This window comes from Panthera tigris, chromosome B2 (assembly GCF_018350195.1).
Source record: "Panthera tigris isolate Pti1 chromosome B2, P.tigris_Pti1_mat1.1, whole genome shotgun sequence".
Classification (NCBI taxonomy): Eukaryota; Metazoa; Chordata; class Mammalia; order Carnivora; family Felidae; genus Panthera; species Panthera tigris.
The window spans coordinates 150,868,475-151,006,377 of record NC_056664.1 but is presented as its reverse complement, the minus strand read 5'-3'; the positions used below and the strand labels follow the sequence as shown (position 1 = coordinate 151,006,377).

At 49.0% G+C, this 137,903-nt stretch overlaps 1 protein-coding gene across 11 annotated transcripts; it reads right to left on the bottom strand.

Annotated features, from left to right (window-relative positions):
* Positions 1-41,003: 41,003 nt before the first annotated feature.
* Positions 41,004-135,907, bottom strand: FAM120B (family with sequence similarity 120B). Of its 11 annotated transcripts, XM_042987564.1 has the most exons (12): positions 127,152-127,284; positions 126,317-126,490; positions 122,607-124,364; positions 119,438-119,618; positions 106,812-106,913; positions 98,350-98,522; positions 93,957-94,049; positions 65,816-66,022; positions 64,379-64,487; positions 62,428-62,520; positions 57,578-57,626; positions 41,004-42,258 (listed from the first exon to the last, which is right to left on the bottom strand). In XM_042987564.1, exons 3-12 carry the CDS (start codon positions 124,341-124,343, stop codon positions 42,246-42,248), a joined length of 2,757 nt encoding a protein of 918 aa, XP_042843498.1. In that variant the 5' UTR covers positions 124,344-124,364; positions 126,317-126,490; positions 127,152-127,284; the 3' UTR covers positions 41,004-42,245. The 11 variants fall into 11 exon arrangements, with proteins under 11 accessions (XP_042843498.1, XP_042843497.1, XP_042843505.1 ...); XM_042987563.1 differs by lacking the exons at positions 126,317-126,490; positions 127,152-127,284 and adding an exon at positions 135,816-135,907; XM_042987571.1 differs by lacking the exons at positions 126,317-126,490; positions 127,152-127,284 and adding an exon at positions 120,278-120,857 and having other exon boundaries at positions 122,607-122,693.
* Between the last annotated feature and the right edge of the window lie 1,996 nt (positions 135,908-137,903).

Sequence of the window (137,903 nt, the reverse complement as noted above, 5' to 3'; positions counted from 1 at the left end):
ATTTGCCTTGTGGCCGAGGCCTGTTTGCCAAAGACAGAAGCACTCGTCCACTTTCCAGACAGTGGAAAGAGGCTGTGTGTTCCTAAATCAATTAGAACAAGTCGACTGGCAAATGTGAGCTAGGCCATGGCGGCCAGTATAATCACTTCCCTGAGAGGAGAGAGGGCAGCTTGGGTACGGGGGGCAGAATGTGGAGTGTGTGTTGATTAAATCACACAGCGGGGTCTGGAGGGTGCGGCAGGGCTCTCTGGTGTGGAAGAGATTCCCTAAGAGTGTTTCACGGAGGCCGGGCTGGGAATCCAGCCCGAGCAGCCTCAGCAGCTGGACGGTGGCAGAACTCAGCAAGCAAACAAATAAATAAAATTAGTGACAGGGCCCCTGGGGAGGAGACATCGTACACTCGGGACAGAATGGAGGAGGGTAGACATGGTGACAGAGGGCTTCACAGGGGCTGTCGAGGGGACCCGGCCCCATCGGGGTAGGGGCGGGCACCTTCCTGGGAAGCTCCCCTGCCGCCCCAGTTGGGTGGGTTAGGGTTCTCTCCTCCATGCTTGGTGTCTGAGGAGCCGCCTGAGCCGTGTGTGTGTCTGACGCTCAGGGTGCGAGGGCAGGTGAGAGGCAAAAGGTGGAGAACCTGTAGGAGAAGCTCCTGCAGTCAGATCCCACATACGGTTCTGGCCCTGGTGAAGGAAGGAAGAGCTGTAAGCGTGTGGCTGCATGACAGAAACCGGGGGGGGGGGGTGGGGGCTTTCACGAAACAGGACACGAGGGCTTACTATGTGACGCAGCACAGGTGATGGGAAGGGCTTCCTATGTCCTTGCTCTGTTCTCAGCCCTTGGGGTGCTAACCAGCAAAGCTATGTGACAGTTCACCCGGGGCTTGTTGGTAGGCGCTCATTTCTCTCTCGGAGTCTGTGGGTCAGCTCTGCTTCCGGCTGCGGCTGTGAGGTATCCCTTCCGGGGACAAAGCAAATCCTTCTCATGGGGTGAGGGAGGGGGAGCTCAGCAGAAACCCGCGGTGCTTTCCTGGCCCGGCTCTCGTGCGGCGTGCTCCCGCTGACCCAAGCACATGGGCGCCCAACCCAATATCCGTGGATGTGGGATGTGCCCCGCCCACACAGGGGAGCGTCAGGAGTGAGCATTCACTGAGCATCTCATCTTACAGGTTAGAAAAAACGAGGCCCAGAAGGTGGATTTGTTAATGAGCAGCATTCTTACCTTCCGTGGCACATCACCTCCGGTAAGAGCATCGGAGGCCCAACTAGGGGCAAACACAGGATTTTTTTTTTCGCAGTTCCATTGCAGATATCCACCACGTGTACTTCAGCCAGTTCAGGCAGAAAAATGCTTAATACGGGGAAGAGGCCCTTCCAGAGCCATCGATATGGAGAGAGGAGCAGGCTCTAGGTTACCTTCGGGAAACCACCCCTATACCAACGTAGAGCTCGGCAAGCTGCCTCCAGACTGTGGCTCCAAGGTCACCTGGTGTCTTCTGTCGCATCTGTGCCAGCGAAACGGATGCCAGGGTTCCCCTCTTCACCCCTGAGGGCATGGGGGGGGGGACCCTAGGTGCCTTTAAGTGATTGAATAGCAGGTAGAAGAGATGGCCATCTGCTACATCTTTGGGCGTCTCACGTCCAAATACAAGTCTTTCGAAGGAAAGTTGACCTCCTATTTTCTTATCAGAATCGGAGAAGGTCCCACTTGATGTTAACAGCTCATCACCAATAGTTTTTGATGATACATTATCACATGATGTTTGACATATAACTCTGGAGAAGCTCAAATAATTGAGTATTGTTGCTATAGCAACACTCTTTATATAAACAAGGTTTCCTCAAAAATTCCATCCCTAAAAACGAGAGCTGGGAAGAGAACTGATGCTGAGCTCTCTGTGACTTTAGAACTATTAGTCATGCAAAGAGAGATGCGTCGGAAACCCCCAGCCTCAGCCATGTTATTAAGAGAGGCATTTTAATATGTTATCCTTCATATTACTTATTTATCAAGATTTATAACATATTTATGCTGTTCTGATCAATTGTGTAGTACTAACAAATGTGATGATAGCTTTATGTGGAGTGAATTTATTACTTTTTTAAATTGAAGTACAGGGGCGCCTGGGTGGCTCAGTCGGTTAAGCGTCCGACTTCAGCTCAGGTCACGATCTCGCGGTCTGTGAGTTCGAGCCCCGCGTCGGGCTCTGTGCCGACGTCGCAGAGCCTGGAACCTGCTTCAGATTCTGTGTCTCCCTCTGTCTCTGACTTCCCCCGTTCATGCTCTGTCTCTCTCTGTCTCAAAAATAAATAAACGTTAAAAACAAATTTAAATTGAGGTACAGCTTGCACACAATGTTGTGTTAGTTTCAGGTCTACAACATGGCGACCCGGCAAGTCTGTGTGTCACTCGTACCCACCACAGTGAAGTGTGGTCACCATACGGTGTTATCACAACACGACTGACCGTACTCCCGACACGTCGTACTTTCATTCCCATGACATTTGTTGGATAAGTGGAAGTTTGTGCCTCCTGTTTCCCTTCCCCGATTTCACCCACCCGCCTCCTCTCTGGCAACTAGTTTGTTCTATGAATCTGTTTCTGTTTTTTATCTGGTTGTTGGTTTGTTTTGTTTTTTAGACTCCACACACGTGAAATCTCACTGCATTCATCTTTCTCTGGCTGGCGTATTTCACTGATATGATGCCTTGTAGTCTCATCCATGTTGTTGTGAATGGCAAGACTTCATTCTTTTTTATAACCAAATAATATTCCATTGTGTATATATATACCACATCTCCTTTAAAATTTTTTTAAATGTTTATTTATTTTTGAGAGAGACAGAGTGTGAGCAGGGGAGGGGCAGAGAGAGGAGGAGACACAGAATGTGAAGCAGGCTCCAGGCTCTGAGTCGTCATCACAGAGCCCGACGCGGGGCTCGAACCCACGAACCGCGAGATCGTGACCCGAGCCTGAGCCCCCCAGGCGCCCCGATCTACCACATCTTCTTTATCCAGTCCTCTATCAATGGACACGCGGCTGCTTCCAATCTTGGCTACTGTCAATAATGAATGCTACAGTAAACACGAGGTTCATCTATCTTTTAGAATTAGTGTTTTTGTTTTCTTTGGTAAATATTCGCAAGTGAAATTACTGGATTGTATGGTAATTCAATTTTTAAGGTTTGGAGAAAACTTCATACGGTTTCCACAGCAGCTGCACAGTTTGCATTGCCACCGACAGTGCCGACCGAGCAGGGTTCCTTTTTCTCCACATCCTCACTAAAATTTGTTATTTCTTACCTTTTTTACTTTAGCCATTCTGACAGGTGTGAGCTGGTCTCTCAGGGTGGTTTTGATTTGTATTTCCCTGATGATGAGTGATGTTGAGCATTTTTTCATGTGTCTGTTGGCCATCTGGATGTCTTCTTTGGAAAAATGTCTCTCCAGGTCCTCTGCCAACTTTTTAATCAGATTATTTTTTTGGTGTTGAGTTGTATAAGTTCTTTACATATTTTGTATATTAACCACTTATCAGATATGTCATTTGTAAATATCTTCTCCTGGTCAGTAGATTACCTTTTTGTTTTGTTGATGATTTCCTTCACTGTACAAAAGCTTTTTATTTTGGTGTAATCCTAGATAGATACAATTTTTTATGCTTAGAGTAGGGGTTCTTAGCTTAGTGTGTTCATGAACTCAGGTAAAAAAAAATTACATCTTTGTGTCACCAACCTCTAAGTGACATTTAGGGCTTCCTTTTATCACATATGCAAACAACAAATGTTACTGGTATTAGCGTCTCTAACTTTGTCACCAGGAGAAATCAGAAGGAGCTTTGTATCACATAACTTGAAACATTATTTCTACTTCTGCTTCAAAGTTACCGTAGTTATTGAACTTACAGCTAGATCTTGTTAATGTGGTGATAAAGAATTACTTGTATTATTACTACATCACAATTAAAACTATTTTGAAAACTATATCCCTAACACACCTGGCTTCCTTTTTAATCCTATGTATTTTATTTTCTGCACTTAAAAACATTACTCTGAGAAGGGGTCTTTAGGCTTCACCAGACCACCTTCCAAGTCAAAAAAGATGAGAAACCTCTTGGGACGCCTGGGTGACTCAGTTGGTTAAGCATTGGACTCTGGCTCAGGTCATGATCTCACAGTTCATGGGTTCAAGCCCCACATCGGGCCCTGTGCTGACGGCTCAGAAGCTGGAGCTGCTTCGGATTCTGTGTCTCCCTCTCTCTTTGCCCCTCCCACCCCCACTCATGCTCTGTCTGTCAAAAATGAATAAACTTTAACAAATTTTTTTAAAAATGAGAAATCTATGAATCAATGGCTTACGGTGACAATGGAATTTTAAAATTAATTTGTTTTTATTGAGGAGAAATGCACGTAGCATGATAGTGACCTTTTTAAAGTGAACAATGAAGCTGCATTTGGCACGTCCACACTCCTGGGCAACTACCACCTGTTTCCAAAATATTCTCATCCCCTCCCCAAAGCCCCCTGAAGGCAGATTCTTAAACACCAACTTTTATTTTATACCTTTTAAATCACGGAAAATAGGATGGGGTGACTGGTAAAACAAATAAAGTTGTAAACCCTAAAAGTATATTACTTCAGGGTAAAATTCTGTCAGGCAGAGACTGAGAATATGAATTCAAGGACAAAGAAAAGCAATAGGAAATTCTGGGGGTTTCAAATGTTTTCTTCAGAATCCATTGGATCAATTTAAAAGAGTGATATAGCAGTTTTATTTTTAAATGTAAATTTTTACCATGGACCAGAAACAATATTCTTTATAACTATTTTAACACATGATAAAAATCTTAAGTGTAAACTTAACGTGTGAAGGGGTTCATAGTTTTAAAAATTCTTCAGAAAACTTTTATGCTAAAAACGTTATTGTGTGCTGTTCTGGAGTATTCAGGAATGCTCATGGCCTGGGAGCGTCTTCCTCGCCCTCAGCTGAATCCTGGAGTGTTACACCCATTCATTCTTGGGCTAAACCCTCCCTTCCTGAGCACCTATGGCCCATGCTGGACTGTGGTTGCTCCTATAGGAAAGAGGCTCTGGAAATCAGACGTAAAAAAGTCCATTAAGACCGAAAAGGGTGTCATCACGTTCAACAGTGAGAGGCCAGAGCACAGGGTGGGAGACGGGGAGCCGAGTGAGGTGGCCAGGGTCCTGGTCCTCATCTCTCTGGCGGCTGCTGCCGGGGGCTCGCTGGGGAGGCAGCAGCTGCAGGTGACTTGTGACTCCTGGAAAGAGACGAGCACTGACTGTGGCAGGCAAGGCTGCTAGTGAAGAGAAGGGGAGTATGGCTTTAATCAAGTTTGAAAAGATCTATTAAGTGCTCCCGAAGCTTGGGACAATAGGAGCTATCTAGCCTAGCAAAGGCAGGGCTCTGGGACAGGACGGGATCTGGAATGGAGTCTCAGAAAAACTGGATACCTGATAGGAGAAGCAGGTGCAACCCTAGGTATCACCTGCTGGTCTGGCCAGGAAGTAGAGCAGGTGTGGCGAAGGGCTTTGCAGGTGGGAGTCACGGGGTCTGCATACGTACACACACACGATGTTTGCGGTGTGTGTTAGGTAGGATTTTCTATTAGTTTTGCTTCTTAAAAGGACTTTGTGGAAAGGCATGCTTTTCACTCCAGATATTTCCCGGAGTTCTGGGAAAGGGAGAGAAATAATATGCTTTGGGTAGTGTCACAGAAGTTACCAGAGCCTTCCTATCCCTGCAAGTACTCTCAGGCTGGACGACCACTTGGCACGAAGCAGGCTGTGGGGTTAGACTAGGAGTGGCCAGCTCAGACAGCCAGCAAGGCAGGCATTATGTGAAGCGGGCTGGAAAGCACCCACCTGGTCTCGAGGGTTAGAATTCAAGACAACCAAAGCCACCGTGTAGGCCAAGCAGAGCTCAGGAGACAGACCTCCCAGGGCTCTCTCAGTCGGGCCTTCGGCGGTTCTTTAAAGCACAAGAGGTCATCTTTGGGGACTCCCAGGCTCCTCTGCACGCAGTGACTGGAAACAGAGCAGCTTTCCATCCCAACAGTGAGCAAGTCTACACAGTGAGCACGGTGGTCTTTGTGGCTGTTCAGAGTCGTCTGCGTGGGCCCTGGGGTGCAGGAGTGTATTTATGCGTGTATCCACTTACAGACAACAACAGAGCACAGGCTTTGGGTCAGACCTGGGTTTGAATTCCGGCCTGGAACCCTAGACTCTCCACTCGTTAGCTATACGATCTGGGGCCGAATGGCAGCTTCTCAAACCTCTGTCCAGTCACCTGTGAAAGGGTTTGCAAGACACCCCTGCCCAGGTCTCCTGAATAAGGATCTTAGAATTTCCCCGTGGACCCCGGAGGACACTGTTGTAGTCTCCAAGAGGCCGTGGAGGAGAATCCACCCTCCTCTCTGGATTGTAAAGGAGATGGGTGCCTGGGGCCATTGTGTGGACTTTCTTCTTGCGGAAGGGAAGACAGGCCCTGGCATTTGTTGGGCCTCCATCGCGAAGCCTTTCGGTCACAGGCAGCTCAACTCAATTCCTAACTGATGCCCTCGTTTCATGGAGTTACTATGAGGAACAAATGACATAATTGAAGTGAAATGCCAAACGAGAGTGACTGGGAGGACCTGCTCATGGAGGAATTGGACATGCCAGGTGCTACAGCAGGTACAGGATGTTCAAGGCTGGAGCGTTAGGCTGAGTTGAATAAGAACACTTTCTGGGGCACCTGGGTGGCTCAGTCAGTTAAGTGTCCCGCTCTTGGTCTAGGCTCGGGTTGTGATTTCGAGGTTCGTGAGCATGAGTTTGAGTCCCGCATTGGGCTCTGTGCTGACAGCGTGGAGCCTGCTTAGGATTCTCTCTCCCTCCCTCTCTCTGTCCCGCCCTTGCACGCGCTCTCTCTCTCTTTCTCAAAATAAGTAAACTTAAAAAAATAAAAGAACACCTTTCTCCTCCATCCACCACGAGTTTATGGAGTACGTGGGCCACATTTTTCATACCTGGGGCAAGCCCCAGCCCAGGTGGCCCCCAGGGCCGGGTCTCAGCTGACCTCTCACAATTTGTCTTTCTTTGGCCAGACCTGAGCTGGAGCCTGAGGATGATCGGTGAGGCCCTGCCTGGCAGAAGAGCAGGAGGTATATCCGAGACCCCTGACTTGTCTTTCTGGCTGAGCTGGAAAGTCTCCCAGAAAGCCCAGACTATGTCTGGTCGCCACAGCAGCCTCCCTTGAACCTTCCTGGATGGGAAGAAGGACCAAAGGACACAGTTCTTTTCCTTTTTCGCTGTCCTAGGCACCGGTCATCCATCAGCAAGATGAGCCCGCGCAGCTCTCCGCAGTGTCCCTAAGATGACAAAGGAAGCCGGGGCCGGTGCTCCGGCTGGGGAGGGAGGGGCTGCCCTCACTCTGGGCACCCCAGGATCACTGCGCCACCGTCAGGTGGGCCTGGCTGCCTAGCGAAGACAAGAGAGGAAGCCCCCCACCCCCCCACTGCCCCGACTGTCTTGTTGCTCCGGAGCATGGCGTTTGCTCAGACGTGGTCATTTGAGAAGACACGGTCACAGAACAGAGAAGCCAAAGCAATTAAAAGGTGACAGTAAAAAACACCAAAGTGAAATACCTGCTTTTCATTTTCTCAAACGGTCAGATCAAGGTCTTTTCCCTCCACCTTTTGAAAAACTACGTGGAGGACTTCTTTGAATTGCAAGAACTTGGGGCAAAACCCACATGTAATTTAATATGAAGCCCACAGTGACTCGGTTGTGTCTCATTACAACACTTAGCATTTGTGTCAGGGTTCACAATGGTGAAGGACTTTTACACACATTTTCATGCGATCTCCTAATATTTGCAGAACAGGGTGTTGAAATGATCACTCCCCTTTTTAAACTGAGGGTTACTTGCAGAGGCCACTCTGAGGCGGCAGGCTTGAGCGGTGGAAACCCGAGCCGGGTGAAAGGGCCCGCCGCGGACACCGGCTGAGTGCGCCTGGCCCGCCAGGCGGCCCCCCTCGGAATGGCCACAAGCCCAGCTGACCACGGGGCTACTGGCAACCGGGCACAGGTACCATCGGTACCCATACATCCCCATGCCTCCTCACCGCCCCCTCAACCAGCCGCCCAGCCTTGCCTCCTGGCAGACAGTCTCTGCTGTGCGGTCCTTCCCGCGGCTCCCTTGCAACATCCCCAAGGAGCCCGGTCTTCTTGTGCTGAGGGCACAGGAAGAAAGCGGAGGACGCAGTGCTGTGTCCAAGGCTTCTGCTCACGGCGAAGTTCCTCCAGACGGAAGTGGAATCAACACTGCCGGGAGCCAGGAACAGGACAGGGGACCACCTGTGTGAGTCTGGCTGGCCGGGCACAGGGACCAAAGGCCACCGCTGCCGGGTGAGGGGTCTCGCGCCGACACAGAGGGACGGCTGTGACCTGACCACGGCCCGCTCTCAGCCCATCCCTCTGCTGACAGAACCGGTCAAGGGACCGGGCCGTCGTGTTCAGACTCGTTAACTCTTCCATTCATTTCTCGAATGAATGCTCATTGAGCACCTGGTTTGTGCCGGGTGATGGAGACGGGAGGACAAGTGTCTGCTGGGCCAATCTTCTGCGTCCTCGACACAGGACTGGGGCTTTGGGACGCACCTGGAGCCCCCACCCCCCGCCGGAGCCCTGGGTGTACCTCTTGAATTGTGCCTGTTGGGGACGGGCCCACTGTGGAGGTCACACCCTTGCCTCCGGTCGGAGTGGAGTGGGAGGGCAGGCCAGGGTTCTGCACGTGGTGGTGTTTGCTGAAGGGCCTGAGGTACACATCTGCCGGACCCGCTGCTGTAGGAGCCGTTGTTTGAAAGCAAACTAACTGGTTTGACTCTCAAATCAGTAAGATGAGCAGCAGAGTCCATGTGTAGCCATGAGTCAGGGTTTAGAAAGACTCAGAAACAAGCAATCTTCTGTCATGTCAGCAAAATTTTTGAGTAGAAAGTTGTTTCTTCTAGAAGCTTTGCCACTATGGCACATGTCAGCTATTGTGGTGGCACTCCTCGTGTGTCCACTCCTCGTGGACGAAAATCAAGCTGTTCCTGAAATGGTTTGCCCTGGGAAAGCAGCCTGGAGACTGGGGCTGAGGTTCCCCCACACGACTGAACCGTGAGGGACATTACTCTTAAGCAGTAACTGAAATCAGCAGAAACAACTAATAAAACATCATTTCAAGAGTTTCCAGTAAATATTGTTCCATGACAGACCCAAACCACAGGAATCATTATCTCAATATCAAATCATTTATGCAACAAACACTTATTGAGCGCCAAGTGTGTGCAAGGTATGGTAGCACGGCAATCACCCCCCCACCCCCTCCCCCCACCCCCGCCGGGTGAGGCTCCACCAGCCACAGGCACCATTCTAGAGAATTTTGGGAGTGAATGTCTCCTTTCTAATACATAAGGGGCGACGGCTACACGTGCAAGAGGCCAGTTTACTCGCTCCAGTTACGGTCAAGCCACTGATACAAGTTCAGGAAAATGGGTTGTCTGCGGGGGTCTGTGTGACCTGCCCGCAGCTGCTAGGTTAAGTTTTACGTGTCAGCGTGGCTGAGGCCTCCCCGGCCAGCTGGCAGCAATCCTCCTGGCTGGGGAGGGGCGCTGGGGGAAGCTGCAGAGGAGGAAAGGCCTCGGGTCAGTTTGCGGAAAGCAGGCTGGGAGGCCTCAAGGTCCTGTGAGCCGGGCTGCAGTGTGGATCCCAGCAGCAGCTTCTGCGATGTCGGAAGGCCCCCTTCGCCGTTACCCCTGGAGGTGGCCACGCTCTGAAAGCCCAAACTCAGCCATCTTTCCAGGTGATGCCTCGGGCCAACTCGGTCATCCACAACTTGGGCTCCAGCCCAAGCAGGTGTGAGTTCCCGTCCTCTGGGGGTGGTTGTGGGTCTGAGCGGAGACAGGGAGGGGGGCCTGCTTCCTTTGATCTCAGACACTCTTCAGGGTCACTTGTGGCTGGGGGAGGGGCAGAGGAGGTGAAGCCCCCACTTCTCAGCCAAGTGTTGATGGCCCCCTTCCATTGAACTCTCCAGTTTACAGAAGTGCGAACAGGGAGCCAGCCCTCTGAAGCACAGCGCAGGGGTGTTAGCAGGGAGCAGGCGGGGAGTGAAGGCCAAATCTCCCATTTGACACTTTTACATTCACGCTTGTTTTATGTGGAAATCTGACTCTGTCAGGCTTTGATTTTCAACCTTTCATGGGCTCCACTGAATAGACTTTAAGGATTTGTGAGGGAAGGAACCTCAAAAGCTCATTTGATCCAGCCCCCTGCCTCCAGGCGGGACCACACCTAGAAGTTTCCAGGACAGATGGCCGCCTGCCAGTTGAAGGGAAGGCAGGACACTGAGGTTCAGCCCCGCTTTGCTGAGCAGTGGGGGCTGGAGGCCCACTGGTTCCACAGCTGCTCTCTGGAAGGACATGTGCTGGGCTCCAGGCTCCGCACCAACCTTCTGTGTGTGGGCCGTGTGGTGTGGGGGGGTCTGTGTGGACCCTATGCTGTCACACACACACACACACACACACACACAGCCTGACCTGGGCCTGGGTGACATTGCTGGCCTGTCTGTGGGGGCGGCGTGGGCCCTGGGTCCTCAGGGGGCCTGTATCTTCACCACCCCTCACCCAAGCCTGCTCCCGCGGCACTGGAATTTTGCATTCAACAAACGTCTGTTGCTATTGCAAAGCCTACTAGCATTTTCTTGTGTTACTTATTTGACACATAAAACATACATCAGGAAGATCAATACTTGGGCTAGGCGGTGGTGACTGGTGAGGGCTGTGGGGAGGCCCACAGAGGCCGGCCGCGGACGCTGTGGAGAGAGGCAGCTGAGGGGCTGAGGTGGGATCGAAGGCACAGACTGGCGTGGAGGCGCTGCCGTCTCTGTTTTTAGCACTGGCGACCAGCCTCACGGAGTCACCGATTCCGCCTCCTCCAGGGAAGGGTGTGTGTGTGCGGTCTGCTGTGCATGTGAGCGTGAGCATGTCTTTGTGTGTTGCCCACAGGTGGGTGGGGGCTTTGGGGAGCCACACACCCGCAGAGGCAGAGCAGGTGACGGAGCTTTCTGTACCGTGTCCCGTGAGGGGTGGCGCCATTTGGGCTCCAAACAGATTGTACTGGTCTCGTTGTGACGAGGGAGTGAGGGGCAAGCTGAGGGCAGAGGACGGGCTAAGAGCACCCACCCCCTCAGGTGGGATGTGGGTGACGTTCCTCGGACTCTCCTGGCTGCCCGAGAGCAGGGGAAAGGAAAGACAGCATGTGGTTGACTGATGGAGATCACAGTCATGCAGGACAGGGGTCTCCTTCAGTTTACGGAGAACTTGGTAACTGCAAGAAAGAGGCAATCTCATCCACATCCTAGTCCCCAGAAACCTACAGACTCCGTTTCCTGAAGCCCTAATATCACCCTCATCAAGATCGAAAGGGGTTTAAGTGCTGGCCATTTGATGTGGGAAACAAAAGTGAATGAAAAATTAAATTCCCTCTCTGCCTACAGCCCAGTGACAAGTCCTTGAAATGGGCAGTGTGACCTTCCTCTAGGAGCTCAGCTGCCTGCATGATGACACTTTGCTGGGGGCAAAAGGGAGTCTTAGCTTAACATTATCCCAACCTCAAGGATTCTGTAAGTCTCCTTTAACATATAAAAATTCCTTTGGAAACTTCCTTTATCTCAACTCCCCCATGATACATGCAGGCAATCATACTCCAGACTTATGGCCCCTGACGTACCTCTGAAGGGTCTCATGGCTGAGGTTTTATGAAGTGGTAAGAAATGACGTTTTTCTAATAACAGCTAACCCCTCAAGGCCCTGGAAACTTGCTTCCAAAATTCCTTAGAGACTTACTCTATCTCTGACCCTCTCCCAACCTGAGGGTTTATAATCAGTTACCCATCACAACCCCAGTGCAGCTCTTCCTGCCCACAGGTCCTGTCCCTGTGCTTTAATAAAATCATCTTTTTGCACCAAAGATGTCTCAAGCATTCTTTCTTGGCCATTGGCTCCGGACCTCCCCACCATCACCCTAAAACTTCATCAATTGGACATACGGGTCACTTAAAATTCCTTAGGTTTCTTTGCTCATTTGCATTTCCCTATTTCAGTAAAAAAAAATGTGGCAAGCATTCTGGGGTGCTAAAACTGAATCTGTGTCTCAGTGGCAGTGACACAGGCACATGCACGTAATACTATGCCTCTACCACATGTACGTCACGCCATAATCAAAAGTACTTTTTATTTTATTTCTGATGAGAGAGAGAGAGACAGAGAGAGGCAGAATCCCAAGCAGGCTCTGCACCATCAGCACACGGACCAAAGCTGAGCTCGAACCCACAAACTGAGATCATAACCTGATCTGAAATCAAGAGTTGGACGCTCAACCGACTGAGCCACCCAGGTGCCCCCAATAGTACTTTTAAAAGATGCACCAAGGTAACCAAAAAACAAAATAAAGCCAAAGGTCTATTTTATTTAAAAGTGACATCCCTCTACAGGTGTGCTGTTTCGAAGGGGCACATGCACCCCATTGTTTATAGCAGCTCTATCAACAACAGCCAAAGTATGGAAAGAGCCCAAATCTCCCTCGATGGATGAATGGATAAGGAAGATGTGGTCTATATATACAATGGGGTATTACTCGGCGGTGAGAAAGAATGAAATCTTGCCATTTGCAACTACGTGGATGGAACTGGAGGGTATTCTGCTAAGTGAAATTAGTCAGAGAAAGACAAAAATCATTTGACTTCACTCATATCAGGACTTTAAGACACAGAACAGACGAACACAAGGGAAGGGAAGCAAAAATAATACAAAAACAAGGAGGGGGACAAAACAGAAGAGACTCATAAATATGGAGAACAAACTGAGGGTTACTGGAGGGGTTGTGGCGGGGGGGTGGGCTACATGGGGGAGGGGTACTAAGGAATCTACTCCTGAAATCATCGTTGCACTGTATGTTAACTAATCTGCATGTAAATTATATATATATATATATAAAAAGTGGCATCCCTTGTGAAGTCTGTCCTCCTGTGGCTGTGTTTCTAGATTCATTCAGTTTTATTGCCTAGCAGTAAAACACTGGAAGTTTTGTTACTGGATGTTTTAAGAACTACCATCAAAATTCTCTGTGATACTGAAATGGGCCTTAATTTGGATTCCTTCTCTTTCTTTTCTTTTTTTTCTTTTTTCTTTTTTTCAGGATTTCTGACACTCTTTTCTGTGCCTTTTCTGTTTGCTTTTTGTTTATTTTCCTGAAAATCCCGTCTCAAAGGCCTGGCCTTCCTTGTAGGTGGTGGGCAGTAAGCAGTGCTGGTCCACAGAGCTGCGGGGGCTGTGTGGCCACCCTGTGGTCCGTGCTGACCACCAGGGCCAGTCCCCGGCTAAGGCCAGATAGTGGGTTGTTGGGTCTGTGCCCAGCAAAGGCTTCTGCAGCCCACGTGGCCAGCGGCCTGTTTCCTCTATGTTTGGAGCTGACGGGTGAGAACAGGATTGTATGGTCCTGAGGGTAGGGACGCCCATGGTGATGCTGGACAGACACAGGACCACACAGACCACTCCAGAGCAAGTTCCTCCCGTCAGGTGCTCACGGGGTCTGCCTTGCCACTCACATGTGGATCTATGGCCTGAGCAATTAGTCCCTCCAATAGCCGCCACGAGGCAACGTCAGAACTGCTCACTTGATGTCAAAGCCTCCCTGAGCCCATCCTGTCTTCTGAAGGGCAAGACCTCCAGGACGAACTCCTGTCCTGTCACCCACTGCAGACGACCTACCTTCTGGGGCGGCGGGGGTGGGGGTGGGCTGTCACCCTGATCCCTTCAAAGGGGTCTCAGTTGCATTTGAGCTTCCTAGTGTTGGAGGGTCTCAGGAGGAAGACCCCAAAGCTAATTCAGGCCTTTCCTGCAAGTTCAAAGATTGAGAGAGGCCACAGGATGTGGCCACGATCCCAGCTCGCTTGAGGCCCGGGCTCCCAGCACAGTGGCCTTCCCACTCACCGCTCTTGTACCTCACACCCACTCTGCCACAGCGCCCGGGGCGACCGCGTCCTCCACCACCAGGCAGCCCTTAGAAACGTGACTGCCATCCTGCTCCTCCGGTGCTCCCAGCGCTCGGCGAGCCCCCATCACGGTGGGGTGGGGACCTCGGCACCGGGCCGCCAGGAGGGGCCAGCGCTCCGAGTGTTGGACGGTTCTCACCGGATCTGCGTCCTAGCCCACTGGCTCAGTCTCACTTTCCTGTGGCCCAGACGGGCCCGCCTCCTCACTGTGCCCGGTGACCCTGAGCAGAGCTGAGCCCAGCGCTGCCAGCCTGAGGTCATCTCTGAGGGCGCGTCCTAGGCCTCTGTCAGAGCTCACTGCTCACCAGGGTTTCTCCTTGAGGAGACTCTGCCCCACCACTGAAAAGTGTCGGGGTTGGGGGAAGGTCAGCAGCATCTTGCTGGCGTGCAGGCCAGCTTCCTGCGCCCCAGAGTCTTCCAAAGGACACCTGTCCAGCACGACTCAAGAGACATTCTGTTTCTCACCCTCAGGGGCCTGCTCTGTGCCGGGGAAGAGGGGTGACGGCGTGAGGTTGGGTGAGGAACCCTCAGATGAAGCCACTCCACAGACTCGATCCTGCAGGTGCCCAAAGTCCTATTACGCCTTGAGGCCCCTGATCCCGGGCCTGGGGCACCGCAGTGCGGCACTGCGGGAGCCCTGCTCACAGCCAGGGGGCGACTCACAGCCCCCCTCGCTTGCCGTCACCCGGTGCGTGTGTGCTTCTCTTAGGGCATGAAGTCTCACGGCCCCTTCCCTCTGCTCCCACCTGCCCCCATCCTGACAGTGAGTCGGGACCCTTCCACTATGTGTGACCTCCTGGGTCACTCCCGAGGCTCCTCCACATCTTGGCCATGTCTGCTTATGTTTTGTACTTTCCAGATACATCTGTTGCCCCAGATTTCTTCTTTCTTTTGAGGCCTCGGGGACAGTTCCTCTGGTTTCTCTCAGGTCACTTGAGCCAGGCCTGGAGACGACGGTCATCTCCCAGACCCCTCGCTTCACGCAAACACTGTGTTGTTAAGGGAACATGGAGGTGGAAGAAAGGGGCATGAGCTCACCCTCCGGACCTGCATGAGGGAGGCACCGCTGCTCGCTTGCTCCCTTAAGTCAGATGCGTCCACCGCACACCGTGTCCATGTCCGTGTCTGTGCCCTTGTCTCCAAGAGGAGACTTCCCCTCCTCAGCCTTCAGGGTGCGAGGCGGGCACTACCTGGCACCGGCCGGGGCAGGGAGGTGGGGTGAAAGGAGGAGGAAGTGTGCTTTGGCTGTCTAAGGGTGCATGGGAGCCACGGGGCGCTTCAGTGCCACGAGAAGCCCCTCCTTCCACGTCCTGGTCCTCCAGTTACCCCTGGAGAGAAGGTGTTGGCCGCTTGTGGCCATTTTGGGAATGCGGAGGGAGCAGGCACTGCACAGGAGTGAGGCAGGGGTGGGAGCACACAGGGAGCCATGGGCCTGCTGGCTGGGTGGGCACTGCTGTGAATTTTGGATTTCTTTGGTTATACAATGATAAAACAAATGTGTGAATGCCCGTCTCTCATTCAGTCCTTCTGTGAACATTTGCTGGGCACCTACTCTGTGCTAGGTGTTATGCATGCTACATCATGCATTGTTGTTTCTGGAAAATGCTCTAGCATTTCTTAGGCTGCCCCTGAACACCCTTGTTCTTGAACTGCCAGGCATATGAGGACTTTTGCTGCAGGTCTTAGCCCGCTCAGACCCAGGGCCCCTCGTCTCCAGGACTCTCATGTGCATGTGGTTGGAGCAGTTGCTGGCAGCTCCCTTGTCCGATGAAATCATGCAAATTTCATAGATTCATTGTGTCAGCTTCTCATCATCGCCTGCCATTTGATACAGGGTTTTATGTATGTCACAGTGTTGTGTATTTAATAGCGATTTGTCTAAGAAGCTTGGCCTAATGAGCACTGCCCTCCACGTGGGCCCTGCGCACTCAGGGTAGGTAGAAGGTTCCGTTTTCCTTGGATCTGCAGCCTCTAGACTGCCATGCAGAGTTGCAATCCGTTTCGGGCTCTGAGTCCTAGGGACAGGCTCAGGAACCCAGGAGGAATTTGGGATTCCAGTGTTTCTATGCCAATTCCTTCTTTTTCCAAAAGCAGATGGGCGAAAAGAAACTAGCTTCAACAACAGACTGCTACCAGTTTGGATCAGGGCAAAGTGACTGCCCAAAGAGCTTCTCTGTCTCTTTCTTTTTTTCTTGCATGGTGTGTATGAAAAAAGAACATTCTTTCTCCGTCTCCATGCAGCCCCTCTCCATTTCTTCCCTGCACCCTGCTGTGGACAAGCAACTCCAAGTAGCCCTGGAAAGGTCCACCGTTACGGCACACGGGGTCTTCAGATTTATTACTAACTGGTGGGAGGGTTTTGGGGCAAAGGGCAACGTGGAGACAGCAGGCCGGCCACACTTGCCTCCACGACGATGGGTGCAGGTAGAGGACTAGATTCGGGCGCACCCTGTGGCCCCGGGGCTCAGGCCCACAGTGCCCAGCACATTACGGGAGTAAGAAGGAGAGCCCAGAACCCTGGGGAGTGACACAGATGAGCAGGACCCCGCCGACAATGGCACTCCTCACTGAGAAATGCCACCAGGCAATGAGCCTCCAGGAAGAGGCCCTTGGGGGCTGATGGGACCGTGCCCAGCGCTCTCACAGCCCCTGATGTATGACAGGAGCCCTGTGGTGTCCGTGAGCGATCTCACAGGAGGCGCACTGGGCACCTTTGTTTACCCGATTTCCCAAACTTCTGCGGCACTGGCGTCCTTCCTCTCTGGAGCCCTGCTCACCGCACCTGTTCTAGCCAGCCGGAGGCTGCTTAAGTGTGAGGCCCAAAGGCAAAAACTCGGAGGGAGCCTCCTCCTTTTCTGCCGTCAGGAGGACGCATCTGTCCTCATAGCACTGTGTACTGACCGAGTATTGCCAATAATCTCCACACAAAGGGGCCTGCACGGTGAGAACCACTTCAAGTCCTGGTCGGGAAGCCCCTTGATGCCCAAGGGAGACCTCTGATACAAACTTCCTGCAGACCTCCATCCATGGGAGCACGGCACGGTATCTCCCTCTGAATGTACCGTCTGCCTTCCTGCCTTGCTCAGAGGAGCCCAGAGCCCTCTACGTTCCTGCAGCCGTTGCGAGTCTGGGAGCAATTGTGGCCTCCGCTGGCGTTGGCCCGACTGGTGACTTTCCTGAAAGGGGAGAGGGAGCAGGCAAGCACGGGGGCCTCTGACACAGGAGGTTGCTCAGTCTAGTCTGTTGCTCTGGTGGAGCCTCTGGACTGTTCAGGAACAGGGAGTGAGGCCACTTTCCCCATCTGTTTGAGGTTCAGCTGCTCACATGTGGTTCAGTTTCCACGTCCCACTTGGCTTGCTTTAGCCAAGTAGTGAAAGTGGTCTTCGGTTCGCTTCTTCTGTCTCAGCTTTGCTACCCACAAAACTGGCTTGCTGCTTCCCATCCCCACTGTTTCCTTCTCCTTGGATGGGTCCACACAGACCCTGCAACTCTGTTGGTCATGAACAGAGACTCTGGGGTCTCTGGAGGCTGGACAGAGCAGCTACTCCCCTGACACGATTCTTCTTTGCTAACTCCTACTAGCTGGACATTTTCATACCCACTCCCTTTTTTCTGACTTTGGGTGCTTTGAGCATTTGATACTTGGGGCTGCTGCAGCCATGTTGTCACTGTGAGGAGAGGAGGAGAATCCCAGAGATGCTCACCCAGTGCCCTGGTATCAGTGAATACAGACCCGGCCCTGAGTCTTCCCACCTCAAGACTTCTGGTTCCATGAGAAAGTCTGTTTGCTGAAGCCACCATTATTCTAGGAGTCTTTACTTAACAGCTTAAAGCATTCCTTGTGGCACAGGTAGGACTTAGATTGACCAAGGAGGGGAAGGAGATCATTCCAGGCAAAAGAAAGGAATCAAAAGCTAGACAACATTTTACGTTCATGGGATGGTGAAAAGACCAATAGGTGTACGTTGGTCAGAGAAAGAAAAGCTGGACAGAGAGAGCAGGGGACACAATTAACGTCATTAATGTAATGTAATCGACATGTACTGAGCACCTACTATAGGCCAGGTAGCATATTGGGTACTGGGGTATAACACTGAACAAAGCCATGTACTGGCCCACATGTGGCTTACTGTGAGGGGCAATTACTTAATTGCTGATGAAACAACCCACATATGGGTGTACACGTAATGCCTGAGACCAGCGCTCTGGGGAGAGGGATGGTCCCAGGCGTGGGGCCGCAGGCTTGCCCGAGAGAGTGGTGTCTGAGCAGAGGTTCAGCACGTGGAGGGGAGGGCCCCCGAGGGGAGGCATGCAGGTACCTGCAGCCCCACCTGAGTCCGCTGTTCGGGCCACCTGGGCCGTGTGGGGCGGCCCAGTGGCAGGACCAGCTCCCGGCCCTCTCACCTCCGGACCTCTGCCCACAACCTAGCAAATGTGGCTGAACTGAACCGAACCAGTAACCTGTGTTAAATATAATTAATATGATGTGAGAATGGAGTTGATTTGAGCTCCTAAGTATGATATGTTTATAAATATTTGAATATTAATTTGACTTTGTAACTTCATACTTTGGAGCATATGATCTTTTTTCCAAGTGTCACATATTTTGGGGAGCCCTCACAGAGCTCGTGGACCCCTAGCCTTGAGTCCCAGGGTTGTACACAAGCCTCCTCTGAGCCAACACCTCTGTCAGCTCCTTCCGCAATCTTTACATTTATTGGTTTTTGAGAGACAGAGAGACAGAGCATGAGTTGGGGAGGGGCAGAGAGAGAGGGAGACAGAGACCAGCAGGAAGGATGGCCAAGCAGAAGGTTCGAAACCTAGGCAGCATGCTGCCCACGGTGCAGCCACTGTCCACCTGTCCCAGGTCCGGGAGGAGGTGAAACGAAGTACTAGAACCGTGCAGACATTTCTGCGGTGGGCTCACAGGTGGGCTGGCCCCTTATGGGGTGTGAGGGACACTGAGGGCCGGGCCTGGTGGACACCCGGACTCACAGGGACTCTGCAGGAAGTGTCCCCCTTCCCACACACTCACACAGAACTGGGGGTCGGGCTGGCCAGGCCCCAGGACCAGCTGCCAACCCTTCCCCCTTCCTCTGAGTTTATGCAGTCCTATGATTCCCGAAACAACAAAGCTTCTTTCCCTTTGAAGAGGCCCCACGTGTGGCTGACATCCTGCTGACAGAGGTGCAGGCCTGGCCACTTCAAAGCCCCGGGAGGGACCCAAAGCTGGGGGCAGTGCCCTGACACCCCTGCTAGCATAGCCCCTAGCGCTGCTCTCCAAGGTGGGAAGTCCAAGTGCGAAGCCATTAGCAGCCGCACACACCTCTGCTGCCCGAACCCATGAGGCCAAATGAAGCCGAGAAAATGTGAGCCACGTCTCCTGCGGCAGCTGCGTCTGTAGCTTGCAGCCCTCGACTGACTTCGAATCACTTTATTCAGACCGAGAGGCAGGGGCTCCCTCTCTCCCTGCTCCTAGCGGCCACTGGGCTGTGGGCTCTGACGGCCGGCTGCATCCAGGGTGGGCGGCTCAGCCAGCTCATGCTGGAGTCTCAGTCTGGACGCTGATCTGTGATGTCGATGTGGGGCCTGTCGAGGACTCCCAGAATCAGAGTTAGAGCCGCCAGCGGGGCAGGAGGGACACGCGATGTCCAAAAACAAGAGCCAGCGAGGGGGCTTGCTTTTCTTTATCACACGTCCCCACCTGCCTGCGAGGGTCATACGAGTCCCCTAGCGCTAAAATGCCTCCAGCTGATGGGCGCCCAAGCCGGAGTCCGCAGCTGCGGCTGCCTGCCCAGCGAGAGAAGCTTCCTGCAGGGGAAGCCTCGGGGAGGAGTGGGCATAAGCTCTAGAGACACCCCCGGCCTAAAGGGCTGGGGACAAAGGAAACGTCCTTGTGCCCGAGGTCCACGGAAGTGAGTGTAAGGTCCTCTTTGGCCGGGGCCCTGCCCTCTGTCAACTTCAAGGCTGGTCTTGGGCTCTGAGTCTGTGAGGTATTTAGGTCCTGGTGCCCAGGGGAGGCTGGGGAGACTGGATGAAAGTCCATGACTGTGCTTCCGGTGGTAATCTGGAAATTGCCCGGCCGGTCCTGTCTCCTCCAGTTCCCCACCAGCAGCTGAGAGCCATGAGGACAGCTTGTTTCTCCCAGAGGCCCAGCAGGGTGGTCAGGGGTCCCGACTCCCATCCTCGGAGCCCAGAGTTCCCGAGGGAGGGGTGGTACGGGGACCAGGGGGCGGACAGTAGGAAGGGCAGGGCCCCTGAGATGTTCAGCCGTGCCGCCCACACGTCTGTGGCTCAGGGGGCTGGCGTCAGCAGGAGCCCAGCCTCCTGCACCGGGCCTCCAGGTCGCACCTTCACAAATGCAGGCTGGGCGGTATTGGTCTACATGGTAACCAGTGCCCCCTGCCCCTCGGGCTTAAACTGGGCTGAGGTGCCCCAGGTGCCTTTAATGTAGTCTGGGGCTCCGAAGTGGGTTCCTGGGACACAGCAACAGCAGCTTTTCAGAACTTGTTAGCAATGCAAGTTCCCAGGCCCACCTGGTCCTGAACCCGGGGCAGGGCCCAGCATCTGTGGTTCTGTGCAGGAAGTCTGATATCCACCCACAGGATCCTGAGTGTTTTATTTACCCCTTTTAAAAGCGCTCAAGGAAATGTGGCCAAAGGGGGGCTGAATTAAGTCATCCGTGAAGCACCTGACCCCAAGTCTGGATGACAAATAATATCTCCATTCCAAGGAAAAGACACCAACCGAGTCTTGTGGGAAGAGAGCAAGCGGCTGGGGCAGACGGGGTCTCGGGCTGGTGGCTTTCACCTTCAGCTCTGCGTCTCTGCCTCCAGCCAGCATGGCTGTGGCTGAGCCTGAGCGAACTGCCCAAGGCCAGACACCTGCTCCTCCCCCAGGTTTAGGCGAATCTGCTTTCCAGAGCCTTGTTGGGTCCTCGTTTAGAAGACAGGGAAGGAGATATCCCTGGCGCCCGGAGGACCCGTAGGAGGGCAGTGACGACACCATCCCGTGAAAGACACCAGAGCCCCTGGCTGGAGGCGAGGAGGGGTGCCTGGCCCTGCCCTGCTCTGTCTTCTGCTCAGGACAAGCAGAGCTGGGCGGTGGTGGCCACACAGGGGCACCGGCCACATGCAGGGCTCCATACCTTCTTTGCTTCCTCCCAGACCCACAGTCCTCCCTCCCCCTCTCGGAAGAGGGCAGGGACCTCGTGTCCCTCAAAGTCACAGGGACTATTATAGTGACCCCAAAAGTTTCGGCTCTGCCTGGGCTGAGGGGAGAGGAGAGGAGGGGAGGTGGTGGGGGCAGCGGCCGGCTGGGCAGCTCCCCTGTGCCTGCTTGTGGGAGCTCTAAATGGACACTTTGCACAGGCAACGGTTGTTGAGACAGAGAACTAGTACACATGTAGAGGCACACACGGTCACACACAGGCACATGAACACACACACACACAGGCGCACACACAGGCACACACACACATAGGCACATGCACACACACAGGGGCACACACAGATGTGCACACACACAGAGGCACACACAGGCACACATAGGCACACGTCCCAAAGGCACACTCACAGGCACACACACAGAGGCACACACACGTACACACACACAAGCACACACAGGCATGCACACATACACACAGACACATAGGCGCGCGCACACACACACACACACACACACAGGTTTGTGGCCTAGACATGGCAGCCTTTCAATTGTTGTGACAACAGTTTCCCAAAATAGTGCTAAATTCGTTCAACTGACGAATTACATGTTCTCAGCATAATGAAGGAGATTGCCACAATTCCCGGGTCTGGAACGCCACCGAATGTCTCCTGTCAATGGGGCACATCAGGAAGTCATCCCAAGGGCACAGTAGCTCATCAAAGACCCTTTCGTGAAATACGGTGCTTCTAACATGAATACGGTAGCTGCGATCTCCGGCCGCCTTTGCGAGCAGCGTCTGAGGCAGACACATGTTGGGTCCCTGGGCCCCCAGCTGGTTCTGCACCCCTGGAGTGGACGCTGTCCTCAGAGGGGCTCTGCACCTGTCTTCAGTGCAGATCAGCCACATGCGGGCGGTGGCAGCTTCGCCGAGAAAAGCAGGAATAGCTGCTGGCATGTGATTCCCAGGCACACCAAGCCTTCCTAAGCCTCAGGGCTTTGAGCTGCATTGCCGGCCGCGCCAGGTGGGGCCTGGAGGTTCTTACATGATCCGCCAGTGGGTTGGTTCGCTCTTCGAGAAACTGAAGAAACTGAGGCCCAGAGAGGGGAAGCTAACTGCTGAAGGTCACAGCCAGTCTGCACACCACCCTCACCAAGCGGCGCGGTCCTCCCGCCTTCTGCATTGTGACGCCTGTGCTTATTCCGCTGGAGCCGCGTCAGCCTCCTCCCTTGCCAGGGCCCCGGCGGGAAACGACAGCTCAGAGAAGCGGCGGGGGGATGGAAATGAGACTACAGCCCAGAAGTGGGGGCTCAGCCCCAGGGGCCCGAGCGAGCCACAAGGAAGCGCAGTGACGGGGACCCAGCCTCCCTGAGAGGTGTCCCCAGGTGGCTCACCGGCCCGGCACCAAGAACAGACACAGGCCGGGGGCGAGAGGACGTGGCGGGTGGGTGCTCCACCGGGGAGGACTCGGCCCCTGGCTGTCGGGACCCACTCTTCCGGTCTTCTGAGCTACAGGGCAGGCAGACGAGGCTCAGGGGGCCGCCGCGTTTCAAAACCACATCAGCGATGGCGGTGCCACTGGGCTGCGACTCCTGTGCTCAGGGCCAGCCACCTCGCCTGGTGTCCCCGAGGTGGAGAGGCCACCTGTCCCTGTGCAGCCAGGCCGTATCACACAGCCCCCTTCAGGAGGCATGCTAGGGCCACTGTGCACCGGCCTCGACCCCACGGCAGGAGCCGGGGGGTCTGCTTGCCGACACTCCCGATTGCTTCTGTCCTTCCCTCTTCCAGAAGTCTCTTCCTTCACGGTCCTCGCTCCCAGCTTCTCTGCACTCAGCGTGTGACACGTACTGCATTTACCCACACGCTCTTCATCACCCTCTGCCATCCACACGCGCCACTCATTCAAAAGCCCCACTTTATGGGGACCTGTCTCGCCCGTGTGAAGGGCTGGGCAGGGAACAGGGTCAGAAGAAAGAAGCAGGTGCTGGTCTCCGCCACACGGCATAAGGTCATAGTGCATCGGCCAGCGGCATGCTCTGGGCAGGCGAGCTGGGGTCAAGGCCCTGCCCTGTGGGTCTCCAGTCTTGTGCAGGGACTGGACCTACTTCCACGTCCGTGGGTGAAAAGCTGCTGCCTACCCACAGGCCGCTATCCAGGCTCCTACCCGGACAGGGGCACAGCCAGGGGCATCCAGCAGAGGCGACCAGGCCTTCCCTCGCTGGTGGCCTGTGACTCTCCACAAGCAAGTCCCCTCCTGGCAACCAGATACGATACAGGCTGGGAGCCTAGGGCTTTTTGGGGTGAGCGACATGGGCGTGCGCACTTGGGGGCACGTAGAACACAAGGGCATCAGTGGCTGGATGGCCCGGGCTACCCGGTCTGTGCTCGGACGGTGACAGAAGGTGACAGACGGAGCCTCTAGGTGTGGGGGCCAACGGGTGAGGAAGGGTTCTGGCAGCAAAGTGGGGAGGACATGCAGGCGTCACCCCTCAGCCACGGGCTCAGAGGAGGAGCCACGTGAGGGAAGCGGGTTGAGAGCAGTGGGAAGCCATGCTCCCAGGAAGCTGTTTCCAGCTGTGGGCACACGGGCGAGTGCCTGCGAGTGTGTGCGTTCACGCAGGGTGTGTGACGCACACGTGTGTGTGCGCGTGTGTGTGCTGGGAGGGAGATGAAGGATGGCCAGGTCAGGTCATGGGATCCCAGGTTATCCCATGAAGCACATGGAGTCGGCCTTGGGGCTGCAAAGTCTGGGGCCAGAGGCCTGGGCTGCTCTCCACCCACAGCCAGCCGGGACGCCCGTCACATTCCTCGTCCCCACGAGAACACTCAACGCTCTCGTCACAGGGCGGGTCCTCAATGTTTACCAAACACACTTATTGAGAAGCACCTGCTTCACTGAGCCCAGAAATTAAAAAATGGTTGTAATCGTGATCACGTGGCCCAAACAGAACATCTACCCCTGGGGGCAAACGTACAGTCGGGCCGGGCAGTTGGGTGTTGCCAGGGAGGGACGTCTGTGCCCACCCACCTGCCTGACACCAGGATGGAACTCCTAACCGTGTGTGGAGGCTTCCAGAACCAGGGTTTGTCTTTAAATCAGGACACTGTGCGATCCCCAATGAGACAAGGCACTTGGGATAAACAAGTAAACGTGGCTCATTTTGGAGATTGTGGTTTTCTGCACGTTGTGGAATTCTGAAATTACCAAGGCTCTGATACTTTCGTTCACCCACCACCTTGTGAAGCCAGGAGTTCTCAGATCCGGGGGAAGGACACAGTGAGAATTGTGTGCCAGCACTGGGGGGGAGGGGGGGAGGGGCAGGCTGGGAGAGGGGGAAGAGAGGGCCACCCGCCAACCCGGTCCCCAGAGGCAGGCTCTGGTTCTGTGCCCGAGGCAAAGCATGGGAATATCTGCCCTGCTGTGTGCATGCTCGCTGGGGCTTGCATATGATGGGGGTGTGACCGAATCCCGGCGGGGACGTGGCAGCAGCACAGCCAACACCACATCAGGCCGGCTCTCGGAACCAGAGAGCCCGACTGTAAACCGCGTCCTAGTTGTGCCGCCCTCCAACTGTGTCCACGCTGAGTTCGCCTACGGTGGAGACCGTGCAGATCTAACGTCTGCGTCTTCCCCAAGGGAATTCACCCACACGACCCACTGATGCTCTCTGCGTGACTGGACTGCATTTCCAGAAAGGGGCAGATGGGCTGCCGCTGCTCCGGTTCAAAGGCCCAGCACCACGCTCCGCGTGGGGTCGAATGCCTTGGCTTCACACAGCGCCTCACACACAAACAGGTGCATGCACACATGCATGCTCACGCGCATGCTCACACACATGCACACACACACATGCTCACATACACGCAATGCACACACTCATGAACATGCTCACGCTCACACACACGCACAAGCTCACGCACGCACACATGCTCAAGCACACGCTCACGCACACACGCGCACATGCTACCCTGCCCCGGCCCTTAGTGGAGTCTGAACCCCACTGCCATGCATGGAGAGCATGACAGCTTTGAACAAATTACCAGCAAACGTACTAAGGGTGTTTCTGTCCCTTGTACTCTGTAAATATGACAAAGGGATGTAAAACACTCATGTTCTGAGTGGAGGCAAGAAGGTTCTGCAGGAGCCGCTCAGGATGGGCCACGTGCTTGCAAGCTCGTGCAGAGCGTGGTCATTGTCCGGGGGGCCCTAGCTGGTGGGCTCCGTGGCCCTTGTGGGCAGGGAAGCCGGTGTGGGCTCCACTCCACTTCTGACAACGGGACAGCCCTTCCACATTTGCCCGCTCACGCCAGGCAGGCACAGAGGCGCCCTCCTCCCACTGCTGCGTGGAGCTGGTGTGGAACCTAGTGGCAGCCACGTTCAGGAAGTTGCTCTCTCTTGGTGGTGGTAGTCACCCAGGTGGTAAGTACCCTGAGGGCATTACAGCAAAAGGCCAGGGGTCCCCGTAGGATGGTCTGTGACCAGGACAGGACATACTCCCCACAGCTCAGAGCTCAGAAAGCCACAGGGGATTCTGGAGGTCACACTTGCCCCAAGCCTGTCCTTTGATTGCCCCTGGCCAGCCCAGATGCAACCTTCATACCTGGGTCCTAATAGGAACAACAATGTGCATGGGGGTCAGAAGCTTAGAGTGAGGGTGCTTGATGGCCACTGTGCCGAGCTCTAAGGTCCAGAGGGAGTGTATGGTGTTTTTCTGTTCAGCGGGGTTGGCACATGCCTGTTACTTAATGAGCAATAGCCTCTGCAAAGGAATTAATGAAGAACAGTGAACATCAGGACATGAATCCCGGCCGAGGGCCGTGTGCATGGTAGCATGTGTGCGTGCAGGGAGGTTCTAGAACTAGCCTTCTGTTGGTGGAACTGCTACTTGCCAACGCTTATGGAAACATGATCATGAATGAGGACACATGTGCCATTCTACATGTGTGTGGCTGCTCACTGTGGCATAAATCCACGGAATGGAGTTACTAGTCCACATAGCACGTGCATTTGTAATTTTGGTGGGCGTGTCCAAGTCTTCTTCCCTTGAGAAGGGATGGATTTTACGCTGCCACCAAAAGCACAGTGGAACCCACCCGCCTGAGCCGACAGGTGACATGGCTGCCGGCCAGCGTTGAGTAGCATCGGGCATCACCCCATGTGAGCTCTCTGATCATATCCTGTACCTCTCTTTCCTTACCATTAGTCTTTTCTCATCGATTTGAATATTAGGGAAATTACTCTTTGTTTCTGATACAAGTTCAAATATTTTTTCCAGCCTATTGTTCTTTTGATTGGCTAATGGTAGTGTTTTATTCCATGAAGAATTTTTTTGTTCTCATGTAGTCACATTTATTAATATTATTAACATATTACCACAGCTTCTGGGTTTTGTGTTATCTTTAGGCCTCCCATGTTTCGGTACGTTAAACGGATTCTCCCATGTTTCTTTTGTTTCTTCTCAATTGTATTTAAATCTTTGACCTGTCTAGAATCAATCGCATGATAAAAAAGCAGCCTGTTTCCTAAATGTCTCCCCATTTATCTTAACATCATTATAGGAAAATTGTTTCCCCAATGACTTAAATGCTTTTATCATATAATTTGCATGTATTTTGGGTCTGTGTCTACACTTTGTACTTATTCATTTGCCAGTAGGGTAGACTTTAAAATATAATTTCATGATATGTTTTAACATCTGAGATGACATTTGTTTCTTTTAGGGTTGTCTTACCTATTCTTTTTTTTCTTAAACCAATGTTTGATTCAAACAACGTGCTTTTTAGAAAAGTTTATTTATTTTGAGAGAGAGAGAGAGAGAGAGCGGGGGGGGGAGCAGAGAGAGGGAGAGAGAGGAGAGAGAGAGAGAGAGAGAGAGAGAGCAGGGGGGGAGCAGAGAGAGAGAGAGAGAGAGAGAGAGAGAATCCCAAGCAGGCTCCATGCTGCTAGTGCAGAGCCCACTCCAGGGCTCGAACTCACAAACCGTGAGATCATGACTTGAGCCGAAATCAAGAGTCTAGATGCTCAACCAGTTGAGCTCCCCAGGCGCCCCTCTTGTTTCTACTTTCATACCAATTTATATTTAGCTTGTCTAGATATTTTTTTTTTTGAGAGAGAAAAAAAGGGTGCAAGAGTGAGGGGCAGAGAGAGAGAGAGAGAGAGAATCCCAAGAGGGGCAGAGAGAGAAAGGGGGAGAGAGTGAGACAGAGAAGTGGAGCTCACCCGATGTGGGACTCGAGCTCACAAACTGTGAGATCATGAGCTGAGCCGAAGTCAGGCATAACGATGAGCCCCTCAGGCGCCCCGAGCTTGTCTGGATGCTTAAGAGCTAACTTTTAGTTGGGATTGCATGCTTCGTGCAGATTAGCTTTGCAAAGACAGGCACCCTCATGACCCAGTGTCGGTCAAGTGTGTGCCTGCCGCCCGTCTGTCCGGCCCCCCCAGGGGCACTGCCCAATTTTCTTGCGATGAAGCATCCGTATTTCCTCCCCACACTTGTCGGTATTGGGTCGTTTCTTGATAAATGCAGTCTTTCCTTCGAGGATATTTCCCAGGGGTTCTCGTTTCTGCTTTTAAACAACGTGCCAAATTCTATTTCTGTGCATTTTTTTTTCAGGTGCTTCTCTAGGGGTTCCAGATGTATAATAAAATAACCTGTAAGTAACTGTCTACCTTTGTACTTCTGCTTTCTTACTCATGACTACGTCGTGTGGGCCTGTGTTACCAACACCACGTCAAAGTGCACGTGGGTTGTCGGTGTTCGAGGCTTCAATACACTGAAGTGGGTGGGAACGTCCCCAGGGACACATCACTGATGATATTAGAGAAGTAGTCATTGATTCCTATTTCATCAGGAGCATTTTAAAAAGGGAATGAATATTGAATCCATCCAATGTTTCAGCAGCATCTATGGAGATAATCATATTATTTGTCCCTATTGTTCTATTAAATGGTGATTTGTATCAATGGATCTGATATTGAGCTGTTCCTGCTATACTGCAAAAAATACTTGGTCACAGTGTATAATCCTTTTAACACACTGTTAGATTATGTTGGCTAATTATTTAGGATTTTCACATTGCTATTTGTACATTCGATTAGTCGATGGTTTTCTATGTACTGATTTCTTTGGTGTCAAAGTTGTGCTTGTTTCACTAAAAAAAACCCTGGAAGCTGAGTCAGTATGTTGTAGACCTGAAACAAATATGACATGAATGCCAGTCATACTTCAATAATAAAACAATGGAAGATTTCTATGTTTGGAACAGCCTAAATACTGTTGGAACAGACACGGAAGTGACACAGCCAGAATTTGGCGTTTTCTACTCTACACAAGGAACCTGGAAATGGGTCTTTTATGTACATCTGTTGGAAACCAGGAGATAAATGATACTTAGGGAGAAATTTATATTTTAATCTGAGATAATACAGTGTAATAGTAGGGGTTTTACTTTTGGTAAAATTCCAAGTTTGATTTGCTCTTGTCTTGCACCCGTTTGGTGCCTAGCACATGTCTGTTGGTTAATTTGGAAGTTGTTTGGAGGCCAGACTTTAATTCTATTTTAAAAACATCATGCTCATAAACTGCAATAATGAATGACAGGAAAATGTAATTTAAGAAGCAACAAAGTGCCTGCTTTATGGAGCTTAGAATCCTACAGGACAAGGAGGGGCTGCCTGCTGGACAAGCACCAGGAGGGCACCGCACACGCACCTGCACGCTGACACAAACGTGCACACGGATACACACCTGCACACGGACATCCCCGTGGATACACACACGTGCACACGCTCCCGCACGCTGACACACATGCACACACGGATACACGTGCACACACATGCACACACACACACACGGAAACAGACGTGCACATCAATGGGGTCTTGGAGAAGTTGATGTGATTGGAGTTTTGAAGGGGGGTTGGGAGGACGGACTCCAGTTAAGGTTGAAGACAGTTAACCCTGGCTGGGCCTGTGGCTGTGCGGAGGGATGAGGGCCACTGCAGAACTCGAGAGACGCCATGCTGAAAAAATGACCACCCTGGGGCACCAAGACCATAGCAGTGACACCAACCCCTGTGACTGAGGGGAGGTCACTTTCTGTATTAGCACAAATGAACCCTTAAAGATAGTTTCTTGAAATCCTGGGGGTTCACGCCATCCACCAGCAGAGAGAGCAACGGCAGCCTGGCCAGTGCATTTTGGGAAAGGCTTGGGTTGGGCACGGCGAGTTTTCTCTGAGATGGGCTCACTGTGTTCTAAGAGGTGGCTTCTCCTTATCTCACACGATCCTGCAGAACACTGGAAATCACATCCGTGGAAATGCACTTGACATCACAGGTATCGTATGTCACCCCCCTGCTGCCACATAGGGTCTGGCCTCATGAAGTGCTAAGGAGGCCCCAGAAAAGCCCCAGAGCAGACCCTCCTGCCTGTTCTACAGCCTCCAGTTCTACAGGCTGCCCAGATGGTGTCGCCATCTTGGAACATCGCAGGACGGCCTGGTGCTCTTTCTTCTGAGAGGAGACTGACACTCTCTCTCACAATAAAACATGAGGCAGTCCTTTGCCTGCAAGGGCTCCAGAGCCCGGCACAGCCTCCACTCGCAATGGCATCTGTCTGTGTCTGGCAGGCGGCACCCCCAGACATACACGCCAATCTTGACCCGAAGAGAAGGCAGCCCCAGAGTCACAGCCCTGACCGGGGAGGTGGCTCTCCCTACGGACACTGGCTACCAGACTGAGAACTAAAGGGAGAAATGGAATCTGACTTTGTGGCACTCAATTCCCAGGACTCAGCAGAGGTTCTGTCTTGCCCTAGACGACACCCTCGGCAGGTGTCTGATGCTTCCGTCACGCTTTGGGGACCCAAGCCAGAAGTACCCCCCAGGGAGGGGCTGGGCCCAGGGTCAGGGTCCTCACAGGGCTCTACTGGCAGCTCTGTCCCCCAGCCCCCAGAGTTGTCAGTGGAACTCCCGACGCACCTGCTCACAGGGTGGGAGAGGCCAGGCCCGTGGTGGGGGACGGGGGAGTGCCGGGGGTGGGGGTGGGGGGTGGGGCAGGAAAGCAGGGAGAAAGGAAGCTGTGGAGGAACCTTCCCCCCCCCAGCTCCGCCCCTCCCCTCCCCTTCCCCCAGCCCCAGGCCTGCCCCCTCCCCCAGCCCCATTCCGGAGCACAGATAAAAGAGAAACCTGAGCAGGGAATGTTTGTGGTGCCACCGCCAGTCAAGGACTCTGTTGCCACAGTAACGGGGACACTTCATCAGCTCGAGAGCAGATGGTCAGTGAGCAACAGGCAGCATATGCTCCGTAAGCCCTGACACGGGCACAGATGGAGGGTGGGCAGGGCGCTTGGGAGCCGTGTCCCCTCTGCCTCTCGCTGGCGCTGCACTGTCCTCCGGAGGTGGCGGGGTTGCGGGGCCTTAGCGACACCCGGCGCAGAGCAGGCTCCACCCAACCAGGTGGGGCTGCCAGGGACACAGACGCTCCTTGAGGACCCTAACAGCCCGTTGCTGTCCTGCCTCAGCTTCTGTGGCTTTTACACAGGAAAAGAGATGTCGGGAGCATTCTCGGGGGCGGGGGACGGGCAGAGAGTGGGGTGAGGGGTGAAATGGGACTCTCGGACTCAAGGCCACGGCCGGCTGGTGTTGGCCAGTGATCTGTTTCCTGTAGGCTCCTCATTTAACCGTCTCCGCACCTCGTCTGCCCCCTTGAAGTGAGGTTTAAATGTCAGGCTCCACCATGGCCGACAGACCAGGCTGTGCTCGTCCAGTCACCAGCAGCGCGACTGCAGATCCTGGAGACGTCCTGGGCTTCCCGAGGTGGGCCAAGCAGCCTGGGCAGAGTAGGTGCGTGGGCTGGGTCCTCACGGTCACTGGGCACGGGCTGGGCTGGCTGTGTGTGGCCAGGCCCGGGAGGAGAGCCCCGCCCTGGGGCTGTGCCACCTCCAGGAGAGCCGGGCACACTTTCCCCTGCAGACGGTCTGCTGAACGAGGGTCTGCAGGCTGGGAGCATGTCTCCACCCGGAGTATGCATGGGTCAGCGTCCACCTGCCCCCATCACAGCTCTCTTCCTGGCCTGTCTGTGCTGCCGGGGTCCAATTCCGCAGGTCTCAAAACTCACTGCTCACTGGTGCTCAGTACCAGCATGGACGCGGCTCTCCAGGGCCTGTTCCTCCCGAGGAATGTCCTCAGGAGATTCTGCTTGGGCTGCGGTGCCCCAGTCCTAAGTGGCCCTGCTGGGAGCCCCCCGGGAGACGCCTCCCAAATTGCCTCTGGGTGAGACACTGTGGAAGTCCGTGCCAGCTGGAAGGTGACCAGGAAGCGGTCTCAATAGGTGTCCTTTCCATAACAAATCAGGAGAGACGAACTCAATTTGTTTAAAAACAAAGCCTGGCTTCCTTTGGTGGCACCCCCGACACCTGCCAGGTGCCTGCGATGTGCCGAGAGAGCAGAGGGCCTCCTCTTTGCTCTTCCGGATCGCCCAGCATGGAGCAGTGGAGGGCATCTGGGTTGGGTACCTCTGGGTGTCTTCTCTGAGGTCACTTGGGTTAAGATGTCCAAGTTCACATCACTCCCGGCTAAGCCGGACCACAGAGGAACGTTCAAAGGGACAGGCCCCGTGTCTCCGCTGATTGGCAAGGGTCTGAGGAAATGCGTGTGGCTGAGTAAATTTTATGGATAAGCCAAAGACTGTGGCATCCAGTTCCACGGCGGTAAGTGGGCTGGGACACCCTGTGTCCCTGGGGCCTTGCCACGCCACAGACATTCCCACCGTCAGTGGGCAGGACAGCAGGCAGGGGCTCTCTGGGGGTGTCTTCTGCCCTCTGGGGTGGTGTTGGCAGGGACCAGCTCTCTACTGCGCCTGGAGGACTTGGTGCTCTGTGGTCTGCAGGGAACCTGGAAGGTGTAGCACTGCGTGGAGGACGGCGGGCCCAGGAAGCCCATCCCCTCTGGCCTGAGCCCTCGGGGACACCTTGTACCCTGCCCATCTCCTTGGGTACCAACGGTCACTTCATTACTTAGCTTGACCCTGCAGAGTGACACAGTGTGGACTGCACTCTGGAGCCACCGGGGCAGGACAGGGAGACATAGAACACAGCTTTTGTCCACACACACTCTGAGAACCAAGCCCACAGAACTGGATTGTCACACCCAAGTGTTCCGTTTGCAGTCAACTATGTCCCGGGCTGATGGGTCTTCTAAGATTCTACAGGAAGAGCAAGGGTTCCAAGGTACGTGTGGACAGCACCTTATCTGTTTACTCTTCTCTACTGGTCCCTGTCTTCAGGGCCTGACAGGGTGGGCTCGTGGCGCGGAGGGACGTGGAGGTGGCCTTCGGAGAGCCTCTCTGTCATTTAACAGCCGAGTGTCCCAAATGCCAGCACCCTCCCCCTGCGGCACCACCCCCTGGGAGGCCTTAGGGAAGCCGGATGCAGCGGTGAGGACCAGAACCGGCTCATCTCAGAGGCTGCCTGGGGACTGGACATCCAGGTCACCTGGGTGACAGTGTGGACGGATGTGGGCTGGCCTGTCCGGGGGACCAGAGCCTCCGACGGGGCTGTGGAGCCAAGCTGCTGCTCTTCCCTGAGGTGCAGAGGGCGCAGGTTTCAGGCATCCTCACGGCCGGCCACGGAACAACTTCCTGAAGGTGGGAAATGTCAGGATATTATTTAACAGTCTTTCTGCTGTTTAAGACTCAGAACACTTTTCTCTCACGATCCTTCATCTGTCGCTCGGACTTTAGAATCTTCAGTAACAACAAAATCAAACACCACCATAGATGTGTGGTGAATCGAGTGCCTGGCATGCATTCCATGCTCAATAAATACTGACTGAATAAACGTCCTCGACATAATTCACATAAGACCCAAAAAGAACATAGTGAGCCTCTGTTTCGTTTCAGAGCAACAACATAGCTTTTCTTTGGTTTCGTAACAAATGCACAGCCCGAGAGTACGGCCGCATCCCCGTGATGAGCCACAAGTCCCCAGAGTCCTACCTGTGTGACGCCCTCCTGACCCGGCCACATGCTGCAGCGTGCCCCTGGCTTTCTCTGGCTGGCTGGGGACCCCAGGAAGGGGCACCGTCTCCTGCCCTGCAGCCCTGGCACCAGGCCCACAGTCGTTGCTCAATACATGTGAAGGAACAGGTGACTGAATGGGGCCCCAGGAGCCCCAGAGAAGATATCACCCTGCATCTGCTGAGGACTGTTCTGTTCTAAAAACCAAGCTTCAGGTTGAGTTAAAAGAGACAGTTTTCTGCAGACAAATGAATGAATAATGACACTGACGGGAAGACGGCTGGCATCTAGAGAGGTTTCGCGGCTTCGGGAAGTTTACGGAAAGCAGATGTGACTCCCAGTGGGCTTCACTTCGTTCAGACGCATTCATGTGACGGCTGGCGCCTGAGACACAGGTACGCGGGTTGGTGCATTTATCTCTTTCCTGTGAAACGTTCTTCCTGGATGCCTTTTGCCGACGGTTTTCACGAACATGTTTTCCATTGGGAGACTAAATGAAGACAGGCCATTCTGGCAGTTGGGACGCACGCCTCCCGGCCCCGTTTGGGGGTGGGGTGGGGGTGGGGGTGGGGTGGAGGGCTCCTGGCGAAGCCTGCTCCTGATGGGCTGTTGTGTGGCCTGCAGCTCACTGTCCTCCCAAAGTCACACTACAGTTTCAGTGGACTGTCATTCGTGCTCTTTCCAAATGAACAGGATGTGCAGGGATGTGCCAGGCAGGGGGAGAGCCTGAACTGTGGGGTGGTGCCATCCTCAGGTGCCGTGGGACGGGGTGGGGGGGGGATCACCTGCACAGCAGCGGGGTCTGTGTCCGACCGACTCCCTTCATGCTCTACGGCGAGCAGTCCCAGGAGGCTGCCTTTCCATCCGTAACCCGTATCAGGCTTTGGAACGTCTCATGGGTACTTGGCACACGATTAATTCCGCAATTGTGTGTTTTCTCAGCTAGCTTTAAAGTTAGCTCCCTTTTCCTGAGCAAATGCCAGCGGGCACAGGCAAAGCCGAGCACGCCAAGCAGTCCGGGGGTGCGGCTGTAGGGTGAGTTGCACAGGATCCCCGGGCACCAGAGCACCCCACCCTATATCCTCCACTCACAGGCTGAAGGGGAGGGACCCTGGGGACACAAAGTGCCATGGCCTTGGCCTCCTGTCCACCTCTGCCTGAACCGAACCGAGACGCACAGGTGGTCATAGGAAGGGTTAAGCTTCAGGGCCCAAGAGGATTTCAAAGCCAATAATGGATCCTGGACATATTTCTGTGGGCCCCAAGAGCATCAAGGCTATTAGCTGGGCCACAGAGGAAGGGGATGACCTCTTAGGTCTGGCTGGCCAAGTGGCAGGAGGCAGATCCACGTTGCTCTGTCAACTGCCTGTGGTGGGCCCGTGGCCTGCACTGCAGAAGGGGTCTGCACAGGCCTCAGGGCCAGGACCTGCACCATGACGGGGTCTGCACAGGCCTCTGGGCCCGGACAGGCCCACTCACACCAACACTGGCGTGTGGGGGCCTGGTGCTCCACAGTGACAGGGCAGGCACCTGAGGACGCCTGCCCCTGCTCAATGCTGGGCTACATATGTGAGGGGTTCACTTGGACAGCAAGGGCCAGCCTGCACCCCAGCTCCTCCAGGCCACCCCTGGGCACCTGCCAGACGTAAACTCTGCTTAGGCCAGAGGTAAGAGAAATGGCAGCCGCTGGAGGGCCTGAAGGGCAACTGGCTAGGAAACAAAAGTTTATTTTAGGTAAAGACAAGGCAATCTATGGTCCCTGGGGAGACAGAGACAGAGACAGAGACAAAAGGAGTGCAAGTGAACTCAAAACGGGGTTAGGCCATCAGGGGCCTCAAGCAGACTTCCAGATCTCAAAGCCCCATCGATTTCGTTAAGCTACATGACATTTAGTAACACCTGAATTTAAAAGCATATTCTTGTTCTTTTTTTACTGGTTTCTTTCCAACAGTTATTAGACTTTGGGGAAAAATGGCCAGTTTACTGATATCAATTCCTAGTAAAAGTGACTTACAAAGAATGCTCAAGGGCAGCAGTTCACGGGGTGAGAAGACGTCTCCGTGAGCCAGGAGGGTGCCCGGCTCACTGCACCAGGTGCTGGAGTGTGTCCCTGAACTCTGAAAGCCTAAGCCCACACACCTACTGCGGGTCTGGCCCGCACACGCGTGTGCACACGTGGTCCCAGGCTGAGGCTGAGTGCACGGCAGGGGCACAGCGGGGGCCCCTTGTCCAGACGGCTGCAAGCATCCCTCAGTGACCTGTAGTCGTCACACAGGCTGGTCCTGGGTGCTGGGCCCTGTGCTGGCGGCACCTGAACCCCAGGGGGCGGCCGCGGCTCCATCACCCGTCTGGGCTCCAAGCTCTCGGTACCCACCTTCACTCTCTAACCACCTTCCAGCCGCACAGCTGCCAAACAACCCTGCCCGGGGGTGAGTGCTCCCAAGGGGATGGGTCAGAATGTGCGGTGAACAGGGCAGAAACCGCTGGACCAGGGAGAGGGCATCAGAGCTGATCTGCCGCTTTAACGATGAACTTTTTTTATCTGCATAAATGCCTGAAGCTGGCTACGGTTTTGAATCACCTGCCCCCGAATCCCTCATATTTTAGGTATTTAACTTGACCCTTTTCAAAGTGCATCAAAGGTCTGAGTTTGTGCAGCGGACGAAGAGAAAAAAAGAAGTAAAGGAAACATCACCGGATGGCTATCTTTTTGGAAAAAATTAAAGTTCATTTTATTTTTCATTTCTCTTTTACCGCAAAGGCCCCTTCCTGTTGCTACTTGGTGTCTGCTCTCTCCCCTCCTTGTGCTCTATTCTGGTGCTTTCTCACTCACTCAGAAGCTGGGGCTCTGGGCCACTCCAACCACATCCTGCAGAAGGGGGCTCACCTGCCAGAGGCAGTCTGCACGGAGAGGAGACTCCCAGACGCCTTGCAGACTCAAATCCAAATTGCTAGTTGATGTCACAACTCCAAACATTGTGTTCTAAGTAGACAAGATCTGGAATGACCTAGCAGATGCGGGGCCATGCATGGGTGCGTGCAGACACCTGTCTCCCCTACCCCAGGCTCTCACAGGCAGGTGTCTCCAAAGGGCCCTGTCTTTCCAGCACATGCTCCAGGTTTCTGAGCAAGGTCAGGAACCCACGGGACCATGTTCGTGACGACCACTAGCCTCTTCACTTCCAACTTGGCCCCTCCTGTCGCCATGACAGCCTCTTCCAAACTCCAGTAACGCACAGTCAAACCCAGTCTCTCTGGGCATCAGGGGCTCTGGGAGCAGGTCCCAGGAGCCTCTGCGGACACTGCCCCCCACTTGGGTTCTTCCTGGAGTGCTGCACTCCACACAGACAGGCTCCCATGAGCGCTGTCCACCTGCCAGGTCACAGCACAGGCCACCTTCTCTGTTTAGTTACGGCTGAACACATCCCGCCCTGCCATTGAGGTGGGTGTGGGGTGCCTCCCAGCACGCTCTGGGTGGCAGGATCGGGTACAGTCACCCTGGGCCCGGCCACTGCAGTCCCTAGCGCAAACGCCACATCAGGAACGCAGCCATAGAGTTGTCGGCAAACGTGGGGACCCCGCCCTCCTCTGCTCTGTCCTGAAGCTCCTGGTCACCTCTGCCCACTCCCCTCCTTCCTTCTGGTTCCCTAAGGTGTTCCTGAGATCAGGCATTTCGGCCTCCACCGCAGAGTGTAAAAGGTGCCTGTGTCCCCTTCCCCTGGGTGTAGGACAGGCCTTAGGGCTGCAGGATTTCCAGGCCTATTCACTACTTTGTAAATTTTTATTACAAAATATTACAAACATACACAAAATGCCTGGGACGTCTCTGTACTGGTTGTCTAGACTCAACAGGCACTAGCTTTCTGCTGTGTTTTTCTGATGCCTTTTTTAAAAGCATGAACCATAGCTAACCACCCTGCCCAAGTCTCTGCCCCTCGTCCCCTTTCCAGGGGGTCTGAAGTTGTCACTTCAAGGAAAACACTGGACAGCTTTGTTGCCAGTGAGGAGATCCAAGATTTCAAGCAAGAATTAGAACTTGGCATACTTGTATGAGCCACGGAAGGTCCGGGGCTTCTCAGTACTGAAGGGTTCGCTGATGAAACTGGAGTGGTTTAGCAAAAACATCTCTGATCTCCCATGAGGAGCATTTACAAGACCTGCATGGCTCATCTGTATGACCAGTACTGTCCCAGTGACCGAAGCATGTCACAAAACTGTGCAGAGAAAAATCCATTCAGAGAGCAAGACAGACTGACGGACGGATGGCAAGCAGCAAGCAGGCAGCCGCCCACATCCGATGTGCTTTGAGACCCTTCCTGTGCCTGCTGAATCGAGAAGTGCATGCAAGGAGGGCATCTAGAAACCTCTGGAAAGGGCCGAAGGGCCTCCTCCCCTTTCACCTGAAGGCCTGTGAGGAGGGGTCTTCAACTGTACTTTAGCCAAAACGATACGTGACCACAGATGACTGCAGAGGCCTGAGGCTCTGCCTGTAATAAAACCAGACATTAAACCCATTTGCCAAAGTGTAAAACAAGGCATTCCTCCAGCTTTTTCCTGGGGCGGGGAGGAGATATCAAAATGTTGGCATATAATCGGTGCACTGTTATTTTTAAATAAACACATATTTAAAACTTCTGTCATTTAAAATTTTCAATACAGTAAAAAGGGCGTCCTCGGTACTAAAGTCAGAAAGAGTGCACAGCTGAATAATGTGGATTCTGGATAGAAAGCCAGTTTCCACAACCATCTAACTTCTGCCCTACACACCTGTCACCATCCACATGACTGAGGAGGTTTGTGGTATAATGATCCGTGTTTCTCTGAGAGGGGAAACCCTTCAGGACCCAAACAAGGAGTCACTGCTGTGACGTCCACACCCACGAGCTCGGGATCCGGGCCCAAGCTCACCCCCACCTGCTGCCGGGCCTCACAGTCGGCTGGCTGAACCTCTGGAGCCAAGGTAAGCTCTCTCAAGTCAGCGTCCAGACTCAGAACGGTCAAACTGTTGGAAGGAAATGTGCAAAAAAAGAGCAAAGGAAAAAGGTTTCTGAGGATAACAGAGTCTTGACTCTTTGGAAAACCTTTTCAGAACAAAATAAAACTGTAACCCGAACTGGCACCCACTCCTTCTGGTCACCACTCGGCTGCCACAAGTCTGTCTCCTGGGAACAGCTTCTTTGGGGCCGCTTCCCCCTTCCCAGCGGACTTGCGTGTCCCCAATCACACAGTGGCCGGTCCCCTGCTCTGCTGTCCAGGACACGAGCACGGAACCAGCTCAAGGGGGCTCCAAGCTTATTTCTGCGGCTCCTACTCTCCTACTGTCCCCTCACATGTGACAGGCTTTCATTTTGTTTGGATCGTATGTTAAAGGCTGTGGCTTGAAGCATTCAGTAAACAGATCGGTGGCTTCCTTTAACAGACTTTCCCGTAGTTGAAAGCCACAGGACCCACGACAAGGGAGCATGTGTCTCATACCATCTTACAGGAACTCACAGGTTGAAGGCTAAACGGAGCACGGTGGGCCGACATGCCCAGAGGCTGAGAGACCATCAAGAACAGAGCTCGGCATGGGGTGCCTGGGTGGCTCAGTCGGTTGAGCGTCCGAGTTCGGCTCAGGTCATGATCTCGCGGTTTGGGAGTTTGGGCCCCGCGTTGGGCTCTGTGCTGACAGCTCGGAGCCTGGAGCTGCTTCGGATTCTGTGTCTCCCTCTCTCTCTGCCCCTCCCCTGCTCATGCTCTGTCTCAAAAATAAAGATAAAAATTAAAAAAAAAAAAAAAAAAAAAAAAAGAACAGAGCTCAGCCAGTTCTGCACCTGGTAAAACGTGTCTCCTACAAAATGGGATGAAAAGACAAAGTGCACAGGCAGCCAGTGAGAAAACCTGTTGTCGACCAAACCTTCCTGGTAGACGTTCCTTCCCTGGATGACTGTTCAGTTTGACTGAAAACTATCAATTCAATGGCCCCTAAGAGGGACACGCCATTTGAAGATTAAGGATATATGGACGTACGTGCCTTAATGGGCCAACGTGCCCTTGGAGGGCCCGCGGGGCTGGGTCACACTTGCCCTCAGCTTCAGTCTCCTGGGGAAATACCAGGCCCACCCAGCCTGGCTGCTGGCACCATGAGGGATCGCCATGACTCATTAGGTGTCCCATGGGGTCTCCTGACCTCGGCCTCCCCAGGCCTTTGAAAGAGGCTTCTGGGGAAACCACAAACAAGTGAAGTTGGTCTGTTTTTGAATGGCTGCTTCTTGGCTTTTTTAGTTCAGGTGGCTGGCCAAATACAGAAGGTCACAGTTAACTTTCTACTTTTCATCTAACACTTGGCAGAGCTGGCCATAATGAGAGAAATCGGATGCCTGCACTGGCTTTCCCCATGCAATCTTCTCTCTCAGAACCACAAAGAGCTTGCGAGTAAGGGCTGTCTGCAGGTGGGGGATGCGATGTGCCTAGACCCCTGGCCTCGAGCGGGGACAACAGGGGCACAGGCCACAAGGCCTCAGCCATGGCCAGAGACGGAAAGGGATGTGTAGGCGCAGTTCTCTAACGATGTAGGACCTCCCTGCGCACTTGGCTCAAACTGCGATGTCTGTCAGTCGTTGGCGGCTCTCATCACTGCACCACCGCACCCCAGGGTCAAATTGGGGAAGCTGGCCCCCAGTGCTGGGGCCCTTCCTGAAGCTCTACCGAGAGCCCCTGGACAACTGGGGGACAGAAGCCGACGAGGAAGAGGCATGTGTCAGCTTTCACTAGAGTAACAGAGGCTGCTGGTGTGGATGGGCTTCAGGCCCCAGGATGGTCCACTTGGCATCAAACGAGAAGGGATTAGAAACACCAGGGTCCCTGGCCTCCAGGAGGGGAACAAGCCAGGGTCCCCTCTCCCCACACGGAGCTGCAGCTCTCCAAGCATAGGGGTTTTTTTGCATTTTTAAAAAAACTTTTTATTAAAAAAAACTTTTTTAATGTTTATTTATTTTTGACAGAGACAGAGCATGAGCAGGGGGAGAGGCAGAGAGAGAGGGAGACACGGAATCGGAAGCAGGCTCCAGGCTCTGAGCTGTCAACACAGAGCTTGATGCGGGGCTCGAACTTACAGACTGTGAGATGGTGACCTGAGCTGAAGTCGGACGCTCCATCCACTGAGCCACCCAGGAGCCCCAGGGATTTTTTTTTCCTTTTTGTGACAGTCAGAAGATGCTGCCGCTACCAACTTATTTTTCATCCTAAGTTGTGGCAACGCCTGAAACAGCTCGAAATTTTAAACACAAAGTTCAAAGGATGGGAAAAAAGTGAACATGTCCAATCCTCTGGGTGCTGAACTCATTAAATCCAACTGGTCAGTACTTTAGAAATAAAAACCCACTTTACCTGAGATACCAAAGTGGTCACTGGCCATCGTTATTTCTTTCCCTTTATCTTCAACTGCACGACACACAAGTCATTCTTGTGGCAAAAATTCACGGATATGGCAGACGTCCCTCTTGAAACCTAGTCCCGTGTGCAGGCGAGCGCACCAGACGCCACTGTGGGCTCAGCCACACCAGGCACCCCTGCCAGTTCAACGAAGGGGCGCACTCACAGGGTTCCCGTCACGGGCACCCTCAGTCCCCTGCCTCTGCCTTCCGCTGGTGTCCATGCCTCCCGTGGACACTAGCACGGCAGCTCCAGAGGTGAGGGCTCTGGCCGGGCCCCCCGGGGAGCGGCTGGGGGACTGTGGTAACAATGCGGCTTGACTCAGAATCTAGTTTCAGTTTATTTATATGACGTGTTGGAATGAAAGCTGCATTAAGAAAGAGCTCTGAGCATTAAGGACCCTAATGCAAGTTTGCACATATTTAAACAACATGAGAATAACAATTAATACATTGACTCAGGAATCACCACTTTCTTTTTCCTCTCACGGGTGTACAGACTTACATTTGAGAAGGGGGCGGTACAGAGCCCATAGGAGACCTGGCCAGACTTCGGCCGGTGCCCAAGGCCTTTCCAGCTGTAGAACTTCGACAACAGGGCCCAATGAGAACCGGGACAAAGAAGTGGGTCTTCACTTGCTGTAACAGCAGACTAACCACTGGTAACTGGTAGAGCGAAATGCGTATTACAGATCGGTGTCACAACACAAAGGAGAGCGGATGAGGCCAACCAACCACACCATCCCTACCGCCGCTGAACCAAGCATGTGAGACGGGGCCCCACGTCCCAGTCCCGCGGGAGCCGCTGGGCTCCCTGTGCTGCCTGTTCTCAGACGTGTCCTTCACACGAGGGTGGTCCGGCCATATTCCCTGGAACACAATGGTAGCCACAAAACAGTCTTTCCCACCCACCAACTGAGCACTCTTGAAGTGACCACAGAGACCTCAGCTGTGCCGTGAGGACCACACTGAACTTTCACAAGGGCCTGCACATCCCAGGCCCGGGCCAACCACTCAGGAAGAAACTTGCTGGAAGTCGCACGTGTAACTCAAGCACAAGGGACTCAAGGGCGGCTGCCCGAAGCTACGCGGTCCTTTCCGGGTTGGCTTCCCTGTCTCGGGAGATGCTGTGGCCCATGCTGTGCAGATTCACGCAGAGCAGGGCCTCGATGACACAGGCGTTCATCGTTTCTCCGTTCTCCCCACGAAGGTCGTACATTTACAAGCTGTCAGACTACAGGGAATCTCCGCACTTGGGGTGGAGCCACAGCAAAGCTTCTGGGAGGCAGCAGGCAGTTCTTCACACGCCCTCAGCTCCGCCTGGCTGCCTGGTGCCACGTAAACGGCACAGTAGAGTGGAGTTAAAAACACATACCACGTTCAGGTCACCTCACTCGACATGTCTGTACTGTGTGCCTGTAATGGGTGAAATACAGCAATCTCGTTCTAGGTCTTGGCTGTAGGTAAGCAAGATGTACTGTACTGGCTTTATGCTCAATGTCTACGTTTACAGTGATTCCTTCTTCACCCGCGAGCGGGTCTGTCCTCTTCCAGCTGGTGGGCGTCAGTTGGACCACCTGCAACACAAGTGACTGCATGAGCCTCCCTGATGAGTGCGTCCTGCAAGCTGGCTGCAGGGAGGAGGTGCCCAGGGCCCACAGCTGGCAGGCCTGGCCGGAGCCAGCGGGTGTGAGTGTCTGCGCGTGTGCACGGCATATCCACTGGGGTGTGTGTCCGCACGTGTGTGGGGCATATGCACCAGGGTATGCGTGTCTGCACATGTGTGTGGTGTATCCACCGGAGTGTGCATGTCTGCGTGTGTGCACAACATATGCACCGGGGTGTGTGCGTCTGCGCGTGTGCATGGCATATCCACTGGGGTGTGTCTGCGTGTGTGTGGGGAGTATGCACCGGGGTGTGCGCGGCACATGCACTGGGGTTGCGTGTCTGCACGTATGCACGGGATACCCACTGGGGTGCGCATGTCCACACGTGTGTGTGGCATATCCACCGGGGTGTGCGTGTCTGTGCGTGTGTGTGGTGTATCCCTGGGTCTGGGAGAGGAGACAATGTTTCACGTAAGCATGTCCTGCCCGATTCCAGAATGAGTTGAGGGCACACCCTTACTGGAGAATGGTGGCCATCACTGTTGACTTCCTAATTGTTAATACCAAAGGTCACCGTTTCAACCAGATACTTAGTCCTGATGTCACCTATTAAGTGCTTACTGAGTGCTGACCCATGTGGCCCTCAGTGCTGGCACCCTCCGTATTCTGGAGATCATTCCTACCTCTACAACACTGGAAACTGCCCACCACTCTTCTGAAATGCCGTCCCCCCCAGGTCCCAGGGCACCGTGTTACTTGGTCTTTCCAGACCCCTAGAGAGGCACTTGCATAGGCCTCCCTCACTTTCCCACAGGTCTGCAGGTGCTGGTGCCCAGGACTTGGGAGACAAATGTAACGCCTAGGTCTCTATGATGTGCTGAGTGATGCTGGCCCTGCCAGATCCCTCTCCGGTCACCCCCCGGATGCCTCCTCTGACAGGAGCTCACTGCTATGGATGCAACAGAGGACATGCTCACTGTGGGTTTGCACATTGCAAGATGCATGTGAGCATATGCACCCTCCCACTGAATCCTGGGGGCGGGGGTGACATCGCCCTCAACAGGAAGCGAGGAGTGGAGAGGCCAGGTGTGCCGTCCAAGGCCATACACACAGCAGGCCACAGAGCAGAAGCTGAACCGGTCTTCTCTGCATCAAAGTCAACCACAGCCAGCAGGGGCACCTCAATCACAATGGACCCAAAAGTTAAAACTTGTCTACACTCACTCTCCTTCCCTTGTATTTCCTACCCAAGTTAATAGCACTGAAATCTGAACTCAATGCAAGTCAGGGACCTGAGGATCATTCTAGGGCCCTTCTCTACTGTTTCCCCTCACCCCAGTTACAAATGGTCCCCCAGGACTTCCTCAGATTTTTGTAATTACGTCATTCCCTTGGTGTCTCCAGGAAGAGCAGGAAGGCTCTTCCTATGACCTGAGGTAAGAGTCAAGGATTTCAGCATCAGGACCTCCCCAAGGATCCCATGGCTGAAAGCCTCACCTGGGGTACTGGCTTCCCATCACTTTTTCAATGCCTGACTCTGCCACACAATCTGCCCTGAAGAATTACCAGCCATGTGAGAACAAAAATCTAAAGTAGGAGCGCCTGGGTGGCTCAGTCGGTTGGGCGTCCAGCTTCGGCTCAGGTCACGATATCCTGGTCCATTGGTTCCAGCCCCATATCGGGCCCTGTGCTGACAGCTCAGAGCCTGGAGCCTGGAGCCTGCTTCAGATTCTCTGTCTCCCTTTCTCTTGCCCCTCCCCAGCTTGCACTCTGTCTCTGTCTCTCTCAAAAATAAATAAACATTAAAAAAAATTTTTTTAATCTAAAATAAAAACAAAGACCAAAAGAAACATATAGAAAGAGAAACAGAAGAAGATTCTATGAAGGAAGAAGGAAAAAACAAAATAAAACAAAACTATCGGTGTAATTTACTCAGATGCAAAAGAAATGTTGCAGCCACGAAACAGAAGAGTATGCTATGAAAAAGAGACATTCCGAGCTCTCAGAATTTACAAACAGCACAATTAAAGATCAGAAAGAATGGGAGACAAATGTAATGTAATCTCCCACAAAGCAGAGCAAAAGACAAAGATACGAGGAGAGAAAATACAGGACAGTTACAGGGCTGGAATATAGTGTCTAACCTCTGAGACAAGTAACAGAGAGCAGAGAGAATGGAAGGAAGTACATCACGAGAGAAATCATTGGAAGAAGGTTCCAGATCTGAAAGACGCTGACCAGCTTCTCACTGCCATCTGCGAGGCGGCTGGCCGGGTGTGTTGGACACAGGAAGGCCTCTGGCTTGGGCTGCCTTCCGTGGCATTCCCCATCGCACCCCACGCGGGGGCTCTCCTGGAGTCCAGGTGTCCAGAGGCTGGGCCGTGGGGACAGGAGCCAAGCCTGAGGCTGCTCCTAGGACTTGCCCCACCGACTTCTCGGGGGTGCAGCCTGTCCGCAGAGCTGCCAAGTAAGGAGCCATTTCTCTGCCGATGGACACTGGGGTTGTTCCCATCTGTTGACTGATGTGGATAATGATGTTATGAACATCATGGCTGCACCATTTCACATTCCCTCCGGCAGTGCATGGGGGTCAGGTTTCTCCACATGCTTGTCAATACTTAGTATTTTCTGTTTCGTAGTAGTAGTATCATCCTAGTAGGTGTGAAGCGGTACCTTGCAGTTTTGACCTGTATTTCCTATGACAAATGATGCAGAGCATCCTTTGATAAGCTTCCCGGCCATTTACACATCTTCTTCACAGAAAAGTCTACTCACACCTGGGTGGCTCAGTTGGTTAAGCATGTAACTTCAGCTCAGGTCACGGTGTCACGGTCTGGGGGTTCAAGCCCCACAGTGGCTTGCTGCTGTCAGTACACAGCCTGCTTGGGATCCTCTGTCCCTTGCTCTCTGCCGTTCCCCTGCTCACGTGCGCTCTCTCTCAAAAAATAAATTTTCTTTTTAAAAAAGAAAAATCTATTCAAGCCCTGTTACCTTTTTGTTGTCAAGTTATGGAGGTTTTATCATATACATATTTTGGGTATTAATCCCTTATCAGAAACATAGCATTTTCTCTTTCAGTACATTGTCTTTCCACTTCTTTAATATTTGTTTTTGAGAGAGAGAGAGAGAGAGAGAGAGAGAGAGAGAGAGACAGAAAGAGGGAGACACAGAATCTGAAGCAGGTTCCAGGCTCCAAGCTGCCAGCACAGAGCCCAACGCAAGGCCTGAACCCATGAACTATGAGGTCATGACCTGAGCCGAAGTTGGTCGCTCAACCAACTGAGCCACCCTGGTGCCCCTTCACTTTTTTTTTTTTAACTTTTATTCATTTTTTGATAGAGACCGAGTGTGAGTGGGGGAGGGGCAGAAAGAGGGGGCGACACAGAATCTGAAGCAGGCTCCAGGCTCTGAGCCTGTCAGCAGAGCCCGACATGGGGCTCGAACTCACGGACTGTGAGATCATAACCTGAGCAGAAGTTGGATGCCCGACTGAACCACCCAGGCGCCCCTCACTTTTTTAATATTATTTTTTATTGTACCGAATTTTTAAATTCTGATAAAATCTAATTTATCTATTTTTTCTTTTGTTGCCTATGCTTTTGGTGTCATACCCGTGAAGTCTTTGCCAAAGCCAATTCCATGAAAATTTTCTCAATGCTTTATTTAAAGAGTTTTAGGGGCACCTGGGTGGCTTAGTTGGTTAAACATCTGACTCTTGATTTCGGCTCAGGTCATGATCTCACGGTTTATAGGATCAGCCCCACATTGGGCTCTGCTGCTGACAGTACGGAGACTGCTTGGGGGGTTTTCTCTCTCCCTCTCTCTGCCCCTCCCTGGTGCTCTCTCTCTCCAAATTAATAAACATTTAAAAAAATAGAGAGTTTTATATTACAGCCCTTGAGTCTAGGTCTTCGACCCAGTTTGAGTTAATTTTGGTATATGGTGTGAGGTAAGGGGTCTAATTTCACTCTTTTGCATAAGATACCCAATTTTCCCACACTATTAAATACTTTGAATGAATGAATAAATAAACTGCTTTCTTAATTTCCTTTTCCTGATTACTCACTGCTGGTGTGTAGAAACACAATGGATTTTTGTCCGTTGACTTATTAAATTCTGCAGCTTTGGTGAATTTATTAGCTTTGGTAGCTTTCCTGTGGAATGTTTGGATTTTCTATACATAAGTTCATGACATGTATGGCTAGAGACAGCTTTACATCTTCCTTTTCATTTTGGATGCCTTTTATTTTTTTATTATCTAACTGCTCTAGCTAGAATGCCAGTACAAGGCTGAACAGTAGTGGTGAAAGTGGCCGCCTTGTTCCTGACCTTAAGGGGGAAGCTTCTCACCTTCCACCATTGAATATGATATTAACTATGGGTTTTTCATAAATATCTTTTATCATGTTGAGGTATTTTACCTCTATTCCTAGTCTTCTGAGAGTTTTTAGTATTTATCAGCTTTAATTAAAAAATTTTTAAATGTTTATTTTTGAGAAAGAGAGAGTGTGCACATGGGGGAGGGGTAGAGAGACAGGGAGAGGGGCAGAGAATCCGAAGCAGGACCTGTGCTGTCAGTGCAAAGCCTGATGTGGGGCTTGAACTCATGAACCATGAGATCATGAGCTGAACTGAAGTCAGATGCTCAACCAACTGAGCCATCCAGGCACCTATGAGAGTTTTTATTATGAAAGGATGTTGGATTTTGTCAAATGTCTTTTTTAATGCATCGAATGTGACTGCCGTCTTCATTCTAACAATGTGGTATATTACACCTATTTTATATTGAATAACCCTTTCATTCCCAGAATAAATCCCACTTGGTCACTGTGAATAATCTTTTTAATATTCTATCAGATTCAACTTATTAATATTTTGTTGAAGATTTTTGCATTTATATTCACAAACTATATTGGTTTATAATTTTCTTTTCTTGTAAAGTTCTTATCTGGCTTAGGTATCAGGGAAATTTTGGTCTCATTGAGTAAATATTTGGTCTTTAAAAAAATTTCTTTTGGACAGTTTGAGAAGGATTGGTGTCAATTCTTTTTTAAATGCTTGGCAGAACTCACAGAGAAGCAATCCAGTCCAGGACTTTTCTTTGTTGGAGATTTCTAATTACTAATTCAATCGTGTTACTTATTAAAGTCTATTGAGATTTTCTATTTTTTCTTCAGTCCGTTTAGGTGATTTATTAAGTTTTAAGGAATTTGCCCATGTCTTCTAGACTGGCATATAATTTTTCATACCATGCTCTTAAAATCATTTTTATCTTTGTCATGTCAGTTGCAGTGTCCTCACTTCCATTTCTGATTTTATTTCTATCTTCTGTTTTCATCTAAAGATTTCTCAATTTCCCTACCTTTTTAAAGAACCAATTCTAGATTTCACTGATTTTTCTCTATTGTTTTTCTATTCTGCATTTTGTATATCTCCACTCTAATCTTTATTATTTCTTTCCTTTTGGTAGCTTTGGGTTTAGTTTGCTTTTTCTTTTTATAGTTCCTCAAGATGAAATACAGTCTACTGATTTGAGATCCTTTTTTCCTTTTAAAATGTAGGTGTTCAGGGGCGCCTGGGTGGCTCGTCGGTTAAGCATCCGACTTCGGCTCAGGTCATGATCTCACAGTCTGTGGGTTCGAGCCCCACGTCGGGCTCTGTGCTGACAGCTCAGAGCCTGGAGCCTGCTTCCGATTCTGTGTCTCCCTCTCTCTCTGGCCCTCCCCTGCTCATGTTCTGTCTCTCTCTGTCACAAAAATAAATAAAAACATTAAAAAAAAAATTTTTTTTAAATGTAGGTGTTCATAGCTACATATTTCTCTCCAAGCACTGCTCTTGGTGAACCCCATGAGTTTAGTATTTTGCGTTTTCATTTTCATTTGCGTCTAAGTATTTTCTGCTTTTCCTTGTGATTTCTTCTATGACCCATTGGTTGTTTAGTAGTATGCTGTTTAATTTTCAATTTTATGAATTTTCCAGTTTTCCTTCTGTTGTTGATTTCTAACTTCCTCTCACTGTGTATCAAAGGGACTTGCTTTGTGGCTAATACAAGGCCTTACCTGAAGAGTGTTCCAGATGTCAGTTAGGTCCAGTTGGTTTATCATGTCGTCTAATTCCTTTATTTCCTCCCTTACTTTCTGTCTGCTGTTCTATTATTAAAAGTGGAGTATTAAAGTCTCTATTATTATTGAATTATTTCTTTCAATTCTGTCAATTTTTGTTTCATACATTTCGAGTGTCTGTAATTTGGTAAGCAAACATTTGTAATTGGTTTATCTTCCTGGTGTGTTGAAACTTTTTTTGAACTATAGTTGACACACAACAACACATTAGTTTCAGGTGTACAACATAGTAATTTGACAAGTTTATATATCACACTACAAATGTTGCTTCCATCTGTCACCATATACACTATTACAATACCATTGACTATATTCCCATTACTGTGCCTTTCATCCCGTGACTTATTCATGCCATAACTGGCAGTCTGTAACGTCCACTCCCCTTCAACCACTTTGCTCATCCCCCCTATCCCTTGCCCTTCTGGCAACCACCAGTTTGTTCTTTGCTTATGGGTCTGTTTCTGGTTTTTTTTGTTGTTCGTTTGTTTTTTAGATTTCACTTATGAGTGAAATCTTACGGTATTTGTCTTTTTCTGTCTGACTTAATTTCAGTTACCATAATACCCTATAGGTCCATCCATGTTGTTGCAAATGGAAAGAACTCATTTTTTATGTCTGAGTAATATTCCATTGTGTATATGTACTATATCTTCTTTATCCAATCATCTATAGAGGGACGCTTGGCTTGCTTCCATAATTTAGCTATTGTAAATACTGCAATGAACAAGGGGATGCATATATCTTTTTCAAACAGTGTTTTGTTTTCTTTGGGTAAATAGCCAGTAGTAGAATTACTGGATCATATGATATTTCTAATTTTTTTGAGGAACCTCTATAGTATTTTCCACAGTGGTCGCACCAATTTACATTCCCATCAATGGCGCACAAGGGTTCCTTTGAATCCATCTTTGTCAACACATTATTTCCTTTCATTTTACCCATTCTAACAGAGGTAAGGTGATACCTCATTATGGTTCTGACTGCATTTCCACATGATTAGTGATGTTGAGCATCTTTTCATGTGTCTGCTGGCCATCTGCATGTCTTTGGGAAAATGTCTGTTCAAGTCCTCTGCCCATTTCTAAATTTTATTATTTGTTTTTTTGGCGTTGAGTTATAGAAGTTCTTTAGATATTTTGGATATTAACACTTTATCAGATATATCATTTGCAAATATCTTCTACTCGGTAGGTTGTCTTTTTGTCTTGTTGATGGCTTCCTTCACTGTATAAAAAACTTTTTATTTTGGTGTAGTCCCAATTGTTTATTTTTGCTTTTATTTCCCTTGCCTGAGGAGACCTATCTAGAAAAATGTTTCTACAGCTGGTGTCAAGGAGATTACTGTCTTGGTTTTCTTCTACAAGTTTTATGGTTTCAGGTCTCACGCTGGTGTCTTTAATCTATTTTCAGTTTATTTTTGTGTGTGGTGTAAGACAGCAGTCCAGTTTCATTCTCTTGCAAGTGGCTGTCCAGTTTTCCCAACACCATTTATGGAAGAGACTGTCTTATTCCCATTGTACATTTTTGCCTCTTTTGTCATAGCTTAACTGACCATGTAAGTGTGCGTTTGGGCTATTTCGATCCACTGATCCATGTCTGTTTGTCACATACACATATTTGACACATATGTGTCAGTACCCTACTGTTCTGATTATAGCTTTGTAGTATATCTGGAAATCTAGGATTGTGAAACCCAACACTGTTCTTTCTCAGGATTGCTTTGGCTATCCAGGGTCTTTTGTGGTTCCATATAAATTTTAGTACTATTCATGCTAAATACGTAAAAAATGCTATTGGTATTTTGATAGGGATTACACTGAATCTGTGGATTGCTTTGGATAGTATGGACATTTTAACAATATTAATTCTTCCAATCCCTGAGCATGATGCATTGTTCCATTTGTTTGTATCTTCTTCCAATTTCTTTCATCAATGTTTTATAGTTTTCAGAGTATAGGTCTTTCATCCCCTTCATTAAAACCATTTATTCCTAGATATTTTATTCTTTTTGGTGCAATTGTAAATGGAATTTTTTTTAATTTCTCTTTCTTCTATTTCATTATTAGTGTATAGAAATGCAACAGAATTTTGTGTATTAATTTTGTATCCTGCAACTTACTGCGTTTGTTAGTTCTAATAGTTTTTTGGTGGAGTCTTTGGGGTTCTGTGTGTATAATACGTGATTTGCAAATAATGGCAGTTTTACTTCTTCCTTATCAAAGTGGATACCTTTTATTTCTTTTTGTTGTCTGATTGCTGTGGCTAGGACTTTCAGTACTTTGTTGAATAAAAGTTGCAAGTGTGTACATCCTTGTCTTGTTCTTGATCTTAGCAGAAAAGCTCTTTCACCACTGAGTATGATGTTAGCAATGGGTTTGTCACATATGACCTTTATTATGTTGATGTTCCCTCTAAACCCACTTTGTTGAGTTTTTATCATGAACAGATGCTGAATTTTGTCAAATGCTTTTTCTGCATCTAGTGAGAAGATCATGTAATTTTTGTTTTTTATTGTTAATGTTGGGCATTGTGTTTACTGATTTGCAGATATTGAACCATCCTTCCATCCCCAGAATAAATCTCACTAGATTGGAGTGAATGCTCCTTTAATATATTGTTGAATTCAGTTTGCTACTATCTTGTCGAGAATTTTTGCATCTATGTTCATCAGGGATAGAACATATGGATAGAACATCATCTATGTTCATCCAGTTCATACTGGACTATGATTTTCTCTTATTATAATATTTTTGGTTTCTATATAAGGGCAATGCTGGACTCACAGAATGTATTTGGAAGCTTTTCTCTCTCTTCTATTTTGAATAGTTTGAGAAGAATATGTATTAACTCCTCTTTAAATGACTGATAGAGGGATACCTAGGTGGCTTGGTCAGTTAAGTGTCTGACTCTTGATTTCGGCTTAGGTCATAATCTCACAGTTTGTGAGTTCAAGTCCTGTGTTGGGCTCTGAACTGACAGTGTGGAGCCTGCTTGGGATTCTCTCTCTCCTCCTCTCTCTATGCTCCTCTCCCTCACACACATACTCTCTCTCTCCCAAAATAAGTAAATATACTTTAAAAAAGTGACTGGTAGAATTCATCTGGTCCTGGACTATTGCTTAATGGAAGTTATTTGATTACCAGTTCAATCTCATTACTAGTAATTGGTCTGTTCAGATTTTCTATTTCTTCCTGATTCAGTGTGGAAGACTCTATGTTTCTGGGAATTTATCCATTTCTTCTAGGTTGTCCAATTTGTTGGGATGTGATTTTTCGTAGGATTCTCTTATAATTCTTTGTATTTCCATGGTGTTGGTTATTTTTTTAAATTTAATCTTTATTTATTTGAGAGAGAAAGACAGAGCCTGAGTGGAGAGCAGCAGACAGAGAAGGAGACAGAATCTGAAACAGGCTCCAGGCTCTGAGCTGTCAGCACAGAGCCTGATGTGGGGCTCAAACTCACAAACCATGAGATCATGACCTAAGCTGAAGTCAGATGCTTAACCCATTGAGTCACCCAGGCGTCCCCCATGGTGTCAGTTATTTATTTGTTTCTTTATTTTGAGAGAGAGAGAGACAGAGAGAGAGAGAGCGCGCGCGCGAGTGTGATCAGGGCAGAAACAGAGTGCAAGATAGAGAATCCCAAGAAAGCTCTGTGCTGTCAGCATGGAGCCCAACGCAGGGCTCGAACTCACAAACTGTGAGATCATCATGACTTGAGCTGAAATCGAGTTGGACACTTAATCCGGCTGAGCCACCAGGTGCCCCTCCATTTTTAATTTTTGAGCAACTGCCATACTGTGTTCCGCAGTGGCTGCATCAATTTTTGACATTCCATCAATGGTGCACAAGTGTTTCTTTTTCTCCACATCCTCACCAACACTTGTCTCTTGTCTTTTTGATGACGGCCATTCTAACAGGTATGAGGTAATAGCTCACTGTGGTTTTGATTTTCATTTCCCTGATGATTAGAAATGTTGAGCATCTTTTCATGTACCTGTTGGCCACCTGTATGTCTTCTTTGGAGAAATGTCTATTCATTTCCTTTGCCCCTTTTTCAATTGGGTTATCTGGGGTTTTTTTTGGGGGGGGTTGTTTTTTGTTTTGTTTTTACTATTGAATTATAATAGTTCTTTATATATTTAGATGTTAACCTCTTATCAGATATATGGTTCACAAATATTTTCTCCCATTCTATAGGTCGCCTCTTCACTTTGATCACAATGTTTCCTTTGCTGTGCAGGAGCTTTTTAGTTTGATGCAGTACCACTTGTTTATTTTTGCTTTTGTTGTCTGTGCTTTGGTGTCATATCCAAAATATTTACAAGACCAATGTCAAGGAGGTTATTCCCTATATTTTCTTCCGGGAGTTTTCCAATTTTAGATCTTATGTTTAAGTCTTTAACCCATTTTTATGTAAGTTAAGGCTCTAATTTCATTCTTACACATGTGGATATTCAGTTTTCCTAATATAAGTTATTAAAGACACTGTCCTTTTTCCATTGTGTGTTCTCAGAGCCACTTTGAAGATTAGTTGACCATACATACGAGGCTCTCTATTCTGTTCCATTGAGCTCTGAGCCTATTTTTATGTAAATACCACACTATTTTTATTAGTTTGGCTTTGTAATATAGTTTGACATCAAGAAATGTGACACCTCTAGCTTGGTTATTCTTTCTCAAGATTGCTTTAGGTATTTGGGGTATTTTGTGGTTCCATACAAATTTTAGGATTATTTGTTTTATTTTTGGGAAACTGCCATTGAAATTTTAATAGGGATTACACTGAACCTGTGGATTGTTTTGGGTAGTGTAGACATTTTAACAATACTAATTCTTCTGATCCATGAACCCAAGATATCTTTGCATTTATTTGTGTCTTCAATTTTTTTCATCAGTGTTTTGTACTTCATATTATACAGCTCTTTCACCTCCTTGGTTAAATTTATTTCTAAGTATTTCATTCTTTTTGATGTCACCGTAATTAGATTTTCTTAATTTCCCTTTTGAATAATCTATTGTTAGCATATAGAAATGTTGTATTGATCTTGTGTCCTGCAACTTTACTGGATTCATTCAAAGTTCTAACAGTTTTTGGATGAAGTCTCTAGGGTGTTCTACATATGCGATCATCAAACAGATCTTACTTCCTTTATTTCTTTTTCTTGCCTAATTGCTCTGGTTAGAATTTTTAGTGCTATGCTGCAGAGAAGTGGTGAGAGTGGACATCCTGTTCTTATTCCTGATCTTAGAGAAAGATGTCACATTGAATATGATGCTAGCTATGGGTTGGTTGGCCTTTACTAAGCTGAGGTACATTCCTTCTATACCTACTTTGTTGAGAGCTTTTACCATGAAAGGATGATACATTTTGCAAACATATGAAGAAAATATTAACACAACTGAAGGGAAAAATAGATAGCAATATAATAACAGGAGGGGACTCTAATATCCCACTTTCAACAGTGAGTATGTCACCTAAACAGCAAATCAATAAAGAAACACTGGACTTGAACGACACTTTAGACCAGATGACCCTGACAGACATCTACAAAACAGAAGAATACACACTATTCTCAAGCACACACAGAATATTCCTCGGGACAGATCATAGATTAGGCCATGAAACAAGTCTTAAAAACTTAACAAGATCGAAATTATATTAAGTATATTTTCTGATCACAATGGTGTGAAACTAGAAACCAATAAGAGGAGGAAACTGGAAAATTCACAGATCTGTGGAAATTAAACAACACATTCTTGAACAACCAACAGGTAGGTCAAGAAGAAATCAAAAGGTATCTTGAGACAAACAAAAACAGAAATCCAACATACAAAAACTAATGGGAAACAAAACTAATAGGATGCAACAAAAGCAGTTCTGAGAGGGATATTTATAGTAATAAATGCCTACTACATTAGAAAAAGAAACACCTCAATTCAACAACCTAACTTTAGACCTCAAGAAACTAGAAAAAAAAAAAATACTAAGCCCAAAGACAGCAGAAAGAACAAAGATTAAAAGAAAAATAATAAATGGGACAAGAAAGACAATGAAAAAGATAAATAAAACTAAATTGGTTTTTTGAACAGATAAACAAAAGTGACAAACCTTTAGCTAGACTGACAAGAGAAAAAGATCACTCAAGGAGAAGTGACAACCGATACTACAGATGTGACTACTATGAACAATTATATGCCAACAGCTAGACAACCTGGAAGAAACAAATGAATTCCTAGAAACATACAACCTATGAAGACTGAATCATGATCAGACAGATAATCTGAACAGACGAATCAATGAGAAAGGAGACTGAATCAGTAATTAAAAAGCTCCCAACAAAGGAAAGTCCAGGGCCAGGCTTTCCTGGTGAATTCTACCAAACACTGAAAGAAGAATTAACGCCAATTTTTCTCAAACTCTTCCAAAAAACTGAAAGAGAAGGAAAACTTCCAAACTCATTTTACAAAGCCATGATACCCTGATATCAAAACCAGACAAGGACACTATAAGAAAACTATAGGCCAACAGCCCTGATAAACAAGGATGCAGAAATCCTCAACAAAATACCAGCAAACCAAATTCAACAGCATATTTAAAGGATCATATACCTTGATCAGTGATATTTATCCCTTGGACGCAAGAAATGTTCAACATATGCAGAACAATCAACATGATACACCACATTGAGAAATGAAGAATAAAAAAATTATATGATCATCTCAATTGATATAGAAATAGCATTTGACAAAATTCAACATCCTTTCCTTCACCAAGATCCCAACATATCGGATGGTGAAATGCCCAAATAATGAAAGAAATGTGAAATATATTTATTGTATTATTAAAAAAACTTTTTTAACGTTTATTCATTTTTGAGAGACAGAGCACAAGTGGGGGAGGAACAGAGAGAGAGGGAGACACAGAATCGGAAGCAGGCCCTAGGCTATGAGCCATCAGCACAGAGCCCGATGTGGGGCTTGATCTCACTGACCGTGAGATCATGATCTGAGCTGAAGTCGGACGCCCAACCGAGCCGGCCAGGCATCCCTGGAACTATATTTACTTATGAGTGATATATTGTTTTATTTTCACTTTTAAATTGATATATGGACATTTCGTCAAAAGACTAGGCTGCAGAGGTAATTAACCTACGGAACAATAACAAGATCACAGAAACTTACTGTACTGGCTTTTCAAACCCAAGAAAGATTATACAAACTTAATGGCTTACTTAAGCTTGCTAACTGACCTCAAATATTTTATTGTCAAGTTAGAATTCAGATATTATAAAAGGGGGAAATGATTTCCATGGAAGTCTACTCTTTTAGTCTAAGGGATGAGAATTTATCTCAAAGTTATAAAAATAGCAGCAAAGAAGTGAAACTTCTAGAAGCAGCAGTGGTCTCCAATGAGCAGAAATGAAAGAATGTTAATACTTAGATAGGAAACACCAGAAGTAGAATGAAAAAAATTTATTTGTAAAGATGGGAAATTAGGTTGTACGTCCTACAAGCCTTGCATGAAAAGTAATTAGATATGGAAATGTCCTTCATAAGGAATTGCAGGAAGTGGTGAGGACGCTTCAAACATAAAAATATCTGGAGACTGTATCCCTGTTTTGGTAAACGCTAGCTGGGATTTTCAGGCAAGACAAAGCCAGGAGCTCTGCATACTTGAGCTGTTGGGGGAATTCATCCAGCGCAATATACAGACCAGACTGTGACTATGCTCAGGGCTTCTTTGGTTTTTCCAGACAGCAGCGCTGGACGTGTCCTCTGGGCAACACGCACACACATTTCTGAGAGTTTCTGGGAACCTCCAGAGCCACTGCGTGTGGTGCAGGACGGCCTTTGTCTCCTAACCTCTAATCTAGATTTCTTTCCATCGTCAATACCCCAGGGGTTGAGCTCAGTACAATTTTAGCCTTACAATTTCAATTCTTGAATTACCTGAAAATTCTCCCATGAAACTTGGATGTGTCTAGGATGGTTTTTTTTTTAATTTTTTTTAACGTTTATTTATTTTTGAGACAGAGAGAGACAGAGCATGAACAGGGGAGGGGCAGAGAGAGAGGGAGACAAAGAATCTGAAACAGGCTCCAGGCTCTGAGCGGTCAGCACAGAGCCCGATGCGGGGCTCGAACTCACGGACCGTGAGATCACGACCTGAGCCGAAGTCGGATGCTTAACCGACCGAGCCACCCAGGCGCCCCTCTAGGATGGTTTTTTAAAAACAAAACCCCTTCAATGTTCAGACCAGAGCAACAAGTGAACCATTCATTAATGGCGTCATAAAGTAGGCTGCTGATAACTCAACCACTGCCTCCTCCCACACCCCCCGAGGCCTCCTGTCTGATGGACCCAGGCCTGCCCCACACAACTGCTGTCAGAACTCTGAGCTGGGGCCCGGCAAAAGTCAAATGGAAAGGACGACACTACCGGAACAGACCCGCGGGCCACACACTGTTATGCTTCCCAGGCAGGGCTGGGCCCTCCATGCAGAGCAGGGTCTCCCGCCAGGAAGGCGAGAAGGAGGTTGTGACTTCTTTCTCTGTATTTATAATTAGAAAGCAATTCTTGGAATATTCTACAACCACAGGGCATCATGTCTCCAATCGTTACAATCTGCTGTTAAGTTAAAAAAAGCAAGACACAGTAAGATTCCAACTCATTAAAGAAAAGAAAAAACAACCATTCCCCACAGACACAGATGAAGAACTTATGGTTGTTAACAGCTGTTTGGGGCCACGGACTCAGGCACAACCTCTGAAAATAAGTCAACAGAGAGCTTTTTTGTATGATACAAGGGAGAAGTCACTGAAAAGGATGTTTTTCCTTTTCATGAAAAGCTAGGTCTAGACCTCACAGACTGTTTCTCCCCAAGGACACAACTGTTATGCTGTTCTGAGCGCCTCACTTTCAAGAAGGGCGTACGTATCCCCAGGACTCTAAGTCCAGACTCGGGGTCTCTTTCTGTCCACACTCTTTCTAGAAGCAAACTCATCTATCTGAAAACCGTGTTCACTTAGCCCCACGTCAGAATTTAACGTCTAAATTATTTTAAAGTTTAGCAACTGATATGAAAGATTTAGGTTACAAAGGCAGATGCTTGACTTCCGTCTTTCATAAGATGGATTTCTCTGAGGCTGTAAGAGGTGCACTTACCCGGAAGAGGAGTATCTTCTCCAATGGTCAGGCTCATACTGTCTATTTCCTGCACCAAACAGACATGCAAACCAAAACGAAGTTAATTACGTTTCTCTAAACTCAAACCGCGAAAACCGCACATTTCTAAGTATGCATAAAAACATGCGGAGTTGTACTTGGAGGACATAACTTACTACTCTCTTCTCTGATGTTGCCACTGTGATCAAAAGTTTGTTGCACACACTTTCCATTAGAGTAGGAAGCAATTAATTAAGAGGCGGTTCTGCTGTTAGACGGAGCAGTGTCCAACCACCTGCGCTGAATCTAGACGGTCTCTGCTGCCAATGATATTGGGAAAGGAACTTCGTAAGCAGATGGCTCACGGAGGACACTTTGCCAAGGACGGAAAAAGCAACGTGTGGCCCTACAGCTGAGTGCGGAGGTTCCCTTCCCAGTGCAGCCGGCCACTTTTTGTCCCCCGCTATACAGGGAGTGGCAGGCGAGAACCAGAAGACAGCCAGCCTGCCATCAAAAAAGGTGGTTGTTTTCACATTCAGAAAATGACACTTTTCCTACAAAGCTTTCCATGCTTCTGCTTGACTGACGACGCCCATGCCTCTCCCACTGAGGGCGGCCTTTGTCCCTCCCACGAGTGTGAGGCTGGCAGGGGCTCTGGCAGAGGGCTGGGTGGCAGGAGAAGGTCACAGCAAGGCCAGAATGAGGTTTCCAGGCCCCACCTTGTTATCACAGATGACCAGAGGTGGTTTTACAACAGTCCAGGCCTCCTACAGAATTACCACCTTACCACCGATAAGTGAGAAGCTCAAGAAATCACAGGCAAATGTGCTTGGCTACTGACTGTGGAATTTAACACATTTCTCACCAACAGAAAGGAAGATGTTCAAATGTTCTCACTTTAGCGGCTTTGATGTTCCCCACTGCACTTCACAGGTCTGGAAGCAAATGCTTCACAGGGAGGCCGGTGCCGCTGAAGGGCCCTGCAGCTCTGTGTCTGAGTCTCCCTGCCCGGCAGAGTGGGCAGGCTCCCCGCTCCTCCATCGGGCCAGGCAGGCACCGGCCTCGGAAACTTCCCAACTGTCTCAGTAACTCAATATGTTCATTCCGAGGCGTTTTTAGTTTTTCACTAAAACGAAGAATTTTTCCCATCAACTCTGTCCAGGCAGTACTGACAACTTTCTACTTAGACTACTTAGATACCTCTAAAAAACGCTAAAATAGGAGTTCAAGGGTAGATAAAACCCAGTAAAATGTGTGGGGGCCAAGTAAAGACGATGTAATTCTTTTACAGCAACTAAAGCTGAACAAGGGGATGACGTGACCTCAAACAATGCTCCGGTCCGAACAAATAAAAGGCGTGACATACGCGTGTGAACGTGTATTTTATGTAGACACATCTGAAATTAGAAAACCTACTGGTACCACCAACAAAATGTTTGTGAACATTTTTCCACGTGAGGCAAAATGCAAATGAAACGGTGTCCGTGCTTAACCACTGTCCTGCAGGAGCCTTTCAATTCCTCACGCCCCCACGCCCAAATTCTTTTTGCTTTTAATTTGAGTGCAGCTGACACACGATGTCTCGCTCGGCAAATCTGCACGTGCTGCTGCGTCCACGGCCAGGGACTGTGCTCTGGAGGCCCGCATCCCCGTCCCCAAATCCTGACATCTGACCCTAACGCAAGCCACCTCGTTTGCCTTTGACCGAGGTCTCCCGGGCACGTTTTTCAGCCCCAATCCCTCAGGCACCGCCACTCCCGGACTCTTATGTTACCACCGCGGTCGCGTCCCCTGAGGAGGGACTGGGTTCAAACCAGGGCGCTTCTGAAGCAGCTGCAGGCTTGGGCCGTTGAGGCCATCAGGGTTTCCTTGATTCTCCGTGGTCTAGCACGCAGCCTGACAAACATCCCCGAGAGTTCCCAATGTTCCGGGAAATCCAGGCTGGTCCCGTGGGTGGGGGAATCACACCCGAAGCGAGAAGCCCTTTCTGCGTGGCCTTCACGGCAGGCAGACCTAGAGGCCCTGGGACCTGCTAGGGCCAAGTCCACGGGCGAGTGCTGAGTCCAGGATCTGAGGCTGCGCTTGCCCGAGAGAACCCGCTGCAGCAGGCCTCCTCGGGGAACGAAGAGATGAATTACTGAGAAATCCTGCAGAGCTTTCTCTTTTTCCGAAAAGCTCGAATTCAAGGGCACCAGGCTTGGGGCAAGGTGAGGCACGTCCTCGATGGCACGTCCGAGAGTGGCGCCACCATCGTCACTCGAGTGTCGCTACTCCCCGGCAGAACCGCAGGGCTCAGGGCCAGGACGACGCCAAGGCTGCCAGGCCGTGACTGAGGGCATGTAGCACGTGAGCGGGCGGCCTGGAAGCGGAAATGCGTCCGTGGTGGTCGTCTGTCCCAGCCCAGGTGACTGTGCTCACCTCCCCGCAGAACTCGTCACCTCCTCCCCTCTACCGTGCCCGGGCTTCCCTTGCAGCCCTCCTCTCCCTGACTTCGTACTATCTCATCTTTCCTGACTTGCGACACCAGCAGGAAGAAAAGGAGACAAGCCTAAGCCAAAGGGGATTAAGAGGAAGGTTTCCATTTCCCATACCAGGCCATACGGGGGGAGCAGTGATGTCGGGGAGAGGGGCTGCCGGGGAGCCTCTGTCATCTGCTCAGAGGAACGCGGGGAGGACCACGTACACCCCGTCACGCCGGGCTGCCTAGAAGGCGTGCAGCATGCCTGCCCTCATTCTGCTTGCCTGAGCTCGGTGGGTGCGCTCTGATCCTCACCTGGAGGGGCCAGGGCCTTGCGAGCTTGACAGCACCGTAGCTTTAAGGGTGACAGACACCCAGGGTCCTGCTACTTAAACCTACGTGGGATGGGATACGCAGACGGACAGGGCTGGACCCGCTCTCCGCTCCAAGCCCATCACACACGTCTTTCAAACACAGTATGGGGGCCTGCAGGTCACGCGCTGCTAGGATTACAGAAGAGGTTCGTCACCAGCTTTGTACTGATGGTCCACAGGCTCTGAGATCTGTGGGTGGTGGTCTGGTGACTAAGGGAACATCTCTCCAGAATGGACACATGGAGCCTCTCGTCTGAAGTGAACTTGCAGGGCTCTGACCAGTGCCGTGAGGCTCTGAAAGGTCAGCTCCTCTGCTGCCTGCCTCCTGCTCCCCTTCCCCCGCCTTCTGCGCACACCCCTCCCGTAGGCGTCTGGTGGCTGCTCCCTCTCACGGGGTCTCTGCTTAAACACCACCTCTCAGAGGGGTTTTCTCGGACCCCGGTGAAGACGGGGGAGATGCACACTCCACGTGCATTTGTCCGGCTCTGCCTGGCTGCTGGAAGACGTGTCGTTCTTAACGAGTTAGGAGCCCCAAGCAGAGGCAGACAGCCCGACGGGGCAAGGCCACACACCGTGGAGCCTCCAGGCTGGGGGGGGGCCACCTGCTGCATGTACGCACCCTTAGGGCAGCTCAGCTCGACAGGCTGAGTAAGCGCTGACGTCGTGCACACACAACGGGTCCAACCAGAGGGCACCTGGAGTGCCACCTTCGCAGACGCGAGCCCACAGCTCCGGGTGTCAGAGTCTGACTTTAGGTAAGTTTACAAACCCTCCTTCGTCTTCTGGGTTCTCTCTTTGTGGTTCAGCTCAATCAACTGCACTACCTTCTAAATTAAAAGCGATCTCAAATATACTTGAAACAACGGAAAGAAGGAATTTGCCTTAATCCCAGTCATGCTGCACCGGCACCACCCCTCAGGTGGTTTAGGTGGAGGCACCGTGTACCTACGCTGGACGAGGCGGGGGCAGGGCGGGACACTGCTACACGCATTTGGCCGACCGTCCAGAAGCTGCAGGCGACGGTGGGCAGCAGGACTGGCCAGGTGGACTCTGCAGGCTCGCCAGCTAAAAGGGCCACGTGAAACAGCTACGAATCTGACAGAGCTGCCCTCTGTCCCCAGGGGTGGGCATTTCAAACCCAGTCGCCATGAACTCCGGTCAGCGCTGAACTGTACAGCAGACCCTTGATGTTTCTGCCAGAACGAGAGGCTCGCATTCCCCTCAGCAACATCCCAAGTGAGCAGACACCGTGGACGCCCACATAGACAAACCGAGAAAGGCGGCTTTGCTTAATGACACGGACTGGCTGTGCTCTAGGGGGACAATGTGAGTAATCTGTGAAATCTCTACACATTTTTGAGTTTACAAAAAACTAAATTAAATTAAAGGCATGTTTGTATTTGCAAGGATAAAATTGTAAACCTTAGCTAATATAAGAGTCTGTACAGTGAGGTTTTCAAAACTGTAAGGAATTTTGAGTTTAAATACTGATGAGGTTTTCTTTGTATTTAAAACGTAAACTACTACATATTAAATTCAGTTTTACGCACAAAATCAGACATCTGTATTACACACCCAAGAAGTAAAGGATTCATTTTATTTCCTAGATCACCCAAAAGGCTCTTCTGTATACAAGCCAGATCACAGAAAATATCAAAATGCTGCTACTGGTAAAATGCTACTTTCTGTGCTATTTTTTCATCAGAAGGATCCCTGTGCATGAAACCTTTATAAGAACCTTTCTTTGACTAACTTATAAAAAAATTGGGTCTCAAACAGATGAACGAATTCACAGAGAAGAAACAAAGTGGCAAGGAGCAGAGACTGACTAGTGCCGAGCTTGGAAATTACCTGTCTCTACTTCACTCAGCAATGAAATCAGACATCATCAGTATAATGACCTGTTTACCTGGAAACACCAACCGACGCCCAAACAGACGTCGGGCGGTCAGCCTTCAGCAGAAGCACGATGCTGAAACAGCACCATCGCGAGCAGCCCACAGCCGCCGGCCTCTTACCTGGACCCTGATCCCTCCAGTGCTGTCCTTGGCCTGCCCGGCTGTACCCGGAGCTCGTCCTGTGGGAGCCGGATCCCTGCCTCCCCCACCTGCCTGTAGGGACACGTGATCAGCACGTTAGGAGGCCACCACATGCCTAACCCCAAATGACACATTTTGTCTACGAGGGCAGCAGGGTGGCACCAGGTCTGTAGTTCCCAAACTTCTGGTACCCTTAAATCACAGGGAGAGCCCGTGAGAAATGCAGACTGAGGGGCCACAGCTGGGCCGAGGGGGGGTGGGAGTTGGACGTCCACATTTAAACACGTTCCCCGGGAGACCCCGTGCAGGGGACAGACGAGCAGACCGGCGGGTGCCGAGGCAGAGCAGGGACGCTTTGTCAGGGCTCCAACCAAGCAGGGCCCCTGCCTCCCAGGCCTGGGGGCTGAGCTCTGCAGGCTGCCAGCACAGCTTCTGGACCCCCAGCACTTGGGTTCTGGGTAAGCAGGGGGCCTGGGACCCCGAGAACCAGACCAAGGTGTGCGTGCCCCTCCCAGTCCTCCACACACTCAACTGCCCTGGAGTTTCCTCTCATAAATTCCTAAGCTCTGACACCTTCTTCGTGAGAAAGTCTGACTCAGAGTCTCCTGCCAACTTCAAGCGGCCTGCATTCTGCCATCTGCAGCCTCCGGCCACCGCTTGAGAACCCATGCACTGTGCGTGCAGGACAGGACGCAGACCGGTTCGGGCACAGGCGACAGAGGCAGAATGCCACACGTGTATCTTGCAAGGAACAAGCTCTTGCTTTGGGGTCAAATCCTGCCTATCCACAGTTGGCAGGAGGAGGCCAAACGGGGACAAAAGGACAGGACAAGGCAGGAGTCTGTCGCTCTTGGGACTCGGGGGAGGAAGTGCCCTCCTCACTTGCTGGAGGCCCCGCTCCGACCCCCCAGGCTCTCCTGTGGGCCGCGGGTCCCACATACAGCGCCCAACAGGGGCTTACGGACCTCACAACATAAAGCCTCTCAGAGTGAGACCAGCAAGGCAGACACCAAGCAGAGGCCCTGAAGACAGTCTGCTGGGTCGGAACAGGGGTGAGTTCTCAGATTCCACCAAAGAAAGCAATGGGGCTGCTAGAGGTACAGCACAGACCCTCACCGACGGAGGACGTGAAGTAATAAAAACTCATCGAGCAGTTAATCTAGAAGACATCAACTTCAGTGATAAAGAATCATCCAGTCAGTGAGATACACTGTTTAATCTATGAAGTTAGTTAAAAAAAACCAACACCTGGCCAATGCTGACAAGGGGCCACGAAACAAACTCTTCATCACTGCTGGTGAAGGTATAAAGTGATAAAAGGCTTTTAGAAGACAAGCTGGCAAGATTTATCTAAAATTCGATTGCATTTCGTTCCATAATTTGTACGCTCTGCTGCTTAGTTTGAAGAAAATCACGTACATAAAACGGAAGCCACTTCAGAGCTGTCCCACCAGGCACAGCGGCGAGCCGGGTGCGAGGGGTCTGGACACACAGAGGACGCACAGCCACACAGAAGATCATCACAGTGAGGTAGAAGCACAGAAAAATACTGCAAAAAATCATCTGCCAACATCTGCTATCTTTAGGGGACGGAACACACATTATTTACGCTTCCTTTTTAAAATCTGTTTTCTTTATATGCTAAATGTTCCTAACATACTTTTACTGGGAGGAGAAACAACTTTGGTCAGGCAAATGCCACGCAAGCAGCGTCTGGCTGCAGGGAGCCGTGGAGAGGAGAGGGGAGAGTACGGGCCCACAGTGGAGCTCTCGGTCACGGGATACGCAGAACGCATCTGAGATGCCTTTCCTCAAGGGACCAGGATTTAAAAGGCTGGGTGGCACCCTGTGGCGTTAAGCGTGCGCTTTCTCCCGATCTCAGCAGCCAGCGGGTGGCAGGCTGCACGGTGCGGCCTGGCCCGGTGCCCACCTGGCTGGGGGGAGTGCCAGTGCTGCCTGCTGACGATGCGCCGGTTCTCCCTCACGCAGGCCTTGCACACGACCGACTTCAGCGCGTGGAACTTGGTCAGCCGGGACCTCTGCGGACAGAGCAGACAGCGTGAGCAGCGTCAGGCCCGTGCGCGCCCTCTGGAAACAACAACAGTGACCACGGTGTCCGAGAACACTGGGCGAGCACTCCCTTCAAGGCTGGAACTTAACGAGAGCTTCTCAGAAAACCGACACTCTCCTGAGGGAGCGCTACACCCTCTGGTCTCACGGGTTCGACAGTCACTGCCAAAAGGTCTCCGAGCTCTGTGGTGAATCTGGGCCGCCACAGGGTGGTCCTCCCTAACAAACCTGGGCCCGTCATCTGACCGGTGACCGCTCTCGGGCAGACTCACCCCTCCGTGCTGCCTCATTTACTGCTGACACGCGGCCCCATCTGCCCCGACTTGTTTTAAACCGCAAGTGCGATCACCTGGTGTGCGACCACATCAGACAGGGGGCCACGACTGGGGGCTCACGGGTGGTGGCTGCAGTCGGCTCTGCTCTGCTCCTACGTCGGTTCCACACACGGTGACAAGTCAGATCTGAGCAGTGCCCTTCCCTGCTCCCCCACCGCTGCTGCACATAACATTTCCAGACTGCTTCTCAGTCCTGAACCCCTGAACCCCCAGGGTGCCCTGGTTTTGTTCGCGTGAGGGACGGAGGTGGGAGCACCTCTCCAAACGTTTCCTATCTGATGCGAAGCTCAGCGTTCGTCATCCTCACAGCTGGGGAGTCCTCCTGGGACCCCGCACTCTCACGCACCCTTGCGGCTATCCACGCACACTGCACGTGAGCCTGGCAGGGGCCTCGTGTGGAGACCCCCCAGGAACCACGGAGCACTTGCACTCATGGAGCAGGACAGCAGCCCACGTCCCTGACTAAACCACAGCCTTCGGGGAACATTTTCAGGTAATACACATCGGGTTGGTCACCTCTGGACAAACCTTTCTTCTTCACTCAAAAAGGGTAAAGGAGAGAAAGCACTTGAAAACGGGCTGTGCTGGACCGGGTGCTCCGCACTCTCCCTCAGCGGGAGTCTGGGGGACTCGAGCCCCACGGTGGTATTTCAGGGGAGGCGAGGATGTACGCTGGCCCCGAGGCCTCAGGCCTCCCATCCCGCGCTTCTGGCTTTCTGGGTCGGAAGAGCAGTGGTTTGCACAAGGGAAGCGGCATCTGTGCTAACGGTGTAAGATCCCAGGTGGGAATGCGAGCCCCCTCCAGCGGGACGTTTCTGGGACGCGTGTGTGCCTTCCTCACTGAGGTGGCCGCTGGGACAGACAGAACGGACGTCTGGCCGAGGACTCTGAGCCCGATGACGCCTCTGAGACCTGACCAAGCCTGTTCGTTATTTCTGAATGGGAAAGCACCACGGACTCACGTTTTGTTCCACCAGAGCCTCCACGGTGCACCCCTTCTCCGACTGCAGGTACTTCTGATGGAAGAGCTTCCCGTCAAACACGTTCCAGGGCATGAAGTCGCTCATCCTCCAGGGAAAGCCGCACGCGCTGTTGACCAAGACCAAAGTGGTAAGGCCGCGGACCAGCAGGGAGCCAAGCTGCACGGCTCGGGCGTCGATGTAGTCAAGCTGTGGGGGCACACGGAGAACGTAAAGAAGGGGTCACGCGTGTGGGGAAGCGGACGCTGCCCCTCAGCGCCGTGCGCTCACTCTGCTGCTCAGGGGGACGTGACAGGGAGCGGCACCCGTGAGTGCGCGTGCTCACTCGCACACCCGCTGTGCACACCTCAGGCATCTGCCCGGGCCTGTGCGTACGTCGCCCACCGGGCTACGACTCGGAACGGCTCCTTCACGTGTCACAGCTGCGGTTCACCAGGAAACCCTGCAAGGTCGTCTCCTTCAGGGGTACTCACTCGCCTCTGAGTTTCTTTAAAAGCGAAGGCAAAGGAAGAGAAGCCAAGAGAGTATCATTTGAGACACTGATGAGTTCACCGCATTCTTAAAAAATCACACTCAGTTGTTCCAATTATAGGTATTATCGCACAGGGCTGGTGAGTAACTTTTCACAAACTAAGGTCATACGAATCTAAATTTCTCTTTTCGTTGCCAGATCTACCCTGACATCACACACACTCACTGTGCTTGGCTGTGGCTGTGCTACAGGCGGGCTCTTGCGTTCGGCGGGAGCCTGCCGCCGCTCACGGTTCTGGCATTCTTGGCTTGTGCTGAACGCACACAGCTGAGCTTACTAACCTAAGCACATGTCCACATGGTTTGGTCAAGGTTAGCTCCACTAAATCTGTAGGTGTCTGGTTGACCTAGGCTGCTCCAATTCGACAGCAGCTATTTAAAATTTTTTTTAATGTTTTATTTATTTTTGAGAGAGACCGAGAAAGCGTGAGTGGGGGAGGGGCAGAGAGAGAGGGAGACACAGAATCCGCAGCAGGCTCCAGGCTCTGAGCTGTCAGCACAGAGCCTGACGCGGGGCTTGAACCCACGAACTGCGAGATCATGACCTGAGCCGAAGTCAGATGCTTAACAGACTAAGCCATGCAGGTGCCCCAAGTTTATTTAAATTTAAAGAGAGAGAGAGAGAGAGACAGAGCATGAGTGGGGAAGGGGCAGAGAAAGAGAAGGAGGCACAAAATCCGAAGCAAGCTGCAGGCTCCGAGCTGTCCGCACAGTGCCCGACGCGGGGCTCAAAACCACAAACTGCGAGATCATGACCTGAGCTGAAGTCGGCCACTCAACTGACTGAGCCACCGAGGCGCCCCCAATGGTGGCTATTTTAAATGTCACTGCATCTCTAATAGAGTTCATAAAACCAAAATCAACCACGAAATAAATCAAAGACATTTTAACTCCTTTTTAAGGGTTCACTTCACTTATTGATCATTTTAAGATCATTTTAAGAAAGTTATCACCAACTGTGATTACCCTCGAGTTAATCTAAGGTTTAATGAAAGTGTATTTGTTGGGGCGCCTGGGTGGCTCAGTCAGTTAAGCATCCAACTCTTGATCTCAGCTCAGGTCATGATCTCACAGTTGTAATATGGAGCTTTGCGTTGGGCTCACTGCTGAGCGTGGAGTCGAATTCTCTCTCCCCTCCTCTTCCTCCCCCTGGCTTACGTGTGCACACATACGCTCTCTCAAAATAAATAAACGTTTTAAAAAAAGAAAATGTATTTGTTGTATAGCACTGCTTTTGAAGTTGTCCTAAAATGAGCCACCACAGCAGAGGTTTGTGGGGCTGCGGTGACGCTGATTAATTCAAGGTGGGGGTCCTCACTCCCTGCTCTACAGGCTTCTCCAGCCGAGGCCTGTGCTGGCCGGCCGTTCCCCGACACGCGACCTACCTCACTGCCCTTCAGGAACCCTCCATCATCACTGCGTGTTCAGTGCATCGAGCCCTTGCACTTCCTCATCTACGCACACGCTGTAGCTGTCCATCTAGAACTGCACCACCAGAGCTGGCCGCCAGGAGCCATGTGTGATATTTGAATTTAAATGAACCACAAACCAAACTCAGTCAGCTTCTCAGATGCACTGTCCCCACTTCGAGTGCTCAGGGCCACATGCAGCTAAGCCCTCCCAACTGGACAGTGTGCCACGGGACCACTTCGGTCTAAAACGCCCCCTCTTCTCTGCCTCGACCTTGCAGACTGTGAGCAGTCCTCAGCTTCCTCACCCTGGCCCCAGCACCGTGGGCCTCACCCCAACGCTCAGACCACAGCGCCTACTCAATGGCAGACCAATGGGCAATGTGCCTAACACAGATGTTATGTATTTTCTCCAGGCGCCGGGAGAAATTCTCTAATTGGGCAGATTTTTCTGTAATGGAATCAATTCTTGTTCATGTCTTGTGCTCATCCCTTGTGTACTTGATCATACATCCCAATTATACATGAGCTATGCCAGCCCCAAAGCACAGATCCTACATGTACCACTTGGATTTTCACAAACCGTGTAACCAACACCTGGGAGACAAAGCACATGCTGCCAGCATAAGGAAGCCCTGGTGGCCTCCCTGTCACCCCTACTGCCCCCAAACAGTAAGCACCCACCAGCCTCTCAAATTGTCACTGGTTTTACTTGCTTGTGAATTTACAGAAATGAATCAGGCAGCATAGGTTCTGGCTTATGGTGACACTGCTTGTGAAGCAGTCTCATGCTGTGAGCGTGAAGGCTGTCCTCACTGCCCTCCCGTGTGCCACTGCACGCACTTTGTGCAGGAAACGCACAGATTCTAACATGACTTTGGGGACCACAGACACCTTTAAATGGTGAGTCTTCTTCAAGCTAGGTTTTTTCAGAAATGTTTTGTGCCTGTCCATGTAGAGATTTTATACAACTTTTGTTTTTTCCTATCCTTGTTTTTTCTTTGAGGTTAGTATACACATAAAATTGGGGTGTTATTTTTACCTGGTATTGTTTTACAGAATACAGTTGGGTTGTATATGCTTTGAATCTAGCACCTGTAAAATCTGCTTATTACTTCTAACGATGGTTCTGTAGATGTGATTTTCCATTCACATAATCATGTCATCTGTCAACGATGACAAGTTTTATTTATTTCTTCCAAACCCTACACCTTGTATTTCTTTCTTCTGACTTTTCTGGCCATGGCTTCCAATTCAACAGACATGGTGAAGGAAGGTATCCCACACTCACGCCCACTAGAGAGGAAAATCTTTCAATATTTAACCATTAAGTGTGATTTCTGCCGTGGATTTTAATCTTGACTCGATTAAGGAAGTGCCCTTCTAACCCTAGTGGACTGAGGGTTTTATCATGAACAGGTACTGAATTGAATCACATACTGTTACTGCATCCATTAACAAAACCATATGCTTTTTCTTATTTATTGTGCTACAGTGAATCATACTGGTTTCAAATGTTAAATCAACTCTGTATCAGTTTTACATATTGCCAGATTTAATTTGCTAGTATTTTATCTGGAAGTCTTGAATTCAATTTCATGAAAGAGAATGGCCTATAATTTTCATTTGTTTTTGTCTCTGGTACCAAGGTTTTGCTGGATTCATTAAGAGAAGTTGGATTAGTGATGCTGCTTCCTCCTTAGGTGTTAGGGACGTTCGCTAGGAGCCATCGGGATTTGTGGTTGCCTGATTCAGGGTCAATGTCTTCAACCGATTTAGAACCATTTGGATTCTCTATTTCTTCCTGTTTCAGTCTTACTAAATAGACTGTATTTTTCGAGGAGTACGTCATTTTACCTAACCTTCCAAATTCATTGGTGTAATGCTGTTCATAATACCCTCTCATTGTCTCCTTAGTGCCCACATGACCTGCAAATGCCGCTCCAATGGGCCGTTTATGCTTTCTCCTTTCCTATGATTTCCTATTGACAGTTGCTCTTATGATCTTCCTGTCACACTCTTTGGGTTTGATCTGCTCATTTCTCTTTTTTTAATGTTTATTTATTTTGAGAGAGAGAGAGGGAGAGAGAGAATCCCAAGCAGTCAGCGCAGAGCCCAATGCGAGGCCTGATCCCACAAACCGGGAGATCATGACCTGAACTGAAATCAAGAGCCAGACGCTCAACCAACTGAGCCCGCCAGGCACCCCTGCTCATTTCTAATTTACAGAGACGTCAACTCACACCACGGGCTCTCAGCCTTCCTTCTTTCCCAACATATTCATTCGATGCTGTACATTTCCTGCTAAGAACAGCTTTTAGCTTCATCTGCAAACTTCAATATTACCATTTTCACTGTCATTCAGATTATTTCATATCTACTGTGAGTTCTACTCCCACCCATGAATTAGTCAGAGCTATGCTATTTAATTTGCAAATAATTGGGAGTTTCAATTTTTGTGTTACTGTTGGTTTCCAGCTCACTTCTGCTGTGGTCAGAAAGCAGACTGACAGCCTCCACGGTCTGAGACTGGCTGGCACTAGGACCACCACACGGTCGATGCCAGCGGTCCCCATGTACACTCTGTCCTGCAACGCTGGGGTGCCCATCTATATGCTGAGGAGGTCAAGTGTGTGCACTGTGTTCTCGTGCTCTGACCCTTAGTGACTCTCCCTCTGCTCGCTCCATCAGCTCTGGAGAGGGATGCGTTACAGCAGGACTCAATCAATCAACTTTTTCTGTGGAAAGTCAAGACAGTAAAGATGCCAGGCTTTGCTGGCCCTGTGCAGTCTCTGTTGAACATTCTTTTTTAGACACAACACTTTAAAAATGTAAAAACCGGGGTGCCTGGTGGGCTCAGTCGGTTAAGCGTCCGACTTCGGCTCAGGTCGTGATCTCACGGCTTGTGGGCTCGAGCCCTGCATCGGGCTCTGTGCTGGCAGCTCAGAGCCTGGAGCCTGCTTCGGATTCTGTCTCCCTCCCTCTCTCTCTGCCCCTTCCCTGCTTGCTCTCTGTTTCTTTCTCAAATAATAAACATTAAAAAAAAAAACATAAAAACCATTCTTAGCTCGCAGGATGGTACAAAAACAGGCTATGGGCTGGATCCAGCCCACAGGGCCATGGTTTGCTGAGCTCTGTTCTCAAGTCTGCCACTCTTCGTTGGAAATACCGTTGAAGCTGCTCACGCTAATTTACGCTGTCAGCCAGTTGTGACGTCATCAGGACACAGCCCTCGTCTCCGGCGATCCCCGCTTGAAGTCCACTTCCCGCAACATGGCCACACCGGTTTCTCAGGGCGAGAACGTGGCTCACCTCTGTCCTTATTTCCCAGACTCTTGGTGTTCCTCCACCCCAGGTGTGTGTCTGTAGGCAGCGCGTGGCTACTTTGGGACTTTTATTTTGCCGTGCTGACAGATCCATAGGAAGCTGCAAGGGTTGCATGGAGAGTCCCGTGGACGCACCCCGTTCCCCGTAGTGCTAACGTTCTACACTCCACGGTGCAGCATCAAGACCAGGAGATGGGCCCCTCCACACGCGTGTACATGTGTGCGCGCGTGTGCTACGCAGTTTCCATCACAGGAGCAACCTGTGCCACCACCACTGCCATGACACAGCTGCTCCATCACCACAAAGACCCCCTTTGCGCACAGCCTCGGGGGGGTCCTGCCCCACTCTCCGTTTCCCTGTCTCGTTCCGAGAGTGTGGCTGTGCGGGGCTGGCTTCCTCGCTCAGCACGACGCACTGAGTTCCGCTCACACTGTCGTGTGTGTGAGGCCCTCCCTTTTATGGCTGGTCCCACCCCACAGTGTGGATGGGCCAGGGGTTTGAGCGCTCGCCTATTTAAAGACATTTCTCGTTTCCAGCTCTTGCCGCCACACACGCAGCTGCTGTGAATGCTCACATCCAGGTTCCATGTGAGCAGAAGTCTTCCTTTCTGTGGGACCAGTGCCCAGGAGGGGAACCGCTGAGGCACGCGGTAAGTGCACGCTTAGCTTTTTAGAGAACTGACGAACTTTTCCCAGTGCTCCCATCACTGCGCAGCTGGCCTCCAAGCACCCCCATGCTTGCCAGCCTTTGCCACCTTCACCGTGCGTAGTTTTGGCTGCTCCGATATATACGCAGTGGCCCCTCACTGTGGCTTCAAAGATGTTGAAAGACTTTTAACTGCTTGATATTTCACACCCAAATATCTTTTTTAGTGAAATGTCTTATTTGTGTCTTTTGTCTACTTTCCAAGTGGGCTGTTTGTTTTTGACTGCTAAGTTTTGAAACTCCTTTTATTTCCTACTTACAAGACCTTTGTCAGACATGTTGGCAAATATTTTTCTCCCAGTCAGTAGCTTGGTGTCTCCTCATTTTTACAGAATAAAAGTTTTTAATTCTGATGATGTGCAATTTATTAATTTTCTTTCATGGATCATGCTTTTGATGTGAAACCTAAGAACTCTCTGCCGAGCCCTAGATCCCGAAGGTTTCCTGTTTCCCTGAAAGTTTTATAACGCTATACTTCGCACTTAGCTCAGTGCTCCACTTGAGTTCAACTTTCCACGAATGAACAGTAAGGTTAAGGTCACGACTCCACTGTCCGTGGTTGTCCAAATACTCCAGCACCACGTGTTGTTGACAAGACCTTTGCACTTTGCCAAAATCTGCTGGCAGTACCTTTGTGGTTCTGCTTCTAGGTTCTCTGCTCGGTTCCACTGACCCATGTGTCCATTCTTCAGCCCATCCACGGTGTCTCGATCAGTGTGGTTACATAACAAGCTATGTTAACAAGCTATATTCCTCCTGCTTTGTTCTTTTTCAAAACGGTTTTGGCTATATTTTAGTTCCTTTGCTCTTCCATATAAATTTGAAAATAATCTTGTCATATCAATAATAACAAAAACACCTTTGCTGGGATTTTGCTAGAAACAGTCCATCAATTTGGAGAACTGAGCTCTCCACTGTGCAGAGCTTTGTAGTCCATGAGCATGGTATGTCTCTCTCCACGAACCTGGGTTTCCTTTGACTTCTTCCACCAGCATTTTATAATTCTCAGCACACAGGCTTTTTTATGTTGATCTTCAGCCTGAGGTCTTGCTGAACTCTCACTAGCTCTAGGAGTTTTCTGGTAGATTCCTTGGGATTCTCTATGTAGAGAATCTTGTCATGTGCAAAGTGGGATAGTTTTTTCTCACTCAGTGATCTGCATGTCATTTACTTCCTTTCCCAGCCTCAGTGCACAGGCCACAAGTGCCAGCCCTGAGCTCCAGAGGGGCGATGTGAGCAGACCTCCTGGCCTTATTCCCCACCACAGGGGGACACATGCGGTCCTTCCATGGTACGCATGATACCAGCTGCAGGGGATTTTGTAGATATTCTCTATTGAGGTGAAGAAGGTCCCCTCTATGCCTATTCTTCTGAATACCTGACGTGATCATGTGATTTTTCTTCATTGCATTTTAGAGAATTGCAGAGACAGATTTTTGAATTCTGAATCAGCCATGCATCCCTGCAATAAACAATCCCACTTGGTCCGCGTGCTTCTTTTTACACATTGCTTGATTTGATCTGCTAACATTTTGTTAAGGATTTCTGTGTCTATGTTCACAAGGGACATTGGTCTGACGTATTCCCTTTTTGTAATTCATTTATCTGGGTTTGGTATCAGGGTAATACTGGTCTCGTTGGGAAGTATTCCATCTCCTTGTGTTTTCTGGAAGGTAATGGGTAGAAGTGGCATTAATTCTTTGAACACTGATAAATGACCCGGTGAAACCAACTAGGTTATAGATGTATTTTGGAGAGAGTTTTGAAAACTATGAATGCAGTTTCCTTAACAGTTATATGGCCGTCTAAACTATGTTAGTAATGAGTAGACTGCAGTCATGTGTGTTTTAGGGGTATCTGGTCTGTTACATCTAAGCTGCTGCATTTGTGTATGTGTAAAGCTGCCCGAAGCATTCCCTTAACCCTTCCGCTCTCGGCAGGTCTGTGGCGATACCTCGTCTACTCCTGACGGTGGCAAATTATATTTTCTCCTTTCTCACCAGGCAAATACTCTGGAGCAAAAGTGGTTCCCAAATGCTGGGCTGACCTTCCTGGACTTCTGTTTCCTACAGTCGCAACTCAGTAATTCTTTATGGCCCTTTTAGCCATCTGATACTTTGATTTATTATTTTTAAAAAATATTTTGTTAGCTTTTCTATTTGTCTTCAACAGGAAAACCCACCCAGACACCCTCAGGATGTATCTCCCACACACTTGGTCTCCACAGCTGGGTTCTCAATGTTTTCGTACCAAAAATACTGTTGGCAACCTGGTGAAACCTATGGGTTCTTTCTCAGAATAACATTAAATACATACAATAAAATACATAGGTTTATAAAAGAATTACAGTATAGTTTTCAAAATAACATAAATTTACAATGCAGTAATTTACAGTAACTTCTCCATATGTACCTTAAAAGATAAAACAGTGGCTGTAATAACCATAATTTTGAGAAAATGAGGACAGGAGATAACATGTATGAATTTCTCCAACTGTAACGTAACGTGGGATCCTCTGTGATTTCTCCTGGTGACAAAGCCACAGGTGCTGCCATTATTATTCGGATTTGTTGACTACACAAGGGAAATGATGAATTTCAGTTACAAGTTGGTGAAAATAAAGATGTATTTTTTTCCTGTTCCAGTTCGTAGACTCCCATTTAAAGAATCCTCAAAATTATACCACACGTACAACAACAATTCAGGGTCTGACAAAAATAAACACACACTGTGGCAGGTGAGTACTTTAAATAGACGGCCATATCCCTGGGACCAGCAATTGCTTTCCTTACATTGATGTAATCTTTGCTGGAGGGTTTGCAAAGTGTGTTAACAGAGGAAATTCCACCAAAAGACATGGGCAGTTTTGGAGCCTCTATTACCCGTTTAACTATCAAACACTAAAAAATAAAGTCTAAACCAAGCAAAGCACATTAAACTGGGAATAAGGTCACAGTGTTAAAGGGCTGGATGTGTTGATAGTTTTGTTTCTCAAACATAATCATTTCCCTTTTGATCCCAGCTTTCTCAGGGCTTCCAGGCTACCAAGAATGGGCCACGCTCTCTCTTGGACACGCGGGGTCAGGAAACACTGTATGAGCCACTCACGACAGCAGGCTGTACTGAAGCAGGAAACTTCCTTCTCCTTTTTAGGGTGCCCATGCCCCTGTGCCTGCACTCAGTCACCCTTGACCTGGCCCCCGATCCTCTCCCTCTCCAGGCCCTATGGAGGGGAGGGGGTCTCACCCTCACCTGTCTCAGCACCCCCACCCCCCACCGGCCTCCACCCCACTGCTGTCCAGAAGCTGTTCCAGGTCTAAGTCCAATGTTCATTTCCTCATCCTTTCTCCTGACCGCACCCACCCACGGGCGCCCAGCCTACTGGGCGCCCGTCTTCTGCCCACGCTCTTTCTGCCATCCCTAATGAGGGTGCTCTCAAGACCCCCAGCGGACGTCCTCAGGCCACACCTCTTTCTTCTCCCTGTGTTGATAAACCCGCATGTGCTCATGCTTCCCAAGTCCACCTCCAACACCGACTCTCCCCAAGCTCCAGACTTGCAAGTCCCGCTGTGCAGACATACATCACACATGTGACCCTCCCCAAACGGAGCTCTTCACCTCCCGCCTCGGACAGCTGATCCAGGAAAACGGGATCCCACGCCAGGCTCCTCCTGCCTCCTGCACACTTTGCACCACTTTTCTCTTCACCTCGACCTTCAGTTCCACCACGCCAGGCCCCTCGCTGAACCCACTCTGTCCCCACTCTAGGCCCCGCTTGCACTGGCACACGTGGCCACCCCCATGAATGGCTGGGCTTCATGTCACTCTGCTGTCCGAAGCCCCCTGGATTCCTCAACACCCAGGGGAGTCCCAGCTGTGACCAGAGCCACCTCTAGAGGCTCTAAGCTGCTCAATGAACCCAACGAATTTCTTTGTTCCCTTCTGAGGCCCTCCTGTCCTTACTCTATTCTCACCTCTGACTCATCAAATCCCAGTGCAGGGGTAGATGCCTGGAGGAGCTGGGGGGACAGGAATGCCCTCCCTGCTCCCGCGCCCCAGGAGGAGGTCACCATGGTGGCACTCCCGCTGAGCCACCCTCCCGGGACGACCACCTTCCTGCCCCTGCACCCCCAGTACAGGTCTGGCACTGGGCCAGCATTCAGTTTCTACTGAAAGAGTGAAGTTGCTGCTTAAGTATCAACATGACATATGAGATTTACTTCTCTATTAAGACCCTACAAATGGACAGGCAGAGGGTCTCTGTTAGGAAGTACATCGGCTCCAGTTCATAACATGATGCTTGTGTACAAGGACACAACCGCTGCCTTCCTGTACATGTGCCACGTGACACGGGGCAGGTCGTGACTCCGCACAAGCCGGGGGCCTCTCTCTGCAGCACAGGCAGGCACGGTGTGCCCGGCCGTGTGCCGCTGAGGACAGCACACGGCCCTAAGAGCTGTGCTGTGCCAGCTTCCGCTCTAGGAGGCCCTGCTGTCCACACGCGTGCACACCGTGAGCACTCCTCTGTGAGTCCTCGTTCAGCGGGGTGCTGAACTAGCAAACTCCAGGCCGGAACACGGGTCACAGCCATGGTCGCACAGTGGACAGGCTCCACATGCTCACTTTAACCGCAGCTCAGGAGCGGCCCAAGTGCCAAGGCTGCCACAAGAAGAGCCAGGCTGGGCGTCCCCGTCCCAGCTGAGCAACTGCGAGCGAGTCACATACCTTGTGTGGGTTTCCGTGGTCTCACCTGGTCCCAGCGAATCATCGGTACTGATGAGTGCCACGTGCGCTGCAAACGTGTAGGTCCTTGAAGAACCAAAGTGCAACGGAATGAAGACAGATTTACACCCAAACCCGACCTACTGAGGTCCTCCAAAAGCCCTTCAAATGCAGTTTTCCCCCACTGCCAGAAGTACGAAGTCGTCATGTGCCACAGCAAGGCGCGAGTGATGGAAGGTCAAGTGATGCGATCTGCAGAGTTTATCTTGTAAACACCCAACCAACCGTGTGCGTCACTCAGGACTGAGTGACGGAAACTGTAAAGTCTGCTCTTGGAAAATAACTAACCGTAAAAGACAATGTTCATGCTCAGTCACTTTTTTAAGTGAAAACAAAGCCTCAGCATCAAACACCATCCCCAGCGACCCTGTCGGGTACAGTCGGGACTTGCCAGGTCCTGGTGGCACCAGTGAGCACAGGGCAGCACCAAGGACATGTTCTTCGTGTGGGCGGAGTGGGCAGCTGAAACAGAGCCCCCGAGGGCCCACTGTTCACTGCACTTCCTCTAGGCTCACTGAGCTGCACTGGACATGCTGTGCCCCATCTCACAGCTTACAAATGACTTCTGTAAGAGAAGTGAGCCCGCAACCACGTCAAAGCAGGTGAAACAACTAATGAGGGACTTTGGTCTCAAGCCGTTACGCTGCCCTGGGGTCACAGGATGGGCGGTGACATCACCGGCACTTTAGGGACACTTTTAATTCAAGAAGCTGTACGGCCATTAATTCAGTTTCCTAAACATGGCTTTCTTCCTCCTGCTCGAAGCAAGCAAGCGTGGAAAACCCAGGGAGACCAGGGGACAGACAGCACAGGCAGGGCTGGTGCCGGGGCCTCAGACCCGCAGCTGGCTCACCCAGGTTGAGCCACTGCCACGTACAACTGCTTGCTAGCACTGCGTTAGTGTCGGGATCAGCTGGCACACTGGCGGGGCTCTCCTGTGCCTCCACATCTGGGAAGCAGAAGGTACCGTTGTAAGCGTCAGGTTGTGAAAGTTCTACTTCCCAGAACATGTTAAGGTATTTCTCAGCCAGGGGCGCCTGGGGCTCAGTCGGTTGAGCGGCCAACTCTTGGTGTTCGGCTCAGGTCATGCATGGTCTCACGGTCTGAGGGACTGAGCCCCTCGCCGGGCTCTGCACTGACAGTGTGGAGCTGCCTGGCTTCTCACTCTCTCCTCCGCCTCAGCTCATGTGCTGTCTCAAGATAAATAAAACAAACTTAAAAATAAAAAGTATTTCTCAGCCACGTTTGCCTTGTGATTTTCCTTTTCTGATTATAACGTGAGGGCTGGAAGACAATCTGAACCCGCCCCCTCTCCTCCACAAGTCTATTCAGGGAGAGGACTGTCCCAAACTGGCTGAAGTTACATGGGAAACAGAGTGAAGAGACGGGGGGAGCCTGCTGACCACCAACAACTCCCCGGTCGCTCGGTGAGCAGAGAAAGCCAGAGAAACTGGGCTAAGAGGAGAGCAGACCGTGTTCACAGGCTGCAGGATTGACACCTGAAACTCTGAGGCCACCTTCCCACCAGAGGGACCCCAGAGCCATCGTTCTTCTTCCCCCAACAACTGGCGCTGAGGGTCACCCTGGGAGCCCAAGTCAGGGCAGGAGGCTGGGCCTGGCCCAGGCTCAGTCACCAGTAAGCACGGACCAGCTCCATGTGGCTAAAAGGTATGGCCTTACAAATAAATAAAATCAATAAAGACGAGCAGCCCGTGTTTTAGAAATAGGATTTAAGGTGCTTTGGAATAAACACGAGGAAAAGCTAAGCCCTGCACGTTTCCTGCCCAGGTGATGGGGCATTTGGTGGGGACCCAGAAACTGGAAAAACCAGTTCTGATGTCCCAAAGCTTCACAGGAAATATTTAACAGTAAACAGTCAACGGTGTGGCGTGGGTTCACATGCCAAGGAAGGCTCATTAACTAGGGCTTATTGGCAGTTATGTAAAACGATGATCCTATGGAACAAAACTACCATTCTTGGCCAGCTGCAGCCCCCGAGCCAACCTAAACTCAGTTTCAGACAGTGCTTCACCAGCGGATTGTCCCGTGAGCAACTGGAAACCCACGCGGGGTGAGAACACTAACAAACCAAACACCAAAAACAAACCTGGGAGCTCCTCTGGTCTGAAAGACTGATTAGATTTTAGAGGTTCTGCCTGAAGTTCCCGCTCACCTTTAGGGTCCCCTGCCTGCAGTGAGGCACAACGGTACAAAGTAACCCCCAAGGGTACTGCCTGAGCTTCGACAGGCAGGGGCAGGACCAGCGGAGGATGCTGGTCTGGCCTTTGTTCACATCCCGCTGTTACTCCACCCTCCGGAGTCAGGATAGTTGGTAGGCCCTGGGAAAGCCATTTATTTGTAAGTGCAGGAACGACATGGCCAGATGTGCCTGATAAACACGTGAGCCTCTGAGAACACCATTCTCAGGTTAAACGCATTAGGCGAGTGTGTGGGGTCGTCCTATCAGCAAGGCCCCTCACCGTGCACATAGCAGGTAATTTAAAAATAGCTGTTGAGGGGCGCCTGGGTGGCTCAGTCGGCTGGGCGTCCGACTTCGGCTCAGGTCATGATCTTGCAGTTCACGGGTTCGAGCCCCACATCAGGCTCTGTGCAGACAGCTCAGAGCCTGGAGCCTGCTTCCGATTCTGTGTCTCCCTTTCTCTCTGCCCCTCCCCTGCTTGCACTCTGTCTCTCAAAAACTAAAATAAAGCGTTAAAAAATTTTTTTTTATAAATAACCTCTACACCTAACATAGGGCTTGAACTCACAGCCCTGAGATCAAGAGTCGGATGCTCTACCAACTGAGCCAGCCAGATAACTCACGAGCCTCCTTTCATATAAACATGTTTAAAAAGAAAAATTGGAGGGGTACCTGGGTGGCTCAGTTGGTGAAGTGTCCCACTTCAGCTCAGGTCATGATCTCAAGGTTCGTGGGTTTGAGCCCCGTGTCAGGCTCTGTGCTGACAGTTCAGAGCCTGGAGCCTGCTTCAGATTCTCTGTCTCCCTCTCTCTTTGCCCCTCTCCTGCTCACACTCTGGGTCTCTCTCTCTCATCCTCTCTCTCAAAAATAAATAAACATTAAAAAAAAAATAGCTGTTGACTGGGGTGCCTGGGTGGCTCGGTTGGTTAAGCGTCCAACTTCGGCTCAGGTAATGATCTCATGGTTTGTGAGTTTGAGCCCCGTGTCCGGCTGTCTGCTCTTAGCTTGGAGCCTGCTTCAAATCCTCTGTCTCCCCCTTTCTCTGCTCCTCCCCTGCTCATGCTCTCTCTCTCTCTCAAAAATAAATAAACATTTAGAAACAGCTGTTCACTATATACTTGAAACTAATATAACATTGTATATCAGTTATATTTCAATAAGAAAATAAAAAAAAACAGTTGTTTTTATTCAAAAATTTACATGAAAATACATGAAGATCCATTAAGGCCGCCTTGCAGGGAAATACAAATGGGCTCCCCTTTCTCCTAAGGCACAGGGGCAGGGGAGGGGCAGTGCTGGGCCAGTGACAACAGCAGGGCTGGCCCTTCCACGGCCCGTCTTGAGAAGCCACACAAGAGAGCCATTTCTCCCACGCCCTTCTCACCCAATGCCACTTCGTGTCACATCTTTAATCCAGGCAGGAGCGTGCTGTGCAAGAGATGCCCTTGGAGCATGGGTGGACACTTGCCCAGAAGAGCAGGACACAGGAGCCCGGAGCCCCAGGGACTGGCTGGTGGCAGCACCCTGGGAGCAGCATGTGGAGAAAACACTCTGCCTGGCCGGGTCGGCACGCTGTCCCAGGAGCGAGTGTCAGCAGGATGGGAGCCTCGAGGTGCCAGCTGGCAGGGCACCAACCATTCTCCTCTGCAGCCCTCCTGACACGCTCTTAAGGTCCAGAATGGATGACCACGCACAACAAACAAACAAAACAATTTCTATGTATTTTGTGGATGGCTTACAGGAAAGAAGAAAGACGAAAGAACAGGGCAAAGAAGAGAAAGCAGAGCTGGGTGTAAGGCGTGTCGACCTGAAGACCTTGGGGTGCCTGAGGACACCACGGAGGGAGCAGCACAGTATGTGTGCGTCCCGCAGGGTATAGCCCCCTGCTGCTGTGGGCCAGCATACCACCGGCCACTCCACAGCCATCCCCCTACCCGGGACCCTCTCCAGGCCGAGTCGCTGAGCACGCAGGACATCCCACACCATCCTATGGCACCAAAGACGGGCTCAGTGAAACCTCCACCTCTCTGCCCCCCTACATCCTCGCACATCATGGCAACACGCCCACCTCCGCCGTCAGACCCGAACTGCCGCCTCCGCCGTCAGACCCACGACCGCCACGAGGTCTACAGCTCTACTCACAAATGTACAATCACAGAAAAGTTTAAGAGAATGATAAAAGGCTAACCTTTACAAGAAACGGAGTGAGATAATATTTAAACTGTTAGCCGTGATTCCACCATCTCCCCCTTGCTGCCTGGATCTTGGTCACCAAAGACATCCTACAACCAATACACAGGAGCAATGAGGCTACAAGTCATTAAGTTCTGGCTTCTTACTTTCCAATGGCCAGCTCCTGGGAGAACTTTAGAGGCTCTGATCTGCCACAGGCGTGAAATGTTGGAGCAATGGCACAGAGACAGGAAGAAGAGGGCACAGGCCCTGCCACCACCTGTGGGCCCGCTGAAGCCCAGGGGAGACACGCTACATGGGGTACCCACGTTCTGTGGGCTGGCAGTGTGGGAGCAGCACGGGGACCACAGGCATAGAGAGAGGGACAAGGACATCTCAGGGACACCTACCCCCCTCAAGCCAGGGTACATTTCTGCCAATCCGTGGAATGGGGTTTGAAACAGAAAGCTAAAATGAAAATTCCATCCTGAGATTTGTTTCTTCTATAGAAAAAAAATTTTATTTGAAGATTCCTTATTTTTAATTTTTTTTTTTTTTTAATTAGAGAGAGGGAAAGCGCCCACGTGGAAGCAGAGTTGGCACAGAGGGAGAGTCTTAAAGGCTCCAGGTGAGGGCGGAGCCCCATGTGGGACCTGACTGCACGACTCTGAGATCATGACCTGAGCTGAAGCCAAGAGTCGGGACACTCAACCAACCGGGCCCCCCGGGCGCCCGTGAATATTCTTACTCACAAGGACAGAATGCGTCTGCTAGCATCCGGCACGAACATAAGCCCACATCAATACTGATGACAGTATTAAGCGAATCAACATCAGAGTGCTGACAAGGCACAAAGGTCCCATAAAAGTCACAGAGGACTCAGTTTCCACCCCAAGTAACTGAGGACGTATTTCAATCCATTTAAACAAAACTAGCTGAGTACCTGCTAAATTGTCAGAAACTGCGGGTACAAGGGAAGACACAGGGGTGAATGAGGCCGAGTGTCCAGTCCTGAAGAGCCGTGGCCCAGGGAAACCCCAGGAGAGGGGACAGGTATCCTTGAGCAGGAGAGAGGGTCACTCGCTGAGAGAGGAAGGGGACAGGCCCTGAAGCAGATGTGGCATCACTGGCGAGGTGTCACGGGGCACATCAGCAACTACCATGTGTGGGTACCCAGCAGAGGAAGGAGCCCCTTTGCAGCAGGTGTATGGAGGCGGCAGTGAGGCCGGGGTCTGGGCAGGGCCTGCCTCCAGGGCAGGGGAGTGGTGGGGGGCTTTGGATGGGACTGGGGACACGGAATCAGACTGTGGATGCCTGAAAGGCCAGGCCAGGGCCCAGTGGGAAAGCTCTAAGCACCAGTCCTTCATCTCTGCCCAGATGCAAGCAGCGAACAGAGGGGAGGCCAGAGGCCAGATTCAAAGTCCCAGGGAGGGTTCACAGTGAGAAGTGCAGGGACAGCAGAGGACAAATCGAGAGGGACGGAGGCCCCAGTCAGCAAACAGCTTCTCTGCAGGTGTGAATGGCACCCAGAACAGACAGGAGCCTCTTCCGGGTACCGCCAGCCTGAGTGTCTGTGCGGACGTATGGCCGGCTCCCAGGCTCCATGCTGAGGCTGCTCAATTTTGCTGTTGTGGCCTGCCAGCATCCATAGATGCCACATGGGAGGACAGGCGAGGCTGTGTAGCAAGCAGCTTCACTGAGCTCGGAGGCGGTGGCCCGGGTGTGGCCTGCCTTGCTCTACACCTCTATTCTGACTTGTGTCTCTCTTCCGCAAAGGCAAGTCAGCCGTGGGGCATCTGGATCGTTCTGGACCCTTATGTGCTGGAGATCCAGGCACCAGAGATCTCCCCTGAGAACTTCCATGAGGTGTCCCACCTGCTGTCCCGAGCCAGCCCAACCTGTCCTCACTAAACTATGGGCGGCCACCAGCTCTCCTCCGGAACAACCTGGAAGGGTGGCTGTGGGCACTGAGGACATCTGCTTTCCTCAGGGCTCTCCAGACAGAAACAGCTCCCCTTAGTACTAGGGACGGAGGCACAGGAAAGGCACCAGGGTGGCACCAGGGCCAGGCAGCGGCCTGCAGCCCCCATGCTTGTAGCTAGCCAGCGTCATGAGAGCAGGAGACGCTCCTGCTCCTCCATACGCTCCCCTTTTCCACCTTTGATGATGTTCCTCCACAAATGTGCCTGCTTACCAGAGCTAATATCCTCTGAACCACACACCGGGGACATGCCAGGTGACGTGTGTAACCCTCATCACAGGGCCACAGGCACAAGAAGGGACACTGTCATCTGCTGCCAGATCCAGGAGGGGTGGCTGGGCCCCTGAGAGTGCCCTCCTGGTCAGTCGCACAATGACCTTCTGCCTGCGGATGCTCCGGAAAAGCATTTGCAAGTCCTACGTGCACATGAGCATCAGACTGAGGGCCTGTCCCCTGAAGGTTTCCCACCTGTTTCCTTTGACATATTTAATTTAACCCATCTGGGGAGTCACCTTCTGTGCTTACATATCAACTTAAAAAGCCTACTAAAAGTTTCAATGGATTCTCTTTCTTTTTTTTTCCCCCCATTCTGAGAGAGCAAGTGCAAGCAGGGGACAGGAGGGAGAGAGAACTCCAAGAAAGCTCTGTGCTGTCAGCGCTGAGCCTGACACGGGACTTGACCCCACAAACCATGAGATCATGACCTTAGCTGAAATCAAGAGTCGGACACCTAACCCACTGAGACACCTAGGCGCTCCCAATAGGTTCTATTTCTACTATTCATTCATTCATCAACTTTTTGAGCGCCTAACAGTAAAAGTATTTTTTCTAAATATCTCTTTTAATACACATTTACACAATCCTGTATTTCTCTGGCTGTTTTGGCAGTTTAATCAGTAAAGCACCATTTCATAGATTTTATTCTGATGTGCTTTAAAAATGTGATCTCCTTGAAGCATTTTGATTTTATCACTAGAATTTGAAGTGTTTGATTTGGAAAGTGACGGTTCACCAGCAGGGGCAATACTGACTCGAGATCTTGTAATGAAGATTTCTACGCCTGCTGTTACACACGCCATGTTTGCTCTTCACTTTAGAGGCTGTTCGGGGAGACGGTGGGAAGCCATGATGATGTCTGGTGCACCTCGCAGCCCTGACTTCTTAACGTGGCTGTGACACACACTGGTGCCCTGACCTTGGGCAAATCACTCTGTGACGAGAGCCTGACAGGAGAGCCTGCCTGCACCGCCACCAAGGTCCCGTTCATCTGGCTCCAGCAGGCAACATCATCTTCACTATTGAAACTCACTGAGCACCAGACATTGTACAGCATCGAGCAACACAGAGGATCCAACAAGAGCAAGCCACCGTCCCGGACCCACCCCCTAGACCCCGAATCCAGGCTTCATCGTGGGCAGGCTGGACTCCGGAGCACAGAACGTGCACCCTCACAGACCCTTCAAGGGACCTCAGCCAAGACACCAATCTTTGTCTTCATTTCCCTACCAACATAACAAGGATTTTATTTCCCTCAAAGGAATGATACAAAATTAACTGTGTAATGTTTACGAAGCCCTCCTAATTTCCCCCAAAAATGCTCTAATTTTTCCTGTTCCTGAGGAATGTATGCCAGGTCCAGCACAATGACCAGTGGGACGGACTCTGTCCTTAGGAAACACACTATCCAGTGACCTTTCTGCTCACTGAAGAGCCTGCGGACTTACCTGCTGGTTTAAGCCAGGGGCCAGCAGGTAAGTCTGCCAAGGGCCAGAGATCAGTATTTCTGGTGTTGTGGGCCTTACGGTCTCTGTCATAGCTCTCAACTCTGCTGTCGCGGTGTGAACTTAACCTTAGACGCTGAGACCTGAATTTCACATAATTTCCACACGTCATGAGACATGACCCTTCTTTGAGTCTTCTCCCAAACTTCAAAGTGGCTTATAGAGCAGTTTTTGGATACTCTTCTGAGGTGAGAGGACAGCTGAGGCAGTGTGCTCTTCCGTCAGAGCTGTGCACCCACCCGTGGTCGGAGGACGCCGAGCGACCCCGTGAGCTCTGTGCTCTGACACGTGTCCACGGAAACCACGTCCCAAGAGGAGAGGCCCATGAATACTGTCCATTTTACAGACTCGGTTCAATTGGTTGTCAGTGAGTTGCCCATGTGTGCAAAATGTTTTTTTCCAAAGCCTGCAATTCAAGGATGCTCCTTACCCTGGTCGTTTACTTTTCAGCAAGCTCTATGGCTGTGGCCCCAGGCCGAGGCGCTCTGTGTGGAGGCCCCGAGCACCTCGGCTCTCAGCGCTTCACCCCGGCACCTGCACTCCCGTCGGGAGAACAATGGGCTTCCTGACAGGTGCGGGCCGTCAGGGGCACAGGCGGGCAGGTGTGTGCACCTCTGTCCCCCACACCCTGTATCACCTGTCACTCGGCGCACAGGTCATGACCAGGCAGACATCACCTAACCTTCCCTTTCCAAGTCCGCAAACACCCTCTACTGTAAGGCAAGTGGAGACTCTGGCAAGAAACCTGGCGAGTGGCGGCTCCTCAGCCCCCCCCAAGGACGGCGGCCCCTTCCTGTGAGAACACAACCAGTTCCCACCACCCACACCGCACCCATCAGACCGCGGGTCTCATCCCGTAAGTCTGTTTTACCTTCAGCCGGTCAGACACTCTTCCCCAGTAAAAGCAATTTAGTGCCACTTCCTAACAGTTAGTTGCAGAGAGGCTTCATTTTAGCTTAAAAATCTGGGCATTTGACGTCTCACCAAATGGTGGCACCTCACTGAACCTATATTTTACTTATTTTTCCTTAACTGATTTACGTTACAAATATTCCTCCCAGAGATGTATCATCCCCATCACCAAAGCAAGGAATTTCCTGGTCCTTTGATAGAAACAGATCCTTTGATTCATCAAACATTCCACTTCTAGGCATGCAGTCTTTTTAGCAAAAAATGCCAAGCCTGTTACAAGTCGCTCCATCCAACAGTGGCAATAGAACATCTTCGGGAACTCCATGGTGAGACCCTCTGCGGCCCCGATGGGTGGGTGAGTGCGCGTGTTTCCCCCAAGCCCTGGCCCGCCCTGCTCTTGCTCCCAGCTGTGCTAAGAGCTCTGACCTAGGTTCTCCCAGGAGGCCTACGTTTCCTGAATGGAGACATCAAGGCCCTTGTCTTGATGATCTGATTGGTCTTGATTGGTGATTCTTTCCTCTGCGGGTTCGTGGTCTAGCACTTGCTATCATTTATAACACTGCTGGCAACCTCTTTTCAGATGGAGATTATCTGAGAACGAGGAACATGATCAAAGGGTGAAGTCCCAGATCCAATGCAGAATCAGAAAATTGCCCACAGAAACATCAAAATGCCTTGTTTCTTTATTTCTACTCTAGCAGCTAAACGTCCAACAGTGCTCTAGCAAGATGATACGGACCCCATGTTAAAACACAGGAAACAGATAAAACTGCGTGTTGTAGATCCGCTCCATAAAAATCATTCATCGCTGCTATGAGGCACTTCACCAAGCATTCACTGGGCACTGTTTTATGCTAGATGCCGGAGGATTATAAACAAGAATGAGATACAGTCCCTGCCCTTGGGACCATACAATTTAGCTGCAGAAACACATCTCTCAGATGCAAGGTAATTATAAGATACTGTCAAAGGAAAGTACCAAATACAATAGTTTTAAAAAGCCAAGAATGAATGACATAGACCTGATACAGCAAGAACATAGTCTAGAAGTCCAGGAGCTGAGTGCAGACATCTCTTCTGCCTGTAACTCTTGGCAAGTTCTGAAGTTCGATGTGAATCCCTATCTCTATGTTCAGATGTAACCACGATGGAAATCTCCCATAAGCTTTGGCGTTATCACATTTTGGTCTCAGAAAATCCAAATGTCTGAAAAGTGTGAACAGTTTCACAAAAAGGAATATACGCATTCAATTCCACATGAGCAGGGCACCAGGTGGGAGCTGTGGGATAGGAAACCATGTGGGGTTTGCCTTCCCAGTGGATGAGGCAGAAATGGGATGGGCACAGAGCCCTCTCTCCTGCACCCTCCTTCTCTGCCACTTTTGCCCCACCCTCTCCTCCTTCCCCACTTTCATGCTGTGAGCTGTAGGGTCCTCACTCTGCTTTTCAAGCCAGGAGCCAATTGACTGAAACCACTGCACAACCGCCCATGCCCACGCGTGGCTTCCAGGGCTCTGGTCCTCCCACCACGAGCCACAGCAAACACAGTGGTAAAATTCTATGTCGGCAGTTACCTGAGGAGAATAGCTGGGAGGAGGAAGGGCCTCCTGCACCTCCTGCTCTGCCCTGCCGGCCCCCCGGACCCCAGGGCAGAACCCAGCCACAGCCGTCTCTTCAGTTCTGCTGGGAACCTCGTGAAGACATGTCAGAAGCAGAGGGGCTTTGCAAAGGGGGCTTCCTCACAAGGGCTGCACCTGCACAAGCAGTCTGTGGAGTCAAACTGGCTCTAGCCATAGCAGCAGGGTACCGGGCACTGGAAAGCGAATGGGAGAGAAAGCACTGACCCTCCCTCCAAGGAGGCCTTTGTCTAGCAGAGGAAGGACATTATGAAGATCCCACTCGGGACACGCAGCCTCCTCACCGAGGTCCCCACCACAACAGCCTGCCCTCACTCTACTCCCGAGCTACCAACACTGGTGCTCCAGAGTGAGGCTCAGCGAACGTATCTGATGGAAGATGTCTAGAACGTGAAAGGTACTACCTAACAAAAATAAATAAAAGGCGCGCCACAGGCTCAAAAGCAGAGAGAAGGCAGCACAAGACCCGGTGTCAGCGGAGCGCTTCCTAACCTTTGCTTCAGTGACCTTGTGCAACGGAGGCATGACGCTCCTGCAGGGCTGGAGGACAGGGGGCAGAGAAGACCAGCAAACATGCAGCCCCATCCTGCGGCGTCCTCTGAAGAATGAGGCAGGCAAGTGACTGGCGGGGAATGTTTACTGCAGAAGCTTTTTGCTTTATCCACCAAAGGACAGAGCCAGACAGAGAGACCAAGTTAAAGACGGAGGATGAAGCGGAAGCAAAGACAGGGAGCGGGGCCCATCTGCACAGCAGCCCCCAGGGAGGGCAAGGGGCGGGCTCCAGGCCCAGGTGGAGAAGCCTCAGGGCGAAGGGCAGTGCCCACACTTGCAGTGAACAGTAAGGCTGACCCATTTTAAGTACTCTTCCAGATTATTTCTGCAATTTACAACATAAATTATTAAAGTATGGAAGTTTAAAACCTACATACTACACGAGGAGTTCGTGAAGACTCAAAGACTATTAGAGTCTTAGAGTTCAAAGGAGGCTGTTTTGCCTCACATAACAGAGATGCCTGCAGGAAAGGCGTGAAGAGTGTTATGTGTGATAAACACGATGATGGAACCTCACCGAGAGTGGCACGTTCAGTAACGCTGTCACTCAAGTTGCCCGCCGAGTGCCCGGAACGAACAGGGCCGGGTTGCCGAGTGCCAGGGTAAAGAGGACCGTAATACAGTCAGGCTTTGCCTGAGGCATGTGGAGGCCAGTCCAACCAGAAGCTAATGCTGCATGGACGTTAGCTGACCTTCACTGCAGGGCTGTGCACACAGCTCACCCGTACGAGACTCCCTGTCCACTGTGGGCCAAACCATGCTCCCTGCACGTACATGGTGCTGCTGGTGTTGGTACGGCTCACGGTGACACCACCAAGGTGCGTGTGCCCCAAGAGCTGTGCATCCAGTAAGTCTCGAAAAGTCTTACAGTGGCACTGAAGTGCACTGCTTACAACTCATCACCTTCTGATGTGGTATGGCTTGAATTTTATAACAGGACTTTCCTTCCATTTATTCGTATTTCTTTCCTTTTATTCCCCAATCAAAGATGACTGGGCACTTTCTGATGAGTGGTGATGACCAGAAAAGGTGGCTGCCGCCTCCTGTAAGCTCTGAAGAAGCCGCTGGGGCACTCAGACAGTGCTCCCCGGATCCCTGGTACACCAGAGAGGCATCTGGAATGTCCTAAGCATCCCGTTGGCTCTTCCCAAACAGAGCAGCAAGAGGTAACTGAAAAGCACCACTGTGCTCTGGGAAGGGGAGAGCAGGAGGCTTCTGAGAGCAGGCACCACGTCTGCTTGCTGCATTCTACCTGGCTCAGCAGTGGCAGGGGGACAACCCCACCTTCTCTAGAGGACTTCACAAAATGCTCTGGGCAGGTACCCGTGTCTGACAAAATACCACAGGATGAGCGAGATAGCTACTTCTAGCCCTTCTACATTTCTGGACAAGTACATGCATGCCCACATCAGAAGCCAGTGTGCACAGAATGGATCAGGAACCAGGGCTCCCGGAGGCCCGGAACTCCCCGTCACACGCCAGGGGCCCAGCTATTAGAGCCAGGCAAGGGTGGCGAGGCATCGACAGAAGTGTCTGCGGGACACCTCAAGACACGCGACTATCTCCTCTACCTTGGCAACCTCGTCTTCAATTGCACAGATGCCAAACCCCAACAATCCGCCCCCCCACCTACAGCTCCTTAAAGTGGGGCCTCACAAGTTATCTGATCACTGTGTAATTCAGTCCATTGCTTCGCTGACTTTCCCTCCTAAGTATGCAGAGATCCCAACTTAATCCCATACATACCCCACCTTTGCGTGTGCTCTCACATGGGCTGTACGAGCCAAGCGCCAAAGGCCCCCCTGAGCTATTCAAAGTACAACGACGACCACGTCCTCTAGAACGGTAAGGTGAACACACGCATGCACAGTCGTCAACACGGACAGGAAGAGCAGCAAGCACACAGCCAGCTTTCAGAGAGGACGCAGCTACAGCTGGGAAGCCCGGCTCCTCACATGTGTTCTCAGCACCGAGGACAGCGTCTCCTGTTAGCTGTGTGACTGCCCTTTGTGTGTGAGGAAGGCAAGCTGTCTTTGCATTTTTCTTCACTAGAAGTGACACTGCAGCCCTTTCTTTTTCTTTTTTTTTATGTAACTGTTGCAGATGACTCCTTGTCATAGATCGCAGACTTCTGCGTCTGTAAATGAATGCATGTATGTGTAATATGGGATATAACCTTCACATACATAATCTACCTCCCTGGATTTTTAATAAATATGTAAATCCATATACCACCTTAAAGCTAGAGTCAAGCTGTTGGGACAAGAGAAATATTGCTGGGTGCAAACCTAACAGGGCACTTTTTAAATTGCCCATGAGTACCAGCGGGCAGGGATGCCCAGCCCTGCAGCCACGTGGCTCCACTGTTCATGGTGAAGACAGGCGTTTGGACCACCCAGATAAGGCGCTCCTCGGCAGTGGGAGCGGAGTGAGGCCCTGGGGGGGCCCTGCCCTGCCCACCCTCACAACCAACCCAATCAACCAGGACAGCCAAGAGGGAACGACCCTGGGCTGATGAGAAGGTAGGCCACTGAAACTGCATCTATTTTCAGTCCCCACCGCTGGTTAAAAACCTCCATCCTCCTTGGGACACTTCCCACAGGGGCTCTAGTGGCCCCTGGGAGCGGCCCTTCGCGTGAGGAGAATACACACCACCCGGTTACGGTCCTAACAGGGAACCGACGCCAATAACAGCTGGCACAGATCCCATTCTTGCTGGAGAAGCTCTGACAACGGGGAAGGTACCTGGTCTGACTGGACAGGCCACAAATCTTGAGTGCAGAGTAAGTGCTGAGCCAGAGAGACAGGGCACAGCAAGGTGAGCTCCCGCTGGAGTCACTCTAACTCGAAGGCGCAGGTTCCCTCCGGTCCCTCCCTCCCGGTGATAGTGCCTTTCTTTCGGAAAAGACCACTGGTTGGTTGTCAAGAGCCGATTCCACTTTGGCTCTGCCAATGACAAGGTAAGCGTAGGATGATGCACTTGATGTGGACAAAGTCAAAGAACGTCCCACATGGTGCCGGCGTTAAGACATCCCCTCCAGTTCACGAGAGAGGAGTTGTATTCTGTGGTATGTTCATAAGAACTCGGTAGAGTTCCCGCAGCTGGTTAGTGACAGAACCCAAACCTACCCTTATCAGCATGAACCCAAACTCCAGCTCACTCTGCTGCCCACACTGCCTAGTTTCCCCATCCACGTAACAAGGCAGGAGAGAGCATGACCTCCAAGTTCCTTTCTCTTTCTGCCTGCCTGTTTAGTTTCACTGGGAGGGGAGAGGAAAGCAGATGAGGGTCAAGGAACAGACAGGCCAGTGGTAGCAGGACAGCAGTCTGGGAGGAAGGCCCAATTTGGTATTAAGAACTGTATGAACCTACTAATAACTGAAAATCCACTTTTTAAAATTGTGTTTTGCCAAAAGGAGGAACAGCGATCAAGTGTTCATACTCAACGCGAAGAGCTAACATCATGCTTAATGGTGAAAAGCTGAGAGCTTTTCCTCTAAGATCAGGAACAACAAAAAGATGTGCACTCTCACCACCTTTATTCAACACAGTACTGGAAGTCCCAGCCAGAGCAATCGAGCAAGGAAAAGAAATAAGACATCCAAACTAGCAGGAAGAAGTAAAACTGTCACTATTTTCAGATGACATGATACTACACGGAGAAAACCCTTAAAACTCTACCAACAAATGGTTTGAACTAATACATGAATTAATAAGGCTGCAGGACACGATATCAATACACAAAACATGTTGCATTTCTATATACTAAGAATGAAATAGCAGCAAGAGAAATTAAGAGAATAGTCCCATTTATAACTGCGCCAAAAAGAATTAAATACTCGGGTATAAATTTAACCAGGAAGGTGAAAGACCTGTACTCTGAGAGCTGTCACACACTGACAAAAGAAACTGAAGACGGCACAAAGAATAGGAAAGACCACCCATGCTTGTGGACGGGAAAACAAGTGTTGTTAAAATGCCCATATTATCCAAAGCAATCTACAGATTCAGTGCAACCTCAAAAACATTCCAGTGGCATTTTTCACAGAAATATGGCAAACAATCCTAAAATGTGTATGGAACCACAGAAGACCCAAATAGCCAAAGCAATCTTGAGAAACAACAAAGCGGAAGGCATCATGCTCCCTGATTTCCAACTATATTACAAAGCTATCGTGAAACAAAACAGTATGGCATCAGCATGAAAACAGACACAACAATCAATGGAACAGAACAGAAAGCTCAAAAGTAAATCCAAGCATGTATGGTCAATTAATTTGCCACACTGGTTTGGAAGTGCCATCATCAAAAAGACAAAAGATGAGTGTTGGCGAGCATGTAGAGAAAGGGGAGCCCTTGTGCACTGCTGGTGGGAACACAAACTGGTGCAGCCACTGTCAAAAACAGTGTGGAGGTTCCTCCAAAAGTTAAAAATAGAGCTACCGTACAACCCAGCGATCCAACTTCTGTGGAAATATCTGAAGGAAGTCAAGTCACTATCTTGAAGAGATATGTGCACCCCACGTTCACTACAGCATTCTTACTCACAACAGCCAAGATATGAAAACGACCTAAGTGTCTGTCAACTGATGAACAGATTAAAAAAAAAGAGACATGGTATATATACACAACGCAATACTGTATTATTCAACCATAAAGAAAAAAAAAAAGAAATCTTGCCATTTGTGGTAACATGGATGGACCCTGAGGGCACCATGCCAAGTGCAGTAAGTCAGAGAAAGACAAATACCATATGATTTCACTCATATCTGTGACCCTGGGGTGACCAAAATAGGTGAAGGGGGCCAAAAGGTAAGACTTCCAGTGGTAACATAAATAAGCCATGGGATGTACATAGTTAATACTGCTGTGCTGTAGATCTGAGAGCTGCTAAGAGAGGAAACCGTAAAAGTTCTCAGCACTAGAAAAATATTCTGTGACTATGTGTGGTGACAGATACTAGCCAAACTTACTGTGGCGATCATTCCACAATATACACAAATATTGAATCATGTTGAGCACCTGAAACTTCTATAATGTCAATGATACCTCAATAAAAAAAGAATTAGCACTAACCTACTAATAACCCCAAACCCATTATTTAAAATGGGGTCTTGCCAAAGGAGGAAAAAAAGTCCACTTTTAAAATGAACTTTCTTGAATATGATGGATGTAAAAGTGAAAATACAAAAGAAAAAACCCGGCCCTGTTCATTTAATTGGACCACCATGAGAATTAGTTTATGAAGTAAACCTAGTACATAAGAGTTCTGAGATGAGATTAAAAATTGTTTATAAATGAAATTTATCAGGCTTCTTTTTCACTAGAAAGACAAGTGAAAACTAATTCAATTAACTAGAAACTATGGATAAAACTCATTATCATCATCCAATGGCATTTACAAAGCACAGTCTTAAGTTTCCACAAACAACTGGCCTGACCTTGGGGCTTCTTCTAAGAAATAACCATCAGACGTAAGAGGGTGTGGCCACAAAGGAGAGGAGCCGGGGTTAGCTGCAAATGGACTAGTTCGTGAAATTAAAGGAGTAAACACTCGTGAATGGCAGCGTCTGAATAACCTCCAGTGACCAACACTGTTTACTAAACACTTCACAAGCAAGGCACTGGGAAAGGACACAAGGCAGGTGGGATGTAGCCCAGCCCCAGAGAGCAGACACCAAGTCTGGGAGACAAGGTGTGTATGCACCAAAGTCACTAATACCAGAAAAAGGCATCCTGTTCTCCTAAAGTTAGCAAGACTTATAAGGGATCAAACAGACTGCTGTCTTCATATTACTACAACACTGAGACAGGATTAAGAACTGTCAATTTCTCAGCACTGGAAAGAGGCAGCACTTGTGAGCACATGACCCAGCTGTGACACAGGTCTGGATGGCCACTTCCAAGAAATGTGGGACGCCATTTGTACAGAGATCTGCTTGAAGTTCACTAACTCAGCAGGACTCAAGGCTCCGCTGTGGACAGACAAACCACACCACTGCACCAGGAAAACATCTTGGCTAAATATGCCTTTTTATCTTTTCTGTGAAACACCAACCAAAACTAAACAGAACAAAGGGGCGGTGAGGCAGGGTGTCTTCAGAACTGTGACAGTCAGTCAGTCATGCAGTACCTGTAAGTCTACGAGCTGCACAGTTGGTTTTCCTTGGAGGCACAAGGCCTGAGCAATGAAAGCATGCAGATCCTCCAGGCAAAGCGTGTCCACCTGAAAGGGACGGAGAAAGAGAACCAGCATCAGCTCTGGGAAAAACCTGACCCTGCCATGGGCTCAATGGCTAAATGCAGGCACTTGCACAGGGCAGCAGAAGAGGCAGAGGTGAGCAGGAGTCCACAGTCCTGGTGTAAAGCTCTCCATGACGTCCAGGGCCAAGATGGACCAGGCCTGGTCACTCTCTAGCAAGGCAGAAATCTCTGGGATGCCTGGGAGGGGCATGAGCCACAACCAAGCTGGACTCTTACAGCAACACAGGTGATTGTTTTGGGCACCAATTCCCAGGGCTGGCAGTTCAGGGGTCTGTAGTGTGAGCTGGCAAGATCAAGGCTGGATAAACTTCCGCCCCTGCTAGCCCCGGTGAAACCTGTGTACTCAGATCCCAGTCTGACGGAAACCACAACCTCCACATCTGAGCCCCTCCAGTCTTGCATGGAATCGGGGCTAACCAAACTGTGAGTGAAAACAGGGGGGCAGGGGTTTGAAGAACGGATGTGGAAATTCTGGATCTCAAGTGAATGATGGGAATGACGACAGCAGGCTACTCTCGGACACCATCTCCTCTCAGGGTTACGGGCAGTGACTTTGCCAGCTCAGCCACCAAATTCTGCCAGCCAGATGAAAGCACTACACGAAGCCTTGCTAAGCGTTCTCACTGCCATCGTAGGAACACAAGACCTTCTTTCTGGAAGGGAATGCATTCTGTGGCAAGTAAACGCTTGAAGGGGAAAAAATCAGGGAAACAACTACAAACTCATGGATAAGAATTTCGATTCTTTCTCAATGATAAAAATGGCTAATATGTTTAATCCCAATAAAAATGACCCCATCATAAACCAGAACGACTGTTCCCTGGGGACTCCTGCTCCCCCCTGCTCTCCTGGAGAAGCAAATACTTCTGGCATCCGTCACCTCTGCCCCACACAAGGCAGCAACCCTGTCACTACCCTGCCCTGTTCCATTTTTATTCTGAAGAAGTTGTTGCCTTTGTATAAATGACAGCTATAATGATTTCAGGAAAAACACAAAAGTCTACAGATGTATGGTACTCATGACCAAGAAGAAAGGCTCCAATCTACAGAAGCCAGACCAAGCAAAGAACACACTATTTTTCTATTCCATAAGCGCCCACCTCTCTTCTGTTTAGACTGGGTTTGTTCGCATGTAATTCTACTTCTTGCCATTAGCAAGTTTTGAGTAAAATGCCGACTTATGAGAAAAGAATAACTATCTCATGTCATGGTTTTCACACTTAGCTAATTTCATATTCTGCCACCATCTTCGTAGTTAACCAATCTTAAACCACAGCAGACAGTGCCAAATTCTTAATAACACCAAAGTTTTTTTTAGAATTTCACATAACAGACATTATTATTATAAAACATTTGCTCTACTATAAATTATAAAAAAAACGTACACTTGCTCTAATGTAAACTTACTCTTCCAGGGAATTTTCTCAGATAAACTTTTAATAGGAAGTGTTGTTGCTAACTTGGAGGTTATGAGACCACTGAGCTTCTCCATAGGTTCTCTACTACCCACCGTACATCAAAACATTTAACTTAAGCTTGACCGTATAAAAATATAGTATTTTTATAAATTTATATTTTTAGCCTTATGAAACCTAAGAAGATAATGAACCTGTGAATACATTTTAGTACCTTCATCTCAGAGATGCCACTGATGTACTGATTCATTGTTTTTCAGTTTTAAAAAGTCCCCATTTAAATGTGCCCTTTAAGTCAGGCCAACATGTCTACCTCGCGCTGACTCCCACTAGAAGTATTCTTATTTAAAGGTAATTAGTATCACCAGAAAGATAAAAGTGGAAATTTTCCTCCTGATACTTATCTGCTTCAGGTTTACATAAATATATGAGATGTAGAGCTACTGTTGTGTGGTTTGGACTTTTTTCTGCTGGAAATGGGATTTTCATAACTGACAGTCACCTGCACAAGTGACAAGCACAGAGCTGTATGAGTGACCGACACTGGGTCCAACAGCCCGTCTCTTGTGCTGAAAAAGTAATTCAAACTGTGTGTCCCACAAGTTACTGTCCATATGCACACGGTTATTAGGAAGAAAACACACGAATGTTTCTGGATGCGAAGCTATAGCTCTTGGTTATCCACCATTCCCAGTCCCCACTATGGCCCCCTCGCAGCCGAAAATGTGAGCTGATAATGCATGTGTATGTAATAAACACTATCAAAAGAAAAGCAGTTTTATACTTAAAAATCTATCTTCTGTCCATCTATATTTCTAAGTCTGGTACAAATAACGGAACTTTCTACTCAAAACAGTAATGCAGGGTCCCTGGGTGGCTCAGTCGGTTGAGGGTCCGACTCTTTGATTTTGGCTCAGGTCATGATCTCACAGTTCGTGAGATCAAGTCCCATGTTGGGTTCTGCACTGACACTGCAGAGCCTGCTTGGGATTCCCTCTCTTCTGTCTCTGCTTCTCATCCCCACACTCTTTCTCTCAAAATAAATAAATACACATTAAAAAAAAAAAAAGCTTTAAAAAAACCAGTAATGCAAAAACTAAAGTTTACACTGGTGCATGTGAACCCAGTAATGAAGCAGTAAAATCTCTGTGAGTTATTTAGCCATACCACATTTTTACAAAATGCAAAATGCAGAACTAGCTATAGACTGGCAGAGACAAAAGAAAAATTTAGGAAAGAAAAAGAAAAATCAGTGTAACGTGCCCTTGAAATGTAATTCCACGATAAGAATAAGTTTTTTTTTAATTTTTTTAATCTTTATTTATTTTTGAGAGAGAGACAACGTGTGAGGCAGGGAAGGAGCAGAGAGAGAGAGGGAGACACAGAACGCGAAGCAGGCTCCAGGCTCCGAGCCGTCAGCACAGAGCCTGACACGGGGCTCGAACTCATGAACTGTGAGATCATGACCTGAGCCGAAGTTGGACGCTCAACCGACTGAGCCACCTAGGCGCCCCAAGAATAAGTTTCTTAATGATAATCAATAATTCATAAAGTGAATTCAGGTTTGAGAAACAGTCATGTAACTTTCTACTCCAGCCAAGGGAAAATCTGATGGTTATGCCAAAGAAAGAGACCCAAGATCTGTCACATCGGAGCCCAGAGTAGAAGGCAAGATGGCTCAAAGGGGTTGAGAATACAGGAGCTCTAAGTGGGCTAAAGAAATAGAGAAGTGATTGCAAAGGTCTTTTTTTATTGTTGCTGTGACAAAAGTGAGACAAAAGTCATTTAAAAATAATACAGCCAAGGAAGGGAAGTGGGAGAGGGAGTGATCCAGTCCTTCCTTACCCTGCACTTGGGCAACTATTAACAAGGCAAGCACTAGGGCACATGGGTGGCTCAGTCGAGAAGCACCCGACTTTGGTTCAGGTCACGATCTCGCAGTCTGTGAGATCAACCCCGTGTTGGGCTCTGTGCTGACAGCTCAGGAGCCTGGAGCTGCTTCGGATCCTGTCTCTCCCTCGCTCTCCACTCCTCTTCCGCTTGTGCCGTACGTCTCTTTGTCTCACAAATAAACCTTAAAAAATATTTTTTTAAAAAGGCAAATACCTTCATGCGCCTTTATAATTCTCACACATTAAGTGTAAAACTAAAGAAACAAACTGTCCAACTTGTTGAGGAACACCAATCAAGACCTAGCACTGCACCCTAACTCGAGGCCTCCAACCCCGGGTTTATCTGGGCAAGGAGGACACACACTGTGACGACAGTGATCCTAGTGGACACTTTATTGGGCCCTTCTACAAAACACGTTTCATGTGTCCCACAATGCAATGCCCCAGTAACCCCAGGGAGTAACCGTACCGCGTCCCAGACTGGGGTAGGGAAGTGCTTAGTAAACATCTGGAGAGGAGCGAGCGACTGCACCTCGGACAGTGGAAGTAAGCTGCCAGGAACCCTGGGCCTTCTCACCACAACACTGGACCCCAGGACGGGAGCCACCTCCCAGACAGTGACAGCCACAGGGGAGGCACCACATGAGTCAAAATGCTTGGAAAGCATAAGCAAAGTGAAAGCAGGTTCCCTCACCTGCAAGGTCTCCCCAGCCTTCACTAAACTTACGTGCACTGCAAGCCTCCAGGTCCGACAGCAGACGGGCCTCTGACATGTGTGCCAACATGGAACCCGTGTTTTAGTTAGAGAACCGCGGGGGGCTAGCGCTCGTGGGGTAGATGCTGGAAAGATGGCACGGGAAAGAGTCCGCAGCCACACCCCAGGCCACCACCCTCCCACAGGCAAGGGCAGGAGTGAGGAGCCACTGCAGCACCCAGAGTGAGGAGCTCAGGTCACCTGCACGAAGAGGTAGGTCAGGAGGCAGCACAGCGCTTTAAAGGGATTCTCCACCGCCTGCAGCTCTTCTCTTGAGGAGGAGAGGTCGAAGCAGCCTAGCAGCGCGTCCAAGCGCCGGGCTTGTATCCCTGCGTCTTGGTTCAGCCACAGTAATTTCAAGTTAGGGGTTCCCCCTAGGTAAAAGCACAAACTCCATTTATCATTATCCTTTGCACCACCAAGTTATCACATGCTTCTTGTAGAAATACAATAAAAGAATAAAAGACACTAACCTCTCTTCTCTTTCTGACATCCTTGGGCTTTAGGGCTTAAAGAGCTAGAAAGTAAACATGGACAGACCTACCTGGTTAAAAGAAACAAACCCTAAAAGGCCAGCACGTATGTACTTCATTGAGAACATTCTTCTTTTCTTAAAGGCGGTGCTTTGAGGGAAATGAGGGCTTTTTTCCTACCTGCGCTGCATCCTGCGTTGTGAGGAGTGCTTTTCAGAGTATGTGTCAAAGGCCCTGTCTCAGGGTGTGAGAAACAACACAGCCACATGAAACGCTGCTGGAAAGGCCACCAACTGACCCTGTTAGCGTGTTCTCTTGTTCCCCTAACCAGCAGTTTCCAAACTTGAACGTAAAAAGAACCCGCTGCAAAGACAGATATAAATGTAAAAACCACGTTTTCCTGGGTCCTACACGCAGAAAGCCCGCTCCACCAGCTTGAGAGTACCTGGAGTGTGCACTGAACAGCCTGCAGGCGTGGGTGCAGGGCATCTGGGGACCCCATGCTTTCCAAAGCATGTCCCTAAAACTAGTAAGCAGAAATTCCTAACATAATTTTTAGTGTTTCATTTCTATGTTTTACATATACGTTTAAATTATTAGGGTAAAATAAAACAAAGAGACAGCCGTTACTCATTTCCTTAAACCACAACAAATGACAGTGTGGGTCTGCAGGAAGGACAGAGGCCTCGCTGGTGCTGGCAGACAGAGCTACAGATTCCGGGCCGAGCCAGGTCCCTGTACGGGCAGCTGCTGGGCATTTCTGTAGGGTCATGCCTGAAAAGCCAGGACAGCTGGGGTCTAAAACCCAGTAACCAAATGGCATCAGAATTAAATGACTCAAAAAGGAAGCTCTTTTTTCCTTATATCGCTCACAGTATGATTTAACATTCTCAGTTGTGTATCTCCCACCATCAAAAGTGAAACAACCGAGCAAAGTCACCTGCATTTCTGAAATGGCTGAAGTGTTTCCTCTATCAAAAAACATTTATCATTATTCTGGGGAGAAAAAAAAATCATTTTTCTCTTTAAAGACTGAAAATACTAAAGATAACTGGCAAAAAAAAAAAAAACCCAGACCCAATCTCCCGCGCTAGTTAATAAGACAGAGATACTACTCCAAGGTGATCACAATGGTCAGTCATGACTTCCCAGAAACACGCTTTTCAGGGAAATAATCATCTTGCAGCGACAGCAAACCGTAGCCCATGGGCCAAATGCACTTCATCCTGTTTCTGTAGGCCCATAAACTAAGAATGGTTCTCGGAGGTTTAAATGACCGAAAAAAATCAAAAGAAAAATATTTCTCAATGTGAGAAAATTACATGAAGTGCCAATTTCAATGTCCCTAAATAAAATTTTATCGAAACAGCACCACACTCATTCATTCTTGTGCTGCCTGTGGCTCCCTGCGCAGTCTGAATGCAGAGCTGGGTAGCAGCACAGAGACCACATTGCCCCCAAGGTCTAAAATATTTACATCTAACTCTTTGCAGAAAAAGTTTGCCAAGCCCTGATCTAAGGTAAGGGATGAATATCCCATTATCACAGTTATTTCAAATATACTAAAGTAGTTGAAAAACATTTTTTCTGACTCTACCCTCCCCAAGTCATGCATTGTAAAAAACTTAGGAAAAAATAGCATAAATAAAATAAAAATAAAAATCATCGACAACCCTGTCACTCAGATATAGCCATATTTTAAAACATAGCTTCTGGTCCTTTTTTCAGTGCATGTAAAGCATTTACCCACCCAGCTAAGAGGCCAAGTCCCCATTACAATGCAAGGGGATGGACAATGAAAGATTTTACTTGTGTTTCATTTGCTTACACATAAGAGTTTAATACAGGAAGAATGAGCTTCATGAGATATATTTAGAGCCAAGTATTGTGGCAGTAATGAACATGAGATGTTCTGAACAAACAATGTGACATGCTGATGGCAGTTACTCCCACCCTTAGCGTCATCTGGGAATCTGTTAAAACTGCCAATTCTTGGGGTGCCTGGGGGGCTCAGTTGGTTAAATGTCCGACTTCGGCTCAGGTCATGATCTCACGGTTCGTGAGCTCGAGCCCCACGCTGGGCTCTGTGCTGGCAGCTCGGAGCCTGGAGCCTGCTTCGGATTCTGGGTCTCCTCCTCTCTCTGCCCCTCCCGCCTGCCTGCCTCTCTCTCTCTCTCTCTCTCAAAAAATAAATAAATATGTATATTTTTTAAATTACCAATTCTTGGGGCCCTGCCCCAGGCCTCCTAAATCTAATTCCAGGGGGCAGGGGGCAGCAATCTGTTGTAACATGCTCTCCACGTGATTCTGGTGCAGGCAAAGTTTGAATACCACGAAACAGCTAAGAAATAATTTACGCAGACAAAAATAACTTAAAAAAAAAAAAGCTAAAAAATCAATTACATAAACAAGAATAACTTACCAATAATTAAATTGGTTCTTGAGGTCTAATGATAAAATAGATTATAGAAAACCACCAGTTTGAAAAATCATGTCCTCAGAAATTAGAGAATTTTAATCCTAAATTCAATCAATTATTCAGTCAGAAATAGGCACTGAACACTCATTTGCATGTTAATGTAGGAGGTAAGACACCACCACAGCCTTCTCCAGAACGTGAGGGTCTTTGTCTTTAATACAAGACCACATATTCTGGAGCTGTCATCATTTCATGCCACAAGCAGTACTCGCTGGGCTGTAAAGGGGACCCTCTGATGACCCCATGTAACAGCTGTAATTATAAGGTTGGTTCTCTTCCTAAGTACTATCCACAGATATACTCCTCAGTTGATACATTTCATCATCTTAAGCCACAAAGGGTGAATTTCTTTGAAGGATCATTTACATTAGTTCTCTTCTACTCGTAAACTGACTCTAGTCAAAGTGGTGTTTAACCTTGGTATGATAACCCAAGAGGTTGGGCCTACCTAACACAAAAGATACTGTTAGTAATTTCAATTTAAGGTGCGCCCAAGTGGCTCAGCTGGTTGAGCATCTGACTCTTGATTTCGGCTCAGGTCATGATCCCAGGGTTGTAGGATCGAGCCCTGCATTGGGCTCTGTGCGGAGCATGGGGCATGTTTGGGATTCTCTCTCTCCCTCCCCCCAACTTGTGTGCTCCCTCTCTGAAATAAATAAAATGAAAACCAAAATTAAAAGAAACCTAATCTGGGGGCACTTGGGTGGCTCAGTTGGTTAAGTGTCCAATTCTTGCTTTCAGCTCAGGTCATGATCTCCTGGTTCATGGGATCGAGCCTCATGTCAGGTACCATGCTGATGGCTTAGAGCCTGGTTGGGATTCTCTCTCTCCCTCTTTCTTTGCCCTTCCCCCCACTCATGTACACATGCTCTCTCTCAAAGTAAATAAACTTAAAAAAATTATTAAAAAAAAACCCCATGAAACCTATTTTGATCAGAATTGAAAGGCAGATCAGCTCAGAGCTCCTCTCTTTCCACCACACCCACCCACACCCACACCCACACCCACACACACCCCTCACTCCTGGGGACAGACAAGACTGGGCCAGAAAAGATCAAGGGTGGCCCCTAGACTTCCCCCAGAGCTCCATGGGCAGCTGAGATGTTTCAAAGAGCCACAGACCTAAAAAATCAATCTCACCTTTAGGTCATCAACTAGCATCGCATCTAAAACACATCAGCTTCAAAAACCTGCTTATGTGACTTGGTAAAAGATTTTGTGTGAACAGATGGTCAGGAAAGCCTAGGAGCCCTCCGGGGGACCCGAGCCCACAGAGGTGGGGCAGAGGGCTAGGGAAGGAAGTCACTTCTGTGAATGGCAAGGGTGAAGACCTTCTCGAGAGATACCTGGACGACCCACTGTTGGCAAAGGGCTGCTGGCTGCACCTCTTGAGTAACAAAGCAATAGAGCAATGGTTCTGTTTGTGTTTTTACAGCAGTGAACACGACTGAGTAAAGACACTCTTGAGACTCTAAGCCATGGCCATTGTGTACACTTTTTATATGGAAATATGTATTTCAATAGCTGTGTCTTAAGACTTATCTTATGGCTATCTCCCTTGCACATCACTAGGGTGATAAAAACCACACACCTGTCTGGTTTGTGCCCACTGTCAGGATGTGACTGATGAGGGTTCTCAAAGTTAAATACATCTTATGTCTCATGTTTACCTGGGAAGACTTTATTAGTTCATGAGTTTGATTTACATGAATATTTGTTTAATAGAGCATTCCTGGCCAAAATAAAACAAAATTAAAATCCCTGAGGACTTATATGTGAACTGAATCCTCACTATGGCTGGGTAAACTTCAACAGCCTATTTATAATGAGGAAAAAAAAATCATTCAGCTATAAACAGAGTAGAATGCATTAATAACATATTCAGCTCTAAACGTACACGGATGAAATGTCTAATTTCACGCTTGCGAAACGACACTGTTATACCACATCTACCTAATGCACTCAAAATACAGTGAATGTGGCTATAAAAAGCAGTGTGAAATTCAACTGTTGGCTTATGACTCAAATGTGTATTTGTAACACATTATCCGACAAATCTTCAAACTATTTTTACAAATGGAAAGAAAACCACAACTGAGGTTTTAAACCCATTTCTCTCTTTTTTAAAAATGTTTATTTATTTATTTATTTATTTACTTACTTACTTACTTACTTAGGGAGAGAAAAGCATGTGCACACAGCGGGGGAGGAGCAGAGCGAGGGAGAGAGAGAATCCCAAGGAGCCCAGCACGAGGCTCCATCCCACAAAGGCGAGATCATGACCCACGCTTGTATCAAGACACCTCACTGACTTGAACCACCACGGCCCCCCAAACCCATTTCTCTTGATCCAAGATCTCAGGTAGGCAGTTCCAGAAGTGGGCCATCCTGTCATCACCTCCTCACCTGGTGTGCATCCGATGGCAGCTGGGGATTTCTACTCACCACCCATAGAAGCTGACAACATTTGACAACTTTCTTGATCTGCACCCATCAGGTGTCAAGATGAAAAGTGTCAACAGTATACAGAAGAGAGGCTGAAATCAGAAAGCTTCACTACCACTTCCCAGCAAATGAGACATGAGTTAAACACAGCCCTTCTTTCAGGAAATGTACCATTTCATGTCATTTCACTCTGTAAAAGTCTCCTAAGAGGACCTGAAAGATTTTGGTGAGTAAAATGTCCTTATATAGCCAGAAATACTAAGTTTATTTACTGATTCTTGAACAACACTTGACAAAAACTGCAGGTAGACAAGTTGCCAATTAGAAGTCTATAATCAGCTGTCCCAGGTTTCTAAAATAAGGGTATGCTTATGGGGACTGAAAAATGACAATGGGGGGGGGAGAAAATCACTACTACTTTGTCCAAGGGAAAAAAATCTCCAATTCTGGAGATAAAAATGCTATTTCTAATGCCTGCCCGTTGTTTGCTCCAAGACTCATTCCACGAAATGCAGAACACTGGTAAGTGAGGAAGAAGAAAGAAAGCGGGTTGCATGTCCACAGACTCTTCAAGAGCTATGTCTGGGGAAAGGAAGCTAGATTTCAAGGTACACCCTTCTTGCATCATTGGAAACAGCATGTCTCACGATATGTGGTGAGATAAATGAGAGCTGTAACACGTAGCAACACGTGATCCCTGTAACACAGATTAGGCATTCGCACATACATCTGACTGTCTACAACCTGCACACACACACAAATACACACACACACACACACACACACACACACGGGACATCTGACTGTCTAAAACCTACATACACACACAGGGGACATCTGTCTACAACCTGTACACACACACACAGGGGACATTTGACTGTCTACAACCTGCACACACAGGGGAACACAGGAAGATCAGTGAGCAACCTGAATAAAATATGCCAGTGATGACATTTACTTTTCTGCTCCCTGACTGGTCAGTTTTAATTCTTTCTCCTTTTTAGGTAACCTCTGCAATTTTTCTGCTCCCCTGTTTCCTTTCCATTTTGTTGAAAAATATCTTATGATTTCTGTTTTATTTCCACTATTTAAGAAAGCAAGCTGTATCAAATGTGCTGTTAGAAGAAAGCCTTTAAGAGAAAAACACTCTGGTCTCTCTACCAGGAGATTCACTGAAAATATAACATTTATGGAATCAACCTGATTGAAGCTCTCTCAGGAGAACAAGAAAAATCAGACGTGTGTCCTGAGGTGACACTCCTTCCACCGACAGCACTACTGGCCTCACTTGGGAACAAGGACTCTGATCAGACCTCAGGGGCATTTCACACCCACATGAGAGGCACCTACAGGTGTCAAGTCTTCTGATGTAGGTGTAAGGAAAGCCCCGGTCAGAGGATTCCATGGTTTTTAACCACATGTAGTCTCAGCTTCGGAAAACGCCTGTCACAGAAGCATGGACAGTCTGTTCCTCCATTTTAGTTTAAAAACCATTTGGCATGTTTCCTCATGGATACAGAAAAGTATTTAATATTAAAAAAAAAATCTTGTTAAAAAAGTGGCGGGGGGGAGGGGGGAACGCCTGGGTGGCTCAGTCGGTTAAGTGTCCAACTCGATTTCAGCTCAGATCACGATCCCAGGGTCATGGGATGGAGCCCAGCAGCGGGTTCCGGGCTGACAGTGGAGCCTGCTTGGGATTCTCTCCCCCCTCTCCCCTCCTCTGCCCCTCCCCCGTTTGTTCTCTCTCTCTCCCCCCCCCCCCACTTGCACATGCTCTCTCACTCAAAAAATAAATTTAAAGTTTTGTCATTTTTGTATCATTAACACAAGCATAGACAAGCAGAGCGACTCATGTACATTATCAGCAATGGAAGCTCAGGACCACATCCAGGTCACTGGCAATGGGGGACAAAGGAGCCTTTCAGACCCGGCCCTCTGCACGAGCTCTTCCTAGAGCAGAGCCCGGCACGCTGCCCCGCGTGGGTCTGCATCACAGGCAGAACCTTGTGGGGCCAGTCGTGCCAAGGAGACTTTTTGCATAAGCCCCAGAAGGAGTCTCTGTGATAATTTTATGACTTCCAGAGTTTATTAAAACATTTTAGGGAGTGGCCTTTAAAACTAACTCATAATATAATGACGAATAGCCAAATATTCTCTTTAATTCAAACCATTTAGAAAACTATAATAATCCCTTTTCATATTATTTTTGGAAAGACACAATAAGATGGAAATAATAAAACATTTTTGAAAAATCATTTTGGTTATCCTTTCAAAATATTTCTTGCTGTAAACACAAATGTCAATTCATCTTCATTTGTTTTTTTGATAAGTACCTTTTTAGGTGTGCGTCTATCACTGACTGAGAGAATAAGGAAATATTCTCTATAATAACTTTCCTCACCTTCTCCCCCAGTACAATTCTATTTAGGAGAAAAATACTTTGCAGTGCTCACATCCTTATTTGGTAAACTACAGGCCCATGTGATTAAAAATAATAGTGGCATGAGAGAATTTAATGCATACAAAAACGGATTATCAAAATTTTAGAAAATATCTGTTCTCTGAAACAATGACAAGGGACACTAAAAATAAGCCCTCACCCCCCCCCCCCTTGGACCTGCCTCTGTGTAGAACACCACCTGAGTCATAAATCCGTGCTCTTGTGTAGGTACCAAGAACTCACAGGAAGAAAGGACTTCAGCTAATTTCTAGGGGACTTTGTTTTTCCTTCCCTCCCATTAAGGGTTTTAAGATAACACTCGTGGAAGGAAAATCTACTTTTCCAGCCGAAATAACTTCCCTTTCTCTTCCCTTTTCAGTTCATCAAAACACACTTCCAGGGGTAGGGAGGAGACAAGAGTTAATTTAATCAGAATATCAAGAACCCAACCCTGTGAATTTGGTGGACATTTACTGAGTGATGACCAGGCACGAGGCCTGGGGATCTGGCAGCAATGGGCTCAGACCCGCAGCCATGCTCCTCTCGGAGTGGCTCGCTCTCCCCTAGTGCGGCCCTTGAACAGAGCACAGGTGGGGTGAGGCAGTCAGGCAGCAGACTGGCCCAGACTGTTCCCAGCTGTCGAACGCCCTTTCCTCTGCTATGTTTGAATGTTGTTAGACAGATACACTCCTCTTGGGCCCAGGGTTAAAATGAAAATTGGCTTACGCGCAGTTCTAGAAAAATATGTTTCCACAATGGATCCATTACTGGATTTGTTATCAAATGGTGAACAGATTTGATTTATTGAAACCAAAGCTGTCTGTACCTGGAATGTTCATCTGCAGAGGCCTGACGAGGTCCGGGTGCCTCAGTGGGTTCCCAGAGTACACAAACCACTCCTTGACAGTGGGGCAGGTGCTGGCGCCATCTGAGTAGAGACAGCCGGATCAATAGATACGCATGAGTACCGACACTCGTCACCAGGCTAACAGTGAGACAGACCCAGCTCCCCCGGGCACCAATTTCAAGCTGGTGAGTACAGGGAGTCCTTACATCCAAGGTCACTGAGAGGGACCTCAGGCATCCAACAATTAGTTCCGTACCCTCCGATCCCATTTCAACAAGAACAAGAACCTCTGGGGTGGGAGAGCCGGCAGGATAACTTGGGTAAGTAAGCAATGATGGAGGGCAGAGGTAACCACCTAGATGGTTCCTATAATGTCCTTCCTTTTGGGCCCTCACACTGCTCCACATAGCATTTAGTGAAAACTGGGAGGACAGTCCTTTCTGGTCTTCAATCTACTATTTAATGCAACTATCAAGACTACTATGACATTAGACAATTCAAAAAGCTGGTAGGAATAATATAGAATGAAGGCATTTCTGGGACGCCTGGGTGGCTCAGTTGGGTTTAGAATTCGACTCTTGATTTCGGCTCAGGTCACGATCCCAGGGTCATGGGATCCAGACCCCTGTGGGGCTCTGCGCTGACAGTGGAGCCTGCTTAAGATTCTCTCTATCTCTCCCCCCTCCCCTGTTCATGTGTGTGCTCGCTTGCTCACTCTCTCTCTGTCAATAAATAAATAAAGTAAAAAATAAAACAGGCATTTCTGTATGCTGGATCATTAACTGCTATTAAAAATTCAGTTTATGGGGCACGTGGGGGGCTCAGTCAGTTAAGCGTCCGATTTTGGCTCAGGTCATGATCTCGACCTTCGCAAGTTCGAACCACACTCAGACTCTGTGCTGACAGCTCGGAGCCTGGAGCCTGCTTCAGATTCTGTGTCTCCCTCTCTCTCTGCCCCTTCCCCTGCTCACATCTACATCTCTCAAAAATAAATAAACGTTTGAAAAAGAAATTAGAAAAAAATTCAGTTTGTCTTCTGTTCTACCTTACTCCGTAAGCAAAGGTGGAAGGTGGCTCTCCTACTGCACACACTCGCCTAGCTTGGGGTCTCCGGGCTGCTGTCTCTTCAGCACCCAAACCTCCTGCCTCCACGCCTGCCTCCCCTTCCCCAGGGCCCTCTTGACCACCCCCTGACCCTTTGAGGTCTGGTTTCCTTCCCCACACGGCCCAGCCCTGCTTAGACTGTCTTCAGACTCACCCCACCCAAGCCATTGTCCATGTAAATGCAGGCTTTTTGGTTTTTGCTTTTTTACAATGAAAGTTAGACCAGGCTGACACCCTAAATGGAAATCGCACAATAAAGCCCAAGGTGCCAGCATAAGAGTGTAGACCTGGGAGCACGTAGAGCCCCGCAGCCCCCGCCCCACCGCACGCCGTGTGCCCTGGCGTCCTCACCTAGATCTGCACACGGCGGGCCTGCAGCACCCCTAGGTCTCTGGCTCACCAGTGCCTGGGGTTGTGTGCTGCTCGGCTGGGCCCCCGAGGACCCCAGCTCTGGCTCACATCCTGCTCCCCGGCTAGAGCACCTCCCATCCTCCACCCCACCATGCCCTTTCTCATCTCCACATGTGGATGTGGTCCACACCCCTCCCCTCTCCCCTTCCTCCACTCAAGACCTGCGTGCTTCCCCACCACGGTTCTCTGGCCGACACTGCACGTGCCTGCTTACTCCCCTCATCACTGCCCACCCGACCGAGCTCCTGGGACCAGGAGAGAGTCGTCGTCATGGTCCCAGGGCAGATGCTTACTAACTTTAATGAACATATTGAACTTAGCCTAAATCCCACACATACAAAAAGAAAAAGAAAAAAAGAAAATCTGAATAGTATTCTTACGGCTGCTAAAAAAACAAACAAAAACACCCAACCCACTTTCTACGTAATTCTCTTGGCCAAGGTGTTCACCACCCTAAAAAATAGTCAGCTGAGCGAATGGTGTTCTAAGCCACTATTTCCAAAAGGAGAGCATTCTCTCACACCCAAGACAAACGTCACCGGCTTTCGGCGTCTCGCTGGATGAGGACACTCAACCACCGGCACGCGCCTAGTCTGCCGACTGTCTCCTTAGCAAGACTGAAACATTTACAAAACCACATTTTATGTCATCTTTCATCTACAACTGCTCCAAATCTCTAAATATAAGGGTTTGGGGTTGACTTCTCAGAGTTTTAATTCCAAATAACATGAGAAGAAAGCAGTTTCATGATAGGCACTGGTATCCTTTATTAAACAACACCAGGTACATTGTCTTTTATTTCCTCCCCTGTTAAGACCTAGAGAAGTCAGTTTTTGGACACATATTCCAAGAGAAATGCCACACAGCAGTCACTTACTCGGCTACCATCCAGGAAGAGCTGCCCAGCCCAGTGAGACCAGCTCAACAGGATCCATACACCCTGCTGCTGTGCAAGGCACGCACTGGGCCGAAGACCAGCAGAGACCCCGGCTTCCCCCTCTTCTCCAGAATTCTCATCAGCACAGACAGCAAATTCCTTCTTTTCTCCACGATTTAGGCCAGTAGGGTTAAGTCCACATTAACCCTTAACAAAGTTTCTCTTAATTAACAAAAGAACAAAAGCTTTTGCTTTTAAGGTGACTGACTTAAACCCAATGAGTTTCATTGACCACACAATACAGTCACGGAACAAGAGTGAACCACGCTGCTGAAAACGCAGTACCTGTCAGCTACTGACCACACAGAGGCTTGAATATGAAAACCCGCAATTTCTATCACATAACAAATTAGCTAGCCAGAGGATTAAAGTTAAAGCCGCCCTGCTGATCTGAACTTTCACTCCCTAAATGAACTTTTATCTGAAGCTGTGGGCCAGGATACAGGAAGTGACAGAGATATTAATACATGAGTATTTTTCTGAGGTGCAGGGCAAGTAAAGGAGCATTAAATCACTTTGTGGGTTCTGCCCCTCCCCGTGTGAGCTGCTGGGCAACAGGGACACCCAAGGTGCGTCCTCACTTCCTTCCTCTATCATGAGAGGCCACAAGGGCAGTGCACGGTAGCTAGAAAATGTCAACATTTACAAGAATTAAGTTTTATAGTCTGGTTAATGACTTTTCCAAACCTAAATATTCAGATGGCAGCATTTTCACTTTTATTCAAATTATCCCTCTCACAGACGCGGTTAAACTCCGCAATCCTTCCAAAACCCAGAGCTAGATGTAAAGTGCTACCTGAGATCCTCTTAAAAGAAACAGATACTGCTGAAAAATCCTAGAGTTCAGCCTGTTATCTGGGGTGCCACATAATTTCAGAGATTTTTCTATAAAACTCCTTAAAGAAAACAGAGGCAATAAACTCTTGGACATTGGTGCGAGCGATACTTTTTTGGATCTGTCTCTTGAGGCAAGGGCAACAAAGGCAAAAATAAACTATTGGGACTTCATCAAATTAAAAAAACTTCTGCACAGTGAAGGAAACCATCAACAAAACCAAAAGGCAACCTACTGAATGGAAGAAGATATTTACGAACAGCATATCCAATATGGGGTTAGTATACAGAATATATAAAGAACTCCTACAACTCAACACTAAAGAATCAAACAATCTGATTAAGAAATGGGAGAGAGGTCCAGAACAGACATTTTCCAAAGACATCCAACAGACATCTTTCCAAAGATGGCCAACAGACACACGAAAAGATGCTCAGTGTCACTCATCATCAGGGAAACACAAATCAAGACCACAATGAGATGCCACCTCACACTTGTCAGAATGGCTAGAATCAAAAAGACAAAAACAACGAGTGTGGGGGAGGACGTGGAGAAAAGGGAACCCTTATTCACTGTTGGTGGAAGTGGAAACTGCTGCCACCGCTACGGAAAACAGTATGGAGGCTCGTCACAAACCTAAAATAGAAATACCACGTGATACAGTAATTTCATTTCTGGGTATTTACCCTGATAAAATGAAAACACTAATTTGAAAAGATATGTGCAACTCTATGTTTGTGGCAGCGTTATTTACAATAGCCAAGACATGGAAGCAGCCCAAGCTGTCCACCGATAGACGAATGGATAAAGGTACACACACAAACACAGAGGAATTATCAGCCAGCCATAAAAAGGAATGAAATGCTGCAACAACAAAGATGGATGTAGAGGGTCTTATGCTAAGTGAAACAAGCCAGATGGAGAAAGACAAGTACCATATAATTTCCACTGGTACGTGGAATCTAAAAAAAACCAAAACAGATGTACAAACAGAAAGAGACTCATAAATACCGAGAAAGCGGAGGTTGCCAGAGACGAGGTGGGGGGTGGGAAGGGTGGATGAAATAGCGGAAGGGATTAAGGAGACGACTTCCAGTTACAAGGTAAATAAGGCACGAAGACGAAAGTAGAGAGTAGGTAATGCAGTCAATAATTTGGGAATAAGCTTGTATGGTGACAGATGGTAACCATACTTATCATGCTGAGCTTTTTTTAATTTATATAAATGTCGAATCACTGTGTTGTACACCTAAAATGAATATCGTATGTCAACTACACTTCAATTAAAAATGTTAAAAATTAAAAAAATAAAACTCTGTTTAACAGGAAAAACAAAATTTCAGAGGTTTTAATCTGGCATGCACTTTGAAACTACAGCAGAAACATGGGCAACAATTCAGTGTGTCTGAATTGAAATGAAATAATCTTCTTAAATGCCTAAAAATCAAGAAAAAGAGAAGAGGAAATTAAGTTTGGTAATTCCTAAAAGAAAAGGCTGATTTCTCAGACTTTCGACTTGCCAGGCTGCGCGTGCAAAGGAGTGAAGAACTTGAGAAAAGTTCTCTGCTAGTTTACCTCCCTTCAAGCTGTAACATTTTATACGGAAAAAGGAAAAAAAAGACATAATCAAACTTGGTCTTCTGCTACTCCCAAAGGACGGACACACGGCTCCACTGCGTACGATCTTCTGTATGTAACGAAGACACCTCTTCTCGGAGCAAAGTTGTGGAAGTGTCCACACTGGCAGTCCCTCCCCAGGAAAACTCTGCCTCGCTTATGCCCACCGCTCCTCCCCAGGCGTGTGCTGGGGCAGCGGCGGGCAAGGGGCGAGACAGTGAGGAGAAGCAATGTTGATCACAACCTCTCAATTACTGGGACTTCCAAGTTTGATAACATCCCTCAGGCTTTTAAAGAAAGAGATCTGTCCTTAGGGTTCTGTAATATTTTTATACTCCTAGTTTAATCTATGCTTATATGTGGCCTTAGTCCTGAAAAAGTTAAAAAAGTTCCCCAAACATACTCTCTTGTGTACACGTATCTAGGATTTTAATGAGCCAGTGGCCTGGACAGTGACCATTTACCCACGGGGCTGGCCGCCCCATCAGGAGAGCACCAGCCTCCTCCAGCTGTGTGGGGGTCCCTAGAAGGGCGCTGGGGGAGAAGGAGGGCAGAATGGCAAGGGAAGAGTGTGACCCCCCCCCCCAACCGCAGACGGCTGCCTGCGTGCACGGCTCTGGCCGGCCTCTCCGTCGGCAGAGCGGTAAAGGAGGACACACTTTGCCTTTGCTTCGGCACCTTCCTGAGTTTTTTCCATTTCCTAAAATGTATAAGGCTTCACAGTGATGTAAGCTAAGCTTTTCATTAGGAGACAGTCAGAACCTGAAGTAAAGTGAGAACGGGCATGAAGGCAGGATGGGAGGAGGCGGGAATGACGGCAGCCGGTCTGGGGCCATGACACCACCTGGCCGTCTAAACAGCACACAGTTGGCCAGACAGAATACACGGAGGAGAGCTGCCAGCCAAGCACCTCAATATAATCAGAGGAGGTGGAGTACCCAACAGACCAGCCATCCGAGCTATACCCAAAACTGGGGACTCTGAAGCGCCTGCCTATCAATCCAGTGCCCGTGCTTTTTGGCTCAGGCCTCCGGTGTCGGCGGCTGCGCGAGTTTAAGACTCAGGGTCTACACCTGTGGGGTGAGAGGCGCCTTTGGTTCTAAATCTCACTTTAGTCAAGTGGCTCCCACCTGCCGGTCAGACTGGGCTCAGAGAAGGCTGCTTGCCTGTGGGACCTGAAAGCCCATCACTCTTTCTCCTGTGTCTGAAATTCCACCGTTACAGTCCTCTTCTAAGGAAAGCTTTGCTAAGTGGAAATACTCCTGAAATGGTCATATTTTAAACATATACTCAAAAATCAGATCGCGAATCACCTAATTTATACTAAGAATCTGCAGGGCACAGTAAAATGCCACCTGAACAGTCTCTGCTAGCTCAGCTGACAGCAAACGGGGACAAGGGACATCAGACAAACAAGCCCATAAACAAACTGTGACGAGATCAGAACAAACATACACGGTCCTTTTTTGATAAAGGAGTAAGGGAGGAATTTGGGGGAGGTAGTTTTTAAGGGCATAAGGAACAAACAGAATTGATCAGAATGGCCTGAGCTAGAAAAAAGTAAAAGTTGTATCTGTCAACATGGATATAGTTTCTAGAGCATTGCAAGTAGATGGGACCACTTGGGTGTAAAGGGGTCAAATGCAGTGTGAGGACCTCCCACATGTGGGGGTCGGCAGAGAGCAGGGGCTGGGGGAGGAAGGCCGGGAGGGACGTGGGCCATCGACGTGGGGTCCCAAGCAGAAAGCTGACCGCCAGGGAGGAGCTGGCGGACAGACAGTGTCTGCAGAGAGCAGACAGGTGGAGGACTCACTGGGGCACCAGGCCTTGATGGAGAAAGGAAGTAGAGATGGAAACTTTTCCATATGTTGACAATGAAGTGGTGAAATGTTCCCACAGTGTAGGAAAAACAAACCAGGAATTAGAAGATTAAGAAACACAGAGTATCATCCTAGGAAGTAAAACATCCATTTCTTAGCAGTTCTAATAACAGAAACAGAGACAACAGAGAGGAGAAAAATTTGTAAACATAAAGGGTAAAGAAGCTATCATTAAAACTTTGCAGAGAAAAGAGAGGCACCAAAAAAGGAACTAGAATCACACTGGCATCACACTGGCGCTGACTTCATCAGCGCCCCTGATACTAGAGCAGGGTGGGAGGTGGCCAAGGTGGGGGCAGAGCTGCTTGGCCAGTGTTCCCACCGACACCTCTATATCTGGACAAATTTCTTTTTTTTTTAGTTTATTTATTTATTTTGAGAGAGAAAAATATTCATTTATTTTGTGTGCTCACGAAAGCAGGGGAGGGGCAGAGAGAAGGGGAGAGAGAGTCCCAAGTAGGCTCCGCACCATCAGAGTACAGCCCCATGTGGGGCTCGAACCCACAAGCTGCGAGATCATGACCTGAGCCGAAATCAAGAGTCGGACGCTTAACTGACCGCACCACCCAGGCGCCCCTGGACAAATTTCTGAAGCCACTGCATTCTCGAGTTGGACAGAGGCCTGTGCAGACTGTGGCCTCGGGAGGGAGAGCCCGAGCAGAGCAAGAAAGTCTCTGAGATGAGGAGACAGAGCCTGTAGATCAAGACTGCTAGGACAGCTGGGAACGCCACACAGAACAGCAAAGACTTGGCCCTATGCAGAAAGGGGCTCCTAAACTCTGCACGGAGGTCCTCGTTGAGAACTGAGCTCTGTGTTTAGAGCAAAACTCAGGGAGGCTGGACAAGACAACTACTGACCAGCCCCACTGAGCAACCACCAGAGCCCGCACAGAGCTCCGTGACATCAGAGTCCTACCAGCCAATGTGCAGAGACTTACTTCATCAGGCACCTAGCACTCAGGTGACAGCCCAGGAAGGCCAACAGTCAGGAGCCGGGCCACTCCAGCTCTAGAGTGAAGTTCCCACAGACCCATCCTAATAAAGCGTAAAATTTAAAGGATCAGGTAAATTAACTGCCTGACGGACCACAAGACAATACCCTTCAGTGATCCAAAATCTTCTAGCTTACAATCTAAATACAATGGACATGAGAAAAGCAGAAATACGTGAGAATAAGCAGAACCCCGTGGCCCTCTTATAAGGAGGAAACTCAGTAAACAGACCCAGGCCCAGAAATGATGGGGCTGATGGGAGTTAGTGGACAAGGACTTGGAAACAGCTCCTATGAATAAATTTAAGGTTTTAAAGGCAAACGTGAAGACAGGGGAAAAAAAAAAAAGAAATGGAAGATTTTTTAACAGCAGCTGAAAAACACAATATCTGAAACAAAGATTTCACTGGATGGGTTACAGCAGATTAGATGTTGCAGAAGAAAGGCTCACAGAACTTGAAAACCAAGCCAACAGGAGATACCCAAATCAAAGCAGAGATAAGAGGCTTAAAAAGCAAGTGCTCCTTGGTATGCAAGGAGCACATGCGCCATAAATCACGCACGTAAGCTGGAGGCCCAGTGTGAGAGATGAAAGCAACGGAGACAGAGAACAATGTTGATGTAATGCTCATTTTGTTTCAAATTTGATAGGAAATATAAACTCACTGATCCAAGAAGCGTGAGAACCCCAAGCAGAATAAACACTGAGGGTACCACTCCAAAGCTCAGTTAAACAAACTGCTGAAACCAGTGCTCAAGAGAAAATCTTACAAACAGCCAGAGAGAAAAACACTCATTACAGATGGGGAACCACAGTAAGAAGGGCCACTGTCACCACATGACAGCCAACACAAGCCAGAGACAACATAACGTCTTTACAGTGCTGAACAACAAAAATACCTAAAATTCTATGTACAGCAAAATTACACTCCTGAAATATAGATATTTTCAGGGAAAAAAACCAGGAAATTGAAATGAGCATGATAAGAAATGTAAAAGCCAAGTTCTCTAAAGGAAGAAAGATGACACTAAAGGAAATTTGGATCTACACCAGAAATGGCAGACAGAAGACTTCTCATTTGAAAACTCCTCTCAAAAGCAACTTACTATTGAAGATAATGGTTGGAAAATTACAGCTGATGGGCCAAATCTGGCTTGCTTGTTTTTATACAGTTTGAAAGCTTAAAATCTTTTCGCATTACTTCAAATGACCAGAAAATTATCAAAGTATATTCTGTGGCACAGGAAGATAATATAAAATTCAAATTCTGTGGCATGAGACAAGGAGATTAAACGTTATTGAAACACAGCTAACTCTCGGAGCTCCACCCTGTCACGTGTGCATGACAGCAGCAGGGCTGTGTTACAGAGACTACAAGGGCCCTCAAAGCCCAAAGTATTTACCGTCATCAGGCCCTTCGCAAAAAAACTTTGCCAACCCCTGGTTTAAAGTAAAAATAAGAATCACATATTACGAGATTTAAAACCTATGCATAATCTCAAAAGATTATACATTATAGGTAATATTCTTGACATGACCAACCATTTCTGTGACACTCTCAAAAAAACCAAAATGCAGAGATGGAGGACAGACAAGCGGCCAACAGGGGACAGAGCCAGAGGGCAGGGTACAAAGTGATGGCATGAGAGAGTTCCTCTGTGGTGATGGACCAATTCTGTATCTTGACAGAACAGAACTGCATAAAACTATACACACATACAAACAAATGAGTGAATGTAAAAAAATGGTAAAAGTGATAAAAATTGTTTTAATGTGGGGCACCCGGGTGGCTCAGTTGGTTGAGCGTCCAACTCTTGGTTTCAGCTCAGGTCATGATGCCAGGGTCATGGGATTGAGCCCTGCGGCAGGCTCTGTGCTGAGTGTGGAGTTTGCTTTAGACCCTCTCTCGCTCGCTCTCGCGCTCGCTCTTGCTCTCTCTCCCCCTCTGCCCCTCCTCTACTCATGCTCTCTAAAAAAAAAACAAAAAACAACATACTAATGAATTAACATATACTTTACTACAGTCATCTTTGCGGGGGGAATTGGGGCAAGGGTACATGAAAGTCTATGCACTATAAAAAGTTTAAAAATGTACAGAAGACATAAAATAATAACAGCAAAAATGACGGGGAAAATTAAAGTTCACTGCTATGAGGTTTCCACATCACACACAATGCAGTATCGTACTATCTGAAGGCAAACTGTGGTAACTTAAAGGTGTATACAGCAGTATCAGGCAAAGCCAACTTTAAGACAAGGAGTATTACCAGATTTTTTTTAAGGGAAATCCCATAATGTTAAAAGGGTCAATTCACCACTAAACATAACAATCCTCGACATATACGCACCTAACAATAGAAGTTCAAAAATATCTGGAGCAGGGGCGCCTGGGTGGCCCAGTTGGTCAAACACCTGCCTCTTGATTTTGGCTCAGGTCATGATCTCACAGCCATGAGACAGAGCCCCGGGTTGGGCTCCACACTGACAGCACAGAGCCTGCTTGGGATTCTCTCCCTCTCTCTCTCTCTCTCTCTCTCTCTCTTTCTGCCCCCACCGTGCCCCGCTCGTGTGCACACGTGCACTCTCTCCCTCAAATAGTAAATAAAAAATAAAACTTTTAGAAAGTTAAAAAAGATATCTGAAGCAAAAACTAACAGAACTGAGGGAATAAATAAAAACATCCACAGTAACATCTGCAGATTCCCACACTCTTCTCTCAAGAACTAAGCACAAGTCAAAAGAAAACTGGGAGAACAGCCCTGTTAACACCACCGATACTCCTGGAGCAGCACTGCAGAACATACGTGGTTTCCAACACACGTGGGATAACAGCTAAGCAAACGACACAGAACACGCTCCATTCTCATCACCGGAAGTAAACTGGCGGTAGCAACACTGTATGTTCACGTCCTAATAGTCTTTTTTTTAGTAATTTATTTATTTTAAAAATTTACATCCAGGTTAGTTCGCATATGGTGCAACAATGATTCCAGGAGTAGATTCCTTAAACCCTTACCCATTTAGGCCATCCCCCCCACCACCCGTCCAGCAACCCTCAGTTTGTTCTCCATATTTAACAGTCTCTTCTGTTTTGTCCCCTCCTTGTTTCTATATTATTTTTGCTTCCCTTCCCTTGTGTTCATCTGTTCTGTGTCTTAAAGTCCTCATATGAGTGAAGTCACAGGATATTTGTCTTTCTCTAATTTCGCTTAGCATAATACCCTCTTAGTTCCATCCACATAACGTCCTAATGATCTTAACTTCATGTAGAAAGCCACAAAGTTGAAAAGGAAAAAAGTAAAGATCAATTGTGAGGACGAGTTCCTGTCTTCACAGAAATTTTTCCTGTTATTCTGGTTATGTAATAAAGTCATCAATATGGCTGCAAATAAATCACACTAACAAAGTCTGAAATTTTAGTAAACTTTATATACTGGAACTGAAATGTTCTGTAATGTAAAAATTCTTTCATGGTTAAGATTTTTTTTTTATCATGGGAATCAATGTGAAATCACTCATGTGAAGAGCGAATATGGAGAGAGAATCACATAAGAAAAGAAATAGAAAAAATTACTTAAACAATACCTGGTCCCTAAGTTTATCCCGTAGGTTCTTTTGTTTCTGTTTTTAAATTAGCATAAGCATCTTTCTTGTGTCTTTCTCAGGACCCATAAGCCTCTGAAGCCTGACAGCACACATGGGAAAAGGCAGTATGTCCTGGGCAGTGCCGGGAATCTAATAAAACTGGATTCAAAGAACTCTGCCACTCCATCTCCCACCAAAGAAAAGAATGATTACAGCATTTTAATCTGACAATTCTGTCACCACCTTTAGGTCAGGTAAATGTTTACTTTCCGGAATAACAGAATAATACTAACACCAATACTGTATTGGTATGTTTGGAAATAATGGAGTTTAGGCAGAAGGACCAAAGACATGTTTTTATCGGGACCCCGCTGCTTCTATCTCCAGTCCTGGTCACAGTGTGAGAGGCCCCGTTTCTCATCAAAGCACTCTGAGTCAGACAGCAGTGTCCCAGGAGGCCCGTCTCGGGGGAGCAGGACCTTACGCAGGAGGTAACCCATATGTCAAGTGTCCCTAGTCTCTACTATGAAGTGCTCTTCTCCACTCATGACGCCCCCCCCAAACTGCTCCGAAAAGACAGCGATAGGGTCTAATAATTTTATACCTGGCGTTGAAGGCCCCCAGATTTTCTGTTCTGGTCACTGACAGTCCTCCCCCTACACAACTGTTGCCACTGCACGATGAAAATATTGACAGGAAACAACAACTACTCTAAAGGGAAATTTTGTTTATACTTTAAAATATGATGTACTAGATTTTATGAAATTATTTTATGAAAATCACATTTTGAGGGGGGAGTAAGTAGGCACTGTCTTCTAATAATAAACACACCCCACACTCCTGCAGGAGAAAAGGGTTTTCACATTTTTAAAAACCACCAAACCTTCTAAGGAAGAAAAATATAAAACTAAATATAAATTATTATTATATGAATTATTATTATAAATTACGAATTTATAATAAATTAAATATAAATAGATAAAACATAAGATTTTATAACAACAATGCACTCTTCTTTTAATGAGTACTGATCAACCGCTTACTAATTAGAGAGAGATGCCCTCTGGCGTTTTCCCTTAATGCCGTACAGATGTGACTGGGATTCTCAATGACAGATTTTAAAGACAGACAAACCCCTTTCCAATCGTGTCCACGTCCCGAAAGAATGCATTCCACCTCATCTGGCCCGTTTCTCAGACTCCAACTCCAGAGAGCACCGCTGCTAAGCGGCCCGCCCCACTCACCTTCGCCGCCCCCCAGCAGGAGGGAGTAAACGCGCTGGCGCACCGGGCGGTAGACGAAAGCCTGGCTGGGCAGAGCCTGGTCCAGCGCGTCCTCCAAGGTGTTGCTGCATTCGATCTCCCCGCTGCTCATGATGTTGTACACCAGGTAGCTCTCTGCCTGGACGTGATGTGCTCTAGCAATCTGTTCAAAATTCAGATATGACTGGTTTCTCCTTGAAAACGAAACAGTAACCTCTAAAGAGGAAAAATCAACACCCCTGTGTCACATGCCAGTGTTTTTAGGCTCTCGGAAATGGAGCAACTGTCCCTCAAGCTCATGACATCAAGCTGGCGTCTCTGTTTTCCTGCCTCGGGGCATCTGGGCTCGAAGTCGTCTTATTCCTCCTCCACCTCCAGCCTCCCAATCACCAGCAGACTTAGTGCACAGCGTGTTGTCTGCCCGCTGACAGGCATTACTTTGAAAACGTCCGGCTGACTTCGGCCCATTCCTCCCCTCTCCGGTCCACCCTCCACAGCACCCACAGCCTGTGTTCTTAGAAGAAGGTCCAGCCACTGCCCTCCCCAGAGCGTCGGAATGGCTACCACAAACCTTCACCCTAACATTCAAGGCCCCGGCGTCCTCTTTCCAGTCCACCAACACACCCGCTCGAGACCACTGCCATGCGGTCACAGTGGAACAGCTCCATTGTTCCTCAGGCACAGTCAAGCCTTCCACAGCCTCACTTGGGCTCCCGGAAATGCGCCCCTTCTGGGCCTCCCCACCCCCCACCTCACAAGCCCCTCTCCCGTGACGGGTCACCTCAAGTGGCACCCTGTCTTCTGCTCCCAACTAGAACCCACCTTCCCTTGCCTCATGGTGCTTCGGGCCACACACAGCTGGGAAAGGAGCGTGGGTCGGGAACCAGCAGGGGCCGGGTCAAGACGGGAAAGGCAGAGAGCCCAGGGTGATGCCGCCTCGTACTCGACACGAGTCCTGGGCTGGCTGAAAGGCAGACCTTGCCCTCCTCTAGGCACTGAGGTACCTGCAGGCTCCACTTCTGCACTGCCGTCCTTTGCCCGCGTGCCTTTCCCTGTCCTGTCCTTCAGGCAAACTGTTCCGGTGGCTCCAAGTTCTCTCTCTGAAGCCAGGCCCGAGCAGGAGCTGGCCAATTCTTCTGAGCTCGCACTTCTAGACTACTGACCACGACCAGCCCGCCTCTCCCCACGCGAGAGGGAGCACAGATGTGATCTTGTAAAGGGTCAAACTTGCAGTTAGAGGCTTGAGTTCAAAGCTAGGGTCTGCCAAGTACTGGCTGTGTGACTGCAGGCAATGTCATTTAGCCCTTTCACAACACGTTCTCATGTGAGGAGGGAGGCAAGCGTGTCTCCCGAGAGCCGCGTGACAAGTAAGGCCAGCGATGTGAGGAACAGCCTCCAGTAACTACAAACAGCCGTACAAAGATACATCAGTGGAGAATCATCTCTGCATGGTCCGTATTAAACTAGCATTCTCACATCCAGCCTCATGATAAAACCAAACCAAATAAACGAGCAGAATTAGATTTAGGTCTTCTCTGTCCACTTCCCTCACTTCGAGTGGAGTCTGCTCGGATGGTGTCCAAGTCTGTGTTGAGAGCAGGCCTTTCCCCATGCGTACCTCTCCTTCTCTACTGTCCAAGCACGCTTCCACCTGGGGTTCAGATTCTGCCCTCCCTCCAATTTCTAACCCACATTCTTTTCCTTCCACGAAGCACCTTTTAAGGATGCTTCCAGGTAGGATAATTTTAACTCCTTAATACTTTTTCACCTGTAATTCTCTTAAAGTACATATTGCATTCTACTTTGTACCGTAATTTTTTATGTTACTAAAGGAACTTATCTGCTACAATGTATGTAATGGAGGAAGAGGTGAAGGACTTCTCAAGACAGGAGAACCCATGTAGTTGTACAGGACGGAGGGAAGGAGCCACCAAGGGAAAGGCCCTAAAGGTACGAGAGAAAAGGAATACTGCCTTCAAGGTTCAGTGAGACACAGTGTGACGGGCACAAGGGGCTCAGCAGTGGGAGAAACAAACGAGACCCTGCCCTCACGGCACCGTCCCGAGCATGACATTCCAGTGAGGCATGCGCTACAGCAGGTGGGTGGCTGGTCAGGGCTTCTCCGAGTGAGTGACCGCCCAGATGGGACAGAAGACTAGTAGCCATGAAGCAGCAAAGGGGCGGGGGAGGTTCCCAAGAGGCAGAGGAGCACGTGCCGGGCCATGACAGACAAGGGACTGACCAGGCCAGAGAAGTGGCCGTGGTGAGGTGATGGCAGGCCGTGGCCTGCTTAAGGCTACTGTTTCTACCCTAAGAGTTACAGAATAAGGCTTCATTTCTGCATGCAGCATGGCCAGCGGACTAGAAGGGGCAAAAGTCTACACGGAAGAGTTGTCAGCCATTCCTGAGTAATTCAGACCAGAGACCACATATGCTAGGGTGGTGAGACTAACTGACTAGGTACAAGTAACAAGACAGGGAGAGAACAGTTACCAGGAGTGGTAATTGCTAGGTTTGTAACTTGTGCACCGGGAATGGAAGATGGTGACACTTTGTTACGAACAACGGATGGTTTGTGGGTAAGAGACAACACGTGTAACCCCCCTAGCCTCACACGTAACACGTGGTTCATCAATAGCAGTCCTCCGTAAAACCTCCCAAGGGCTCTGTCACTTTCAGGATTAAGTCCAAACTCCTAGTGGGGCAGGTAATAATCTTCCCAATCTGGTTACATTCTACCCTTTCCAACCTCTCTCCCCATGGCTCCCCTCAGACCCTGTCCTCCAGCCTACTGTTCTACCACGTGCCCCAAAGCAACAAAGATCTGCTTATTCAGAACAAATATCGGCTCTCATGAAGGTCTGGTTCCACTCCACCTCTTCAGTAACTTCTCTCTGTACTTAACCCACAGTGACCTCTCCTTCAAATTTCTAGAGCTCTCTTCTAGAACAGGCATGTAACAACATCCAGCATACTTTATAATGTGAGTTTCCATATGCATTATGTCATACTTCCTAACTACATTGCCCTGTTCTGTGTCCCCCACAGTGCCCTAACCGCTGCAAGTAGTCAATAAAGATCCATGACAAATCCATTAATGGATATACTTTCAATCATGACATGTCAGATTTGGGTGGGCACATCTACATACCTTTAAGATTTCAGGGTCTGAAACCATGGTTACTTGTTGTTTGATTTCAGGCTCCATATTCACAAGGTCTTCTTGTTTAATTCCAGGGTTTGTACATATAGGTGTTTCTAGCTTAAATTCAGAGTCTGCACCCAGAGGTGATTTTTGCTTGAATTCAGTGTGTGTACACATGGGAACTCCTTGCTTGGATTCAGAGTATGTACGCATGGGAACTCCTTGCCTGTATTCAGAGTATGCATACATGGGAACTCCTTGCTTGGATTCAGGGTGTGTACACACAGGATCTCCTTGCATGGATTCAGGGTGTGTACACACAGGATCTCCTTGCTTGAATTCAGGATGTGTACACACGGGAACTCCTTGCTTGGATTCAGGATGTGTACACAGGAGGAATCCTTCCTTGGAGCCAGGATCTATACACATGGGAACAGCTTGCTTGGAATCAGGGTCTGTAGACACAGGAACTCCTTGTTTGGACTCAGGATCTGTACACACAGGAACTCCTTGCTTGGATTCAGGATTTGTCCACATGGGAACTCCTTGCTTGGATTCAGGATCTGTACACATGGGAACTCCTTGTTTGGATTCAGGGTCGGTACACATGGGAATTCCTTGCTTGGAATCAGGGTCTGTACACAGGGGAACTCCTTGCTTGGATTCGGGGTCAGTACACATGGGAACTCCTTGCTTGGATTCGGGGTCTGTACACATGGGAACTTCTTGCTTGGATTCAGGGTCTGAACTCATGGATCCCACCTCCTTGTCCAAAGTTATTAAACCCTTAGGTTTTTGGAAAAACCATGGAGATTTCTGTCCTGGCAAAAGATATGATGCCACACCCTTATAAAAAAGAGCTTTGTTTGGTCCCAAAGGTAACATCTCTTCTAGCTTTTTTTCACCTTGATGCAAGCGAAGAACTTTAGATATATGGTCTGCTACAGCTAAGATGATGTTCCCTTTTTTGTCAAAGTTCTCCTTTACAGAGGTATAGGAAGACAAGCACTTGTACCGAAAGCTTTCAAACATGCCTTCTGGAATAATATCGTTGCCAAGCAGGCAGGCCAGAAGAGGAAGGTCTGCCAGGCTGATATCTAGACTCTCACAGAGCTTCTCTCTACAGAGCATGACAGTATCGAGACTGTCCAGACAGAGCTCACTAATTGAAAAGTAGGGACAGGTATCATAGATTAAGTAGTCGGTGTCTTCTCCAAGAATACCAAGACAGTTATTCTGGAGGCCATAAGATGCCACCTCATAGTCGGCCTCTTGCAACGAACAAAGAGTTTCCTGACCCAGGCTCTTCAAAGCAAATCGTGTAAATATGGCCAGCCCTGAGGGGATGAAGAACATGTTTCTGCCAGGCTGCTCCTTATGTGACTTGATATAATGGAAAATCCTGGAGATCTCCCTATTGTTCTTTAGTCTTCGTTTCACCCACTCATCTCTCTTATCCTGCTCCACCGTGCCATCAAAGAAGAATATCAACCTGATGCCAACAGCTGTAAAACTCTTAACAAAATCCCGCAAAGCAGAGAAGTATTCCCGCCACTGGCCACCGCAGATCCAAGATTCAGGAGTGTACCAGTATCTGAGACAACACATGGCATCAACCACAATGGTAGGAGTACATCCAGGATGCTTGCTTCGGTGGTGTTCTGCCAGTTCTTTGAAATTCACTACTGTACATATATGTGGGCAGGTACTGCCCACGAATCCCTGCAAACCTCTCACACCCATAACTGGCCTCCTGGAAAGGATCTGGAAAGGAAAATTAAATGAGTTGTTATGACATTATCACTAGACATAGGATACCTTTTAAAGTAAATAAACAGAAGACAATACTTAATATTCGCACTCTATTTTCAAAACACTCTAGGCACTAACAAGGTATGTAACATGGCATACCGGTTAGAAGCCTAACGAGTTTTCACTGAAGACAAAGAGGAACCTTAACCTAAGCATGAATCACCAGAGTCGGCCTTCGTAAGGACAACACAGCGCAGCAGTCCTCTAAGATTTGTATTAAAACTATTAATGAAGGGTAACAGTTCTCAAAAAGTCATTATTTCCCATCTAGGAACTCAAGCAGAAGTTAATTTTGAAAGCCCCAAACACAGACAGGTGCACGTAACACGGATGCTTCTCAAAACCATCTTGCTGAGTGAAAGAACGTAGGCCAAACGGGAATACACTCCATGTGACCCATTTGTATGAAATTCTACTTCACCAAGAGTGGGGCTGATCTGTGGCACCAGAGAGCAGGCGGTGGTGGTCTGGGGTAGGGCAGGTGGGAGGGAGGGATTTACATAATGGAAACTCTTGGAGTGATGGGTATGCTCACCACCTTAATTGTGGTGATAGTTTCACGGGTAAACACGGGCTAACCCTCGTCAAACTGTAAACTGTAAGTGGCTTACTATTTATCAAGTATACCTGAATAAAGGCATCAAAAAGAAAAACACATAAAACTTGACCCTGTCAAATGTAATATCTGAGTTGGTGACTGGCTTTCAGTGGAAAACTGCCTACTCTAAAATGCAAAAACAGGGGCACCTGGGTGCCTCAAGTCAGTTAAGCATGTGACTCTTGATTTTGGCTTAGGTCATGATCTCACAGTTTGTGGGATTGAGCCCCACATTGGGCACTGCACCGACAGCATGGAGCCTACTTGGGATTCACTCTTTCCCTCTCTCTCTGCCCCACCCCCACGGTCACTCACTCGCTCTCTTTCAAAATAAATATATAAACTTAAAAAAAAAATGCAAACACTGACAAAGTAGTAAAAAGACTTCAAACTGAAAATCTGGCAAAATCCTAAGCAGAGTACTTTGTATAAAAAGTAAGGTGTCCTATGTATAATAAAGGATGTAACATATGACATTCTTTTTTTTTTTTTTAACTTTATTCATTTATGGAGACAGAGCGCAAGCAGGGGTGGGCCAGAAAGAGGGAGACACAGAATCCAAAGCCGGCTCCAGGCTCGGAGCTATCAGCACAGAGTCTGACGTGGGGCTCAAACTCATGAACCGTGAGATCATGACCTGAGCTGAAGTCGGACGCTGAAGCCACCCGGGCGACCCATGACATTCTTCAAGTAGGTAATAACATCTGTCACTGGTCAGAAAAAATTCCATGATGACACCTTTGATCTTAACGGCGTATAATTTTCACTTTGGTTTTCTTTTAAGACTCATCATGGCTTCATGTCCACTGACAGAACAAACAAAAAGTCCTTATTACACAAATAGCTATGGGAGGACAAACAACGCCTCTCCAGGCTCGGGACCGAGGGCGGCAGCCATCAGCTGCCAATGCGCATCGGTGACGTCCAGCCTCGCGGCGCGCTCGCCTCCTACCAGACGGCACTGGGCACTCAACACACAAAATCTCCAGTCTTTAAAACATCTCTGACAGGCAAAACACTATAAGCTCTACTTTACAAGTGAAGAAACTGCAAATAAACCACTATGTTGAGAAAAGGTACCCTCACACAGGACCGTCTTTTAAGAATTTATTGCCTGTTAATGGACACCGGCCCCTAGTAGAATCCGAAGTTGCGTATCTGTTTAATGGCCACGAATATTGAAAATATATAAACATGGAGTGGATATAAATCTCACACATTTGTGTCGAAACTTAGAAAGTCTTGCCCATTAAGTTATTGAATATACCCCCCAATCCACTGCGGAAAGAACCCTCAGAGCATTTACCTCGGGAACATGACCAAGGTACGAGTGTCTGAAGCCCAAGCTGGACTTCACGGTTATTTCAGCTACAAGGAAGTTCTACGGTTTGGGCCTCTGCGTGCGGACCCTCTGTCGACGAAGGTTCCGCTGTGTTTCTGAGGCCAGACGGTTTTTCTCCCGGTGTCCCAACACAGCAGTCTGGCCCAGGTTCGGAAAGAGAACCAAAGAACACACATAAGGGTGGTCAGGATGGATTAAAGAAACGATGCTTAGAGCCATTATTCGGCGCCCAGCTTTGCAAACAGCAGACTTGCGCGGTGTACCGAAGGCGCTCTTCCGGATTCCGACTCTGCCTGCACGATGACCTGAGACTCCCCCGCTGCCACCAGGTTCCCGGGGGGTGCCCAGCATCCGACAGAGCCCACCGCCGGCGCGGGAGGATCCCCCCCCACCCAGCCCACCGGCACCGGTGGGACCTCCCGGTCGGCCACTGGCTCGCGCGAGACGCACGTGGAGATCAAGCCGGAGCCAAAGAGATCAGCGCCCGCTCCCACACAGACGCGGGCTCCCGTTTGTGCGGCGGCTCCGCCACATTCGGGTTGGCTGCCTTCCCTCACCGAGAAAAAGGGATTTTTGTTTCAAGCATTTTTCTGCTAAAACCGCGAGTGACAACACTGAGCTGCTCCAAACACTCTCCTCTTTATTTTGGGAGAAGTCGGGCTCAGCCTCTGCTTTGATTTTATTCAAATGTTTGCGTCCTTTCCCACCCAGCAGTGAAAAGCTCACCATTGTAATTAAACATGTACGGGTTTTTCCTCTTTCGCACTGCCAATTTCTCACATTCTGAATCGCAAATTACCTCAGGAACGTTCCGCTACGACGTGCTCTTCTACAGTATTTACAAAGAAAACCCCGGGCAGGCGAAGACCTGGGACTGGTGACTCTGGACGACATCTTCCGGTCCTTCGGCTCTGAGGCTCACGCCACCCGCCCCTCAATGAGACGCCTAAGTTCGCATGAAATGAAACGGCTAAGAAAATAAATTCTGTGGACACTACCGTCTTAAATAATTGTAGGTTTCCTTTTTTTGGTGAAGCCTTTTGCTGCTAAGAGCATGTACGGCTGACCCTTGAACACAAGTTTGAAGTGCATGGGTCCACTTGGACGTGGATTTTATATATACATACATACATATATATATATATATATATAGTACAGTATGATTTTATATATACATACATACATATATATAGTACAGTATTATCTTTTCCTTAGGATTTTCTTAATAACGTTTTCTTTTCTCTAGCTTACTTTAAGAATGCGGTAGACAATACCAATGGCACACAAACTGTATTAGTTGAGCGTTACCAGTACAGCTCCGTCAACACGCTATTAGGAGGTAAGTTCTTGGGTGGGGGTCAGAAGTTTATTTGCAGATTTTTTTTTTTTTAATTTTTTTTTCAACGTTTTTTATTTATTTTTGGGACAGAGAGAGACAGAGCATGAACGGGGGAGGGGCAGAGAGAGAGGGAGACACAGAATCGGAAACAGGCTCCAGGCTCCGAGCCATCAGCCCAGAGCCTGACGCGGGGCTCGAACTCACGGACCGCGAGATCGTGACCTGGCTGAAGTCGGACGCTTAACCGACTGCGCCACCCAGGCGCCCCTATTTGCAGATTTTTGACTGTGCGAAGGGGCCAACTGTACTGAGGTTTTCATTCTTTAAAGGTGGTTTTAAAGGTGACTATAAATATACACGTACATATACCTACATATACACAATTTTCATTATCTAGATATTGTTCAGAAAGAAAACAGATGTCTCATTAGAGGAGTTTCTTGCCCAAAGTACAATCTGGGAATCACTTCCATTAATGCAGGCCTCCTCAGGGCAGATGATGTCACTGTGTCACATCCCCAACACCCAGCACTGTGTCCGACATGCCAGGGGCCCAGTAAGTACTTGCGAATAAACGAATGAAAAGAAGGCATTGAAGTTTATGGACTCCGTCTGCAGGCAAATAAAGAGTAGGAAGCAGAGACCCTGCCCTCAAGGAGCTGACACTGATTTGGGAAACAAAGCCTCGAGGCAGGAAGTTGATGAAGGAGAAGCAGGCGCACAAGTACAGAGCGTGTTACACGGGAAGGGGCCTCCTCCTAGGAACGGCATCCCTCTATACAGCTGGACCAGTCCCAACGTACTGGTCACCGGGAAATGAGGACGCAGAAGATGAAAGAGAAATCCCGAAGTCTCTTTATTCACAACCTTCGACGACGAACACTTAGAGGAATGAAAGGTGCAGTGAGTGCCTCAGCACAGACACATCTCTACACCGCCACTGACAGAAGGGGCCGAGTCCCTCTGGACACAGGGACAAATGGACTCATGGACAACCCACAGACGGGGGGGCGGGAGGGACACCTCCTACCCAGAGATCAGTGTTTGCAGAAGGACAATCGGTAGCAGCAGCTCTGGCCACCCTAAAGCACCAGCATGCAACAATGTCAGAGCATACTTTTGCAATGGGCATGCAAGTTAACGAGGAAGTCTGTACAGGGGACGCAGGTTCAGAGGGCACCGAAGAGCTGGAGTTCACTGAAATGAGCTATTTTCAGCCGGAGACAAATTCAGCTGAAGACCTACAAAGCAATGAAATCAAAACTTTGGGGTTTACGTTTATCAGACAGAAATAATTTGTATCTGTACAAGACAAAAACCTATAAATTGACACATGGAGCATCAGCATCTGGGCTCCAATCAAGAGTAAGTGGCAAAGTCGGAGAGGCACGTTGGGTTAGAAAACTAAACAATCTTGGGTGAATCTGTTAAATAACGGCCCGCACGATGGTGACAAAACACACGGTCCTCCTTTTTCTTTGCTTCATTTCCAAGTCAGGTGTTTCCTTCCCCGGTCACATGCTGGCTGGGCCCGCGCCTCAGGAAGGTCACCTTGTCGCTGGACGTGGGGCTTCTTTCCCTGGCTCCCCACCAACCTCACCTACAAAGGGAAACCGACAGGGACCCCCTTCAGCACAGCAAGGCAAGAAAGAGGACTGAAAACTCCGTGACATGAATACCTATGCCACAGCAGCACGAGACAGGGTTAGCTCAGTGTTTACTGAATATTCATGAATGCACAAACCAGGTGAACAAGCAAGCTGCAGGCGGCCGCCACTGCGCTGGTGGCCATGCTTTGGAGCCCCTCCACCCAGGACTCATTAACTACCGAAAAGATGCCCTACCGAGGCAGATTTCCATCAGACTCCTCCGGGCCCTCCTCTCAATAAGGCCTCAACCTTGGGCATCTGCGTGCATCCTGGCTGAGTCAAGTCTCAGCAAGAGTCCTGCTGAGTCTGTCTGGAGAAGATCCCTGCCCTCAATAGATGATCACCCTCAAGATCCGATCAAATGCGTCATCCCCTTGGTTCTTACTGCTGGCAGGCTACAAATCCCCAGGCATCTTTGCTGTGTTCAAAGCTGAGCCCCATCTCTCTCCCTTAGTGGAACACCCCTATTGCAATAATCTTGAGTAAAACCTTCCGTACTGTTTCAGCAAGCGTCAGAACATTTTTTCTCCCACACCACATCTCTATGAAGCTCTTCACATGAGAAACGGAAAGCCTATAGCCATTCTGATGTACACCGTACGTACATCATACATGCAGGGTGTCCTGGAGGGCCCTCCAGGACACAGTCAGGCCATGACCACTGGTGCCAAGATCCAGAAAACTGGTGCATGGCTGATGTAGGCACTCAGCAGCTGCTAGGTCAACAGGTCAGTCCCCCCCCCCCCCCAAGCAGTGCCCTAGGGAGAAGTGACAGACCACTAGGCAGTATAATACTGTCAATAAAAGGGAAGGCTCTAGTGAATTCAGATTCTAACTTCCACTCAACAGCAGTAAAATACTGAGCAAGTTACTTTATTCTATAAGCTTCATTTTTCTTATCTGCAAAATGAGGGGTATAAGACCTGCCTCATATACTGTGACGCAATTTCACTTGTATTACAAATTTATTCATAAAGCATACCATCATCGCCTAGGGTTAGTAAAATCATCACAGCACCAGTCAAAATTCTTAAGTTACCTCAAAATTTAGAACAAAGCTTTATAAGTTTTACTGAGGTTTTACTGTATTTATGATTTTTACAAGTTGGTTTACTTTTCACTATCGGAAATATATTCACAAAAATGTTCCTAATTTAACAAGTAGTCATGTCCTTTGCAGAAAAGTCAGAGATAGCACAAAGGGGGAGGAAAAAAAAGACTACTCATAATCTCATCTTCCAAAGACAATGACTACAACAATTTTAGAGTACATATTTCTAGCCTTTTTTTATTATTACTCATTGTTTTTAAAAATAGGGATACTTTTCTGTAATCTACTTTTTTGTCTTAATTGATCATGAATAGATTTCCAAATCATTGTGTTAAACTTCTCCTGCAGTGTCACTTTTAATGGATGCACAATGCCAGAGAGAAGAAAGTGAATCCCATCTGTGTATATAAATCTTTGAGCCCATCTCTGAGCACTTCCTTGGGACAAATCTTGGATATGAAACTGCTGAGTCAAGTAAAAGCACATATTGGTCCTTTTTTCGACAAGATATCATTTGTAGCTGCCACTCATTAGCACTCAGTTCTCCTCAACAATACCAAGGGATCTTGTCTGAACATACATCTGGTTTACTCCTTCAGCAAGCACCTTAGGTCACGGACTACAGCAGACCCTCTCTACCAACAAGACACAGGGGCCCTGCCCTCCAGAGGGTTATGCTTCATCAGGAAAACATTCAACCAACAACAGTCACTTGAGCATAGCTACAGGCCAGAGAAATGGCACAGAGCTACTCAGCAGGAGGACCCATCCGAGATCAAGGATCCACAATGGCTGTCCTGAGCCAGGGCACTAGAAGTGAGCCTTGACGAAAGGCAGGAAAGACGGATGCGCCAGACGGAGATGAGACAGCAGGCAGGCGGGAGGCACAGGAGAAATAAGGAGTGAAAATGTTTTAAAGTTTGTAAGATATCTTTTTTTTTAATCAGTAAATGGGTGTTTCTAAGGTGCTTAAGATACGTGTTCTATTCAGCAGTTTTACCTGCAATGCTACTTATGTGTTCCTCGAACATGGAAAATGGAAAAAAACAAAACAAAAAACAACCTCTGTGTGGCCAGAACTCTGATTTAAAGGAGGAAGAGTGAGGCGATGATGCTGCAGACAGGGCCAGATAGCACAGGGCTCCCAAAGGACACATAGGCACCTGCACTTCTTCCCAAGGGAGACCAGGTACTGGTCATCAAGGCTCCTAAACAAGAACATTTTAGAAACACTCACCTGACGTGGTGGAGAAAGGCTGGAGACAGGCAAGACTGGAGATAAATGACGGGGCTCTGGGAGGCACTGGTTGCTCTAGCTGCCCAACATCCAGACACCTACTCTGGAAGAACCCTGACCCTGGTGGGGTGCAGAGTCCTAACTCCCATTGCAAGACAACAGAGGAAGAGACCCTCTTTTGGCCCCCACACACGTACCAAAGGCAAGAGTTCTAAGTTCCCATATTTGCTCCATAAATGTCCATCTAGTGTTTACTGTACTCCAGGCCCTGTGCTAGCGGCTGTGGACACAGCAGCAGGCAAGGCAAAGTCACTAAGATATGAGCCCTGAGAGAGGGAGTGAAAGGCACAGGGTCCATCAGAGAAGAAAGCCTGGCAGTGTGCACACGTGTGTCAAAATGCACCATATTGCACACTTAACTCTAAAAGTCCCGCAGCAGACATCTCTAGTCCCACGGGCCCATGATCCGTTTTTCAGGTTTGCGACAGGCATGCTGTACCAGCCAAGAAGGAAAAAGAGCTGGTGCTGGGCAGCAGTGTGTGTGCCACATCAGGGCACCTGCCGGAGGCCACAGACAACAGGAGAGGCGAGATTTGAACCCATCGGCCTCCAAAGCCTATGCACCTTTTACTAAGCCACACCCCCACCTAACCGTCACATCGGAGTGGTCTGGTTGCTGCCGGCTCCAGTGCTGGGAATTACCCTGTGGGTGTCCTCAGCCAGAGAGCTCTCCTTCCTGAAGGTTCTCCCAGTCATAAGGGCATTAACAGAATAATCAGGACTGAAGGAGCAACCAGAGCACTGGGCCTTTCCCTAACCCACTGCAGCTCTACAAAACCCCTTAAAGGACAATGACACATAATGTGAAAATCACTGTCACTGAACACAGGTGAAGATACACGTATGCATGCACAAATTTATGCTTCATTTATTCAGAATTCAGGGTAAGAATCAATATAAACTCATGAGTTAAGGCTAAAACAATTTATTCGTAAGAGACTTCTTCAAGCTCTTATTTATATCTACAGACTATTTCTTTATTCAGTTCTAACAAGAAGCTTCTATGTCCACAGAAGAGAAAAATATGGAAAGGGCATCTGAAGCAGGCATATGTACACCAATGGCAGCAGGAACTGCTGAGGGCTGATAAGGAGAAAGCAGAAGAACAGGAAAACTAAAAAAACCCGAGAGACACAAAAACTCCTTACAAATAACAGCGGAATAGCTTCCCGCGCCTCAACAAGTTCTAACAGTGTTTACATCACAACTAACAAATTATGTTTAAAGTGTTTGAGATCATTAAAGCAAGTTTATACTACATCCAATGCATTCTATTAACAAAGCAGGGAAATGTTATATTTTACAAAGACTGCCACCCTGAAATGGGAGATTTTAGTGTTTACTGGGCAAAAACCCAGAATTGAACTATCCAGAAAACTCCACTGTTTCCAACAGAATTACCTTCCTCTTGTCCTGGGTGGCGATGGTTTGGATATAACTGACTTTACAATAACGCAACACTGGGCTACAGCGCCAATGGGAACAGTAGTTCAGCTGCATAGCCTCGTGGAACCTCACGCGTCCCGGCAGGACTCTGCAGCTAGACAGGCATACTGAAGGACCTACTGGTTTGGTCCACGTTATAGCAAACGTTCTACAGCAAAAGCAGTGGGTTCCTTCTTGTAAGGATGCTCAGGAGCTGGGTTTTTGGTTGGCAATGTCTGACCGGAGACAAAACATTTCATCTCTTTGTAGATCATCGATTCCCTTTTTTGTACAAATTAAATAATGATTTACCTCTCAATTTGGTAGATTTTAAACTACTGCTACAAAATGCTTTAAAAATATCTTATTTTATGTAAGTAATTTAAGGCTTAAACAACACGTTTTTAGTCTGTGAAGATCTTCCCAACAGCACTTTACAAAGAAACATATGTAAAAGCAAATCAAAATAAAAAGTTATTCATACTTATTACGAAGCCTTATGAAACTAACTTACAGCATAGGGGTTACCTCACTTTCAAACTACTGAAAGGATGCAACTAATGCCCCTGAAGGATTTTCCATGTATTGCTGTAGCTTCTTCCAGAGATAAGAACTGCTTTTATGACCTCAATCAAACAGACTTTCCTTCTCACCATTAACCTTTTCTTGAAAAAGGTGGCAACGCAGCAGTGAAATCAATACAGGCATCGCCGCAAAGGTTCTGCCAAATGCATGCCCCTCCCCGGCTGAGGGTTCCAGCAGGAACTGGGCTCCATTCACTCCTGTTGTCTCCAAGCCCCGATGATTAGCACACACATGAAGGGGAAAGTCTGAAGGACAAGAATGCAAACAGCAAGACAGCAGGATGTGACAAATGGCCAGTTTCACAGGGATCCAAGTTGTGCAGGGCCTGAAGCCTACACGGTTGGGGTCCTTCTTTTTAAAAACTACAAAATTATAAACACAAGACCACTGAGGTCTTTCCCAGGGTCTTGGAAGAGGCTCATGAAAGTGAGGGACCCTGAAACCTGGTCTTCATTAGCTTCACGGTAAATCTACCCCATAAACGACACCCAGGTTAAGGCTCAGGGATGGGGTAGGACCTCAGATGCCACCTCCTTGTCTTCTCAGTTTGCAGGCGAGAAAACAGCGGGCCAGAAGTGACCAGAGGAGAGGGCGCCACGTGTCGGAGAGATTAGGGGTTTAGAAATTATACAAGGTAGGTAAGAGGGAAGGTGGTTCAGAGACAGTGTGCGTACAGACATGGGCAGTGAGGGGTCTGGCACGGCTGGGATGCTGTCAGCGCTGTTCCTGAGCACAGCTGGTGAGGAAGGACAAGTGCAGCTCTGAGACCAGCGTTACCACACGGTCGGCGAGAACCACTTCGCAGAGCTTAGGGATGGCAGGAGACAGGGTGACGAGGAAATCTAAACACAGACAATGTGTGAAGGCTGTGCCGGTGCAGAGAGGCTAGCTCCTACGAGCAAGGCCCAAACAGGGGCAGGTCACTGAGCACATGCAGACGCGAGGCCATGACTCACAAATGACAGAGACCAAGGACAAAAATAAAGGGCGAGGTGACTAGAGGAACCGTGAAATACAGCTCCAGGCCAAACAACTTAATACGCTTGGGAGGTGAGCAGTCAGCAGCCTGATGCTCCAGACTTGCTCCCCAAAGCCATTTCTCACTCTCTGAGTCATCTCAAACGTCAAGCCAAAAACCTACAAGTCATTAGAAATACCAACACCTCATGCCTTTCGCATCCAACTCACCTCCAAGTTCTCTCCACCACCATTTCCGGGTTTAGGTTTTAAAGCTTCTCTCCTGCACAACCGCAAAAGCCCTCTTGTCATGATGTACCATCACCCCACGCCATCATCCTACACCTGCCAGGCTCTTAATAATGACATCTGATCACTTCACTTCCTTGCCCCAAATTCTCTGTAACTTCCTGCCATTCCCCATCGCTAGGCTATTATCTTCTACTTCTATTATCTAACCCTACTTCTTTAACCCTCAGCTCAAATCCCCGCTCCTGCAAAGACACTTTCCTGCCCCTGCTTGGCCACCGTAGACAAGTCGTCCTCTCGGCTATCCGTACACTGGTCTGCCGTCTTTTCATCTTCCTTTCTGCAAGGACTTAGCACTTGCTAGGGGCTGGAGCCCCGGCTGAGGACAGCCCAGACATGCCTGGGGGGAAAGGCACACAAGTTTTGAGACGCGAGTGCAGACATCAGAGGACGCCTCTCTGGGGGCGATCACACAGTTGTGCGGCCGGGTAGCCGAGAAGAGCGGAGCCGGCATTGGCACACATCTCTTGAGGGGACCGTCAGGTCAGGACCCGGAATTGGCACACGTCTCTTGAGGGTCGGGTCAGGACGACACCAAGAGGAGGAAGCGAAGGTCGCAGCCGGGGGAGGGGGGGGTGGGGGTGGGGGGTCGGGAGGTCAGGGAAGGAGGTGACCGGGACGGAGAGGCCCAGGAGGGGAAAGGCGGTGGGCGGCGATTCCCAGGTACCCGGAGCGGGGCGGCGGGGCTGAGGGCGGGCAAGGCCGCGGAGGGCTCGGACCCGGGCCAAGGGACCCGCGACGGGGTTCACGGCCGGGGCGGCCGCGACGGCGCAGAAACGCGAGCGCAGCGAGCCGAGCCCGGCAGGCGGGGAGCGGTCGGGACGGCGCTGGCCCCGCAGACCCGGCCCTACCTAGAGATACGCCAGCACAGCCAGAGACGCGCCCGCACCGCCCTCGGCCCAGCCGCAGCCGTCTGCGCACTTCCGCTTCCGCCCCAAGCGCTTCCGCTCGCGGGAACCTCCCTGCACGGGGGGCGGGGCCTGCCCGGCCCGTTCCCCCGGCTCCGGGGAAGCGAGCTGCGCAGGCGCCACGCCCGTGTCCTTGGAAACCGCGCGTTGCTTCCTAGGTCGGGGTCACACGGTTCCTGCGCCTCCCGTGGGCGTCGGCGGGGCGCCGCCTCTTTCCTCTCCTTTCTGCCGGTGCTGCGCTGCGGGCCGCGGGTGGATTGAGGCTGGCCGCCTGGGCTCGTTCGCCCTGCTGGCCTGTGGGGGCCGACGCTACCCGGAGCCCCTGGCGCCAGTTTTTCGGGGACCCAGGTGACCGCCGCGGCCGGCTCGGGAGAAGGTCAGGCTTGCCTGAAGCCCGGCTGTCCCGAAAGGCTCTTGGGAGGTTGCCGCTCCGTCGGAAAGCAGAGCGCTCTCTGAAACCTTTTCTAAGTCCAAACGGTGCAAAGCGAAGAGTACACCACTTCGCTTTTAGGAAAGACCTGCACTGGTGCCCCGGTGGCTTTTTTCATGCAAGCGGAAGTCCTCTTCGGATTTCTTTGAGTTAGCGGAAACGCGCTGACGAAGTGGGGTGACAAACTTTGGGAAACCGGGGCAAACCTGTGTTAACCAACTCTGAATGTGCCCATTTACGCGTGAGGTATGGGGAGTGGGAGTGGGGAATACGGAATCGGGTGCGTGATCCTGGGCAAGTTGTTTTTTAACCTCTGTACGCACAGCTTCCTCGACTCTTTAGTGGGGACGGTAATGGTACTTCCCGGGCAGTGCTTACGAGGAATACAGCAGAGGGGCGCCTGGCGGCTCAGGAGGTTAAGCGTCCAAACCTTGGTTTCTGCTCAGGTCTTGGTGTCACAGTTCTTGAGATTCTCTCTCCCTCTCTCTCTGACTCTCTGCTGCTCTCGCTCTCTCAAAATAAATAAACTTTAAAAAGCAAAAACAAACCAAAAAACAAAGAATATGGCAGAGCACTCAGCCCTTGGTAAGCACGTGCATTTTAGCCATTTGTTGGCATTGCTGTCTGTGATGATGATGATCATAATTACCCTTGAAGCCGAATTTATTTACTGGGCAGGTTTTCTGGTCTGAATGGAGTGAGATTTCTGGGGAGAAGCAAGGACAGGTGCAGAAGCAGGACGTGTTAGAGGAATTTCACGGACTGTAACCTATACATGAGAGAGTGGTGGCACATAAAACTCGTTGGTGAACAGGATCACCTGGTCATGCAGCGTCTCCATCTCATGGTAAGGAGTTTGGACTCTGCTTGTAAGCCACCATATCCACCTTATTTGGAAAACCGCTTTAAGATCAGTCAAGTTCACAGTCAGGACACGCTCCCTTAAGGCTCAGATATCAGGCAGTCCAGACTATACCCAATGTCCGTTCCTCTAGCTGCAATGCCACCCTTTTCTCTACAACCAAGAGAATGTTTCACTGGCCAAGTGTGATAGCAGATTAGCCTTTAAACCAATCTAATTTATTTTTAGGTAAATTACGGAGGAAGTTAAATTATTAGTAATACCTAATTATTTAGGCCGCATCTCAAAACCTGTCTGTACACACAACATATCTGGTAGTGCTGCTGTGAACCCCAGGGAACGAGAGGCTTCCGCTGAAGTAAAATGATCAAATGCTGCTCTCTTCAGAGTCTCTTGCAAAGCACTTGACAGATCAAGCACTCAGAAAGCATTACCAAACTGCAGCGACACCACATGTATGTATTACATCTGAGAAGGAATCTCTCCACCCGGCATACAAGGCTTTCCTTTCTGGCTGACTTTAAAATTTCTTTCGGTAAAATCAACAGTGCTTAGCAGCTACTACTGGTTGGGTGCCACACCAAGAAGGATGCGAAGTGGTCTCTCATCTTAAGGGACACACGTTGCAGTTGGGAAGACAAATGAACATACATTAAATATTGGGAAACAAGTGAAACATAGTGTAAAGTTTATAACATGCGGATGAAGAAGGCAACAAGAAGATAAAGTGTGACTTGAG

Excerpts from the sequence above, each read along its gene's own strand:
- FAM120B (XM_042987574.1), bottom strand. The coding sequence starts at position 124,343 with ATGGGTGTGAGAGGTTTGCAGGGATTCGTGGGCAGTACCTGCCCACAT. Across the intron at positions 94,050-98,349 it reads TGACCTACCTCTTCGTGCAG|GTGGACACGCTTTGCCTGGA; the intron begins GTGACCTGAGCT and ends CGTCCCTTTCAG. Across the intron at positions 44,808-57,577 it reads AGAAGATACTCCTCTTCCGG|TCAACAGATGGGAACAACCC; the intron begins GTAAGTGCACCT and ends TATCCACATCAG.